Genomic DNA, 121,392 nt, shown 5'->3' with positions numbered 1-121,392 from the left:
GCCAAACCCTGGCCTTCTCTTGGTCCTCCCTTTTTTCCAAATGTGCTCTGAGGCTCCCGGCAAAAATCAGGCCTTTCCCCTGCTTCCCAGACAATCCGATTTCTTCCCTGCCTTTAACCACACTGGACAATGACACAAGCAGAGAAAGCTAAGGCACAGAAGCTGATTGGCCTGAAAAGAATGCAGGCAGAACTGGAGGAATTCTACACGTATATTCAGTTGAACTAATCTAAAAAGTTGCATCTGAACTTCCAATAATAAATATAATTTTGTTTTATTTTTAAACAAACATACTTGATTACCCTGAAAGGAAACCATAATAGTCTGTATTTGTGTTCACTGGGATAAATCCCCCATCCCCCATGGGCTTACAGTGTAATGCAACCCCCTCTCACCTTGTTCCACTGTGATGTTGTGGATTCTGGGACCTGAAGTCTCTCTGCTTTCCAGAGAATCCATGCGCCACCTACTATAGAAAGCTGAGGAAGTGAAATGCAAAACTTTACAATGGGACAAGGTGAAAAAGTGTTTTTTTCTGTTACAACTGAATGAGCTCATATCAAAAAGGCTTTTGTATATTTTCTCTTTTAGTAGTCACTCATTTTGATTTCTAGTTGGATCAAACATGACAAACATGCTACTTTCTTCCTCCACTAAAAGCTTATCTTGCAAGCTTATCAACCATCATATTAAAGTTGTTTATAGAGGATATAAATGTAGGAAAAGAACCAGCTCTGTGTTGCACAACAAGATCTTCTAATTATATCCTGTAAAATCAGTAAAACTATAAAAAGTGAGAGGTCTCTATTATTATGTCAAATCCAATTTGGTTTGAGATGTAACCTAAAATAGGAAAAAAATAAGCACTATAATTAATATACAGATGGATGGAGACAACAAAACAATTATTATTTCTTTGGCTGAGATTCTATGTATGTATTTCTCTTATAATCAGTTCTACCTGTATTCTGTTTGGACCAGCCCACGTTGGAGGCACTATAGTTATTCTTTGTGAATGGTTACACCAACCAAACATTGTGAAGACATAAATTTCATGGGTACCAGTAAGTGACCTAGAACTTGTCAGTGGGGCTGCATTTTCAGTTTATTCAAAAAAGAGAAAATAAAGATATATTAGGAGTTTTCCATGACTGTTTAGAAGAGAGTTAAATGCTGTGTTGGAAAATTCATCAAGACTTTTTCAGCTGCTTTATAACTAAAACATTAATTAGGGAAGACTATTGGCTATTAAACCTAGCCAGGAAGGCTATAAGGCTAAAGGCTAAAGGCCAGGGTCTGGGGATGTGTGAATTAGCCTCTATAGAATACATCCATACACCTATCAGTGCTAAGCTAAACCCAAATGTTTTCAAGAAAATATATGGCATCTTTCATCAGGTACATGCTTACAAATGAAATAATGGGTTATATTAATTATAAAATAAATATTTATACTAAAATACACCTCCGTAGGGGACACTTGCTAACTCTCTTTAAGAAAAAGCTCAGCTGTTACCTTCTGGAGCACTAAAACATTATTTTATTTTATTTATTATAGTCCTGTGCTTAAGAACAAATGCCCATACCTGGTGCACTCTTACCTTCCAATTTGTGCCTGTATGTTACCCAACCACTTAGACTGGGGACCTCCTTCCTACTATGTCCCATACCACATGGCACTTATTCCTTGTGCATTTATATATATTGTATTTATTATAACACTTGTCCTTTCTGTGTGTAATTTTGTATTTTGTATGATTGTACAGTGCTGTGTACCCTTGTGGCAGTTTATAAATAGTTATACATACATACATACATACATACATACATACATACATACATACATACATACATACATACATACATACATACATATATCTCAGAATTTTCCCACAGACAATGGAGTTTTTATTAGATGAAACTGGAAAAAAAAACCTCATTACAGTTGCTATTCAGCTCTCCGTCATAAGAACATTTTCCATGTATCAGCAAATACAAGGGAACTTTATTCTTCTGTGTCTCAAAGAGCATTACGGTTTTTTAAACAGTACAAAATGTTCAGATGAAATGCTGTATATCTTACATAGGTTATTCTAGTCTAAAATTTGCCCAATTGACCTAAATTTGCCCAATGGCATGTTTCAAATGAACAGCATTAAAAGTTAACCCATCATTTGGCCATAAAATATCAACAGCAAAAGATCTCAACAACCTCCTAAGAGGAAAGTGATCTGAAATGATTTATCGTTTATCTCTTTATACTCTTGACCTTTTTGATAAGGAACAAACCAGTTTGATTTTTAAGAACAAAATTGGAAATGGGAATAGGATTTGCAGAAATTAAAGGGAACGCATATGTTGCAGGTCCAAAATCCGTGTGAATGATGAACAAGAAAATAAAAAATGTTTCTCCTTTTATTAGTCTTAGAGGTATTTACCAAGAACCTTAGGGATCACCTATTGGCATATATTTCAAATGTAGAGACCAGAGGACCCTGAACTTGCTTATTTATTAGGGCCCCAGTATAGGTGAAATAAGCAGCATGTGTTGTCACAGTATCTTGTTTTCACAATTATCCATCTAAGGATCACATCAATTAAAACAATAGCACAAACGGGAAACTGATCAGATATTGATGGTATTGAAGCTTGGTTATGATCTGAGACAGAAAGAGGCTCAAGTAAAACTGATATGATGGAAATTTATTATTTTGCTAGCAAAAGGACAGTGCTATGATTACATAGTTGACGATGAAGGGTTCCCATGTGGTTTCTTTTTTTCATGTTCCACCACACAAGACCACATGAATTAACAAAGTCCTTTCTTTTCAGCTGTATAAGTATCCATGGCACTGTGCTGACAGCAGTTAAGGGTGCTGCATGTTGTGTTCAGTGTCAAGGTACTGGCATAGTTGAAAAGAAGGGACTTGCGTGCAAGGGCATGAAAGGACCCAAAAGGGAGCAACTCACAAAACAGAGCTGTAGTCATGAGCATTTCTGAGACTAAAGCACCAGAGGCAGCACAGTTGTTTGTGCAGATGACACCATGGTTTAGTGACATAACTCTAAGCAAACTTACAGCAATAAAACCCTTACTTGATATAAAAATAATGTTTAACACATTTGATTTATGTGTTTCCTAGATATTATTCACAAAAACAAAAAAAATGTCAAAACTAGGCTGCTAGAAACAATAAAAAAAAACAGAATTGCCAGCACACGGTTTGCCTTTGGAAATAATAATTGTAGGGACCCATAGGATTTAGCACTCCTATGGCTTTAATCCCCTACTAGTTCTTTCTATTACTGTTACTGGTCCCATGTATCTAGTTTGCACTATGCGTTATACCTTATTGGTTGTTATGGTTGCACACGCCCCCTGCAGACTGATATAGTGTCTAGCAAGGAGGTGTGACTTCCTCTTTGGCTGCCTGTCTGCTACCTAAGCACAGCTCCCTCTGAGCCTGGGTGCAGCAACAGGCCCCAGTAAAGCCATATTATCCCAGAGAGCATCTTAACATCTGGAGAAGTCGGGGACAGGGCCCCATGAACGAGGTTTAAGTAAGCATAGCAGTTTTTAATAGCACTCTCTAGGAGAGGTGAGATAGTATCTAGCAAGCAAGGGCAGCTCTAATAGCCCCATCAAGGAGAATTAGGGCTCTGGCGCAGGCGATTTTGGCAAATCGCCGAAGATGCCTCGTGAGGCATTTTCGGCGATTTGCCGAAATCGCCTGCACAGCGTGTGCCATCCCACCAGCGACTTACATTTTTGCCGGTGGGATGGCAATCCGGGGAGATTAGTCGCCCGCGAATAGGGATGTAGCGAACTGTTCGCCGGCGAACATCGGGTGTTCGCAAGTCCGCAAATTCGCGAACTTTTGGCGATGTTCGCCATTTGAGTTCGCCTTAGCTGGCGCCAAATTTTGACCTCTCACCCCAGACCAGCAGATACATGTCAGCCAATCAGGCAGCTCTCCCTCCTGGGCCACCCCCCCCCCCCCCCTTGGACCACTCCCTTCCATATATAAACCGAAGCCCAGCAGCCATTTTACATTCTGCCTGTGTGTGCTTGAAGAGATAGTGTAGGGAGAGAGCTGTGTATTGATTTGAGGGAGAGTTTAAGTAGGTTTTCTGGCTAGTAATCTACTACTGCTCTGTATTTGTGTGGGGATAGGAGCTGTGCATTGATTTGAGGCAGAGTTTAAGTAGGATTTCTGGCTAGTAATCTACTTTCTACTGCTCTGTATTTGTGTGGGGATAGGAGCTGTGCATTGATTTGAGGCAGAGTTTAAGTAGGATTTCTGGCTAGTAATCTACTTTCTACTGCTCTGTATTTGTGTGGGGATAGGAGCTGTGCATTGATTTGAGGGAGAGTTTAAGTAGGATTTCTGGCTAGTAATCTACTTTCTACTGCTCTGTATTTGTGTGGGGAGAGAGCTGTGTATTGATTTGAGGGAGAGTTTAAGTAGGTTTTCTGGCTACTACTTTCTACTGCTCTGTATTTTTTGTCTAAATAACAATTTGTCTAAATAACAATAATAATTCCGAGTCCAGAAACATCACTTGAGTGACGGTTTTCCACCAGCAATAATATATTCCATATCCACTACTGTATACGTTGCCCTTGCAGGCCTTGTTGCCCGGTGTCTGCAACCAAGTACCACCTAGCTGTGTGAGCTTTTTCACAATTTGTCTAAATAACAATAATAATTCTGTGTCCAGAAACATTTTCATTTTCATTTTTTCATTTTCAACATTTATCTAACATATATTTGTCCAAGCTTTTACATTCCCTATCTGATCCCCCATGTCCCTCTATGAGGGGGTGGCCATATTTGTGCAGTAGATGTCTGTTAGCATTAGAAGCTGTAACTGACAGGCTGAGAAGGGACAGTCAGGCTGGCGTTGGAGTTTTCCAATGTGCAGCTATCAAAATTCGAGTCGCTGTTAAAACATGGTTGATCAGTGCTTGGTACGCTATCTTAGTATATTTTAAAGGTTCTGCCTGCGGTATGGTTGTGATACCATGTATCTAACATATTTTTTCTGTCCTCTGTGCTTCAGTGCCTGCGACAAAAAAACGATTATTTTCAGCATTTATATGCCATATTTTTTCTGGCCTCTGTGCTTCAGTGGCTGCGACAAAAAAACATAATTTTTCAGGAATGTACACATGCCTGATTTTTCAGGGTTCTGCAACAGCGGCAAAATTGTATCTTTTATGGTCACCGCAGGTGATCAATAAAGTAGTCCAAAACTGGGCCCGCACTGCAGAATCAGTGTTTTTTGGTTCACTTCACTGACATTGAATTACCTCTGCCTGACCGTGCACGTGCGCACAAGCACGGTGACTGCTAAACACACCACTACAGAAATATTACCACCGACAGGACGAACGTCCTGGAGGTGACAAGCAACTAGTAAAAACTATTCGCTCACTTGACGGTATCATTAAAGCTTTTTGCGTTTTTTTCATTGCAGTAAACGCGGCGTTTTGTCTTTGCGTGTGAACCGGCCCTAACCTTTACACGACTTGATTGGCATGTAGACGCCGGACGTTTTAAAGCAGTTTATTACACAAGTTTAGGAATGTAGTGTGATTTTGTGCCCTTTACAGCACAAAACGCAACGCTGTGTCAAAAACGTATTTTTCAGAGACATTTTTGCCCTTGATCCCCCTCCGGCATGTCACTGTCCAGGTCGTGGCACCCTTTAAACAACTTTAAAATCAGTTTTCTGGGCAGAAATGGCTTTTCTAGGTTTTAAAGTTCGCCTTCCCATTGAAGTCTATGGGGTTCGCAAAGTTCGCGAACGTTCGCACTTTTTGGCGGAAGTTCGCGAACTTTTTTTGCGAGGTTCGCTACATCTCTACCCGCGAACAGGGAGATTTGTCACGGGCGACTAATCTCCCCGTGTGCCAGAGCCCTTAGTGTTCTGGAAGGAGCTTTCCATCCGGCAATGTTGCCTCAGCAATAGGGCCACGGAGTAGAGATAGGAGACAGGTTAGAATAAACCCTGATCCCTACTCACACGGAGGGCTCTCAAGCTAGGGGTTATCAACCTGAGGAAAAGGTATTTATCCAGGCCTATCTCCAAAGAGGGTATTAAGCTGACAGGTGCATTTACCCTGCCCAGACTCTACCAAGAGGTGGGATAAACCAGTGTGTACCCTCCTTTGTCTTGTCCTAAAAGGGATATTGTCATGTACCCTCTATATCTGCATGCATTGTGAGTATCTGATAAATCTAAAATTGCCAGCATACATACAATGAGAGGCCTTGCTGTGGCATGTGAGCTTATATATTTTGCCCAAAGTGTGGTACTAACACCTCATTTTTTGTAAATATTATTTCCAAAGGCAAACCATAAACTATCAATTTTTTTTCTTATTATAATTATTAAAAAATAAACCCACCAGAACATGACTTTTACCCAGTATAATTTTAAAAATGTCATTTTTGACAGTGTCTATTAACTCCTCGCATAATAATTGTGAATGTCATATAATCATGCCTAATACTGTTCTACAGGTCCCACTAAGGTTCAAGATCATTTCCTCTGTGTGCCCCATGCAGATGACAAGGACCATTATTCATTATTAATGTCTAGCACGGCTACAATGAATGAAAAGTACAGTAACATTGTATTAGTGGACAGTAAACCCAGACCCAAATAATCTTACTATAGTCCATTTAGTGCTTGAGGCTCCTTAAATGGCAGTCTTACAGAAATGTTATTTATTGCAGCAGTTGCCAAAAGAGATTTTTATTTTCATTAATCTTCATTTGAACATTTCCTTTGAAAGTGAACAATTTCTTTGGCTAATGACAGTTTGTCTTAAGTTAGTCATTTTATATTCATTTTATTTCCCAGCACAACATCAACCTGTCGCAGGCTCATTAACTCAGATTTTATTTACTAAAACATAATTAGTGCCATAAGAAGGTCAGCATGTCGCCACATATCAATGTAAAGTGGAATTATTCCATTATAATTAGGCAGGCAGCTCTGTGTAAAGTGTGTTAGTCAATGTCAAGCAAAACTCCAACTGAAGCTACTAATAAATCAGCTGATCTATTTTATAGGCTGCTTCCTTATCCGCTTTATTAGGCATTTATTTTTAGGACCTAGTAATTAGCATATTATTTCAGTCAGTAATATAATAGTGCTTGAGATGCTGAGATGGATTAAATAGTTGCAGCCACATATAGCTTTTTGGTTATTTGAGTCACAGTACAGCAGTTTACAACTATTTTCTCTGTTTTGCTAATCACATTGATAGTTGTGTGCTACAGAATGATTCCATCTTTCGTACATAGGGGGAGATGTCTTAATGCAAATAAATATAGTTAGGGAATGTTCTGCTTGATTTTTTTTAGAAGAATTTGTGTATTCTAAAAGCCAGAAAAAGCTCTCCAAATGACATGAATAGACATACATTTCAATAAATGGCTTTTGATCCAACATCAACATATATAAGGGGCTGCATGTATGTCTTTCTTTTCATCAAAAATTGGTGCTAAGTGCTATTCAATAACAGTTAAAAAATGTGTTTTTTTTCCCAGACACAAGGGGCACATGTACAGTATTTACATAAGAGGTGTGAAATACTGCAGAGATGTTTTTTAAGGGCAAGTAAATAAGTAAATGCTCTATCTAAATGAACAATTTGGCAACCTGCAATTCAAGCAAAATTGCTAGTTAATTAATGTTCTATGATAGTCCTTTTTCCATGCAAGAAAATATAAAAATATATTGTACAGCCCAGAAGTATTCCCTGCTATTTTTGATGCAGGGTGCAGAGAAAGGCATTACAATAAAAGGGCCAATAACCTTTGAGGATGCTAAGCACTGATATAATGACATATATTCCTATAGAGAACCTCAGAAAGCAAACATACAGTATGTAACATGTTTAGGAGTGCACAACCCTGTGCATTTATTATAAAAAATGAGATTTGTAGACTCCTGATTGCTTGAATTTTTTTAGAATAAATTGATTTTTATATTTTATCAACCTTCCATTACACCACTGAGTTATTGGCTGAACTTATTATGAACTTCTTATGAAAGGAGACTAGTAAGCACTACTTTCTGGACATGCTTCTTAGTCACATTTCTGTACATGAGAATATGATTACATGATCTGTATGCCTTAAAATAACCTAATGGCCTGGAGTAATGTTATAGGTAATCCTGTGCCCAAAAAGCAATGTGCTATATTCAGGTTGTCTCCCTTATTACACAAACCACAATCCTCTTATCAAAGCTGATGAATTTATTAAATCCATTTAGAGCAGGGGGCTCAAACTCAATTTACCTGGGGGCCGCAGGAGGCAAAGTCAGGATGAGGCTGGGCCGCATAAGGGATTTCACAAAAAAAAGTTGGGAGCTGCTGATTGCGGAAATGACGTTATGCCATCATAACAGTTATTATGGGAAGACATTCTGTGTGCACAATTAGCTCCTTACGTCTTCCCATAATAACTGTTATGATGGCATAACGTCATTTCCGCAATCAGCAGCTCCCGCCCACCGTGCCTTGTATTATCCCTTGAATCGCAATAAAAATCGCGATCCATTCATTCGGCGTTGGTGCGGGCCACAAAATATTGTACCGAGGGCCGCAAATGGCCCTCGGGCCGCGAATTTGAGACCCCTGATTTAGAGACAAATGTGTATTAAAGCTCAAACTAAGGCTCCTGAAAGAATAGTTTTCAAGAAAATGTACCTTAAAAAAGATAAAATAACTGCCTTTTGTGTCCAATGTGCAAGTATTAAAGCAGGACACTGTGTACATCTCTGATGTCACCCCAAAACACAATCACTAGATTTTCCTCCCATGCAGTTATATTTTAGGGCAAAAGGTGAGCTTATTGATTTAAAGGGGTACTGCACCAAAATACAACTACAGCAGTCCTTAAGTAACTGCACAATGTTTATTAAATATACACAAGTGTTTTTCCATGGATCCCACCATTAAAGCTGGCCATACACATACCGATAAAATCTTACCTGTCGATTGGTCAGGTTAGAAAATTTTGGTCGGCTAACGAGTGAGCGTATTGTGTGATATCCTTGGGGGACCTACAATCCTGCCTGTTCATGAGAGCAACCCCAAACCCATTTAAACCAAACAGAGATGCACAGAATCCAGGATTCTGTTAGAGATTTAGCCAAATTCGCTAAATCCAAACTTTTAGAGCCATGTCAGTTTAAATCTCTGGACAGATGCAACAATTACAACAATTTAATATAAAAGTTAAGGCATTCTGATTTTTTTAGAACATTTAGTATTCAGACAAAACTAAAATATATGGATTAAACAGTGTTCGAAAACAGCTTCATAAAAATAAACCAGTTATCAAATCAAAAGATCTGCAGAAGCACCAATTAGGGTTGGGTTACAAAAAAATATCCCATAGTGATCATCCCCAGCAATGTTAAATCCAAGAACTTGAAACAATATGGCACAAGTGCAATTCTGACTAGAAAATCTCGACTAGGCAAGTAGGATGTTAGTAAGAGCAAAGCAAAAGGTTAGTGGAAACTCTGAAGGAGCTGCAGAAATCCACAGCTTAGATAGGAAAAACCATACAGAGCAGTGGTCCCCAACCAGTGGCTCATGAGCAACAATTTGCTCCCCAACCCCTTGGATGTTGCTCTCAGTGCCCCCAAACCAGGTAGTTAATTTTGAATTCCTCGCTTGGTGGCAAGTTTTGGTTGAATACAAACAAAATTTACTACCAAATGAAGCCTCCTGTAAGCTGATAGTGTGCATAGTGGATGCCTAATAGCCAATCTTAGCTCTTATTTGGCTCCTCCATGAACTTTTATGATGCATTTTATAACTCTCCAAGTCATTTTACATTGACTGTGGCTCACGAGTAAGAAAGGCTGGGGACCCCTGATATAGAGCATAACTATACACGGATGATTCACAAAGCTTACCTTTATGCAATAATGGCAAAAAGAAGGCTATTGTTGTAAATAAACACCGAAGCTTGTGATTTGGCCAAAACCTTTACCCTAAGCTAAATCCAGCTGTTTATGTACTAGTGTAGTCACTAGTAGAACTAAGGATAGGCAGAAAAGACATGGGCCCAGGGCACAACGCTGGGGTGAAGCAAGGTGGCCGGCTGGGTTGTCTAGGGTGCCCTTTCAGCCTGGCCCTGAGTGTAGTAACGCATAGCAACTTATTGGAAATTAGTTTTGAATGGTCTACGGGCAGCAATGCTGCTGTGTTCAAATAAACTTAATGAAAAGACAAGGAGCTAATGTTATAAAAAGTAGCAAAGTTTGTTACTTTTCTAGTAACCCATAGCAACCAATCTGCAGATGGCATTCACTGGTCACCTGTTTAAAAAAAAAAAAAAAACATCTGATTAATTGCTATATGTAACTGGACCTGGGCCAATTTACATCATACTCTATATAACATTACCCTAAGGACTTGAACCAACAGAAAAGTCTCTAAGGAGCTCAGACATTCTTTTACATCAAGAAAGAACTTGGAGTTGCTCTCCTCCAAATGCTGTACAGCTTTTTTTTTTGCCAGTTAATTAATTGCCGCCTGTCTCTCTTCATTCTGTTTCTCATTAAATATTTAAAAATCCGCCTTGAGAAACTGTTAACACAACATTCTGAAGACTTCCAAGGCAGGTGGGGAGTTAATGTAGTAAAATAATCCTTCTGTTTGAGTTTTGTGAGCTGCCAAACTACTGCTAATTACCTGTAGAGGAACATTGAGAAATGCCAGAGGCTGAACTATTAACTGCAAACCAATTACTGAAAGCAACAATGGAAATCTGCATTTCAGAGGAGAAATCAATTAAGAACTTTGGTTAAAGGGGAACAAAACCCCAAAAAATAAACTTATGCCCTGAAAATGCCTGCTACCAAGCTGCACCAACACTTTTTTTTGTTGCACCTTTATTTTTTCCAAGCAGAGTTTTGCTCATCCTGTGACAGTACCTAGTCTCAACAGCTTGTAAAATGATTAAAATGATGTCAGGGATAGAGAGGTTGGAGTTCACAGATGGGGCTGTAACTTTGTAATTCTCTTAAAATACCCCTTTCATGCCCCAAAACCCAACCTACACAGAGGCCAGTTATGCTCAGAGCATGAAGTAAGCAATGTACTTTTCCAGCTGTGCTTTCAAACTGATTTTTTTTTATTTTATAGGTGCTTTTAGCCTACAAATTGCTTTAGACAAGCAAACTGTGTACATTCTGTATGACTGAATTGGGAACTATTCTATGCATGAATCAATAACACCTTTCACAACAGATTTACACATAGGATTGAATCAACCCCATGCGTGGTTTCATTACAACATGCTGTTTAAAAAATGTATTTTCGGCCAAAGTGTTTCCATTGAAAGATGTATTCCATACCAGTTATGCTAAACCGTAGCAGGCAAGATTTTAGTGACTCTGACAGTGACTCTGACAGCATTCATTAAGTATAAGGAATGTACAGCAGCCTAACGTAAGTTACACACCTAACTGAAACACAAATACTTTTTGTTGCTATTTTTTGTTTTTAAATTTTAAGCTTTTTCCTAAAAAAAAAAAGTGTTTTTGCCTGCGCTGTGAACATATATTGTGATTGCCATTGGGGGATGTCTGCCCACTGCCATTACTATATTACATACATCACCCACATGCATATAAAGAGGGAGCTGGGCACTAACTCATGTACATGTGTAGATAAATCCTCTGCGCTCCGCCTTCCAAACTTCATGCATCAAACCCCCAGCAATAGAGCCGCACTCTCAGCCAATGTCCAATCGAAAAATATATATAGGGGGAGCACGAGACAAAATGCAAATTTTCTGCAAAAAAAGTGCTTTTATTTTATTTTTTTTATGGCATAAAAATAAAAGCACTTTTTTTGCAGAAATTTTGCATTTTGTCTCGTGCTCCCCCTATATATATTTTTCGATAGTCATGTACATGTGTGTGCCCCAATATGGCTGCCATGTAACAGAGGGAGGCATAGGGGCAAAATTACTAAAACGCTAACATTTTTTCGTATTAAAAATTCAAACAAACTAATTTCCACGAATGTCTGACATTTACTAAAGTGTCCAGGGAAGGGACATTTGCCATTGACTTCTTCAAGATCTCAACAAGTTTTAGCTGGCGAATTGTTGGATTTTAGCTGTTTTATCCCACAGTAAATCTCAAAAACTGTGTGACTTTTTTTCTGTGACTTTTAGTGCCATTAGCTTTATTTGGACCTAGAGAAGATCCAAGCCTTGGGTCATAAGTTAATGTTTATAAATGGTGCTAATTTCTAAAGGAAAATTCACTGCTAAAGTTCATGACATGAATTGCACGTTTGGCATCATTTGTGTGTGTGACAAAAAGGCTGCATCTATCAAAGTGCAACAAATGTGTTAACTGTGACTAGCAATGCTGCCATGCAGCCCGGGTAGGAGTGTATTCTTTCACCATGCTTGTGTGGGTTTCCTTTTTTTTATTTAGTTTCTCCCACACTCCTTTATCTTTTTTTTTAAAAAAATATTAATTACCTTTATAGATAAGACACAAGGAATACAAATGTTAGGAACAACATAGAAGTTAATGTTGTAATAAAACTGTTGCTGCTGTATTAAATAGAGCAAACTGGAAAATAAACAAGTGAAAGAAATAGCCCTAAGAATAAAAAAAGATCATAGGTATTTTTTTGGAATGCTTGGGACCTGGGTTTTAAGGATAAGGGGTATTTTTGTAATTTTTGGATCACCCAACTTTGTCTGCTAAAAATCATTAAATCAATAAATAAACCCAATAGGATTGTTTTGTCTCCAATATGGATTTTTGCAGCTTAGTTACTATGAAGTACATGTCACGATCGGTAACCCAAATCCCAGAACAATTGCCAAAGTCCCAGCTCGCACTTCTGCATACAACAGCCACCTTGGCTTCGGGCAAGGAAACTGCACAGCAAGCAAGTCGGTTCCTGGAGAGCGCTGGAATGCATAATGAAAGCGCGGATGGACTGGGGAGCTAGCAATATGCTAATGAGCTCCAGCGCTTAAGGGGTTAACTCACCGATCCCTTCTTCCCGCGCAGAACAGCTTATTGAAAAGGTCCCCTCCTTCCCTGCCTGCCCCTGCCTCTTCCGCTCACGTCCTCCCGCTCTGCTCTCCTGCTCCCACAGACCCGCGTTGTATCTCCCTCCCACCCTGTTCTAAAATCGACTGGGAAATATCTGTTAAAGAAAAGAGAATTTTTTTATAAACCATTGTTTGATACTTGTTGCAAAAAAAAATAAAAAATTGTCACAGCAAATGGCGGTTGATAGTCCTTGGCTATTTAATTTCTGGTGTTAATTGATGTCTGTTACATGCCCAGTGCGTTCGCAGTGGCCTGCATTTGGTTATGAAACAGCAATAAGCTCATTAAGATGTGTTGGTACATGTGGAAAAAACAGATGGCAAGGACTAAGGAGGAAGTGTTTTGTCTAATAAAGCTGTGGCCGACCCACACCCCACTTATGTGTCCTGGTGTTTTTTTTGTTAGCTTAAGCTTGGTAAGGAGGGAATAAGTCTCCACAGTCTGGGTTAAATCCAGGCAGGATGTTACAGTACAAGGTTCAAGGGCTGATTTACATCTGCAAGCTCAGTGAGCAAAGTGCGTTTTTGAGCACAATCAACATTTTCTACCCACAATGCATCAATTTTGCCCAGAATTCTGGCAGCATTGCAGATGCAAACATGCGATTGTCTTGATGCAATTGTGCTGTGCCAGATGCAATTGTGTTCAGTTTGTAAAAATTGTAAAATACGTAAATTTACAATTTGTGGCACTGCCCATGCTCTACCTACATTTCATTGAACTGACATAGTAAAACAACTTGTAGGCAAAGAACATATCTAGATTTATATGGCATTGCACGGCTCCAGACGTCTAACTCGTCTTGCTAAAGAGAAGACGATTTATGATCAAGCTTCCCAGACTAAGTAGAGGTTAATATATTGCATTCAATTACAGATTCCTCAGAGACCCAAGTAAAGAGATAAATTCATCCAGACTGGGCCTGAGGTTACAAACGTTTACACTGACAGACGGACTAGATAAAGTACTAATTTCTTATCTGTTTTTGCTTCAGATAATTTGATTTTTTCCAGTACTGCTTCTATCCTGTTGTTTCTCTACATGATATAAAAATGTTAACTTCAACCAGTGTCAAGAACTTTATTCCAACCTTAATTCACTTTCCCTTGGTTAGAGAATGTACAGTAATTATTAAACAGAATTCACATCTTTTAACTTAAATGTCTTGGCATTCCAGCTGTGCAAGCACAAGCACATTTTTATTTCCTAAAATTAACATAATACCCATTTGCACTGCTAGCTGGTGCAACAACTGAATTATATTGCCAAGTTGCCTTGTTATTCCTGCCCTAAAACTACACTAAAGAGATTCTTGCCCTGGCAGGAACAACTGTGTTCCCCACTAACAATGCAAACTTTACTTGTTCAAAGTGAAACCGCTGTTTGATATATCTCACTAAGGAGAAGCCACGTATTGGTAGCTGATGTTGGTAATGACTGCATTTCTAGGGTTGCTACCTTTTCTGTGACTTATACTGGCCTTCAGGTTGGTGGGTGGGATGTGAGATAATTTGGGGTGGGGCTATAATGCAAGCGGCAGGGAAATTGTGGTCTGGGTGGGGAAAGGTAGATGGTGCTGGTAAATGGCTGGGAAACTGTGCGAACTGGGTGGGGTTATGGGCAGAGCAGAGGTGGGCCTATAGTTATAATGGGTGATCAGCAGCGGAGAGGGTCAGAAAAGAGAGGGATTTATAGGCAAGTACATTGCCAGTAAATTTGTAACACTGGTGCCAGCCCATTGCTGTTGATTTACCAGCTAGGCCAGTTAAATACCAGCCAGGTGGCAACTCTATGGGAATCCCAGCACTGTGAATGGCAGGCTCGCACAATTGTCCCCCTTCTTGGTTCAGGTTCTCTAAGCTGCTTTTACTAGTCTGTCTGTGTCTTGCCCTTCTGTATTACTTTCTACTGAGAGGTTAATTTCTGTTGTATTCTGTTCCTGATTCATCACTTCCTAACTTGTGCATCTGAATGACTTGAAAGTTAGGGGGCAAGAGGGGAGACACCTACATGCCACCTGCCCATTGTATACAGAGGTGCCAAACACAGGCATCACTGTATTCATCGGGGAGGCCAGACCTGCTCTAATTCATCTAGGGCAGTGCTGTCCAACTTCTGTTGTACCGAGGGCCGGAATTTTTCCGACCTACGTGGTGGAGGGCCGATAATGGAAGCCAGTTTTGACCACTCCCCTTTTTGAAACCGCACCCACTTGAAACCACACCCATGTTATCACATGACCATACCCATATTAATGGTTGTAGTACAGCAAAAACCTGCCATACTCTGCCTGCCCCACCCTGCCTGTGTGTGTGCCATACTCTGCCTTCCCTACCCTGCCTGTGTGTGCCATACTCTGCCTGCCCTACCCTGCCTGTGTGTGCCATACTCTGCCTTCCCTACCCTGCCTGTGTGTGCCATACTCTGCCTTCCCTACCCTGCCTGTGTGTGCCATACTCTGCCTTCCCTACCCTGCCTGCATGTGCCATACTTTCACTGTGTGTGCCATTCTTGGCTGGTTTGTGCCAAACTTGGCCTGTGTGTGCCATACTCTGCCTGCCCTACTCTGCCTGTGTGTGCCATACTCTGCCTGCCCTATGCTGCCTGTGTGTGCCATACTCTGCCTACCCTGCCTGTGTGTGCCATACTCTGCTTGCCCTATGTATGGCACACACAGGCAGCCTACAGTGACACAATGCTGGCACTGCTCCTACAGTCTGCACAATAACTATATATTAAAAAACTTTTTAATTGCAGTACCACCTCAGTATATGTTCTTTTTGTAGTATGCAGGGATTATTTGTGGGTTTCTACTGCTCCTGAGGTGTGAACAGGGGAAAAATGTGGGTGATTACAGCCTGAGCCTGAGGTGTGAACACTGCAGGGGGTGAACAATGCAGAGATTAAAAGGTGTGAACAACACAGGGGATTACATATTTAAACAATACAGGGGGATTACAGCCTGAATCTGAGGTGAGAACCATGCAGGGGGGGCAGTTAATCACAGTACTCATACCATTTAAAGCTTACACAAAGGTAAGCCATCAAAGCAGCCAGACAGGTGGGGGGCCACACAGAGGGGGGTCGCGGGCCGCATGCGGCCCGCGGGCCGCCAGTTGGACAGCACTGATCTAGGGGTGTAAGGCAGGGTGCAGAGTGCATCAACATGGACTGCATTTGTTTTTTTGCACTTTGCACCAAGTCTTCCATTTAATAGATAACCGATAAAGCCTATTTTTACCTGCAAAACATTAAGAGTATTTCATTTGAATATTATAAATTACTTCTTACATGTTGGGTTTATGTATCAGCCCATTGTCTTGTCCCCAGTAGCTCCCTGTCTTCTCATCTGCTGATTTAAAGTCCATCCTCTAAGGGCTGTGGCACACGGGGAGATTAGTCGCCCGCAACAAATCTCCGCAAAATTCCATCCTACTGGCGAGAATGTAAATTGGCAGTGGGATGGCATACGTGGTGCCGCGATCGCGGAAGTTGTCCCTCGAGGCAACTTTGGCACATCGCCGGTGCTGCGTATGCCATCCCCTCGGCGATTACATACTTAATTTGGGTTGAAAAAAAGACAAACGACAACAGCATATCTAGCCATATTCATTTTAAGCATATCTAGCCATATTCATTTTTAAGTGCGCACGAATGAATAAAACCCTATGGAATGACATTTATTTAATCAGAAAGCAAGATATCCTTATTTATTTCATAAGGTTATGTATATTTAAGTCCTAATTACATAAAATCAATTTTTCATATACATTAGAAGATGAATGTGACATCCAGTAAAACATGATGTATTACTGAGCAGTTTCTTGATTTCTGTTATTTTTTCCCACTATGGTTTTACTATACATTTTCTATAAGATAGATCAGCCCATGGCCAGCAAAAGCCCAAGAAAGCTTTACTGCACAAAAGAACAGTGAATCATGGCTAGGGATCTAATCTGAGATGTGTGACTATAGGGGGCATAGAAAAACATTTACTATAACCATATAACATGAATCCAGTAACAGTAGTAATCCCACCAGAACCTTCTCGCCATGCAGGTCGCTGGGTCTGCTCCGAGTCTTCAGCATGCACATGCGCTTCACTACTTACGTTGTTACACCATAATGCTTGACAAAGGGGTTATTCTGCCACGAAACACACATCCGCAATAAAATTTGCAAGGGTTTGCCCTGCTTGTAACCGCTCTGAATGTCACTGCTTCTTACTACTTGTATTATTTGGGAGAGTGCCGATCCCTCCAGCACAGTGCAACAAGCGTCTCATCTTGGAGTGCCAGGGAGTGCTAGGAATGTCTCCTGTTTGACAACACCACAATGTGTGTCATGATATCACAGTGGCCTTGGTGATATTGTGGGCGTGCACGCATTCTTTGTAAACAAACTTAAATGTATTTTTTTATTAATTGGTTCCCCTGTCCATCTCATGGTTTTATTTTATTCCTGATTGGTTCTCATACCCTTTAAATCCTGCTGTCTCCCACTGCACCTTGCCCAAGCTGGAGTTTGGTTTTTCAGATCCTGCTCAAACTTGTGCTATCTGATATTCAACTCCTGCCTGTCCTGTCTTTGGCCTGACCCTGATTATAAATGTGCCGGTTCTCTGTCCTCCCGATCCCAGAAAGATTTAAGTGCTCCAAATGGGTGAAGACTGGGACTGGCAGGTAATGCCCTGTTAAACGGACAAATAGCCATCAGCAGTTGTCTCCCAGGGTTCCTTGTTAACTAAACGTTACATAGTATCAGTAAGAGGGAAGTGCCCCATTTTTATCAGAGGATGCAGAAGGTGATAATACAGCTTTCTTTAAAGGCTTTGATATTTAAAGAAGATATTTGATAAAATGTGTAGTGTTATGTGTAGCAGGGCTCATCAAACACTTAGGGCTTGAGCAATCGTAAAGGAAACCCACCATTAGATAAGGAACTCACAGGGGTTTGAGCAAAAATACCTTGTTAGTAAAGGTTTTTACCCCAAGCAGGCTTTCTTTAATAATTAACGGTTTGGCAGCTTTTAGGTGCATGGGGGACTGTTATTAATCTTTGCCCCTGCTTTGAATTTTTTATAATTATTGTTTAGCCCAGATTGCCCTTCATGTACTTTGAATTTTAAATTCTACTTTGGGTCAGAGCTTAAAAGCCACAGGGTGGGTGAGCATGGGTACAGGAATCTTTCATTTTCCCCACTTTTGTAATCTTATTGTGCCAAAAGCAAACAAGGTTTGCTGCTGGCAAGTATTCTTGCATCTGTAAATGAAGTTTGGGTGACTTGCTATAGAGATCTAGTGGCTTAGTGGGGCGGTTTTTACAGAGGGTTTAGATCCAGCTCAACTCATCTTTTTTTCCTTTCAATATTATATTTCATTTATTCCAGTCAAATAGCAATTTCTATAATGCACGATGAACTAAATAGTTTTCGGTGTGCTGGATTTTCCTTTATTTCACTTGTGCTAACATGTTTTGCCATGCTATATAAACACATTTATATTTGAAAGCTTAATCAGCCATTCAGTTGTACTATTGTAGCGTTATTACCATAGCAGCTACTGTTACAGTACTACTGATCTTAGGCATGGCTGTTGACAGCTGTATTGTGCAATCTGCTGTATCCATGTACAAAGTGCAAACATAGAGATGCAGAAGCAGAATTTATGTAGGAAAAGGACATGACAGGTAACATTTGGCCACAAAAAGGAAGCTTCTAAAAAGCTGGGGATTCACGTTGCCCTCAAGTAGTTTTGTGAACAGACCATCAATCAGTTAACCTGATAACAGATTTTCAAGGGAATCAATATATGATCAGACAATCTGTTTCTGAAGTCTTGTCAAACACATTTGCATAAACATAATGTTTTAGGTAGCTTGTAGAATATGGCCCAACAAACTCTGGTCCTACAGTTCTGAAATTAAAACACCAGAGGACTCATTTACATCAGTCAAGTCAAGTGATGAAAGTGCAATTTTGAGTGCAATCGCCATGTTTTTTTCCCCACAATGCAGCATTTTCGCCTCATAATTCCAGCAAAGGTTCATCTGGCATCATTGCTTGTATTTGGCGTGTGAGTGTCTGCACCCAATTCTTTTAGCACAAGTGTATTGATCCTATTGACATTCAGCGTAAAGGGAATCCTGGAATGTGCGTCTGGTCAGGAGGTTACAGTAGCTCCAGGGTTTCCCTGAGTCATTAGTTGCAGCAGTTTTTGATTTGGAAAAAAATGCAGGAAGGACTAAGCAGCACCAAGTGCAACTATATGGAAGTGCAGTGAGCATGTTTTGACACACATACCATTAATAAAAAATGTTTTTATGTGCAAATGACTCCGGAGAAATTTGTATGCCCCAACTGCACTTGTGGATATAAATGAGACTATCTATCTATTACTGTATATTGCCAAGTAATCTTCTGTTAACATAAGGGCAAAGACACGCGGGGCGATTAGTTGCTGTGACTTTTAATTAACCCAGTTGTGGTGACTAATCGTAGTGACTTTTTCGCCCATAGAGTACAATTGCGTTGCTGTGACAAATCGTGCACTCATTTTAGTCACATGGATTAGTTACAGTGGCTTTAAAAAAAAGTTGTGGTGACTAATCGCCCTGTGTGTCTTCACCCTAAACAGATGAATGAAGATGGGTGCTCTTTTTCCACATTGGCAGCCAATGATTGCGCACATATTGACACTTATAGGTAAAACTCATCAGTGGGTAGCACTTCTGCTTTGCAGCTCTGGGATCCCAGCCAGGGCACTACCTGCATGGAGTTTGTATGTTTTCCCCATGTCTATGTGGGTTTCCTCCAGGTATTCTGGTTTCCTCCCACACTCCAAAAACATACAGGCAGATTAAGTGGCTAATAACTAAACTGCTCAAAGTGTGTGTAAATATGATAGGGACCTTAGACTTTAAGCTCCTCTGGGGCAGGGACTCATATAAATGATGTATCATCTCTGCAAGCACTGTGGAAACGTGTTGCCACTATATAAATACCAGGAAATATATAAAATTTAAAATAAACTCCAAGTGGCAATATAATGCAGAATAATACAAAAGCCGCATCACAATATTGCACAGATAATTTTTCAGTTCTACTTGTTTGAAGGTTATAAAAGCTTTATAAAATAGAAATAATGAAAAAAAAAGTATTTTATTGTGCATTTCATATAAAGACAATGCTTTTTCTATTTTGTCAACAAACATAGTATTATAGCAATGTGTTGTCTCAATTCATGATGGATTCAAACATATCAATTTGGCACCATAGACTTGTTTTGCAAAACACCAGGTATTGTACATGCATCACACAAACACACTCACACACTTAAATGTATATATTGCCGACACTTTTCCTGAGACGTGCCCTGTTTAAAAATGTATTTTGTAGCAACTCAAAGTACCTGTTACATTCTTTGATTCTGTGCTGAGCTAAACAAAAGGGGGAGATTATGGAAGACTAAAGGTTTTTGTTCAGTGCACTTCATGGCTTACAGGGAATGTAATGCATTATGTTGAATGCGTCACACTGTCTTCCCAGCAACTTTTTTTTTTCTAAAAAAGTAGGAGTCATTAATATTATCCTTTCTTATCCTATAACCCATCAAAGTGCAGTTATATATGTATTAGGGCTAAGCTCAAGGACATTGCTATTAAAATGCAAATGTCCTAATTTAGAAAATTGCACAGAAAAGTGTATTTCATCAGGGGTTACAAAATAAAACTTGGATACGTTTGAATGAAAAATGAGCTTGATAAATTCTAGTGTAAATCAATAAACAATACAGGTACTGGTAGATTAATGGGGCAATTTTGAGAAGTTGTACTTTGACATACATGTGATGGATGATTGCAATTTGTGCTTTTCTTGGTCTGGTCATGATCACCATTTTTGCACCATTTCTCCTGGACAGTCGCAGTGACCTTGCATTAGCTGGCCTAAACATCACCGGCAAATGTATAAGCAACAGATTGTTAATTATGAAAGTGGTGTTTAAAACTGTTATGACTGTACAGAAGAGAATGCTCATTGATAACTATGTCATGGTGCTCAGTTATTGCACACCTGATGTCTCTTGGCTACAATCTTGATAAAAAAAAAATAAAGGACGGTCTAATAATTGTATCATGAGGTCTTTGGTCAAGATTCTTGGCAACAAAGGAGATCCAAAAAAAGCAGCATTGGTAGGATATGGGTAAATATTTGTGAATATTGCTTATGAATATGAAATATTTGTGAATATTGCTTATGAATATGAAATGTATATTATGCTCCCTAATGACTAACACAATATTTCCTTCAGTTCCTTAGTTCATGTGACTAAGTATAGAAACATACAAGCACCAAGTCTGCACATGATTTAAGATGGCTGGACACTTGCATGTCATAACACTTTTAGCAAATAATGGCATTCCACCAAATGGAAATGATTGAAATATGTAAGTACAGGTATGGGATCCGTTATCCGGAAACCCGTTTCGAGAAGATATTTTCACATAGGCTCCATTTCAATCAAATAATTATAATTTTTGAAATTGACTTCCTTTTGCTCTGTAATTAAAAGAGCCTTGTACTTGATCCAACCATATAATTAATCCTTACTTAAGGCTAAGCAATCCTATTGGGTTTATTTAATGTTTAAATGATTTTTTTTTAGAAAACTTAAGGTATGGTGATCCAAAATACAGAAAAACTTCTTATCCAGAAAACCCCAGATTCTGGGCATTCTGGATAACCGGTCTCATACCTGTATAGTAAGTACTGAAATGTATACGTGCTACAAAATATATTTCTTTCCTTCTTCCTTTAAATCCTTACATGCCTCATTGTGTTTTTGAAAGTCCTTTAAAAAAGTCCTATCAATATTACCCAAAATAGGGCTCGTCAGTGGGATGGTGGGTGCTGTAGCTCAACAAAACCTGGAGGGGCATGAGTGCCTATTCCTGCTTCAAAAAAGTAAAGGTAAATGATATTCATAATTGAACCTTTGGCATGGCTATTCCAATCCATAGTCATGCAAAGCAGTCACAGGTGCGTTACTGCAGCCTGGAATACCCCAGTGATATTATACACTTAATTAAGATACTAATTCCTACATTCTTTGTCATAGCAAAAATATATTGCTTATAATTGTAATTTTTCCTTAACACTGTATTTGAAAGGCCTAGTTAACTAAGCATATTTATTAAAAAATAAATACCATCTGTATCTGCCTTGATAGAGCTTATTAAGTAAATCTATAGGAAACCCATACATTTCCTATTGTAAATAGAATATATTATATAATATTTCTGCATAGGATTCATCTGTTTACCATTTATAGGAAAGCAACTTCAGTATTGGAAGTGATATGTATAGCACTAAACTGGCCTTCCTAGGGTCCACCACAGAGCCCAACATACATGGCCCACTCTCACAACCGTTGGTATAGAAGTTATATAGGCTTATGGTGAAACTAAGAAAGGGCTAATGAGAATGTTCTCTAGCCTAGAGCACACTAGGCCCTGGGCCCATTGCAAGATGCTTTGGAGCTCAGGCAGGCCAGTCCACCTGCATACGATAGGGAAGCTCACAGCACCAGACAAAAAAAAAGGCTCTGCAGGAGGACTATAGTAGATTAAATGCAGTTAGTTTCAATATTTACTAGCACCTTTTCAGCAGGAAGAAACTCCATACGGAATAGTAACATTGAATTTGGGACTTTAGAAAGTGCAGGGAAAGGATTTTTTGTAGCAGAAAAAAATAAGACCATGTGGGCTTGCTTTAAACTGGTTAATACAGTAATAATATCAAGATATACCTAATGGGTGGCAGAATCATTTAATACATTGATAATGCAGATGGTAACAAATTAATACACTGATATATGCTTTAAATATGAGTTGGGAAACCATGTGCCCTGAATTGATTAAGCCAAAACAGATAGAAGAGGGTTGATTAACTAAAGTGCGATAACGCATATCGCATGCTTTTTTGCGTTAAAATTTACGCAAAAAAGTACAGTTCATGAGCTTTGCCGTGTGATTTATTCAAGTATGTGTTGGCCCTAGAGTGATGCAGCCTCCAGGGAAATGGTCATTTAAAAAAAAAAAAAGTAGTTTTATGAATGTAATGGTGTGTATGGCTAATATGTGTGTGCGATAAGTAGCGCACTGCGTTAATTAGCACATGTTGCGTAGAATACCGTGTGAAAATAGTCTTTGTGACTTAACGCAAACAGCATCGCGTCTAAATTAACTCAAATATACTTTTAGCGAATTGTGCGTTAAGACGTGAAAAATTGGACGTGATAAAATTTTTAATGCATGCTTTAAATAGCGCTCAAGATATCGACCTATAGTAAATCAACCCTAAGATGTTCTGAGTGAACTTTATCTGCCATGACATTAAATATGTCTGTGTCTGCCCCTACTCACTTCAAATGAAATAACCATTGAAAGGGATAATTCCATGTATGGTTATTAAATCACTCAACATTCCAAAACATTTTTTTTTCTACAGAAAAGCAAGACCTCTTGTTCATGTCAAACCAACAGAGCATATGTTTATACAAGATTTTCAGAAACGTGACATACGGGTAGAATTCGTGGACAGAATTAGGCACATGGTGCAACTGCCATAAAAGCAACTCGTTTTAATAGTTTAAACTGAGTACATATTGGTGGATAGCTGTATCTACACGTACATATCCGCTTGATTGTTGTTGGTTACAGCTGGAGAAGGCTTGCTTTTCATTCCTTCAGTTCCTCCTCTAGATGTATCAAGAAACAACAGTCTTGGAGTCAATAAGGACATCAGTATTCTTTTGTACTCCTTGCGGAAGTTTTGATTTAGCAGACCGTAGATGACAGCATTGAGACAACTGTTAAAATAGGCCATGAAATAACTTACCACAAACAACCATTCTGGAATCTTTGGTGCCACATGCAATGGGTTAATGGCCACAGCAAGGCCAATAAAGTTTAATGGAGCCCAGCAAACTGCAAAAAGCACAAAGACCACAAACATGGTCAAGAAATTTCTCAAGTCTGTTGGTGTCAACTTCTGTTTGAAGTCATGTCTAACTCTGTGTTTGACTTGGATAACTAAAACCCATATTCTTAAGTAGCAAAATGTTACAACACTAAGAGGGACTATGAAATGCACCACCACTACTGTTATGGTGTATGAGGAACTCACTGTCTGAGCAAATGTGCAAGAGAAAATCCTGGGGTCATACTGTAGTGATCCAACAAAGAAGTTTGGCACAATAGCAATGATGGTCAGTATCCATGTCAGGCCAAGATAGCACCACGTGCTTTTTTGATTAAAAAGCTTGTCGTATCTCAGGCTGTGGCAGATGTAGCAATACCTGTTGATGGCTATGGCTGTTATGTTGAAGACTGATCCAATAACGCTGAGTCCCATTAGAAAGCCACTGATCTGACAATGGATATTTCCAAGCGTCCACCCATTCTGAAAAATAGCTATGAGAATGACTGGATAGGGATACACAGCCACGACCAGATCGGCAACAGACAGACTAACGACGAAGAGATTTCCTGCAAAGAAGAACATAAAAAGCTTTGCTGTCATAAACTCCGCAAACAAATGTTACACCAAAGACTTATTATAAGCTCAGTAATAAATAGCGGAAGGTGTTGGCTTTCTGCTCACGCACAAAAGTGCCAAAATTCACCACTGCCAGCTCCAGTTGAGTTGCAAGTGGAACGTTCCAATGCTATTTTTAAGCCCCAAATTGCTCTAGTGACTGTTTTCAGGTGGATCAGTGCCAGTGCTGCCACTTTTAAGAGTATCACTTTTAACAAAATTGGAGGTGACAGGTGGAAATTACAGCCACTTTTACAAGTAGTTGCAATCAGAAAGTCCTGTGTGTCATAACTCACTGTCTCTGAAACGTTCTCCCCCCCCCAGTGTTGGCAACAACACATATTCTATTAATGAAACCATTTCTCATTAAAATCCCAATTTCACATGATTAAAAGGGGAGTTGTGAGAAAAGGTTTGCACTGGTGTTAACAAGTTAAATTAGAGGTGTCTTTGTTTCCTGGCTTTTTAGAAATTACTTTAGTTATAACGACTTCAGTTATATAGATCAACACATAAAACACCATGCCAATTACTGCTTCTGACATCCGCTGCTACAGGACTTTCTGACAGCTGTGCTACTGAGGTTTTCTCTCTTTCTCAAAACCTCAGTGCTTAGAGAAGCCTTTAACATTCACATATGTGAGATACAGATGGAAATGTGGGTGAAACCCAATAGCACTATCAATGTCAAATTCTCTCCTACAACAGTGTTAGGGGACCATTTATCAAAATTTGAGTTTATTTTCACAATTTGAGAAAAAATGCAGTGAAAAAACACAAATGCGACTACACTCGAGAATATTCTTCAGAACCATGAATAGTTGGTATTTATTAAACAAAATATGCCAAGAGTTGCCAGAAAAAAAGGTCAATAAGAATTGTCTCCTTTATTGATTTATTTATTTTCCCAGTTATTAAAACATTAGAGTTTTTAACCCTTATTGAAAATGAATGAAACAATGTGATTCTCGCCAGTGTGCAACTTTTTTCTGAGACAAAACTTGTGCGGGAATATTCTGTTGCGCTTATTACTTAAGCTGGCATTTGAGAAGAAAAGTCGCACAAGTTTTTCACATCTGGAGGGTTTTTTTTTTTCACAAACTCAAATTTTGATAAACCAAACTGTTCGTACTGAGGAGCTCATGCTGGATAGGAAATCTGCACAATGGACTATAAAAGGTGGGTTTGTAAATCATATAATCCCATTCTAACAATACTAACAGATATCAGAAAAGCTTTCTGCTCCTTCTGTCTCCCAAGTCTGTCCACTGCAGGTATGTGTGTATCCTCAACAATAATGTGCTGATATTTTGTATAAATCAATAAATAAGATTCAGTAAACACTTAGGGCTGATTCATTAAAACACGAGTTCGAATCCCAAATGGGAAAAATTTGGATTGGATACGAAAATTTCTGAAGATTGCAAATATTACGAAAATGCTTACGAAAAATCGTATTAGTCATGATAATATCATATTGGCAATCCGAAAGTCACGAAATTTTCGTACCGAATGATTATAAACAGTGGCAGAACCTTCCCGAATTTTTTGCAAGCATATGAAAGTCACACGGGCATACGAAAAAGTTGCGCAAGCGCGAAAAAATTGGCGAAAATACAATGGGAGCGTTCGGATGAACGATGAATAAATATCCCCCTTAGGGGCACATTTACTTATCCACAAATGCTCCGAGCGTTTGTTCGATCGGTCCAAAGCGACTTTTTCATAACTTGCGCAACTTTTTCTACGCTTTCGCTACTTTTTCGTATTTTTAGCGCAAACAAAATCGGATTGGTTTTGCCGCTGTTTACAATCGTTCCGTATGAAAATTTTGTGACTTTCGGATCGCCAATACGATATTATCGTGAGTAATACGATTTTTTCGTAAGCATTTTCATGATATTTGTGATCTTCAGAAATGTTCGTTTCCAATCTGAATTTTTCTCACTTGGGTTTTGATAAACCTGCCCCTTAGAGATACTGACACCAGAAAAGAAGCCATAAATGAAATCATGACATTGTCTTTGTATGGTATTTATCATTTTACTGTAAAAGTATTTTCCCTATGCACATGTTCTTTACATGTTCCTCTATGAGGAGACTATTTGTGCAACAGGCGTCCGTTAGCATTAGAAGCTACAACGGACAGGCTGAGAAGGGACAGTCAGGTTGGCAAAACAGTCAGATTTAGGAACTTCAAGTAACAATTACTTACAAAAGCAGCCCTATCAGTAAAAAATGATCAATATGAACTGTTTTGAAAAGTAGTTTTTATAGTGTCCGTATCAATTTAATATTTCTTTTATGTGAGCATAAGTATTCTTTTCAATGTCTCCATTCATTCTGCATCTTTATCTGCTGAATTAAACTGGCAGCAATACATGATTGACCTCACTGAAATGCTTCTGTGGATAACTCTTTTCATCTGTGATACAGAGGTTTAAATGTCACTGGTGATATTACAGCCTAGTGCTGGTGGAATTTATATTTATAGGACTATACGCTTTTACTAACAAGAGCCTGACTCACTATAGCAAGTTATGCTGAATCCTTCCAATTAACAGTGGTAAATGGCAGAAGAACATACAGTATTGATAACTAAGTTAATTTAATGGCAATTTAAAAATAATTGTAACAGTGACAGTGGCATAACCGGGTGGGCTTGTGCATCTCACCCCACGCCTGCCTCTGCTCCTGATTGGAGTACCAACTACCCCCCCCGATGGAGGCTCACTATGTAGATATATGTCTCATTTGGCAGGTTAACATATTTCATTCCATTTACTAACATTTTCCCTTAAGTTACAGTAGTTTGCACGAAACCATTGGTGCTGCACTGCACCACAGGCAACTAATCAGCAATTAGTTTTGATCAGGCTATTGCATGATTGGGTGGTATGGGTAACATCAAGGGTCTGCATCCATGGGAAGGCAAAGCTAACTGTACAGATGTTTATGGAATTTTGATATGGCACACATGGTACTTGGAATTTATTATGAGCAGCCTGATGCTAAGCCAATAAGTTAAAGATGCAGATGCCCTCTCAGTCATTTAGAGACCAGATAGACTGGACACTCCAGCTGTACACCTTTACCAGTGGCAGGGAATATTCTATATGTTTGTGGTTCACCTAAAATCCTTTAATTCTTATCATTGCAACCTACTGTTAGGGATTTAGGAATTTTAAAAACAAGAACAATGCAGGACTTTCACATGACAAACCAAGTATCTTGTTAGCTGTTAAGAAAAGTGGCGATATTTGTTGAGGTATTAAGTCTTATTACATATATATGGACTGCAATTAAAGAGTTAACATTCAACAAAGGGTTAAAGGTTGTATTTAGATATATAAAAGTCAGTTGTTGCTGTTCTTAGTCTTCTGAGTAAACAGCAATGAACAGAAAAACATATTCAGGAGCATCTCTGTTATTGGATTGGTGCATTCTGACCTTTTTTATCATGTGATTATGGTGTATTTGTTTAGACATTTTTCTTTGGTTGTTTGTGGAAATGGAGGGCTGTGTTTCCAAACAAGCAAGCCTCTGACTAAGACGAATGCCTATGTAACACTTTCTGGGAGGGGCTTCTTGATATGGGCAATTATTCTACAAAGATGAAAGCTCTGTTTGCAGACATCTGCAGTTTCCTTGATTGTACCAGGGCCAATAAATATTAACCCTGGTTCCTTCTAGAAACCATTTTTACGAGAGGATATTTTTCAACTGTTGATGCCTCAACTGTCGAGTAATTAGTGATTCATTGCTTCCACCCTGAAACTATCCCCTCAGCTTTTTTCTCTTCTACATGATGATTTAAAACCCCCAAAGAAGGTTGGTGGAGTGTGCATTTGGTGTCTATAGCCTTCTGTAGCTTATCCTTGTTGTTTTCAAATGGCCCAAAGAAATTAACTCTTACTCCTTCTCTGTTCTTCTCCATGCCTTTCCCTGTAAGCTCAGAGTCCAGCTGGACCCAAGTTTTAGACACAACCTATGTGAAGATTTGCAACTATACTGATTTCTGTGACCCAATGTCTTGCGTTGGCTCCATGTTAAGATTGATGGAAGGTTAATTAAAAGTTTTTCCTTTGTAAAACAAGAATTAATTTGACATCTTACATTCATGGTAGCACTTAAAATTCTTAATAAAAAATTGACTTGATTCCCCATAATACCAAAGTATAATTTACCAGGCAACTGGACTCCAGGGCCAAGGTCCAAGTCAAACAGCTGACTGTAGGACATCAATATTCATGTAAAGAACTGAACTAAAATTCCAACAACCATTTACATTGTTTCAATCTTTTTCCCCATTTTTAATTTTCATTTTAAATCTGACAAAAGGCAACTGAACACACTTACAAATTAGAACATGCTAGAAAGGGCCTTTGAGTGAAGCTTGCAAAATTTTTCTGGACCATTACTGGATTTTTTTAGCACCATCTCAGAAAAACGAAGCTACAGAAAAGTCAAGTATCTCCTATTAGTTAGGGGTCAATACTGCAAATCTGCCCTCATACAACTATATTATCTATGACACCATAACTCCCCTACATTGCTCACCTTTAGTGCCATGATCCATAAAATCGTGAACAAACATACAACATTTTAAAATGTATTTCATTAATAGCAATACAGTAGAATGCACTTGCTTGCTGCTAAACCCATCAGCCAGGTGTGCTTTGGTGCATATCACTGGCAAGATGCACACTACGGTTCCATGCAGTTGCCTAGTAGGTGAGCAGGATGGGCAGAAGACAAGTAAGTAGTGTTTAAGCAGTGCTATTCTATCGTGCCTAAGTGGTTTAAATGACCACTGTGTGAAAGAATGACTTCCTTCGCAGCAAAACCGATTTAATTTAACAGGGTTCTCGCAAAAGAAAGTGTATAAAGCAACAATAATTAAACAGTATACACAAAAGGAGAAGATGATAAATAAACCAGTTATATCAAGTGTGTAACCACTTCTTGGATTGATCGTTGGATGCAAATATTAGAGATGGTTACTTCATCTCCATTGTAGCAGTTCATTTATTTGTACTCCCTTCTAATTCAGCTGTTCTTGCTTGAGTACCTGTCAGATCCAACCCCCTCTAGGCATATTTGAAAACATAATTGCATATGGATTTTCCAGTTGAAAATAACATGAAAACATTTTACCAATGTAAAAGTAATCTACATAAAGTGAAAGAAGTTACTTATTATTCCTTATTACCTATTTTTCTTTACACAAGATAAAAATGTAAAGATGTGTTTACTATCTTGTTTAGTAGAAGGGGTTATTTATACATAAAACTGTATGTCACTGGTTCTGAGAAGGTACACTGATTCATTTATGATGTATGGTACATCTCCATATGTGTCAGTGGTGCACCTGCACACATCTCTTCCCTCATCTGTAAACCAAAAATCCAATTATATACAAAATATATTTAAAATTATACCCACTGAAACAATTGTTACTCACTGTGATGAAAAAGCTGGAGCATGGTATATGGAGTCACAGTTTGACAAAGCTATGCTACTTCTGGTAGGTGCATTGGTTTGACAGGCCCCCTAAAGTTAATATGTGGGCCCTTGTTTGACCACATTTTATCACAGGCTTTCATTATTATGTTTTTGGTAGATAGGCTCATCTACGCTCACTCCTCTTATTCCTCCATGGTCCATAATTGTGTAGTATGGGCATCAGTTTCCATATTCTGGCACTTAAAAAAGATTTTGGCATGGTACAAAGCTTGTCTTAATAACAGTATCCACAAAATGGCACCTGCCTGCTTGTTGTGAATTCCAAAACTAAAAGAAACATTTATATAGTGTAAGTAAGTGAAATTATTTTTAGGGCAACAGGTGCCCTGAGAGCACAAGATTATTGTTAGGCACTCCCAGTGGTTATAATCTTGTTTTCTGTTCTCAAGTTCCGTGTTGCAGGCCTGAGCTGTGCACATGTGCAGTAGGGAAATAGTTTGGCTTTTTACATTTAATTATGATTTTACTCTACATGTGCACAACCCAGACCGGCTGCAAGCAAAATTATGGCAGCTTCCTAGAATAGTTAACTGGGAAGGTATGTTTTCAGCTAGGCCTGGTCTGATAAAAGTTATTATAGTCACTGGTGGGTACAAAAAATTGTCACCCCAAGTGATTTAAAGTTATTTATCCTTTAATAAAAAACAAAGGGGCTATTTTAAACCCCCTCAGAAATGATTCTCCACTAGCGATGAATTAATCTATCCCACTTTGGTTCGAAAAAAATTAGCAAAACGCTGTACAAAAATTAGCAAAGCATGAAAATGAAAAAAATCATTGCGCACATCAAAAAATGACACATGCGTTATAAAAATGATGCATGCTTCAATTTTTCTGGCGTGCGTATTTTTTTTTTAAACATCTTTTTTGACTCGCACAAATTTTTTTTGTTGCGCTGCAAAATTTCCCGTTTTATGCAAAAAATCCACCAATGGTGAAACACAGAAATTCGCCGCAAATCCATGGCTGGTGAAAAAATTTGCTCATCACTATTCTCCACATTATTACTAGTTCAAATCTACATGGCCATAGATGAGCACTATACTAAATTTAAGGAAAGCACCGTTGTTTTCTTGTGTATTATATCAATGGTCAGTGTTAAAGCTGCTCTATGTCTTGAACTCTAACACCTATTTGAAAGAGGTTGATTCAAAAGGGTTGACAAATTAACACATCAGTGTGTTTTGATAAATGTGTCAGGACTTTGTGGGAACAACTGCACTTCCCTAGCTAGTGAATGTATGATCCCAACCCATGTGAGGACACAAGGCTAGTAATGAATCAGAGCCAAGAATGCTGCAGACGGCTGGGTAGAATGGTAAGGAGCCCATGAGAAATAAGAAGAACATGGTGAAGGCATCATCAGGATGCCAGAGGGTTGGTGTAGGATGCTTAGGGTAGGAGAGCCCAATAGATTTCACAGAATTAAAAGCAATAGCAGCAGACGTTGCCTTTAAAGTATGAAAACTGAATATGGATTGCATTGTTGCTAAGGAATTATATGGAGTCTGTGACAGAGTAATTAATGTAAGAGGGACACACCATATATAGGGACACACTGCAGGTTCTTCTTTGCCCACATGTTAGCTCCTTGTGTCTACATTATGAAGATGAGTTTCAGAGTGAGAGTAATTTAATAGCCTCCAGTTAGCAATAGTGTTACATACTGGACTTGCAAACTGTGGACTCTTCTTCTACAAGCATTCATATTTAACCTCTGAAGTCTGCAACATCTTATTAACCTCCATAATTGTTATGTTCATATGCAACTATTACTTAATTGTTAATGAATACTTAAATAGAACCCCCATCGTCTACAATTAATTCAGGTCAGAGATTATGATTTCTCTGTGCGCTGATGCATTACATTTTCATACCAGCAACTATATTCTAAGCTGTTTTCCTAGCTTTGTTATTTATTACAATTTCCTGTTTGTCATTCCAGATTACATTGATGCATAAACATTCCATTCCACACATTGCATTCCCTGCAGAGTTTAATTAATACTGAATGCAGTCATGTGATTAGTGAATGAGCAACATAAAGAAATACCCATTTTTGTTTCTTATTAATATCATTTTTTATATTTAATAGAAATACTTTTTCTGCCCTATTATATTAGGGTATTAATGAATGATCACCAAAAGTCTTAGTAAGAGCTAACCATACCTTAACACCTAGGTCACTCTTGCAAAGTCAAAAACCTACTAGTTAAGTATGGGACCAAAACAATGGCCTAACCAATTATCCAACAGAGGCTAATTCACAGTAAATTGGACAAAAAATATCTAATCTGTTCCCACAGGAGCCCAGGTAGATCCATCAGTAGTGAACTGCAGCCACTGCACAGTGCAGCTCTACTTTGTCTGATCGCTAGCAGGCCCAATCATTTGGTGCCTTTGGTCAGATTTACTATCAATGAATACAAGTATTCATATATTTACATAGAAATTTTTAGCATTTTAGCTAAGTGGGTTTATCTTTATAACTTTATTTATAAAGCGCCACAAGGGTACGCAGCACTGTACAATCTTATAATATACAAAATTACACACAGGGAGGACAAGTGTTTTTATAAATACAATAAGTATAAATACACAAGGAGTAAGTGCCATGTGGTATGAGAAACAGTAGTAGTCCCTGCCCCAGAGAGCTTACATTCTAAGTGGTTATCTTGTGTCATTTATCTCATTATTTTAATATAATTTATAGAATTTCAATAACAAATAAAAAGAGTTCACACACACACACACTATATATATATATATATATATATATATATATATATATATAATCTCAAAAGACACACATCAGTAATTTTGCTGCCATATAGCTGTCAGACTGACATCACCACAACGTCCCCTAGTGATTCACGAGATCAGTTGTATAAACATCTGCCTAGCAGCTCCTTTGCCTTGCTTTCTTGCCTTTCAGTCGTTTAATATGCCCGTCTTTGTTTGAGATTCAGTAGCTATGATGTTTTTGTTTTTCTTCTTACATCCAGGCAAAGGGTAAATGTGTCATCCTGAATTAATGCAACTTTCAGTCTCTCACAACTTACTTGACCTGCCATATCATTCAGCTGCTTTATACTACAGAGGACAAGCGCCGCACACCAGTTATGTTTTATTAATGTACCATGCTTTGGGTGGCAATGTTTGTTTAATAAAACATATTTAATCTGTGTGTCCAGAGCAGAAAAACCCTCAATGTTTGTATAAATATAGGATCTATTATCCAGAATGCTTGGGACCTGGGGTTTTCCAAATAAGGGCTCTTACCGTAATTTGGATCTGCAGCCCTGTGTCTTGGTTACTTCTGTAGATGTTAAAAATATGATTCTGTGCCCAAAGTTTTAGTTAGCATACAGCCCAATACTTCTTTTAGGCTACCTGAATCTGCAAGTACAATTTGGTTTTATCATATGACTTCATGCAGTGACTCAAAATTACATTTATTGGTTATATGGTACCAGACCTTTTCCACCACTAGAGGGTATGCAGTCCAGAATGGAAATTATAATCTAGATATAGTTTTTTGCTAATTGGTTAGACATACATCATGCACCAAAACAATTATCACCCTAGCACGGCCAGACAATGCCAACAGATTCCATTGTATACAAAGTCTACTTAGTCATATAATTAAATATATATTATATATATATAAAATATATATTCTGCAGTACCCCAAAGTCACTTTAGTTTTTCTAACTGCACTGCCACAATAGTTATTTTTGCATATTTTTTTCAGCAAACTTTTTCACTGTTGCAGCAGTTGTTACCATTTGTCCTTTTAACGATTTAATTAATGACTGCGAGTCAAGCAACTGGGAAAAGAAGATTAAATTTAGTGTTTAACCTTTCATAAATAAGTGAAATTTGACAGGTACAGAAAAGTAACTGGACATTTTATAATTAGGACTTGTGTAATATGATGGCATTAACAAACAAGACTTCCGACTCCAGATAAATGCTCAGATGAACAGATTAGGCAGGGGGTGTATTCATCTAGAACATAACAAGGAGAGTGATAAGTGGAGATCCTGAACATGTGTGAACTCAACCAAACTGTTCATTCATCATATGTGCATGTAAATGGAACTGACACAGCCTGTTTTTTTTTTTCAATGGAGGCTGTAGAATTTGCATAGAAATTTACTGAACTCTTCTAAATCTTTGTCTGACCAAACATCTCATTAATGTTGCTGATAAACGTCTTGCTAAGATGCTGATGTGAGATAGATGCCCCGCTAGCTGCGTATCTGTTTTACATTCAGAAATGAAAGGTTGTCATTTCCTGTGTTCTGCCTCTCGCACAGAGATGAGTCTGGATTTAGCAGATAATCATGATACTCACAAGATGCACATAAGCATAATACAACTATAACAGGGATATATCTGTGCAGCTGTATACTACCTTACTTTCCCAACAGTGGGAGCTATGATCCATTGCATTAAAAAAAAAAACAATTATGCCATTACTGTGAGAAATAATCAAAGGATATGCAAACCTTGACTCTAAAGCAGTTGATTCTAGAATTAAACAGCAGCGAAGGAACTTGAGGGAAAGCCACACTGAAATCCCCTGCAGTCTAAGTAACTTAACTCTTTCCTTCAGTTGTTGTATGTATGTATGTATAACTTTATTTATAAAGTGCCATAAGGGTACGCAGCGCTGTACAATCTTACAGAATACAAAATAACACACAGGGAGGGCAAGTATTATAATAAATAAATACAATAAATATATATATATATATATATAAATACAAAGGGAGTAAGTGCCATGTGGTATGAGACACAGTAGGAAAGAGGTCCCTGCCCCATAGAGCTTACAATCTAAGTGGTTGGGTAACATACAGGCACAAATTGGAAGGTAAGAGTGCACTAGGTATGGGCATTTGCCATTAAGCGCAGGACTAGGCAAAATAGTGTTTTAGTGCTCCAGAAGGTAACAGCTGAGCTTTTTCTTAAAGAGAGTTAGTGAGTGTTCCCTACGGAGGGATTCAGGGATAGAGTTCCAGAGGTAAGGAGCAGCAAGATAGAAAGGTTTAAGCCGAGAAAGCCCAGTGGGTGGGTGTGGATGGTGTAAAGAGACGGAGGCTGTTTGTGTTATCCTAGAACACACTGCATAATATTTATACAAATCTTACCCCACCTGAGAAGAAATCCATTAATAGGGAATAAACAAAAAGTAGGAATTACTAATGCCTATCTAGTACTGTCCACAAGTGCCCCACTAGATTCCTCAGTAAATAGGGCTAACAAACATACATGTAAGCAATCATGCTTAATGTAGTCACACTCTGACTTACCTGGCGCACATTCACAAATGTAACATTAGACAATGTCCTTGGGGGTGCGCAGCATAAGGAAACCACCAGGAATGTTCAATTTAAATAAAGTCTTAAGGTGGTCATACACGTTACAATAACAATCTTTCCTATGACCACTGGTTGCAGGAAAGATCTTCATTCACTCCACTAACATTAAGAGCTGAATCGTCGATATGCAGGTAGAAAAATAGAATTCTACCCCTATCTGACAAGTCACTATTAACCTACTGCCGATGTTTAGGCACTATCAAAGGCACCCAATAAAAATGTTCCACCCTGGCAAATCGATGAGATGACTGATATCCAAGGCTATTGCTGATCACCTTGTCAACCCACCATCCAAACATTGAATATTGTATGAAACTTTGTTTCAAATGATAATATTGGTACATGTTTGGGCACCTTTAGATCTACAAGCATCCAGAATCCCCACTATGTACAGACTACAACTGGAATTTAGCCAAAACACACAATGAATTAGAATCAGAAAGGGTTAAAGGCAAAAGTAATTCTCAGAAAACAGAACAAATACAAAGATAGCCTCAAACTTCAGTCCAAGAGTTCATAACAAGCCAAGAGTTCATATTGAAACCTAACATAAACTCATTTGATTAATTATATTATCAAGTAAACACTGTTGGTCAGCACCAACCTATAATTACCGTTACAATAGAGGAAGCAGAGCCCACTGTTGCAAGGGGGGCTGGACCATGGGGGTCTGTTCCTCTAATGTTGCAGGGGAGCAGGGATTTATACGTGAGCAGGCAAAAGGAAAGTGCAGAGTAGTTGCGCCACTGCTTCTCATGGATGTCATTGAACCACTGTGTGATATTTCCCTAAATGTGGATAGTTACGAAAAACACAAGCCTTATACTATGAGTACTCATAATTATCTAGACAATCTTGATCAAAATTCTGCTGTCATTAATTAGGGGGCACATTCATGAAAACACGAGTTTGAATCCCGAATGGGACAAATTCGCATTGGATATGATAATTTCTTAAGATCGCAAATATCACAAATATGCTTACGAAAAAAATCATATTAGTCACGATAATATTGTATTGACGATCCGAAAGTCACAAAATTTTCGTACTGAATGATCATAAAATGCAGGAAAACCTTTCCGACTTTGATCCTTCTGTGCATGATTTTTTAAGCCTCCCATAGGAATCAATGGCACTCTGCAGCTCCAACCTGGCCCAAGGAAAGTCACAATAACGAAGCTTGAATGAATCCGAAACTTTCGTACTCAGCGTGACAATACGATTTTGTTGCACAAATTTTGTCACAAAGTACGAAAAAAGTCACGGAAAATACACTCGGAGCGTTCGTGAATTAGTAAATCTCCCCCTAAGTGTCCTTGGCTCCACTGGGCTCACTAGTATATGTTGTTTTGTTACATTGTGTTATATATATGGTTGCCACATAGCCAGTAGAAATAATGATTGATACTAATGTTATTAATAGGGAAAATGGATACAAATAGGAAGACCATAGAAAGGCCTGTATTTTTTCCAGAAAAGGTGGCAACCTACATCATTATATTGTGTCCATTATAATGCACAGTTATTGGTTGTACATTTACCACCTACCAAAATCTGCAGGGGCATATAATAGACAAATTATAATGGTTACCAGTTCTTGCACTTTGCAAGTATCCGTTAATGCGGACATTCCCTCTTTAAAAAGTTACAAAGAAACTAGCAGAGTCTGAGGAATGTCACAGATCAAAGGAGATATAGTGTATTTTGGACCAATATTATGTGAATTTATAAAAGGTACGCAGAGTAAAAATAACATACCAAAAGCCACTTTGCAACCCATATCTGTATGGGAAATATGCCTTTTGACAGAAAAGTCTGTCTGTATGCAGATGGAAACTGTATCTGGCATTCTATAGACAAGTATAGTGTTTTTGATAAAACACTATAATTCTCTATTACCTTTCTCTACTCTCTTATTATAATATTGAAAATCATTTGGTAGACTGTAAAATGTAGCTGCTTCTAATACCTACTGGGATGAAATCAGCTCCATGCTTGTACCACACATTTCTCCTGCATAGCATACCTTTGTATCTTCATAGAAGAAGGAACTAGTAATATTTGATCAGGTAATGCAAGCATTCTATTCCTACACATTAAAACTGAAATTAATTTATGTTGCCAGTCAAGGAAAGAGCTATCATCAAGAATAAATAAGTGAATTCATGACTGAAAGCCATTAAAAAAAACTGCTGGATATAATGCGGCAGACAATTCACATACACGTTTAATTAATGCTTTGCCAGAGGGAAGTTTTAACAGTTTCAGAAGGAATTGTTCAGATCTGCACACAACAAAAAATGTGCAGAACTGGGGAGGAAGAATGCAGTCGGCTGCTTAAAGGAACAGTAACACCAAAAAATGAAAGTGTATAAAAATAATTACCATATTATGTGCTGCTGCCCTGCACTGGTACAACTGGTGTGTTTGCCTCAGAAAGACTACTATAGTTTATATAAACAAAGCTGCTGTGTAGCCATGGGGGCAGCCATTGAAAGGAGAAACGGCACAGGCACATAGCAGATAACAGATAAAGCCCCATTATCGTCTACAGAGCTTATCTGTTATCTACTATGTAACCTGTGCCTTTTCTCCTTTTTTCCAGGTTGAATGGCTGCCCCCATGGCTACACAGCAGCTTATTTATATAAACTATAGTACTGTTACTTTAGCAAATACACAACTTTACCTGTGCAGGGTAACAGTACATTATATTTTAAATACTTTAATACACTTTCATTTTTGGTGTTACTGTTCCTTTAAGAGGGCATATTACCTTATCCAGAAACCAACCAAACTAACCCTGGTGTTTGGAAACCCATGCTTCCCTCCGGCACTTATCTTATGTTACTGTTTGGAAAAGACATGGCCTAACACAACTTTCATAATGCACAGAATAGCAAAATGTACACATTCCAGGACCTCCAGACAAAATTTGGCATTGATAATACATTGTTCTACCAATATATTCAGATCCATCGCTTTATTTTGCAGTCAGGAGGAACACAATTACCACTTGAACATTCTATATTCTACGCCATTGTTGCCAACCAAACTTCTAGAAGAGGCCTTATTTCTAGTATATTATGTTCTCAATATTTCTCCAGAGGAGTGCTTCACTAAACATGGCTATATGCTGAAGTTGGAACTAGCTCTAGAAAGAGAATTGCCACTCCCCACATGGCTTGCATCACACACAAGGAAAAAAATTATAAAATACTAATGCAATGGTACATGAGTCCCACAAGGATCCATGCCATATACCCAAACACTCCTTCTTCATGTTGGAGACAATGCAGAGAAGAAGGCACAATAGATAACAAATTTTGGAACTGCCCTGTTTAAGAGACTATTGGCGAGCAGTGCTACTACTAGAACCACTATTGGGGAGAAATCTGCAGTTGGACCCTCTATCATTTTTACTGGACCTCCCATACCCAAAGCTTAAAAATCATATCCAGAAACTACCTAACTTAATACTAACCACCGCTAAACGACTACTTGCATGGAACTGGAAGAAAACTACTCCACCAACAAAAACAGAACTTGAAGTTGCAATTAAGATATTCGCGGCATGGAATATCTAGCAGCTCTTCATCAAACTCAAATCTCAAAGTTTTATAAAGTTTGGCTATCATGGGACTTGATACACCCATCAATCAGATGTACAATCGCAACTACTGACCCTCCACCCTAAACAAAGAAATATCCAATCAATTTAAACCATGTAGGACTACTTTAGTTGGAACTAACACCCCACAGGACTACTACTCTAAAGCAGTAACTGACCCCCAGGCCTAAGTTCTTAATGTCTTAAGTATGTGTTGTTTTTGTTTTTTCTTTCGTGTCTCTTCTCTTCTTTTATTTTTCTTACTTTAGCAATCTATAGAATTGCGTTATTTTGTTCATGCTGTTATAAAACATAAAGAGTTTAAAAAAAGAGGGCATATTACCGAACAAAAGGAAGTATTCAAGTTTGTATGCAGTTGTACAATAATATATAGAATGATCGATTCTGACTAATTTTGGGAACAGACCAACAACAACAGTTAGGGGCACATTTACTAATCCACGAATCCGAATCCGAAAAATTCGGATTGGAAACGAACATTTGGGACTTTTTCATATTTTTTGCGATTTTTTTCGTCGCCCTTACGACTTTCAGAAATTGTCACGACTTTTTTGTAGCCGTTACGACTTGCGCGAATTGTCGCGACTTTTTCGTAGCCGTTACGATTTGCTCGTATATTGTCGCAACATTTTTTCGAATTGAGCGCTCGTAAACAGCGGGCAAACCTTTCAGACGTTGCATGATTTTGGAAGCCTCCCATAGGACTCAATGGCACTCTGCAGCTCCAACCTGGCCCAAGGAAAGTCACGATACTGAAGCTTGAATGAATCCGAAAATGTTGTACTCGGCGCGACGGCTACGAAAAAGTTGCGACAATTCGCACAAGTCGTAGCGGCTACGAAAAAGTCACGACAATTTACGAAAAAGTCGTAACGGCTACGAAAAAATCGCGACAATTTACGGAAAAATCGCAAAATACCGATCATTATGAAAAAAACGCATTCGGACGCTTTTCGAACGTTCATGGATTAGTAAATCTGCCCCTTAGTCTAGATGTTTTTGTAAGGAATTATTTTGGAAATAATACTGGTTTCACCAGTAAGAATCCATTTTTTCAAGTCCCCCCTGGGCTGAAGTGCCTCCATATTCTATCATTCTCCCAGGAATCACAGACTCTCACACACATTATATTAAAGTCAGCAAAATGAATGTACTGCACATATGGCTGCTCCACATTTAGTTGTGCACCTCAGTTTTCAAATAATGCCACAGATTCTCAGCTCAGGGCTTTGATTCTGATTCCTAATGGCCTATGTGATATACAGTAAGTGCAGTATAGATTTTAGTTGGCTATTAAAGGAATTACATTTAATCTGCATTTGTTTTTTCTTCCTTCATAAGGATTTAAATATTTAGCTTGTGCTTTTCACGGTGCAGGTTGATGGCGGGTGGCCAAGGATTATACTTAAGCTTGTGGCATTTTCCATACATACCATTACTCCTTTTAATTTCATACTGTACAATCCATTTATAAAACTGACACTAATGATATATCTCCATGCATAAAGCTGGGTTATATAAAATATTATTTAATGCATCATAAAGTTGGTGATAAAACGTCAAATAAAAAGGGCAACAAGCATGCATTATTTTATAGGACTTGGCTCTGAATTTAAGATTAGTCCTATAAAGCAAGACTATAAGATTGAAGAAAAGCTATTACTGAAGTTGTAAACTTATATGATATGGTGTGTGGTACTTCACAATTTTTCACAAAAAATAAAATTAAGTTATCTAAAATATTTGGGGGCTTCAATACAAACCTATTTTCTCATGTCTTAAATATCTGCTTGGCAGCTTATTGGCCAATGTATGGGGCCCATCAACTGGCCTGTCTAGCCAATATCTGTTCAAAAACTGACCAGATATTAATCAGGCAGGTTTGAAAATCCCATCAGTTGAAAGGCACATAAGCCTCATTGAATTAAGTGTCTAACAGGTCACTATAAGCCCTACTGAATGATACAATTAGTGGCCCTAGAATTGGAAACCTCATTAAATTGTATGACATTGTATTTATTTCATTTTAGGGGCTCAGAAAACACATGACCAAATGGTTCTTTAACAATACATTACATCTTCAATAAATTGCACCTCCAAATTCCCTCTCAAGCTGTTCTTCCTTTATTAAATCTATCCTTACCATGCCACAGGTCTCAGAGAACTGTTTGTATAAATTCACTTAATAAAATCCACTTAGAATGACTTTTGCACTTGTATGATCATACCACATACCCAGTGAGTCAGCTATATATCATATATACACTATACTGTATACCAGCTTCTATATTTTACTTACTACACTATATAGTTTTTATTTATTGTAGTTCTACTACTTCTATATCAGATTTTGGACTTCTGTACAGAAAGGATGATTCTGGAAGCTGCAATTAAATGGATATTGGACATTTATTTGATTATTTTTGTATTAATTAATCTGCCTAATCCCTTACCTAATCTATAAATATCTTGCATTTTCTAATTTGAGGTGTCTAGGGACTTTATTTAACAACTCAGCGGCACTGAGGCCATGTTAGGACTTGTTAAACTCCCCAGAAGGCATGTGATATACTGAAGCATTAATTGTTACATTGAATGCATTTTAATTATGATGTTTAAGTTTTGTTTAAGAAGAGCAGTTTAAAAGAAAGCCCACATAACTGACTGGATTTGTGTATGATTTGGGTAGAACACTCTATTGTTATGAATCCTTCTAATCTGTTAAAATTACCCCAAGAATTTGAGGTAAGTTAAATAATTAGCTTTACAATCCACAAATTGGTTCATGTTACAATCCACAAATTGGTTCAGGGGGAACAGGGTGACCCTATATACAGCATGGAGACCCAGACTTTCAAACCAATTCATAGGTTAAGAATCCCTGCTGAAAAAAATGGTACCTTTCAATATGCAGTGCCACAAAATGTTTTTATACAGATAGTTATTTGGTTATATGTTGTACAGAGATGTAAGGTAACTTACATAACACTAAAGACATTTATAGGTAAGTGTTTATCATGCAATTCTGAACATCACAGATGTGGGTCTTGACTTTCCAAAGAAAACCTGGCAAAGTAGCAGAGAAGAACCAGCCACTGGTAAAATATTTGTACAGCAGATGTGTGACTTGACTCGATTATCAATTATCTAATTGTTCTTCTGTTATGCAAAGAATAGAAACAGCCAAAAGTCATTTATCATCTTAAAGACTTCACAACATGAGATTAATCAAACAACTTTATACTGGAAGGGAACAATTCACCATACCTTAACTTTAATTTAGAAAACTTATGAACAGAGCAACTAACTTGCTCCATGAGACATTAGCCTCAAAGTAGCAATAGGTATGAGGCAAATACCTTATCAGTGGACCCTTGCCATCCTATTCCCACACCTCACAAATATGTACCATTCCCACTCTTCCTCTTAAAGTGGACCTGCCACCCAGGCATAAAAAACTGTATAATAAAAGCCCATTTCAAATTAAAAAGGAAACCCAAGCTCATTTTTTTATTAACACATCCAAACCCATTATAAAAGCATTTAAAAATCCCAGATGTCAATCATATATTGCCTGCCCCGCCTCTATGCCTTAGGCATAGAGGTGGGGCAGAGAGTTACTTTCACTTTCAATTCAGAACTCCTTAGATGTTGCTGCTCTCCTCACATTCCCCCTCTCTCCTCACCATCTAATTTTGTAACCAGTGCATGGACATGGGTATCAGGTCTCCCCATACTGGCACAGAAACAAGATTTTAATTGAATGCAAAGTTTGCCTTAATAACAATGTCCACAAAATGGCACCTGCCTGCTTGTTGCAATTGTGAATTCCAAGACTAAAGAAAATAAGATTAAAATAATTTATATAGTGTAAATGAAGTTTTGCTTGACAAACACAATAGAAAACAATCTGGAATTATTAAGGTGACAGGTCCCCTTTAAGGCCATTCTGTAGGCAAAGAATGTTAACCAGCCTATCAAATCAATTGATTAGATAAGCCAGTTTGCTCAATTTGATCTAAATCACATTATTGTTGTGCTTAGGCTTCATTCATTTGTTATCTCAAAACAACTGGTCTGAGATGTTGAATCCCACTGAATGCTATGGATATTCAGATATTACTAGTGGATTGATATGGATTGATATGGATTCGGTCAATTCAAAACAAGTTATATCAGGCTATATTAAATCCAGTTTTACTGGATTTGAATTGGGGTTCATTGTTTATTAAATCCCACATCCATAGCAAATCTGCCTCATTTTATTTATTTAGATTTAGCCTAACCCTAACATAGCAGACAGAGGGAAGGCTGTGACTAGTGATGAACACATTTTTCACCATGGAAATTCGTGAAATTCAGCCTTTTGTCAAAACCATAGCAAAAAATTGCCATGGTTTTGACAAAACAGAGGTGGAGCTTGCATTGGCCTTTATATTTTAGTATGGGCTAGCATTTTTGTACATTATACATTAAGAAGGAGATTTCCCCTGAAGGCTGCTTATGATCATGGAAAGCTACTGAAAACACCTACAGGTATATCTAAAACACAATAAAGTATAAGAATGACACTGCCCATATTGTGATCTGAATTACAAAGATATTCTTTTTCTTAAAATCACAGTTCCCATTTTCTTATTGTCTGAACATTTATTCATCTTGGCACAGGTATGGGATCCCTTATCCGAAAATCTGTTATCCAGAAAGTTCCAAATTACGGAAAGGCCATCTCCCATAGACTCCATTTTAAGCAAATAATTCTAATTTTTAAAAATGATTCCCTTTTTCCCTGTAATAATAAAACAGTACCTTGTACTTGATCCCAACTAGAGATGTAGCGAACTGTTCGCTGGCAAACTAATTCGCGCGGACATCGGGTGTTCATGTTCGCGAAAATTCGCGGACTTTTGCCGATGTTCGCCACTTTGGGTTCGCCGCGTTTTTTCGCCTTGGTTTTCCCGCCGCGTTTTATCGCCTATGCATATACATAGGAATAGCTTGCGTTTTTTTTTTGGCGTTATTTTTTTGCGTTTTTTTTTGGCGTTTTTTTTACAAAGTATTTTTCAGAGAAATTTTTGCTTGATCCCCCTCCTGCATGCCACTGTCCAGGTCGTGGCACCCTTTAAACAACTTTAAAATCAGTTTTCTGGCCAGAAATGGCTTTTCTAGGTTTTAAAGTTCGCCTTCCCATTGAAGTCTATGGGGTTCGCAAAGTTCGCGAATATTCGCGAGTTTTGGCGAAAGTCCGCGAACGGGTTCACGAACATTTTCGCCGATGTTCGCTACATCTCTAATCCCAACTAAGATATAATGAATCCTTATCAAAGGTAAAACAATCCTATTGGGTTTATTCAATATTTAAATGATTTTTAGCAGACTTAAGTTTCTCTTATCTGTAAAACCCCAGGTTCCGAGCATTCTGGATAATATTATCCCATACCTGTACTCAGTTAATGAATGGTTGCAATAAAATGTAGATATTCTAAGTAGTTAGAAATCCTATTTCTCTTCACTGATCTATTTTTACTAACTTGACAAAAGATACAAGCACTGCATTTCTGATTCATTCTTAATATACATACTTCATATTACTTAATGTATACATTTATAATAATGATGCTATATTTTCAGGTTGCATTTACTGATTTACTTTATTTGTATTTTTTATTGATTTATTTTATTATTTTGCTATTTTAATAAATAGGAGAGGGTAGCATCCTAATATTTCAGAAATGACCAACCTCTGGAGCTAAAGATGCCAGATGACTGCCCTTCATGAGTAACTGCAGTAACATTTTAGATCAATGCTCTTCCCGGATTAGCCTATTGGTTGTTCAATATCAGGATTTAAACATAAATTAGCACAAATCCTATAGAGATTAAGTTTAAAAAGTAGAACAGAAACTAGAAAAGCACTATTTATGACACAGATGGATTAGAATATAAACAAGGATGTACAGCATAAGAAATGTGAACAAATCAATACAGTATGTCCATGCAGAGAAAATAAGATTAAATTTTACATTAAGCAAAAGAAATTATGCAAAAATTCAGACTAAGTAATGCAGCAATATTGTTTGAAAAAAAATATATATATAATGCTGGGAAATAAATATAAAAATGCTCATGTTAGAAAACAATGGATTCATTACAGGGTGACTGGAAACATAGAGCTGCTTACATCAACTCCACGAATGATTCAAAAAAATAACTCAAGTGACGACACAAGAGATTAAAATAAATGAATGTAATAATAGGGCTAAAAGGCACTTTTTAGATTGTAGGTTACCTTGGAGATCCAATGGAAACACATGGGGCAGATTTATCAAAAATTGTGTTTGTGCAATTTTCTGTGTTTTTTCTACCATGACTAAAATCACTTTTTAAAAAACTCAAATGTCTACTCATTTATTAAAAACCACAACAAAAAATGCTGATTTGAAAAAATGCAAATTTTAGATGGCATAGTTTTTCTTTGGATTAGTTGCATAATAAATGGCAAATAATATAGTGCCACTTTTTCTTTTTCTTCTTTTGATGATGATACTACTAATAACAATTATTATTAATTGCGCCCCTCACTACTACTGCTGTCTCCCACATTAAACCTTTCTCCCTTGCTGCCCCTTACATTTTGAATGCCCTCCCTGATTTCCTGCGGAGAGAATCCTCCCTCAGTCTTTTTAAAACTAAACCTAAAGACTACCTTTTGGAGCACTCGCACAGCACCTGATCTGGAAACTAGCACTTATATTGTAGTGTCACCCACTGTGACCTACAGCACTTATATTTGCCTATTTGTGTCTGTAAGTTACCCTCCCATATAGATTGTAAAGCCCTATGGGGCAGGGACCTCCATCCTCTTGTGACTTTGGGCCTGATTCACTAAAGGGCGATAAAACGTGCGCTATTTTTATTGTGCGCTAAAATTTTTACCGCGGCTTAATTTTGGCGATTTTTCGCACGATTCACTATAAGCATACTCTTATTACGCGCGATGTTGCATGCGTTATTTAACTCGCTAAAACTATTTCAATGCGGTATTTGCTGGTACATGTGCTAAATTACGCCCGCGAATAGTTGCCGCATATGAATGGTAGCTTAGAAATAGTGTATAAAAATTGTCGCCGCATATAAATGGTGTATATAAATATTAGCCACATATAAATGGTAGCATATAAATAGTATCATATAAATAGTAGATGCTTGTAAATAGTAGCCACTAGTGATGAGCAAATGTGTTCTGGTTTCTTTAGTGAAAAATTAGCAAATCTTTCGAAAGATCCACGAAATGGCAAAAATGTTGTGTGGGCAAAAAAATTGTTGCCCGTGACTATTATTTTTTGACGCTTGTATAAATTTTTGTATGTGCGGTGAATTTTTGCGTGGCGAATTTTTTCATGCGTTTTGCCATTGGCGGATTGTTTTGCGAAACGCATGAAAAAATCCGCCACAAAAAAATTCAACGCTGCGAATCCGTGCCTGGCGAAACATTTCAGCCAAATATAAATAGTCGCGCAAATGAACGCACGCCATGTTAGCCATACACACCAATACTTGCAGAAAATTACTGTATTAAAAATGAACATTTCGCTGCAAACTGGCGGCTGCGTCACTCTAGGGGAAACACATACTTGAATAAATAACACTGTAAGTCCATATTTTATTGCAAAAAATCATTTACTGTACTTTTGTATAATTTTTGCCTGTAGTAGGTGTTAATTTTCGCATAGCCGAATGCGATATTTAGCGCGCAAAAGTTATAGTGAATCATGCGATCATATTCTTTTCAGCGCGGAAATTAACATAGTAACACAGTAAGTTGGGTTGAAAAAAGACATACGTCCATCAAGTTCAACCATAATGCCTATATATAACCTGCCTAACTACTAGTTGATCCAGAGGAAGGCAAAAAAACCCCATCTGAAGCCTCTCTAATTTGCCACAGAGGGGAAAAAATTCCTTCCTGACTCCAAGATGGCAATCGGACCAGTCCCTGGATCAACTAGTACTAAGAGCTATCTCCCATAACCCTGTATTCCCTCACTTGCTAAGAATCTATCCAGCCCCTTCTTAAAGCTATATAATGTATCAGCCAGTACGACTGATTCGGGGAGGGAATTCCAGAACTTCACAGCTCTCACTGTAAAAAATCCTTTCCGAATATTTAAATGGAACCTCCCTTCTTCTAAACGGAGTGGGTGCCCTCGTGTCCGTTGGAAGGACCTACTGGTAAATAAAACATTAGAAAGGTTATTATATGATCCCTTTATATATTTATACATAGTTATCATGTCACTTCTTAAAGGAACAGTAACATTAAAAAATAAAAATGTTTTAAAATAATTAAAATATAATGTACTGTTGCCCTGCACTGGTAAAAGTTGCGTGTTTGCTTCAGAAAGACTACTATAGTTAATAGAAATAGCTGTTGTGTAGCCATGGGGGCAGCCATTTAAATTGAAAAAAGGAGAAAAGGCACAGGTTACATAAGAAGATAACAGATTACTGTGTAGAATACAATGGGAATCTATGCTACTTATCTGTTATCTGCTCAGTAACCTGTGCCTTTTCTCCTTTTTTCAATTTAAATGGCTGCCCCCATGGCTACACAGCAGGGTATTTATATAAACTGTAGTAATGTTTATGAAGCAAACACACAACTTTTACCAGTGCAGGGCAATAGTACATAATATATTGATTATTTTTATACACTTTCATTTTTTGGTGTTACTGTTCCTTTAAGCGCCTCTTCTCCAGTGTAAACAGACCCAACTTGGCCAGTCTTTCTTCATAACTGAAACTTTCCATACCCTTTACCAGCTTAGTTGCCCTTCTCTGGACCCTCTCTAACTCAGTAATGTCCCGTTTGAGCACTGGAGACCAAAACTGAACAGCATATTCTAGATGGGGCCTTACCAGCGCTCTGTAAAGGGGAAGAATAACCCCCTCCTCCCGTGAATCTATACCCCTTTTAATACAGCTCAAAACCTTGTTTGCCCTTGCAGCTGCTGCCTGGCATTGCTTGCTACAGCCAAGTTTATTATCTACAAGGACTCCAAGGTCCTTCTCCATTATGGATTTGCCTAGTGCAGTCCCATTAAGGGTATACGGGGCTTGCATGTTTTTACATCCCAGGTGCATGACCTTACATTTATCCACATTAAATCTCATCTGCCACTTAGCTGCCCAGATTGCCAGTTGGTCAAGATCCTGCTGCAGGGATGTCACATCCTGGATAGAATTGACTGGTCTGCAGAGTTTTGTGTCATCTGCAAACACTGATACATTACTCATAATACCCTCCCCTAAGTCATTTATGAACAAATTAAACAAAAGTGGACCCAGTACAGAACCCTGAGGGACCCCACTGAGGACCTTATTCCAAGTAGAGAATGTACCATTAACAACCACCCTCTGTACCCGATCCTGTAGCCAGTTTTCTATCCATGTGCAAACGGCTTCACTAAGACCAATAGACCTTAGCTTAGAAAGCAGTCGTTTGTGGGGAACGGTATCAAATGCTTTGGCAAAATCCAAATAGATGATATCTACTGCATCCCCACTGTCCAGCTTCTTACTTACCTCATCATAAAAAGCAATTAAATTGGTCTGACATGACCTGTCCTTCATAAAGCCATGCTGATTACTGCTCATAATGCCATTCTCCACTACATAATTTTGAATGTGATCCCTTAACAAGCCTTCAAATAACTTGCCCACCACGGATGTCAAACTTACAGGCCTATAATTGCCAGGCTGAGATCTTACTCCCTTTTTAAATATGGGAATGACATTCGCCTTCTTCCAATCCCTAGGTACCATACCTGATGAAAGAGAGTCTGAGAATATCAGAAACAAGGGCCACTGCAATTCTGCCCCTAGCTCTCTCAGTACCCGAGGGTGTATTCCATCTGGCCCAGGTGCCTTGTTTACATTTATCGTGTGTAACCCTTTAAGCACCATATCCTGTGCCAACCACTGTGTAGTTGGAGCTGAGGCAACAGTGCAGCTATTGGGTGGGACTTGTCCCACTGGCTCCTCTACTGTATACACAGAAGAAAAGAACTGGTTAAGCACATCTGCCTTTTCTGTATCCGCTGTAACCATATTGTTACTATAACTTAATGGGGCCACACCCTCAACCTGCATCTTTTTACTATTAATATACTTAAAAAACTTTTTGGGGTTAGTCTTGGCCTCGGCCGCGATGCGCTCCTCATTTTCTATCTTTGCCTTCCGGATTGCTGTTTTACAACACTTGTTATAGTGTTTATAATCATTAAACGCAGCTACTGTCCCCTCTGACTTATATTTCTTAAAAGCTTTCCTTTTTCTCCCTATTAACTTCTTTACCTCAGAGTTAAGCCACATAGGGTGATTCTTAACACTTCTACTTTTTCTTATTAATGGAATAAATTGAGAACAGTAATGATTTAATATCATTTTAAATGACAACCATTTCTGCTCTGTGTTTTTATCAGAAAACATAATGCCCCAATCTATGCCCTGAAGCGCTGCCCTTAAGGAGCTAAAATTTGCCTTCCTAAAATTCATTGTCTTTGTTGCCCCCGTGTAAATTTGTTTCCTGCACCAAACATTAAATGAAATAACATTATGGTCACTATTACCCAGGGGTTCAACCACTTGCACATTTGCTATACGTTCTGGGTCATTAGAGATCACTAGATCTAGTATAGCATGGTTCCTGGTTGGCTCCTCAACAACTTGTGACATAAAGTTGTCATGCAGCAAGTTTATAAACTTGTTCCCATTTACTGTCCTGGCAGTACTATTGCCCCAGTCAATATCAGGGTAATTAAAATCCCCCATTATTATCACTTGCCCCAAACTAGCAGCCTTTTCTATTTGCAACAGGAGCTGGGCCTCCTCCTCTTCACTTACATTAGGGGGTCTATAGCATACCCCTACAATTAGTTTGGTAGATTCCTTACTATCTGTGAGAAGCTCAACCCATAAGGATTCAGCTCCCTCTGTTAACCCCATCACTTCCTCCCTACTATTTGCTTTTAATTCCTGCTTAATGAACAGACACACTCCTCCTCCTTTTCTATTGCCCCTGTCCCTCCGAAACAATGTATACCCCCCAATATTAACTGCCCAGTCATGAGACTCATTCAACCAAGTTTCAGCAACTCCAATCACATCATATTTCCGCTCCAACGCCAGTACCTCCAGCTCTCCCATTTTACCAGTCAGACTCCTTGCATTGGTAAACATACATTTAATACTGGTTCCGGCGTGAGAATGACGTGTAAACAACTTATGGGCCTCCCTGCCATTATCAGTATCCCGAAGCAAGTCTCCTCCCCCATTTTCCCTTACTATGCCCACTACCTCATCTATCCTGTCTACCACAGAATTTCCCTCTGCACCCTCCCCCCCCACTCCTAGTTTAAAATCTCCTCCAACCCTCTAGCCATCTTTTCCCCCAAAGCAGCTGCCCCATCATCATTGAGGTGCAGCCCATCCCTGGCAAAGAGCCTGTAGCCGACTGAGAAATCAGCCCAGTTCTGGAGAAACCCAAAGCCCTCCTCCCTGCACCAATCTCTCAGCCACGCATTAATCTCCCTGAGCTCCCGCTGCCTTCTTAATGTTGCTCGTGGCACAGGTAATATCTCTGAGAAAATTACCTTGGAAGTCCTCGCCCTCAACTTCGCACCTAGCTTTTTAAAATCGTTCTTGAGGACTTCCCCCCCTCCTCTAACTTTGTCATTGGTACCTATGTGTACCAAGACCGCCGGGTCTTCCCCAGCCCCTCCCAACAATCTGTCCACTCGTTCCACCACATGCCGAACCCTAGCACCAGGCAAGCAACACACAGTTCGGCATGTAGGGTCTTTGCGACAAATTACCCTATCCACCTTTCTAATAATTGAATCCCCTACAACTATAGCCTGCCTTCCCTTCCTAGCACTATTCCCCCCACCTGTATTAGAGGTGCCGGCTCCCAGGGTGCTCTGAGAGTCAGCCCGCTCCATACATGCTAGCTCAGAGCTGTCTTCCCCAGCATCTTCACCTAAAGCGGCAAATCTGTTGGATTGTACAAGCTGTGAACCAGCCCCCCTACCCTTGTGTCCCCTACTTCCCCTCTTAACTGTTACAAATTTGTCTCCCTCATTAACCTCCACTGTCCCTTCTCCCCCCCCCACTACACCGGCCCCTGCCAGTGGTTGCTCAGTGAGCCTCCTGTTCTCCCCCATGTTTGCAGCTGCCCTCAGTGCTGCCAGTTCCCCTCTTAGATTCTGCACCTCAGATTCCAAGAGGAAAACCCACCTGCATCTCTCACAAGTAAATGCTGCATGGAACTGCTGCTCCAGGACCACATACATGCGGCAAGATGCACACTGAGTAACACCAGCAATCATACTGCAACTCATATTGCCACTGGGTACTTACAGTCTCCCGAGTGCAATCCCTTGTATAGTGCCTTTTAAGTTTCAAACGCCTTTTTTGTTTTTAACGCCTACTATACACTTAATCTACATGCAACACTTTAAATTACATGCAAAACTCGCTAGCAGCTCCCAAACTTGCTATGCAGTCAGAAACTTATTGAGGTTCAAACCAAACAGCCAAAAGTCTGCTGAGAATTTACCAGATTTACTCCACCCCCTTAATTAGTATGCTCAATCAGCCAGGTAGCCCTTACAAGTCACACAGCAGTTAGTTAATTGCACTTACTTCCTTCTTTCAGCCAGCACTCCCAGCATGCACAGTAAACCCCAAGTGCCTTTTTTGTTTTTAAAGGAACAGTAACACTAAAAAATAAAAATGTTTTAAAATAATTAAAATATAATGTACTGTTGCCCTGCACTGGTAAAAGTTGCATGTTTGCTTCAGAAAGACTACTATAGTTAATAGAAATAGCTGCTGTGTAGCCATGGGGGCAGCCATTTAAATTGAAAAAAGGAGAAAAGGCACAGGTTACATAAGAAGATACCAGATAAACTGTGTAGAATACAATGGGAATCTGCTACTTATCTGTTATCTGCTTAGTAACCTGTGCCTTTTCTCCTTTTTTCAATTTAAATGGCTGCCCCCATGGCTACACAGCAGGGTATTTATATAAACTGCAGTAGTGTTTATGAAGAAAACACACAACTTTTACCAGTGCAGAGCAATAGTATATAATATATTAATTATTTATATACACTTTCATTTTTTGGTGTTACTGTTCCTTTAACGCCTACTATACACTTAATCTACATGCAACACTTTAAATTACATGCAAAACTCGCTAGCAGCTCCCAAACTCGCTGTGCAGTCAGAAACTTATTGAGGTTCAAACGCATGCGGTAAAACTAGTGCGAGAAATAACCCATGCAAAAATTGCGATTTTTCGCACGCGATAATACTATGGTGAATCGCGCTCAAATTATTTTGCGTTTTTTAACGCAAAAAAGCGTGCGATCATTTTTATCGCACTTTAGTGAATCAGGCCCTTTGACTCTTAATTTATTGCAACTGTAATCTTGTATTTATTTATTTGTATTTATTGCTATACTGTGTATTTATCTATTATTATCTTAATAACCCCCGTTTATATTAATGTATTCTACTGTACAGTGCTGCGTACATAAGTAGTGCTTTATAAATAAAGATATGCATACAATTATATTAACACAAAATATGACTTTGAAGTTTACAGGACTACTCTGGCCAGTCCTACGCTCACTTTCATCTGATTCATTAAGAATTCCACTGCTTCAATATACATTTAACAAAGGGACTGAGTTTTACCTGCAACTTGCTTGCTTCCAAGGTTAAAACCCCCAAATGGTTTCCCTTTTATTTTATTTGGGATCACCTGACTGTAGTTGGGAAGGGCGGGAGCTACCCTGATTTAACCCAACTTGGCTCAAGTCAATAGCTTTGATTTTATTATATGTCCTCTATCGCAATCAAGCCAGTGTTGAAAGAAACAAGTCAGATCTAATTTTTCACTTCTAAAAAGTTCTAAAAAATAATTTATTTTTCTCAGTAATAATAAAAAACAGTTCAATGTACTTGTTCCCAACTAAGATACAACTAATCCTTACTGGAGGCAAAAAGTTCTATTGGGTTTATTTAACATTTAAATTAGTAGAGAAAGTATGGTGATACAAATTATGGAAAGACCCCTTATCCGGAAAAGCCCAGGTCATGGAGCATTTTGGATAACCGTTCCCATACCTCTACTAAGACACTTACAGAATATAATGATTCTTAATTTCCTGAATCAGAGGTGAAGATATAGAGTGGAAAAATGTAGTGTCTTCTTTATAAAATGCTCACATTTACAAGTATTTACAAAAGAGTACAACAGTGATTGAAAGACTCCTGGTTCCAGACAGTGAACAGTAACTAACTGCCATGCAAATGTCAAACCTGTCAAGTTGAACACAGACAACCAGATCATGGAAGCTCAGCTTGACTCAGACAAGTTTGAAAAGGCAATAATAAGCTATGTCTCTGGAAAAGAAGGCTGGCTTAACACAGGAAAGCTGTCCAACTGTCTGTATGTAGAGTCAAGTCAAATATGTAATGCATTGTGTCCTGAAAGAGGCATGAGCTGAGCAGCAGATTGTAGAACACTGTCGCTGATTAAGGGGTTTTGTTTTAACCATAATCTAGGGAATTTTTAATTTTTCACATCATAATGCAAAGCAATACCATTCTATCAATACCAATTCTATCCCGTCTATCCAGTTGCAATGTAGGCATGTGGCCAGCTCACATCATTTGATAGGAATGGCTAAGAAAAAGTCTGTTGCATTTTTCTATAGTATTACAAATGCATTGCATATGTTCATCTAACAAACTGTTATTGAAAGAATTTTGTATTTGTTAACCATGAAATCGTGTTTATCTTCAAGCATTATTATGTATAAAGGTCTCTTTTTTTCTTGGAGTGATTTATGCTGACTTACACATACAAATGCATTTTCCATCATACGGAAGCGCTTTAATTTTTTTTCTTGTTAACCTTGTTTCTGAGATTTACATAAAAAAAGTGAACAGTGATGAATTTAAGTAACACTAACATTTGTGAATAAAAGATGGACCCTTAAACTTACCCTTACCTTTGCCTTGATGATATACCCAGTTCATTTTCTTACTCTCTTACCTGAATCATTAGGTATTCAGCCCCAGAACATTACCTTGCTGCCCAGAATGGGGTTAAACTAAGTAGGGGTAGTAAAACATCAGTACTGAATGGCAGAGCAATACTTGGAAGATAGATACCTATAAAACAAGAGCAGTCTGGAAGCCAATGATTCCTTCATATTAAGAACGGGAGGATATTTTTAAGCTGTTTATTTAAATGGATGTCTTCTATACAGGTAACATGAATGTGCTTTTCATAACCTACTCTCAATTTTGTGCCAAGAGAATACAAATGTTAATGTGTATGAATGTCAAATTGCTAGTTTTATCCTGCTACTCAGAGTTTGCTGGTTGTTGTAGTTCATATCTTTTGGAAGGCTCATATGTGACATCCCTGCCCTGAATACTGACATCCTCATTTGTATTCGCAAAATGCAAAAGGAACACCGAGGAACATATTATCTAGTAATGTTTACTCCAAATGAGCTACTTTGCTATAAAGATGAGAAAATATGTAAATTGCTCCCAATCTAGCGCTCCTAGAAGCATAATCATTATGTGTTTACTTAACCAGTCATTTTCCAATCTGCCTCCAATGCTTGCTCGTAATTACCATACTTCTACATGTAAAAAGTTCATCATTTTCCTAATTTCTCAAGTAACGACTGAGATACAGATAGGCACAGAGGAACTGTGATAAGTTGGCAAGCCCTCTAGTGGCAATATATACTACCGCACCCCCCAAATGATACTAAAGATATCCAAGAAAATAAAATCAATATTCTCAATATTCTTTTGTGCTGTTCTTACATCTGTATTGTTCTCAATTGTATTCAACTGAGGCAAATCTGATCAGTGAACCTTGTTCTCACCCCAGTCTGACAAACTGAGGAATGATTATAGATTTTAATCATAATATGTCACAATCTTTGAGCCCTGGGTGCTGAGGAGAGAACACGGTTTTTGCATTAATATGCAAAAGAAAACAGAAGAAGGCAATATAATTATATTGTAAGTCCCTTGTGCAAAACTAGGGCAATTACAGAGAAGAATACCATTATGTTTAACTCCTCTCATTTGCTGTGGCAGGGGGTTATATGCACAGAGAAAGTCAGTTGCAATTTTAGAGAATACCTACAGGATAACATGGACTGTTCTAGTAGCAAAATATAGATATTCTTGCTAAGATTTGAAACAATAAAAAGCAGCATAAATAATTCTAGGGTTTTACTATTTCTTAGACCTCTGTGTGTCAAAATGAAAAGCACACTGGCAAGCTGTGAATTCTGGCAAATGCCAGAGGGGTTGCTGTAGGGTGCCATATATAGTTACTATTTATTGAGTCTGTTGGCGGCTGTTTAGGCCTCTGTGTACTTGAAATGCCAGGGCCTATTTTGAATCCCAGCACAGATTTAGATCTTTTGATAAATGACTAGATATTTGTGGTTTAAGTGGAAATAAGTTTATTTGTGGTTTTAAAAACCTCTAAAACCATAAAAATCAGTATATTGATAAAACTGCCTGTCTTATTATTAGATGCATTCAGGGATGGCGATGTACAGAATGCAATCCCACTTAAGGATAAATACAAAGCTGTATAAATATGCCACTTTTATACCAGTTTTTAAGAATAAATCATTTTGCCTCACAGCTTCACAAACTCCTTTATGAAAATAGACAGCAGCTTGCTTTTCAGATCTTGCTTTTCTGTTTTATGGTAGAGATTGGGGATTGGCTATCAGTAACGCTTGGGACCAGGGGTCTTTCAGATAAGTGGTCTTTCTGTAATTTGGGTCACCATAGTTTGAGTTTACCAAAAAATATTTAAACAAAAAAAATAGTTTTGTCACCAATATGGATTTATGCATCTTTATTACCAAGCTATTGTATTATTAGTACAAGCCACTGCATTATTATTACAGAGAAATGGCAAATCATTAACAAAATAAAAACTGTTTGCCGAAAAAGGACTCTATAGGAATTGCTGTTTCCATATTTTGGATCTTCTGGAAAACAGGTTTCCAGTAGATCTCATACCCTGTGTTACCATGTTGCCGCTTTTGTCAAGTGTTACAATTAACTGCATTGTATAGCATATAGGGGGCTCTAGTGCTAAGCAGTATATAGGCTGTTCTCATGCAGATTTACCCCCAGGCTCAGATTCAATAAATCATATAACTCCAATTACATTTCTTTACATGCTTGGATTAGCTCACATTGCAGGGATACAGAAGGAATGCATATAAACCGCAGCCCTGATTAGAAGTAACAAAATGCACCAATATTAATCTGGAGGTTGTCTCTGCACTAAAATTAAAGTTGGCAGTGGGCCTATAGATGTTTTTGTCTTGGTTTCACAGATTTGAAAGCCAGACAGACCAACACTCTTATTAATATATTCTTAAACTCTTCAAATCAGTCACCATACTACAGTTCCTGGAGTATTCAGTAATACCAAATCTACCCCCTTACGGGCTTTTGTGTTGAGGCCTCTTATGCATTTGGCTTGGTTTCATACTTAAGTACATACCTGACAAGACTTTCTAGTAGCAGGTAATTGGGCTTTGGACTGTACTAGAGACAGGGTCGGACTGGGGTGTGGAGGGCCCACCGGGGCCCGCGCCCATAGCCTCCCCCCCCAAGGGCCCCCCTAACCCCCCTCGCAGGGCCCCCCACCCGACATCCTTCCCCGAGCGCGTAAATTTAACACGTCGGGGCAGGGGGAGCGCCGCAAGAGTCAGGTCTGGCCCGCTGGGGCCCACCGGGATATTTCCCGGTGTCCCGGCAGCCCAGTCCGACCCTGACTAGAGAAAAAGCAGTGACTGGGCTAGAAAACTTAAGATGGACATACATTGAAAACCCCTCTCGTTTGGCAAGGTCACAAAACAAGTGGACCTTTCTCTAATATGACTATTGGACTGATCCAATAATTTGACAATCAGGTCAAACAATCAGATGATAATGGGAAGGGACGGGAAGGCACCAAAATTCATTTGGACAGGTGAATTGAAGGCTTCCATACACATAAGATAATTGACAACTAAAATGTACCTGTGTATGGCCAACTTTATAGCCAGGAATTAATAGGTTGTGTCTTCCTTGAAAGATAACAATGGCAGTTCAAAGAAATCAGTTAAGGTAATATGTGGGTAGTCTGGAAAAGGAATGAAGAAGGGCCTATGTGGACACAGCTGTGTTGAGAAATCAGGAATGCTTGAGTGCGCATGGCTACAGACTGAGCTTGATGTCATGGTGACTGGAGCCTGTTAAAGGGGATTTATTTGGCTGTGAGGCAGATTCACCCTTTGACGGAACTAATGCCAATTTGGCAGTTCTCTTGGGAATTATACCTCAAAGGTGCACAAGGACATTGAGCAACATGATACCTAACATTTTACAACATCAGCTGCAGTTATTAAAATAGCGATATGGCAATGATCCCTGTTGGGAACTTATCTCCTATATGCACAATATACATTTATTTTTCAGAGGGGCCCCTCCAAATGATTTGTTTTGTATGTTTGTTATTACGGGATAGGGTATTTTAACTTAAGTGGTAAACAGAGTTTATTGTGTATTTCACATGTTATTAGTTGTTGTGCTGAAGAACTGCAATAATATAGTGTTTAGTTGGTGTGTTTGGTATGTAATATGTGGCATTAAATTTGTCTTATTCGAGTAAATATGTATTTATTTAGTTTGAGTTCTGTTTGTTACAACTTGCTGGTTCATTGGGCAGATATATATTTTTAAACAGCTGACCGGCAAATGCTACGTGCTGTGGGTTATGAAAATAGAAGCAAAACTTATATATTTAATAACATTCCCCAAAAAAGTCATATGTGGCATAGGAATATCTTGGTTGCTAACTGCATCTTGACCATCTATGCAACAATTGTGAAGGATGGATAGCCCAGACTATAAGCATTACACCCTGATGGCATACATCAACATGACATGGAACAAATAGTGCTTGACAACATTTGAGGAAATCTGTTAGGCTTATCTGACAATTCTTTGGGTCAGCCAGTAAAACTAAAGGATGCTGAGATGTGTGTGACAGAAACTAGGGAGCCGTGCATATATGTGATGTTGCACCATCTTGCACCATAAGAAATGGCACAGAGATGCCCTCTGCAAGTATGTAAGGCCAATTTTTAGGTGCCAAAGGTGAGCCACTACTGAAGGCAGCTACAGGCAATATCATCCTACATTTTTCATCCTATTTATTTATTATCCTTTATGTATATAGCACTATTATGCAGCGGTTTAATCCTTTTTTTTCTTTTTTTTTTTTTTTTTTTTTTTTTTTTTTAGAGAAAAGCTGTGTTTACCAGACACTGATAAATCTGGTGCAGCATTTTGTTACACATGTAAGAGAATTTACATTTATATGGTGCCACCCAATGTAAATAAGAATGGGAAATAACAATACAATAATGCTGTATAAAAACTAGAAAATGATTAAGGTCTCTGCTACAAGGGGTTTAAGCTACAGCTGCAATAATGAAAGAAAATAGCAATGTAAATGTAAATGCATGTGCACTATAGATGGCCCTATTCATGCACTTCCCATAACCAGGAGTGCTATCCATTTGTACCTTTCTTATGTTTGATGTCATTTGCATTTTCCCCATTCTGCAAGCCTGCTTGCTGTCCTCTTGATTTGATTGCTAGGCTTTAAATGCTGCTCAACGTAACCTACAATGGAGGGACATTAACCTTAAACAAGTAGAAAGGAAATAATTATGTCATTCTTTGCACTCAATCAGTAGGTTCATTCATTTCAATTATAAGTCGCTAAGCTTTGAGCCTTTTCTGATGATGAAGTATGGGCTATTACCAGATGCAAAGTGTAGTCTAAAGAGCCATTTAAACTCATTAAAGTGCAACTAGCATTAATTCTTAACAAATCCCACTAATGAAACTTAATATGAACTTCTCCCACTGCTATATTCCAGGAAATTGTTTATGTTTTTCCTTGAATATTTGCTTAAAGTAACACTTAAACCACCTGTGATGAGAATGGCAGCCTAGTACCCATTGCATTTCCATTAAAAAACAGGTTTTTTGTTCTTTTTACATAATGGACCAGGTTTAATGCAATGGAAAAAACCTCAAGATAGTTTTTCTGGCCCAGTGTTTTACATTTAGTAATAGTAGTACATTTATAGCAAAAAAGTTAACATTTGTGAGAAACATACCGTATTACCCTGTTTTAGTTTCCAGCATATACCATCTTTGCAGATGCCACAGTCAATATCAGTAAAGGTATGGGACCTGTTATCCAGAATGCTCAGGACCTGGGGTTTTCCAAATAAAAATTAAATAAACCCAACAGGATTGTTTTGCCTCCGATAAGGCTTAATTATATCTTAATCAGGATCAAGTACAAGGTACTGTATTATTACTGCAATAAGAGAGTTAGCATTTTTAGAGTAACGCAGTCTATGAAATATAAGCCTTAGGGATGACAGATGTTAAAACTGACCTCCTCTGCCACCATTGTACATTTCCAAAGCAAAAATGAAGACAATACAAGTAATGTTGCAGTGAGGTGTTCCCAATTTTATTGCAGTGCTTAGTACTTAAAGCGATTCTGACATGGGAAAACATGTTTTGTTTTTTTGGTTTTTTTTTTAAAGGCATCAGCTAATTTGCTGCTTCAGCAAAATTCTGCATTGAAATCTTTTTTCAAAAGAACAAAGTTTTTTTTATATTTAAGTTTAAAATTGAACATGGGGCTGCACATATTCTTAGTTTCCCATGTGCCCTCAGCCATGTGACTTGTGTTCTACTAAACTTAAGTTTTTCTTTACTGCTGCACTGCATGTTGGAAAGGTATCAACTCCCCTCCCTTTCTGACCAGCAGGATATCAGCAGAACAGCGGGTGGGTAACAAGATAGCAGCTCTCTGACACCTGCAGTGCTAAAAATTTTCCCATACTCCACCTAGTGACAAATATGAGAACAGCACTCACTAATAAAACACCCAAGTCTGGCTATGACACCTACTGTTAAACTGAGTAGGAGAAACAATAGCTTATCTGAAAACAGTTCTATTGTGAAGTGCTGGCTCTTTCTGAAAGCACAGGATCAGGAACAATGCATTAAGATGGCTGCATACACACAAATATTACAACTAAAGCAAATACATTTATTGGTTCAAGAATACAATTTTAAAGGGTACAATTAATTATCTGAAATGTACTCAGTGTAATTTAGTAATAAAAACTATACCATAAAAATCATGACAGAATCCCTTTAACATGTAAAATGCTGTCCTGAAATGTTCAATCCCATCCTGTGTGTCCTGAGCATTGCAATAAAATTGGGAACAGCCCACTACAACATTACAGGTATTATTATCTCCATTTTTGTTTTCGACTTTAGAGCAAACAAAATGTGCAAGACTAATACAAATAACACAGCCCAAGCCCAATGCAATGTAGAGGGCACTACTGAGTAAAGATGTGTGCTGTAAAGGTACAATTTTATGTATCCCCAAAAATGTAACCTAAATAGCAGCATCTAATTTTATAACCCCTTTTTTGTTATCTTCTACAACAAATAAAAACATACTCATTCATTGTTGGTCTAGTCAGTGAATCTGCTAAGGCTGGAGGAAGTACTGTAACTACAGCGATATCCCAAGAAAGGAATGTCATATATAATTAAGCAAAAAACAACAGTATAGTAATAGTGGCAAAAAGTTGCCCGTTTCTAGTAAACCATAGCCAATCTACCTGAACTTTCTCTGCAGTTAGAATATTTAAAGCTACTAGACTAGACTAGTACTCTGATAATATTTTTAACCACTTTATTTTTCACATCTAATTCATTTTATGAGTTTATGGGTTTCTGATATATAGCAGCTGGCCTTGAAGGAAAATTCAGCATTTCTATCTATATTTGTTTTTAGGGTTTAGTTATCCTTTAACATTTACAGGTTACGGGTAATGGCAATTTGTAGTGTTTTGTTGCCCTGAACCACTGTAGTTCTGTAGGCAGGATACAAAACACTTTCAGTTCAAGGTAATGGATGGTTCCAAATCAACCATCCATTACCTTGATCTGAAAGTGTCAGAAAGTGCCCAGTGCAGTTTGGTGAGGTTATTATTGTTCAACAATGGGGCACTTTCATGTGATCAAAATTTGAAGCTACAAAGCTATAGGTGCTAACTCTTACATCTACTGAACACAGCACAAGTATGGGATGTTCAAGCAGATGTCCATTTCTTATCCATATGCCTACCCTTGCAAGGTAACCTGTGCACCACTTATGATCTGGTGCAAAGATTTGCTCCAGATTGCACTGGGTCCAATTATGCTGAAATACTAGCAGGTAAAAACTAAGGCTAATTATGTTTATAAAGCCTGTAAAGGTTCTAGGTTGTACATTCACCAGTGCTTGTATGCAAAGAAATAATTCCTCTAGAAACCAAATGAAAGCAGCACAGAATAAAGTATTATAAATAAATAAAATGGGTAAATGATTATATAGTTTTAGACAGATGGGCAGAAAATATAATTTCTCCCTTTACATCATTGTCTCATTGACTTTTGATTTGTGCAGCCTTGAACTAAATTGCCTGTGAAAGAAAGATCTTTGGTATTACAGTGTTTCATAGGGCATGTCTCTGAGTCTACACAAAGATTAGCATTAGTTTCCGCACAAATCAATACAGAGTAGACATACTGTATGATTGATTTTTTTATAAGTCCCTAAAACAAAGATTTTCACATTTTTGTATATAATAAATTTAAGGGAGGTAACGTGCAGAATCTGGACTGAATTTAGCTTTGGAAACTGGCTGAGGTCAGGTAAAGGTAAATCTTGTAGGATTTTGACAGCATTCATCTCATCAAAAAGTCAGCTATGTAGGCATGGTGCAGATATGCAAGTGCAGCTGGAACAATGGTGACGTGTTAAATGAGGCCCAACACTGACAAAATAGATTAACACCGACTTATTTATCTGCAAGACTGTGTTTATGTAAATAACCAGAAGCCACCATACTGCCAAGACAAAAAAAGAGTCATAACCATGGGCCTTAATAAAACACTGCATACAAGATGGAGGCAAGCACACTCATTTCCAATGGCAAACATGGCAATGGCCCTTAAAATTGCACTTTGCTTGTGGCACTTGCAGGTGTACATGTGCCCAAAGAGGTCATTTAACCTCCTTGGTTGCCTGGTGCCCAGGTTTCAAATCCCTCTCTCTCCCACTTACTAGCTCCAATGCAAGTTATCGAATGTGAGACTCACTTTGGCGTTTGAAGAAATAAGTTGCTAAAAAGTTTCAGACTTTTTCGTTGCCTCACCCTTACCTGGGTCACTTTTGGCTTTTTTCTTTTATCTCAACCAGATCATAATTCCTAATTCCGGATTTGTGTTGATTTAACCTGTCTTATGGCTCTGGCACACGGGGAGATTAGTCACCCGCGACAAATCTCCCTCTTCGCGGGCGACTAATCTCCCCGAATTGCCATCTCACCGGCGAAAATGTAAGTCGCCGATGGGATGGCACACGCTGCACAGGCGATTTCGGCAAATTGAGTCTGCTAGTCTGGCCAATGTACAGTATGTCAGACTACATGGGCATGTGAGGCAATAAACTTCCCCCACACTATTGCCCCTATTCACAAGCCCATTTAGTGCTGCCCCTGGAACTGGAACATAGGATCATAAAATAACCAAAGGTAGCTTATTGCTGCTTCTGTCACCAATTGTTTCCATAGACTTTTTAGGATCAGAATCACATAAGGAAAATATGACACAAGTGACTTTTAATCAAATATGAAGATTTTTTAATGTATATATTTTAAATGAAGAAAAAAAGACAGCTGTAATTAAATAAGAAAAGAATGGTGCCAATATGCTGAGTTTGCACAGACTAGAAAAATGAAGCACAGCCAAGGTTGTAACTTTGTTAATAAACAGACCAGGAAAGGTGTCATGACCTAAGCAAATATATCTAGGAAAGGGAAGATATGTGATTTAATAAAAAGATTTGATATGTCAGGACATCGGTATGATATATTTAAATATATATATATATATATATAGATAGATAAGGGTAATGAAAGGAAATATGTCAAAAGAAGAGTGAACTTAAAGGTAGATGACACAATCTGGAGTTGGAAGACTGAAAGGTATACACCAGACAGCACTTTTGCATAGAAATGTCGACAGGTACATGGAATAGAGTTCCAGCAGCTCTGCTTGGGCTTCTAGAAATAGGAAAATCTCTTGAGGTTTAGTTTAACTATTAAAAAAGCTTCAAGCTGCAACTGGATTTCTTGGCAGTTTTCCTGCTTTAAGCTCTGGACCTATATTTTATCATCTTCAGACTGATGAGAAAAGACAGGCTTATTTAACTGCCTATCCATATAAGCAGGGAGGGTATACAGTATGTTAGTGCATTACTCCAAATCACACCCAAACTGCCAAACCATATTCTACTGTTCTCACAGGCTTCCATGGTAAAGGGCAGTAGGTAGCAGATATGGTAGCATTAGATATGGAAAGCATTAGAGGGCTAGCAGCAAAGTTAAACAAAGCCTAGAATAGGTCAACATTGGTTTTGCCCCTGAAAATTTTCACAAACCCCTCTAGAATTTAATCTTGCAGCTTTTTTCCCTGGAAAAAAACTGAAAAAAAGTCTTTTGCGCCTGAAAAAAAAAATTGCAGAAAAAAATGCAGTTGTCATTGTTACTTGTGTTCTAAATTAACCCATGAGATAGGAGCACATCTCCAGCCTATCTAAGAAGGTGCGTTTGGAAGAAATTGGCAACATGGGAGTTGTTTAAATTTTTTTTATAATGAACAGTTGTAGCATAGTGAATGAAAAAGAGCTTCTCTAACAACACAGAGCAGGGGTGGCCATGGATTTCTGGTGGACCGCAATGAAGCCGGGGATGCGAAAGTGCTGCGTGAATGCATACGTGCACTACGTCGCGTATGTACACATTCACGCAGCACTTCCGCATTCAGCTTCGGTCCAGTCGATCACGACAGGGAAAATTCTGGCCACCCCTGACACAGAGCAGTGTATATGCTTTTGCAGAGCTAATATGCTTTAACTGCAATGTAATGTTACCTTCCAATGCATGTTGGTAAATTTCACTGCTTTGCAAATTTTTCTGCCAGTTTTGGTACCAGTTTGCTGACCAAGAGTAAATAAAGACATAAGGGCTTATTTACTATGGACAGAGAGAATAGTGCTGGGGTGCTAAAGGGAGCAAAATTAAACCCATTAAAGCTCATACAAAAAAACCTGCTACCCTGGAAACTGCACGCTTCATCTAGCACTGAACTAAAAAGTGCATGGGAGCTCTATTCTAAGGATGCAGGATCTATTGTGCCTTACCATGACACACAAGAGCTGTGCCAGTTGTCGCCCATGATCTGCCCAAGTGGCAGGTACTGTTCCCAGATAGGGATAGATGCAAAGTTAAAAAAAAAACACTTTGTAAATTTTGCATTTTGCTTCTTGTGCTATTTTTAGCAATACATCCAATATATCTGTTTCAGCCCCTCTGAGTTCATACAGATTTAGTTTTGTCAATGGCATTGTTCATGGGTTCCTTTCTGGACAGATACTGTGCACTTACCTGACTGCATTTAAAGCCTTTGTTAATGTATACCTCTTACCAAAGTTATTTTGTAATCCCCATAATGATCTGCAGACAATGCACCCATACAGTATGTAAATTTGCTTCCATCATCTGTCAGACTTCTGACTGTATTTAAGTAATTTAAGGTAAGGTTCACCATTTAAGTTTTTCCTTAAGCCTCTTAAAACTGTCTGCCCCCACCTGAACCAATTTAGTCAACTGTCCAGAATTACTTCCAATCAATCTCCTCATTTGGCTTTTATCCTTTATTGGTAAATAGTGACTAATTGTCTGCCAGGACATAGGGAGAACCACCCTCTCTCTCTCTAAGCCTCCTGCTTTGCTGCTGCACATTCTCACATAAGGGCAGCCATTTGGGAGGTGCTGTGAGTTATAAGGAGGCCTGTGAGTGCACATCAGTGCTCCAGGGGTCACAATTTAGAGAAAACCACGGGAAGCTGCCCTTTGCTCATAATGTCAACAAGTATTCTACAAAGACAATTAACCTTAAATTAAAGACAAGGTAACCAAGAGTCATTTACGAATGTACCCACAATTAAATGGACATTATTTTTGCACTTACTGACACCATTCATTAGGTACTTGTGTCCAAATAGGCCCCTTGCACTTATCACCATATAGTTGTGCTCAGCGCCACTGCATCAGGCATGCCTCAGCTGAATTGTGTGCAAGTGCATCAAATGATACTGGGAAACCCTGGAGCTACCACCACCCTGAATGTGGTGCCAATTCCAAGGTTCCCACAGTGGGTTGTTTCATTAGGCGCAACAGACCAAAATTCCAAACAAATTATATGCTAATGCAGTTTTAACACCACACACTGGAAAAAACTATGCAATTCAGACAACTGACATCGGACCCTCCAACTGTACAAATACCACAAGTGTAAGGTTCTGCGAGTGGTATATCAACAACAGCTAGAGGGCATCCCTGCTGCATATGCTATATATTATGTGAATTTATGCATTTTCTGAACCGGCCCCAGTGATACTTGAGTTTAGAAGACGTGCCCTAATGTAAAACACTAAAGTGCGATAAAACGAGCGCTATTTATAGCATGCGTTAAAAATATTATCGCTTATTTTTCGCGACTTGCACGATTCACTAAAAGGATACTTGCGTTAATTTAGACGCAATGCTGTTTGCGTTATTTTAGTCGCAAAGACTATTTTCGTGCGGTATTTGACGCAATGTGCACTAATTAACGCAGCGAGCACAAATTGTCACCGCGTGCGAAAAACCGCATGCCATATTAGCCATACACGCCATTAGTTTCGGAAAACTACTGTTCTGAAAATGACCATTTCCCTGCAAACTGGAGGCTGCATCACTCTAGGGCCAACACAGACTTGAATAAATCACACTGCAAAGTCCATATTGTGTTGCCAAAAGCTCATTAACTGTACTTTTCTATAATTACCGCCTGCCCCAAGTAGGTGATAATTTTTGCATAGACTAATGTGATATTTAGCGCGTTTAACGCTTCATATGTATTTGCGAATCATGTGTTAATACTATTTCTATTCGCTAATTAACGCATTCGGTTGCGCACTATTTAACGCACGTGATATGCGACTTAACGCATGCGTAATACTTTAGCAAATCGCACGTTTTAAGCGTCAATTTTAACACAAAACAGCATGCGATAACGCTTATTGCACTTTAGTGAATCAACCCTAATGTCACCATGAATGTGTATTTCAGCCACGTGTCTTACACACAATAAGCAACACTTAAAACTGGCCAGGTCAGTTGAAAAAATATTATTTGTCAGATATGCACATTTAATTAACTTGATTCATACAGGAACCAAGCTATCAGAGACCAGAAAATCATGTGCATTAGTAAGAAAAGAATTAACACAAAACACACCAACTGTTGACATTTTTTTATTTGATGGAAGTCCTAATCTTATTGTTAAGATATAGGAACTGGCAGTATAACTTTCTTCCATATTAAGGGCTGTGTTTAATCTATAGCTCTTGGCAGACACAGACTCCTATTAAAATGAATTGTTTTTCTAAAAATCCTTTTTTGGCAATATATCTCTAAAGGTATAGTCATTTTCCAGTGTTTTGTCTACATAACCTAGTCTAAGAGGATGGACAGATGCCAGGAATTCACTGCTGCACTTATACAAATATTTAGGTGTTATGTGATCAGCAATGTTCTGAAAAGCCATCTACAGCCAAAAATAGGGGCTTTTAAGTATCATTTTGACCAATTTTTCTTATTATCATGTTCGAAATGAGTGAAGTTTAGGATTTAATATTCAGTTACTATTGTAATCACTGTTTCTTAGCTCTTTTCGCTTGTTATATAGTGACGGCAGTAGGAAAAGGGGACATGCAAATACACTAAAATTCCCCATGAGCCACAAAAATTAAAATCGCTGAAGGTTACATTAAAAAGATAAGCATCTCCATATTCCCTATGCATTTCGTGCCAAAATAGGCACTATTATAGGTATCTCTCATATAGCTATATTAGCCTTTCATGGACTTGACCTGTTTAATTCTGAAATATGATCCTCATATGGAGCTAACCTGGTTCTTCTTAAATATACACTGATAATATTGTCAAACCTTCTTTTACTAACACCAGCAGTCCACTTGGGGGAGGTGCACAATCTTGGGAGGTACATATAATTAAAAACCCTATATAATTCTTCCTTATCAAATCTATGCTTAGATGCTCCCATTTATAGGCTTCTCCAGTATCATTTCTATCTCTTGTACCAATCAGCAATGCAAACACTTTGGGGTCATTTATTAGGGTATTCTAGGGCAGGTCCCCTTTGGGGTAATTTATTAGGAGATTTACTGCTTACACAGACTATTTGGACATCTGACAGACTAGTTGTTAGGCAACATCAAGCACCCAAGATTCTAGAACTTGTGCTTAACACTCTCCCACATAGGGGATACAAAATCTCCCATCTCTCTGTTTAAGCACAGACCAATATACATTTAACTGCAGTGAATTAGATTAGAGCTCACCATGAAAAATAAATTGCTAAAATTAGCTAATTATATTGTACAACCCCACATGCCCTTAAGGCATTTATTTGCCTGTTAGAGAAAATTGTTAAAAATGGAAAATCATTATAATGCATTGTGTGTATAATGCCACATACTACAGTTGCTTACATACAGTAAGCCATAAACCATTCCAATTGTAAAAAAAAAAAAAAAGTTTTTTTTGCCTTGCAGCTATCCAGTTAAATTTAATGCTTCCTTTTTTATATACAAACTATAAAATACATGCTAAGAATTTCACCCTTTGTGGATGTCTATGCAGTATAATGCAGTGCTCATGTGAGTATGTGGCTGTTGACATCAAAAGAAAGCTATAGAATGCATGTTACACATGGAGTCTAATCCTCTACACTGTAGAAATGCCAGGTACCAATGTATTAAAATTAAAAATGTAAGTGGTTAATGTAATTTTTGATGATCATTTTTCCTTCATATAAATTTTAATATAGCTTTTGTCCACCCATGAAACTATTTAGTGACCATCCTGCCAGTGGAAACAAATTTTTGTAATTACATTACATTACATTAACATTTATTTATAAAGCGCCAACATATTCCGCAGCGCTGTACAATAAGTGGGTTACATACATTGGACATACAGAGTAACATATAAAGCAATCAATAACCGATACAAGAGGTGAAGAGGGCCCTGCCCAAAAGAGCTTACAATCTACAAGGAGAAAGGGTTGAGACACAAGGTGTGGGAATGGGCATGACCAGAGTTGTGAGAGGTGGGGCACAGGATATTGCTAAACTAGATTAGGGTAAGCCTCTCTAAATAAATGTGTTTTTAGAGATTTCTTGAAGGCAGAGAGATTGGGAGAAAGTCTGACAGTTTGTGGGAGCGAATTCCAGAGAAGGGGGGCAGCCCTTGCAAAGTCTTGAATGCGAGCGTGTGAGGAGGGAATGAAAGAGGAGTTGAGGAGCAGGTTAGTAGAGGAGCGTAACAAGCGGGTTGGATGGTACCTAGAGATGAGTTCAGAGATGTAGGGTGGGGCAGAGTTATGGACTGCTTTAAATGTGAGGGTCAATAGCTTGAATTTTATCCTGGATGGTAGGGGAAGCCAGTGCAGGGATTGGCAGAGCGGCATGGCAGAGGAGGAGCGGTTGGAGAATGTATGAGCCTGGCAGCAGTATTCATTATGTACTGGAGAGGGGACAGTCTTTGGAGGGGAAGGCCAATTAATAGGGAGTTACAGTAGTCCAGGCGAGATATTATAAGAGAGTGAATAAGAATTTTGGCAGCATCTTGGGTGATAAATGATCGGATTTTGGAGATATTTCTTAGGTGAAAGTGGCATGATTTGATAAGTGATTGGATATGAGGGGTGAAGGACAGGGCAGAATCAAGGATAACCCCAAGGCACCGGGCCTGGGAAGATGGGGTGATGGTAGAATAATGTTATTATTTGCCCTAGTGCAGGTCTTTGAAAATTTGCAATCTAAGAACTGTCCAATGAAGAATATTTCATTGAAAAATGCTAATTTTTGTTCTTATTTAATCAATTTTGTTTCCTGTATATGACAATTTTTACATTTCAATACGAGTATTATCATTGAGGCACAATATCTTTTTATTATACCTTACCTTTTCTTTAATGTTATTTTCCGTACAGATGCCTCAAGGCCTTATTGTTAAAGAATTTGCTAGAAAGAAAAACATTTCGTAAGGAATTGTTTTTGTTACTCCACACCTTACATATTTATAGGCTAACCTTGGAAGGGTCAGCTCTTGAATTCCAGACTATACAATACATGAACTGTTGCAATTATTAACACATTCAGTATTAACACCTTTATTTATTTAGTTTATTTTGCTACAAGTCATTGTAGCTCTTAGAATTCAGCTCTTAGAATTCAGCTACAGCATCCCTTTTATTGTAACCATATTTATTGCTTGTAGGTCTTTGAGCCCTAAAGAACAAGTGCATCGGAATAGGCACCATTAGAAGATATAGGCGAGCCTTTGCCAGGTGCCAGCAGCAAGGGCTAAGGGTAGCGATTCTTTAGTAGCATTTGGCTATTCCCTTCTCTCTGGCCATTAAGGAACCTCTTTACACAGATTAGGAGGGATTCTCACTAGAGAATTATTTTTATTTAAAGATAAAAGTCTGATGTTGCTGGACTACAGCTCCCAAATGCTTTAACCCTTAATAACACACCGGCATTTGAGTAAAGTGGGGCTGAGCATACACTTATGTTTCCCAGGGGTGCAAGTCCTAGTGCTAAGGCGTGCCAGAGTGTACTCATTAGAACTCATCAAGCAAGCAGTTGCACCCTTGGAAAAGCTACGCTCTAATCAATTTGATACAAGGAGCAGACTGCCCTGTCCATGCCACCTGCCATCCTATGGCCTCCCCACTGAGGCTCGTGCCCCCTGCTTGCATGCCTGAATGATGCACAAGTTAGTGGATGGGTAAGGGGACACCTAAAGCAGGCATCAATCTATTCAAGGAGCTAATCTCAGGTCTCTGTGTTCCTAAAGAGGGCAGAGAGGCCAGCAGCCATTCAGCAACAGCAGGATGCAGAGTACAAAGGGCAAAATAAATGGCCAATTGCAGCTTTCTTTTTTGCACTTTGGACACTGTGCTGTTAAATGTAATTAAGCCCCAAAAGTGTTTTGAACTACTTTAAAAGCACTGTGCAGTTATATCATTAATTAGCCCCCATCTTACTCTAACTTCAAGTTCGTTAGTCTGATTACAATCTTGTAGCAGAAATTTTTTTAAAATGTCTAACAATCTGACACCCCCAGTGACCCCCAGTTAAAACTACTAACATTTTACCCCCTGCCCAGTGCACCTTATCTTTACAAAAAGGCACTTGCCCACAATTTGCAACAACTGTTGACAGATAGATAGAATCTACTGGGGTAGTATCCTGTTTCCACGTCAGACACCAGATTCTTTACCTATTTAAGAAGTGAAATGTTTAGTATGAAAGCAGAGTTATGCACAAACGCAGGCATTGTAACCTATATCAACCAAGTATTTGCTTTTATCACGCAAACTTGACTAAAAGTTAACTGTTGATTGGCCTTGTCCTGCAATCTATCATATTGAGGTTATGGACAGATGGCAATGCTGCCCAATGAGTCCCCAGGTACCCAACTTGGCTTATAGTGTTCCAACTTAGGGCTCTCACACAGCGTTTCCATGCAGTGGATCTTTCATGCTTTCTGAAGCAGGAAGAAATGCAGGCCTGTATGCCCTATGAGATTGTAGCATCTACTTAACTTCCGCCTGCATTCTGCAACTGCCTGCACCACAATGAGTACTATCTCATAGGAAATACAGGCCTGGGTTCCCCTGCACTGGAACGCATGAAAGATCCACCACAGGGAATGCGGACTGAAATATCCATGTGTAAGAGGTGTAAATTGGGTAGAGGAAACTCCTTTTTTTCTGCTGCCATGTTAACGCTAGTTGGGAAGTAACCCCTTATATGCAGAACCCAAATCAAAATATTTATTAAATATGCTTATGAAAAGTACCTGATTATCCTTGTGCATATCATTATCTAAGGGGTGCAGGATATTCTTCAAGCTGACTGCAATATGTCTGCCTTTTTGTTTTCATCAACTAGAAGACTGAATTACACATGCCATCATCTCCTGGCAACCAACCTGCATTTGCAGCTGCTGATCAATGTGTAGGAAATATAGATGATTAGAAAAGTAGAGGCAGTTGCATATTAGTTTTTTGACTGGTTGTTCTATTATAGAGCATTTTTATCAGGGATATTCTATTATCAGAGGCTTTGTACTAATGTATTCCAAAAGTACAGTGTCTATAGCAGGACTGTAAACAAAACAGTTATTAGCAATACTATATTTCCATTAAGGCTAATTATCTAGAAGCTTTTTTTTAATGGTATATGTTATGAGTGAGTCAGGATCAATTAATTGATTGATTCTATTTATGTGCCTCTAGTTGTAATTTCAGTCAATCCCACATTCATTTTTAGCCCTTCAGAATCATTTGGGTTTTGTAAATCAGAGGGTATGTTAAAAGCCGTTTGCCAGTTATGCATACACAGTTCCAAAGGTTATTGCAAAACAACACATCCATCAATTTCAACACTTTCAAGGTACAACTAGTCCTGTGCGCATATAGCAGAAAGGGAGTTATGTGGGTGGCAGTTAGGCATCCCCTGGAACTCCTCTAACATGTGTAGCACTAAGCTAGGCAGAGCCAGGGATTCAATGTTATAGGGAGGCGGGAGCCCTGTTCTATTAATTGGTACATTAAGAGTACAGCGTCCCCTTGTATGTCCTACAGACACAAAGGGTCTGTGCATAAGCCATGATTTTGCCCCCCGTTGAATTGGAGCTCTTGTATCTGTACTTAGGCCAGATTTGTGGCACGGCCACAGAGGTCCAGGCCTATGGCGGCATGTTTTTTAGGGTGGCATGCTATCTGACCGCATCTGCAATTCTTTATTCCTACAAACACTCTGTAGACTGGACATGTGTGAGATTTTGATATTTGTTATTTTCTACCCCATGCCCAGTCCTCGGTGCTGCCGCTGTCTGTAGGAATAAATGAACAAAAGGCAACCGCAAGAACCAGCGTGCACATAATGTGCATGTGCGCACATACGTATGTTGCGGGGGGCTGAGTTGAAGGGGGTTCATGAGCGCCCTCGGGGGGCACAATTTTGAAAACCGGTGCTGTCTGTACTTTCCGTCATAAGTCAGAATATCACATTTCAAACAAAGTTCCAATAATGGAGTAATTGTTAACCTCTTGAAAAGAAGCTCCATCATTTAGGACAATGAAGTGCTAACGGCAAATTCTGGGCTGTGCTTAAGAGGCTTCTCCTAATTATCCCCTTCTCTTCATGAACAAAATAGATTGTCAGACAGAACTTTAGTCCAAACACCAGTGTCCCATGGAGGGCACTGATTAATTTACTTTTATATAAAAATAAAATGTGTCTTCTGCACAGTCCATTTATTAACCCAGCAGCTCTCTGCAATGCAAAGAGCTGACAGGAGGCCAACAATAAACGTTGTCAGTATTATTTTAAAATACACATTGTACAGAATCCAGGTCTCCATTCAAATTGTTTTATAATTAGTGCTTTGGGGCCATATTTGCATGTATACATTTATTGATATATATGAGAGCTAATATGGTTTTTCTGGTAAGGTAACTCCATCCAAAGACCTTCAATGCCAAATAATAAGATAAAAATTACTGCATGTTTCCTTAGTTTTGACAAGTAAGAACTTTTAAAAAGGAGCCTCTAACACATTAAAGCAGCACTGGTTTTATAAGCAAGAGTACCTTTGTCATACCAATTCCTTTAGTGTCATGTACTAAACTCTGGGCAGGTTTACTTATGGTCAAGTCCTTTTACTTTTTGGGTTCAAATAAAATTGGCATTTTACTGACCTGGGAACTGTGGTATATACTTTGTCTGCTAAAAGACCATTTAAACGTTAAATAAACCCAAAAGGACTGTTTTCGCTCTGATAAGGATTAAATACATCTTAGTAAGGATCAAGTACAAGGTACTGTTTTATTATTACAGAGAAAAAGGAAACCATTTCTAAAATTTTGAATTATTTGATTAAAATGAAGTTGATGGGAGATGGCCTTCCTGTAATTTGGAGCTTTCTGGATAAAAAGGTTTCTTTAATAGGTTCTTAGAAAGCACCAACATGTTTGCAGAGCTAGACAAGAAAAGGGAGCGGGAAACTCACACTCAGGAAAAACATTTTTGTTACACTTATAGTAGATAACTAAAAAATATATTTTTTTTTACCCTGCAAAGAAAAGGGACAATTTCTTGCCTAAAATTCTGCATGGTGGAACATATATACATATATATATATACATGAGAAAATATAATTTCGTCGTTAATTCTAAATGTATTTTAATACCTAGGAATAAGAAATAAACCCAAGAGGTTTCTCAATGTAGAAGACTGGAGGCAGCCTCTGTGTGCTTGATATGAAGGCGCTACATAAGAAGAAAGTGATGGGCCTTCACTCTACTGTAGTTCCAGAAATCAATGCGCGGCTCAAGGTTAAATGCTTCAAACAAATGTCACCAAGATGTGCAATTCCTCTCTTTCTTAAGGGCTCCCCTGAGATCATTCAGAGCAGCCAGAGGAACTGACAGGTAAAGCAAAGTGATCATTCTCCTGCAAATTCTTTAAATAATAGGATTTTAAATCAAGTTAAATCACGAATGAGGGAGCCTGCAGTTTCATGGGGTAATATATACAAACCAAATCAGTACACGTGGAGAGGTAACACCAGCGCTCTATGGATTTCTCTTAATTACTGGGTGTCATGGCTCCTTTGTTTCCCAGACACTTGCATATGGCCTAAGTCAATATATATGCTGAGAGGGTCAGTGCTACTGTTTAATAGCTGTTGAAGTTGAAGAGCAAAAGATAAATGTGTACACTGGGCAACAATTTGTTTTCCTTGTTCCATTCTCAGAAGAACACAGTCTTGTGATAGAAACCATTATTACAACTAGACCTTTAGATACGACATTAAAGTCAGTTGCACTGCTACAACCAGTGAGAGGCAAAGCTTGTCTGATAGTGCTGTAGGGAGGAGTGTTTTATTCTGATATTAATATTATTAACATTTCTGCATGTATATGTATATGAAGAAATACAAATTTCACATGCTTAATTCTGCTTTTAATCTTTCAGATTGTTACAGGCATGGGAACCTGTAATCCAGAATGCTCAACACCTGGAGTTTTCCAAATAAGGGGTCTTTCCTAAGTATGGATCTCCATACCTTAAGTCTACTAAAAAATAATTTAAACATTAATTAAAGCCAACAGGATTGTTTTTCCTCCAAAAGGATTAATTATATCTTAGTTGGGATCAAATACAAGGTACTGTTTTATTATTATAGAATAAAAGTAAATTATTTTTAAAAATTTGAGTTAATTGTTTAAAACACAGGTGTCAAACACAAGGCCCGCGGGCCAAATCCGGCCCGCCAGGCCTTGCAATGTGGCCCGCACCTATCTCACCGGCCGTACTTGCTATCTATTACGCATGCGCATAGAATCTATGCGCATGCGTATTAGATAGCAAGTACGGCCGGCCATAGTAGAATCATTCTATGCCATAGAATGATTCTACTATGGCCGGCCGTACTTGCTATCTAATACGCATGCGCATAGATTCTATGCGCATGCGTAATAGATAGCAAGTACGGCCGGCTATGCCATAGAATCTATGAGGCATAGCCGGCCATACTTGCTATCTATTACGCATGCGCATAGAATCTATGCGCATGCGTATTAGATAGCAAGTACGGCCGGCCATAGTAGAATCAATCATCATAACACGCAGGTAGACCAGCCTATTTGGAAGTAAGCCTGAAAGAAATGTGTTTGTCTTTTGCTAAGTACGTTGTCCCTAGAGTGGTTTGGTATTTTGTTCTGTAGTGGTTCAAAGATAACCTTGTACTCCCAACCAATTTGGTCAAATTGTGACACTATGTACTGTATATTTCACAGGTGTCAAACACAAGGCCCGCGGGCCAAATCCGATCTCGCCGGCCGTACTTGCTATCTATTACGCATGCGCATAGAATCTATGCGCATGCGTATTAGATAGCAAGTACAGCCGGCTATGCCATAGTAGAATCATTCTATGGCATAGCCGGCCGTACTTGCTATCTATTACGCATGCGCATAGATTCTATGCGCATGCGTAATAGATAGCAAGTACGGTCAGCGAGATCACAAGCCACAAGTCACGCGAGATTCAGGAGGCGAGTGCTAAAGAGCGTGTGCTAAAAAATACACAGGAGAGCGTGGGCTAAAAAATTTCTGGTTAACATTGTCAGTTTATGACTGTTCAGTAGCCCATTCGGCCCGCGATTTAGGCTGGATTTTAGATTTTGGCCCCTTCTCTGATTGAGTTCGACACCCCTGGTTTAAAATATGGGAGATGGCCTTACTGTAATTCTGAGGTTTCTGGATAAAGGGTTTCTGGATAATGGATCCAATACCTGTATATCTGTCAGATGCTGTTATAAATTCCTTTAATGGTTAAAGGGATAGTTTTCAAACAGGTGTTAAATTGTACGAATGCAGTTGTTGGTAGCAGCCAATCAGCTATTTGCTTTTATGTGTATACTGCCAATAAGAAAATGAAAGATTTCATTTATGGAAACAGTAACTCCTAAAAATGAAAGTGTGTTAAAGTAATTAAGATATAATGTACTGTGGCTCTGCCCTGGTAAAGCTGGCGTGTTTGCTTCAGAAAGACTCCTATAGTTTATATAAAGAAGCTGTTGTGTAACCATGGGTGTAGCTATTAAAGGAATAGTAACAACAAAATGAATGTTTTACAATAATTAAAAAATGATGAACTGTTGCCCTGCACTGGTAAAGGTTGTGTGATTGTTTCAGAAAGGATAGTTTATATAAATAAGCTGTTGTGTAGCTAGAAAAAAGGAGAAAAGGCACAGGTTACTTAGCAGAACACAAATATAAGCTCTGTGGAATACAATGGTGCTTTACAGAGCATATCTATTATCTGCTATGTAACCTGTGCCTTTTCTCCTTTTTTCAAGCTTGAGTGGCTACACTCATGGCTACACAACAGCTTATTTATATAAACTATCCTTTCTGAAACAATCACATAACCTTTACTAGTGCAGCACAACAGTACATAATATTTTAATTATTGTAAAACATTAATTTTGTTGTTACTATTCCTTTGAAGCTACCAATAACCAATTAGTTAATATTTTCAACAGGGCTATCTGACTGGACACCTGGCACCTAAATGTGGCCCAGCAGAAAATATAGCTAGGCGGCTTAAGGGCTCCAAAGGCTTTGTTAGCATGAAGTCAACTCTTTAGCACAAGTTATTTTCCTCTAATAAAATGTAGTGCCTCACTTACTCACATGCAAACACACACATTTGTTGTAGCTGTAGTAATATGAAAATGGCATAATATGAATTTCTTTGTTATTACTAAATTTGCAGCAAAAATTCTACCCCCCCCCCCTTTATGTTATTGGTATAGATTATTTTTAAACCAGACCTATATGTTCCCTCTAACCCTAAAAGGTTATTTTGCATAAAAAAGAAGCTAAGAATTTGAAGTGAAAATAATTGAGAAGAAGCTCTGTGTGAACTCCTATACACTGTGGGAATCCAATATCCCAGTGCCCCTATGCCTTTACTTTTAAATGAAAAATACCACATGTTAATCTCTTTTTCCTCTCACAGAAAGAATAAAAACACATTCATTCCGTCCATTTTATTTTTATTGTATTAGTAGATGTTCTAAAATTCTGAAAATTTAATTAGATCTATAAACGCATTCCAAACCAAGCATAAGGAGCTAGAAATTGTTTACATGAACCCCTAGCTGTAGAGCCATTGAAAAGATAACTGTGACCCCATAGGGCTAAACAGGGAAAGGGGAAGTTCACTTTAAAATGAACCTTTAGTATGATGGAAATTCTGGAATTTGGTCTTAATGTTTTAATTTTGTGCATTTTTTAAAAGAATGATCAGCCTTTAAGGTATAGTCATCATTCTGTAATTTAAAATGACACTCTGCAAACCGAGTCCTAGATTCTGTGCATCACTAGAAATTAGCCTTTTACTTTTTCATCTGTTTCTAGTTAATTTTGGTTAGCACTTAAATTATTTCGTTTGGGTTTGTACTATTGTAGTCATTTTACTTCAGCAGCTGTCTAAATAAATATTAGGGGGCAGAGGCTGATTATATATATATATATAGTATGAACGTATTCATAAATCTGTAGAATTCATACTCATGATGTGTTGTTTTTTCTCTCCTAAAGTAGAGGGAGATAGGATGCTAATTTCTGCAAACTTTATAAAAAGTCTTTGGCAATTTTATGTACACAGACATATTGACCTATTGTGATATGGATGGTTTAGTTCTTTGGGGCTTTTGCAAAGCATAAAAAATAGTCAGTGGGGCTAATTTATTATGCCAGGCAGGGTGCAAGGTGTCAGAACAGGTGCATCCCCATGTTTTCTGCTCTTTGCACCCTGCCCTGCACTGTAAGAAACTGGCACAGGTCTTTGTTCCAAAAAGAATTGCAGAGACTGGTGTTCCCCGGATTAATTCATGAGTAGTGGGGGGGGGGCATATAGATGTGTATAGATGTAGGGGGAGATTTACTAATGCACGAACGGTCCGAAGGCGTCCGAATGCGTTTTTTCGTAATGATCGGTATTTGTCGCGACTTTTTCGTCGCCGCCGCTGCAACTTTATCGTATTTTGCGCGACTATTTCGTTGCAAATCTCGATTTTCCGTATTGAGCCGTAAACGGCGGAAAAATCAATCTGATTTTTTCACGACGGCACCGGATAAGTCGCGACAGCGCCGATAAGGTCGCAACGGCAACTAAAAAGTCGCAAAAATACAGATCATTACGAAAAAAATGCATTCGGACGCCTTCGGACTGTTCATGGATTAATAAATCTCCCCCTTAGTGTGTTTTGTTTTCAGTGGGAAGGGTCAGCCATGAAATTAGGTAGGTCAGATTTATCGCTTACAATCTGGCATCTCTATATGCCAGTTAGCTGGAGGAATCATATGTTTGTGTAGTATTCACAAATAAAGACCATACATATACATATTTTTAAATCTCTAGAAGTTTTTGCACCCTAAATAAGCAGTATTCATTTACTCACAGGTTTTCTGGCCTTTTTGTCCCAGAATGTTGTCTTTGTTCCCAAAAGCACATGAGAAATTGGTGTTGCTATGTGAATTTATACTTTAACAAAATGTTATATTTGCCAATAAAGCTGGTAAAAGATTATTATTATTTGTAAACAGGTATTTCACAATGTATTAAATTTAAAGGATAAGGAAAGGCTTAATCATGCCAAATGTTAGGCACCCCCAGTGATTGTAATCTCTTACCTGAAACCCCCGGCCAGTGCTCCTGTTAGGAGAAAACTGCACCAGCCTGGAGTTAATGCAGGCAAGCGATCCTCTTCCTTCCTTCTCCTTTTGATATGATCCCGGGGGCCACCCATGCGCAGTTGAGAGAAAATCTAGCTTTTTTTGGTTTTTCACTCCACTGTGATGTGTGAGATTGCTTTGTCCCATACATCATATGCATACACAACAGGAGCACTGACAGGGGTAAGCAATTGGGGGGTGCCTAACATTTTGGCACCCCCGCAGTGATTGTAACTTTACTTCTCCTTTAAGTGGGATGTACACAAAACATAGATTATTTTATGTATTTAGAGCCATATATCATGTTGCAGAAGTTGAATAACACACTAATTCAGGCTTATCTAGAAAGCTTAAATGTAAACTGAAAACATGTATAGGTTACCAACGCAAACTAAACATTACCCCCAGAAAATGCTCCTAAAGTACAGCAGCGCGAAACATTGACAATGTACTTGGCAACTAGCAATGTACAAATGTGAAAAAACAGTCTGACAGCTAAGGAGTTAAGCAGAATATTATTCTTTATTTGCACAGCGCCTTGAGTTTAATTTCCCTAGCACAAGCAGAAAAACACACAAACTAAGGTCAGTGGCTTCAGAAGCCAGATGAAGTGTGGAAGGAAACCAGACCACCCAGAGGAAACCCTCTCAGACTGGAGGACAGCATACAGATTCCTAATGAAACCCTGGGCCCCAGTTGTGTGAGATGCCAGTGCTAATTACTGTGTCACTGTTATATGAACCTGCCACATGTAATGCATTGCTATGCAAACATAAAAGTAATACAGCCCGTTTAATGACTCTAATAGACGCCTTAATTTTTTTGAAGCTTTAGAAATAAAAAAAAAAAAGGGTTAATGAAATCTCCAAGCAATTCTGGGGGGTTCTAAATTGACTCTACAGACCATCCCCTTTAATACTGACCCAAACAGCCTATGACCCAAGAATGCTGGATTGATTTGTGGATACAACCACAATGTGAAATGTTTGTGGGCACCTGTAACCCTAATTGTCATTATGTTTGTTAGGCATGTGTGATAGATTTTATAAGCATTGGGGGCCTTGGTGAAAACCATTGAGAACATACAAATTCTGTTTGTATGCAGAATGATGTGTACAGGTAAAGTAAAGAGCCTTTTAATATGAAAGTCTTTTTTTGTGTCTGGATGTAGAAGTGTATTGCCTGGTACACAGCTTTGTCCTTAGCAAATTTACTTGGCTTGATATATTCAAGTCTTGTGTGACAGAGAGCCCCATATGTAAGCCAGATAATGGGAGAGGCTGCAGCAGTGAACAATCAATACTTCTTCGTTTCTTCCTCTCCCACCAGATCGATTGGGGCTGCTGATGCTTCCTGAGATGGGACGGCTGCATGGAAGCTGTGTGCTGATAACATGCCCAGGGATATTGCATATGAAAATTCAGGACTATCTAGAGCCAGAAATCAGGCGCAGCCAAAGTCGTCTTTGGTTATTTTAGACAGGAAATTGGCAGTCGTTATGGATTCACAGGTAATATCTCAAAAGGTCACAAATTGTGACGACACAATTGTGACAACACAAATTTTGGCCACTCAAAACATCCCATTTAAACTTAATTCATGTGTCAGAAAATAAATGTGTTCTTAATAGTATAGTATAATACAATATAATATAATAGCAGTTAAAAACATTTTAATCATATGCCTGACAATTTACAGTCAATCTGTATTTTCTCAATTTTGTAACTGCAGATATGACATTTTATGAGGGTCGCTTCCTCTAATATTCTAGGAATAAAGTTGGATTTGGGGAAGAGATGACAGATTGGGATGATTTTTTTTATACTCACAGTATTTCATTGCTAGTATTTCTCTCTGCAAAGCACAATACAACAGGAACATTCACAGCCAGTAAACTGGAATGAATTTGTGCAGTTTCCAGAGGATTTGTTCTCCACCCTTATGTGCTCCTAATGACTAAATGGGATGTTCACCCTTGTAAGTACAGGTATGGGACCTGTTATCCAGAATGCTCGGGACCTGGAGTTTTCCAGATAAGGGATCTTTCCATAATTTGGATCACCATACCATAAGTCTGCTAAAAATCATTTAAATATTGAATAAACCCAATAAGCTTGTTTTGCATCCATTAAGGATTCATTATATCTTAGTTGGGATCAAGTACAAGATACTGTTTTATTATTACAGAGAAAAAGGAAATCATTTTTAAAAATTAGAATTATTTGCTTATAATGGAATCTGGGAGATGGCCTTTTTGTAATTCGGAACTTTCTGGATAATGGGTTTCCGGATAAGGGATCCTATACCTGTATTTACAGAAAATATATAGATTTAAATTTAAATATATTCACACTGTGGTTTCATTAACAAAGATTGAAAAATATATATATATATATATATATATATTTTAATATATCTATCTGCAAAGATATCGCTGAAATCTTTAGATTCCTTCTCTGCTAGCAAGGGAGAATTTCCCCCACCTCGCCAAGTAATCTTTAATGGCATTACTGTCAATTACATTTCATATATCTACCACAGAGTTGAGATTAAATAGGATGCTTGAATAATGCATCCAGCTATCATTAGATTTTTGATTGAGGGCCTTAAATTCATTGAACAATTCCTGAGCAGTGACCTTCCTTATGTGTTCCAATGGACTGAAGCAGCAAACATAGGTGAGATGCAGCATTCAGTGAGTTCAGCATAGTGTCGTGGATACAAGCAGCACAGGGAAGAATGGGCTCCATTATCTCATGCATTGGGTTGCCACCTCTGCCGGCTTTCTTAGCCAGGCAGAGGAAGGAATGATGTCACGGGGAGGAGCCACAGCTGTGACATGGCGGGGCTGTGATGTCACGGGGGTAGGGCTATGCCGCAACGATCGGTCAATGTTACTGGGTCCTGCCCGGTTTTCCTAATTTAGGAAACAGGGCAGGTGATTTTGACCCAGGCAACCATTCCAAAAACCGGGCTGTCCAGGTCAAAACTGGACCCTACTCATGAATGATTTCCTAAATAGGGATGTAGCGAACTGTTCGCCGGCGAACTAATTCGCGCGAATATCGGGTGTTCGCAAGTCCGCAAATTCGCGAACTTTTGGCGATGTTCGCCATTTGGGTTCGCCTTAGCTGGCGCCAAATTTTGACCTCTCACCCCAGACCAGCAGATACATGTCAGGCAATCAGGCAGCTCTCCCTCCTGGGCCACCCCCCCCCCCCTTGGACCACTCCCTTCCATATATAAACCGAAGCCCAGCAGCCATTTTACATTCTGCCTGAAGAGATAGTGTAGGGAGAGAAGCTGTGATTGATTTCAGGGAGAGTTTAAGTAGGATTTCTGGCTAGTAATCTACTACTGCTCTGTATTTGTGTGGGGATAGGAGCTGTGCATTCATTTCAGGGAGAGTTTAAGTAGGATTTCTGGCTAGTAATCTACTTTCTACTGCTCTGTATTTGTGTGGGGATAGGAGCTGTGCATTCATTTCAGGGAGAGTTTAAGTAGGATTTCTGGCTAGTAATCTACTTTCTACTGCTCTGTATTTGTGTGGGGATAGGAGCTGTGCATTCATTTCAGGGAGAGTTTAAGTAGGATTTCTGGCAAGTAATCTACTTTCTACTGCTCTGTATTTGTGTGGGGATAGGAGCTGTGCATTCATTTCAGGGAGAGTTTAAGTAGGATTTCTGGCTAGTAATCTACTTTCTACTGCTCTGTATTTGTGTGGGGATAGGAGCTGTGCATTCATTTCAGGGAGAGTTTAAGTAGGATTTCTGGCTAGTAATCTACTTTCTACTGCTCTGTATTTGTGTGGGGATAGGAGCTGTGCATTCATTTCAGGGAGAGTTTAAGTAGGATTTCTGGCAAGTAATCTACTTTCTACTGCTCTGTATTTTTTGTCTAAATAACAATTTGTCTAAATAACAATAATAATTCCGTGTCCAGAAACATCACTTGAGTGACGGTTTTCCACCAGCAATAATATATTCCGTATCCACTACTGTATACGTTGCCCTTGCAGGCCTTGTTGCCCGGTGTCTGCAACCAAGTGCCACCTAGCTGTGTGAGCTTTTTCACAATCTGTCTAAATTACAATAATAATTCCGTGTCCAGAAACATCACTTGAGTGACGGTTTTCCACCAGCAATAATATATTCCGTATCCACTACTGTATACGTTGCCCTTGCAGGCCTTGTTGCCCGGTGTCTGCAACCAAGTGCCACCTAGCTGTGTGAGCTTTTTCACAATCTGTCTAAATTACAATAATAATTCCGTGTCCAGAAACATCACTTGAGTGACGGTTTTCCACCAGCAATAATATATTCCGTATCCACTACTGTATACGTTGCCCTTGCAGGCCTTGTTGCCCGGTGTCTGCAACCAAGTGCCACCTAGCTGTGTGAGCTTTTTCACAATCTGTCTAAATTACAATAATAATTCCGTGTCCAGAAACATCACTTGAGTGACGGTTTTCCACCAGCAATAATATATTCCGTATCCACTACTGTATACGTTGCCCTTGCAGGCCTTGTTGCCCGGTGTCTGCAACCAAGTGCCACCTAGCTGTGTGAGCTTTTTCACAATCTGTCTAAATTACAATAATAATTCCGTGTCCAGAAACATCACTTGAGTGACGGTTTTCCACCAGCAATAATATATTCCGTATCCACTACTGTATACGTTGCCCTTGCAGGCCTTGTTGCCCGGTGTCTGCAACCAAGTGCCACCTAGCTGTGTGAGCTTTTTCACAATCTGTCTAAATTACAATAATAATTCCGTGTCCAGAAACATCACTTGAGTGACGGTTTTCCACCAGCAATAAAATATTCCGTATCCACTACTGTATACGTTGCCCTTGCAGGCCTTGTTGCCCGGTGTCTGCAACCAAGTGCCACCTAGCTGTGTGATCTTTTTCACAATTTGTCTAAATAACAATAATAATTCCGTGTCCAGAAACATCACTTGAGTGACGGTTTTCCACCAGCAATAAAATATTCCGTATCCACTACTGTATACGTTGCCCTTGCAGGCCTTGTTGCCCGGTGTCTGCAACCAAGTGCCACCTAGCTGTGTGAGCTTTTTCACAATTTGTCTAAATAACAATAATAATTCCGTGTCCAGAAACATCACTTGAGTGACGGTTTTCCACCAGCAATAAAATATTCCGTATCCACTACTGTATACGTTGCCCTTGCAGGCCTTGTTGCCCGGTGTCTGCAACCAAGTGCCACCTAGCTGTGTGATCTTTTTCACAATTTGTCTAAATAACAATAATAATTCCGTGTCCAGAAACATCACTTGAGTGACGGTTTTCCACCAGCAATAAAATATTCCGTATCCACTACTGTATACGTTGCCCTTGCAGGCCTTGTTGCCCGGTGTCTGCAACCAAGTGCCACCTAGCTGTGTGAGCTTTTTCACAATTTGTCTAAATAACAATAATAATTCCGTGTCCAGAAACATCACTTGAGTGACGGTTTTCCACCAGCAATAAAATATTCCGTATCCACTACTGTATACGTTGCCCTTGCAGGCCTTGTTGCCCGGTGTCTGCAACCAAGTGCCACCTAGCTGTGTGAGCTTTTTCACAATTTGTCTAAATAACAATAATAATTCCGTGTCCAGAAACATCACTTGAGTGACGGTTTTCCACCAGCAATAAAATATTCCGTATCCACTACTGTATACGTTGCCCTTGCAGGCCTTGTTGCCCGGTGTCTGCAACCAAGTGCCACCTAGCTGTGTGATCTTTTTCACAATTTGTCTAAATAACAATAATAATTCCGTGTCCAGAAACATCACTTGAGTGACGGTTTTCCACCAGCAACAAAATATTCCGTATCCACTACTGTATACGTTGCCCTTGCAGGCCTTGTTGCCCGGTGTCTGCAACCAAGTGCCACCTAGCTGTGTGAGCTTTTTCACAATCTGTCTAAATTACAATAATAATTCCGTGTCCAGAAACATCACTTGAGTGACGGTTTTCCACCAGCAATAAAATATTCCGTATCCACTACTGTATACGTTGCCCTTGCAGGCCTTGTTGCCCGGTGTCTGCAACCAAGTGCCACCTAGCTGTGTGATCTTTTTCACAATTTGTCTAAATAACAATAATAATTCCGTGTCCAGAAACATCACCCAAGTTGTTGTTGTTTTGTAAAAATAAAAAAAATGCCAGGCAAAGGCAGGCCGCCACGCAGAGGCACTAGGGGCCGTGCTGCTATGATATCCTGTGGCCCTAGGAAATTGCCCAGTTTTCCGAAGGCACTTACCCTGAACTCCCAAAATGCTGAAGAGGTAGTTGACTGGCTTACACAGCACACCCCATCCTCTACTGTTTCTAACTTTGCCACAACATCCTCATCCTCCTTTGCTATGGGCACCCCACGTACCACTTCCTCCACCACCGCCGCCCCTTCTTCACTGGAATCAGAGGAGTTATTTACTCATGAGTTTGTTGAACTGAGTGATGCGCAACCATTATTGCCAGAAGAAGATGAAGGAGATGCGGACGTTACACCAGATATCATAATTCAGGCAGGCAACACAACAGAGATGGACATAAGGTGTGATGATGATGAGGTCCCCGCTGCTGCTGTCTTCTGTGAGCTGTCAGAAGAAATTGATGCATCTGAGGAGAATGATGATGAGGAGAGTGATATTTTGTGGGTGCCCACAAGAAGAGAGCAAGAGGAGGATAGTTCAGATGGAGAGACGGAGAGTCAGAGAGGCAGGAGGAGATTAAGACTTAGAAGAAGCAGGGACAGCTCCCAGGGAACAGTAGGGCAACAACATGAATCGGCACCTGTGGTCAGCCAGCCAACGCACCCGCCAACTTCTACTGTTACTGCTAGAAAGCCCACATCAAAAGGCTCAGCAGTGTGGCATTTTTTTAATGTGTGTGCCTCTGACAAAAGCGCTGTAATTTGCAATGAGTGCAGTCAGAAACTGAGTCTTGGGAAGCCCAACACCCACTTAGGTACAACTGCTATGCGAAGGCACATGAACGCCAAACACAAAGCACTATGGGAGCAACACCTCAAAGGCAGCAGCCAAACGCTAAGCCACCCTCCTTCTGCTCCAGCATCTTACTGCTCTACCTCTGCTGTCCTTGACCCGTCTCAACCACCCTCCACTCCGCCTTCCAGTTCCTGCTCATCTGCCCCCAGCCAAGTTTCTGTGAGGGCCATGTTTGAGCGTAAGAAACCAATGCCTCCGAGTCATCCCCTTGCCCGGCGTCTGACAGCTGGATTGTCTGCACTCTTAGCCCGCCAGCTTTTACCATACCAGCTGGTGGACTCTGAGGCTTTCCACCAATTTGTAGCAATTGGGACACCGCAGTGGAAGGTACCCAGCCGCAATTTTTTTTCACAGAAGGGAATACCACACCTGTACCAGCATGTGCAGAGCCAAATCACCGCATCTCTGTCATTTAGTGTTGGGGCAAAGGTCCATATGACTACTGACACATGGTCCTCCAAGCATGGTCAGGGCAGGTATGTCACCTACACTGCCCACTGGGTGAACCTGGTGATGGCTGGGAAGCAGGGAATGCGTGGTTCAACAACAGTGGAGTTGGTGTCACCGCCACGGGTTGCATGCGGGTCTGCCACCACCTCTACTCCTCCTTTGCTCTCTAACTCGTCTTCTAACTCGTCTTCTAAGTCGTCTTCTAAGTCGTCTTCTAACTTGACTTCTTCCTCGGCTTCTTCCTCCTCTGCTGCTGTGTCCTCCTCCACACCTGTGCACCCCCAGCTCCACATAGGCTATTCGACGTGCCAGGTACGCCGTTGTCATGCTGTCTTGGGCATGACGTGCCTGGAAAGTAGAAACCATACCGGATCTGTACTCCTGTCATCTCTGCACTCACAGGCCGATCGGTGGCTGACCCCACACCAACTGAAAATTGGAAAAGTGGTGTGTGACAACGGAAGCAATCTGTTGGCAGCACTGAGACTGGGCAATTTAACACATGTGCCCTGCATGGCACATGTTTTAAATTTGATAGTCCAACGGTTTGTCTTGAAGTACCCAGGATTGCAGGACATTCTCAGGCAGTCCAGGAAGGTGTCTGGCCATTTCAGACGTTCCTACACAGCCATGGCACGCCTTGCTGACATTCAGCGGCGGCACAACTTGCCAGTCAGGCGTTTCATTTGCGACAGCCAGACTCGCTGGAATTCAACGCTCCTCATGTTTGAACGTCTGCTGCAACAACAAAGAGCCATCAATGAATACCTATTTGAACTGGGTGGTAGGACTGGATCTGCAGAGCTGGGGATTTTTTTCCCCCGTTACTGGGTGCTTATGCGCGACGCCTGCAGGCTGATGCGCCCTTTTGACGAGGTCACAAATATGGTTAGTCGCACTGAAGGCACCATCAGCGACCTAATACCCTTTGCTTTTTTTCTTGAGCGTGCCGTGCGACGAGTGACAGATGACGCTGTAGACCAGCGTGACCAAGAGCCTGATTTCTGGGCGGAATCACCAGAACGTTCCCAGGCACCTGCTGCAACGCAGGGAGAGGTGTCAGAAGCGGAGTCAGAGGAGGAAGGTGGCTTTGTGGAGGCAGAAGACCAACAGGAGCAGGCTTCCCAGGGGGCTTGTGGTCACCTTTTGTGGAGCCCTGGTCTTGTACGTGGCTGGGGGGAGGAGACGGTGGTGGATGAGGACGTAGTCCTTGATAACGAGGAAGGGGAGATGGATACCTCTGCATCCAACCTTGTGAGAATGGGGTCTTTCCTGCTGTCATGCCTGTTGAAGGACCCCCGTATCAAGAGGCTTAAGGAGAAGGACCTGTACTGGGTGGCAACGCTACTAGACCCTCGTTACAAGCATAAAGTGGCAGAAATGTTACCAACGTACCACAAGTCCGAAAGGATGCTGCATTTCCAAACCAGCCTGCAAAACATGTTGTACAATTCTTTTAAGGGTGATGTCACTCCACATTCCAGGGGCAGAGGTGCCGGTAATCCTCCCACGAGCACACCTGCAAGGACAATGCACTTTGGCCACTCTGTAACGTCAGACATGCAAAGTTTTTTCAGTCCAAGGCAGCGCCAGGACCCTTCTGGATCCACCCTCAGAGAACGCCTCGACCGGCAGGTAGCGGACTACCTGGCATTAACTGCAGATATTGACACTCTGAGGAGCGATGAACCCCTGGACTACTGGGTGCGCAGGCTTGATCTGTGGCCAGAGCTGTCACAATTTGCCATAAATCTGTTGTCTTGCCCTGCCTCAAGTGTCCTCTCAGAAAGGACCTTTAGTGCAGCAGGAGGGATTGTAACTGAGAAGAGAACTCGCCTAGGTCACAAAAGTGTTGATTACCTGACCTTTATTAAAATGAATGAGGCATGGATCTCGGAGGGTTACTGCACGCCGGAAGACTTGTTCTGACTGCCCATGCAGCTGTCCTTCTCTGCACGCCGCTTGACACCACACACAGCTGTCCTTTAGCGTCCTCCTCCACCACCGTACAAACTAGGGTGCAAATCCTACTGGCTTAATTGTAAGCCAAACTTTTTGGACAGGTAAATCCTGAATTTTTCTCTCTTCTACTCTTCTGTGCTTGTCACCCTATCTGAGTTCTTTGAAAGGGTTTGGCTGGGGCATGGTTATGATACCATCTAGCTTTGATGTTTTTAATGTCTTCTGTGCTTGTCACCCTATATGAGTTCTTTGAAAGGGTTTGGCTGGGGCATGGTTATGATACCATCTAGCTTTGATGTTTTTAATGTCTTCTGTGCTTGTCACCCTATCTGAGTTCTTTGAAAGGGTTTGGCTGGGGCATGGTTATGATACCATCTAGCTTTGATGTTTTTAATGTCTTCTGTGCTTGTTGTCACCCTATCTGAGTTCTTTGAAAGGGTTTGGCTGGGGCATGGTTATTATACCATCTAGCTTTGATGTTTTTAATGTCTTCTGTGCTTGTCACCCTATATGAGTTCTTTGAAAGGGTTTGGCTGGGGCATGGTTATGATACCATCTAGCTTTGATGTTTTTAATGTCTTCTGTGCTTGTCACCCTATCTGAGTTCTTTGAAAGGGTTTGGCTGGGGCATGGTTATGATACCATCTAGCTTTGATGTTTTTAATGTCTTCTGTGCTTGTTGTCACCCTATCTGAGTTCTTTGAAAGGGTTTGGCTGGGGCATGGTTATTATACCATCTAGCTTTGATGTTTTTAATGTCTTCTGTGCTTGTCACCCTATATGAGTTCTTTGAAAGGGTTTGGCTGGGGCATGGTTATGATACCATCTAGCTTTGATGTTTTTAATGTCTTCTGTGCTTGTCACCCTATCTGAGTTCTTTGAAAGGGTTTGGCTGGGGCATGGTTATGATACCATCTAGCTTTGATGTTTTTAATGTCTTCTGTGCTTGTTGTCACCCTATCTGAGTTCTTTGAAAGGGTTTGGCTGGGGCATGGTTATTATACCATCTAGCTTTGATGTTTTTAATGTCTTCTGTGCTTGTTGTCACCCTATCTTAGTTCTTTGAAAGGGTTTGCCTGGGGCATGGTTATGATACCATCTATCTGAGATATTTTTTCTGTCCTCTGTGCTTCAGTGGCTGCAACAAAAAAACCATAATTTTTTAGGAATGTACACATTCCTGATTTTTCAGGGTTCTGCAACTGCGGCAAAATCGTATCTTTTATGGTCACCACAGGTGATCGAAAAGGTAGGACAAACCTGGGCCCACACTGCAGAATCAGTGTTTTTTGGTTCACGTTACTCTACATTGAATTACCTCTGCCTGACCATGCACGTGCGCACAAGCACGGTGACTGCTAAACACACCACTACAGAAATATTCCCACCGACGGGACGAACGTCCTGGAGGTGACAAGCAACTAGTAAAAACTAATATTCGCACACTTGACAGTATCATTAAAGCTTTTTGCGTTTTTTTTCGTTGCAGTAAATGCGGCGTTTTGTCTTTGCGTGTGAACCGGCCGTAACCTTTACACGACTTGATTGGAATGTAGATGCCGGACTTTTTAAAGCAGTTTATTACATAAGTTTAGGAATGTAGTGTGATTTCTGCCCTTTACAGCACAAAACGCAACGCTGTGTCAACAATGTATTTTTCAGAGAAATTTTTGCCATTGATGCCCCTCCTGCATGCCACTGTCCAGGTCATGGCACCCTTTAAACAACTTTAAAATCAGTTTTCTGGCCAGAGATGGCTTTTCTAGGTCTTAAAGTTCGCCTTCCCATTGAAGTCTATGGGGTTCGCAAAGTTCGCGAACGTTCGCACTTTCTGACGAAAGTTCGCGAACGGGTTCGCGAACATTTTTTTTCAGGTTCGCTACATCCCTATTCCTAAATGGTAGAATATACCATAAGAATGTTACAGTGGGTGCTGCATCTGCATCAGGGGAACTATTGCAAAAAAGGGAACTATTGCAAAAACTGAGATTTGATATAAGTTTCATCCCATAGAAACAAGATAGTTTCTAACTCAATTGAACATTCTGGACAGCTTCTAAAATACTCAAGTTGATTTTTACTATCCCTCTCTCAGCAATCTGTCTGTCTTCATTCTCTCTTCATGCAGGAGTCAGAGTCAGATTTTGACTGACAGTGTCATGTAAGTGCAAGTTATTTCAGAGTGAAATGAGACAGCCAGAGATAAGACCCTTGCTTCTTTACAATCTAAGTGAGACGACAACCAGTAAATTAAACAGGAGATCAAACAATGGTTAACTGTCATTAAGAACATTACGTGTTCAGAGAGCATTCTCTTTATTTGTAAGGGCAGAGGTACACAAGATTTGTCACCCCTGCGAAATCTGCACTTCCAGAGAGATTATAAAAATGCCTTTCCCTTTATTAACACTGGAATTGCCAGCATTATTAATGGAAAATGTCTTTACATTTTTCCATGATTGCGCTGGATCGCCAAATGTAAAGTCAGAAGGTGGAGGTAGCGCCAGGGTTCCCCTGCGTCAATAGGTGCAGCCGGATTTGCAAAGGAAGGCAGGAAGGATGGAGCAGCACCTAGTTCAGCTATACGGAAGTGTAGAGAGAGCATTTTGATGCAAGAACCTGGGCTACGCTTGAGGTCATAAATGACCCCTTTACTGTCCAGACCATGATACAAGGCTGTTAAAGGCCATCATGCACTAAAATGTCTCAAATGAGTGCTGGGTACAAAAGAATGGAACCGTTTTATGGCCCCCCCCCCTGCACAGTACAGTAGACGCAAGTGGCTTTCAGCTTTGTCAATGAAAAACCATTACCCACCATTCCAAGTATTCATAAAACCCCTGAATACAGCATGGCTTGTGTTCAGCAGCTGCGGCTGCTTATTGATTTTCAGGAATTTAGTTTCCATTTCTTGCTGAGGAATTCTGAAATTAATTTTAGTAGATATGTTCGAGTGGTCTTATGAATTATATTTTCTATTTTTATAATGTGTGTGAATTGGTAGACTGGTCAGTCACCTATTGATTGTAAAATGTATGTTATATTGAATAATCAGTGTTTTGATTCCACACAATCTATTTATATTTGTGTTCAGCAGCACAGTGGGGGCCATTCACTAACCTATACATCATGTAGAACAAGAACAGCAGAAAGGACACAGACTGCAATGGCCCGTATGTTATAGGTAATAAGGACAGGACTGGCCTGTGCCCACCAACACTACATTCACTCTGAAATTTTTAATAAGGTGCAGCACTGCATCAGTCGGAGGGCAGAAGTTGTACATGAGTACCAGTATTTTCTTTAGGCCAGTGGTTCTTAACCTATGGGTCAGGACCCCTTTGGTCGTCGAATGACCCTTTCACAGGGGTCGCCTAAGACCATCAGAAAACACATATTTCCGATGGTCTTAGGAATAATTTTATGGTTGGGGGTCACCACAACATGAGGATCTGTATTAAAGGGTCAAGACATTAGGAAGGTTGAGAACCACTGCTGTAGGCAATCAGAGAGTAGTGAAACTACAGGAAGTGGAAAGATAATCAAATTTGCAGCCAGTATAACCATGTAAAAATGCTTACCATAGCAGAGCAAGTTTTCAAATGTCCACTAACCCATAGCAACCCATAGCATAAAAAAGAGTCAATGCTATCTGCTGATTGGATGTTATGGATTGCCAGACCTACTGCACACCTTCCGACCTTAATAACATTAACTGTTAACTGTCAATTTTCAGTGCTCGCTTATCACAACATAATCCATATTTGAATTACTTAAACAAAACTGTATTAACAAACCAGAACTGTAATTAATGGGGTTGTAATAAAAATCTGTTAGAATTGAAGATGGTGGCTATTTTGTTTGGTCTAGTAATGTATAGAAGCATGACTATTCATACTGAAATCATGTGACAAACTGCATTCAGTTTTGCCGCTTCCACAACACAACAGTTCTTAATTAAAAAAATGCATGATAAAGTGTATTTTCCATGGGAATTTTCACTCGTGCTTTTATGGCTAAATATCGCCTTTTATTCTGTGCAGTAGAACAAGGAACCTTTCTTAACAGATTCCGTGGAAAAATGACACATGCTCAGTGTTTTTTATGATGCTAAATGTGAAAAGATACTTTCGTAAGATTCCTTTAAAAAATGACAACAGGAAATTTGAAATGTTTCAGTTCTTGTTTGACCTTATTTCTCATTGAGTTTTGAAGGACTCTGGGAAGAGAAATGTCTGAATAAAATATTGGTTTTCATTCATATATTTAATATGTATTGGATTCATTAAAAAAATTAATTCCCACAAGCTCTTCTAGAAGCTTTATATTTTATGCAGTTCTCAGTGATTAAACTGATGATGATTCTATATTTTTTCTTGAACCAGTGAATCCCTACCTATCCACAGAACAAAGGGAAGGCTAGGTTTAAAGCGTTTAATGGATATGTATTAAAGCAGTAAATTACATTTAAATGCAAGTGAGCGTGTTCCCCCACCCCTTTAATGCAAGAGCATAATGCCTTCTCCCCTGTTAATTCCAGATACCACTCCTGCTGAGGGGAAGATAATTACATTAACACACACCAATGAGCAGAGTTATGTTTCTGCATCTGTACATAAATACCTACAAAGGCATAAGTGTTAAAATGAAATGCCTGTACATTGAAAGAGCATGCTGTAGCAGCTACAATCGGTGTATAGAAAATTTGTATTGCATGCAACTGGCTTTGAAAAAGGGGGCAGGGGACCTTGAAACGTTTTATTGCCGTTCTACTGAAGCTTCAAAGGAATCTGATTTTAGCAGTTGCTGCACATTAGTGCAGTGGTGGTCCCTTTATTTATTTCATTAGAAAATAAGATAAATCCCATTATGTTTGGCACACCAGGAAAAGAGACGGTATCTTGCTGGTATTTCAATAGCCTAGCCATAAAAATGACTTCTGCTGTCAGAAAGATAATATAGAAAGAAAAGGCAGTATTTTTTCCTAGAAAAAGTCACCATAATCAAGTTTTTCCCAATAGGCTTTGGAGGCTCTTCTAGCCAAAATGGTTCACCATAACCTTACCTGATTACTGGAAACATCAGTTCTTGCAAGTATTTTAATGGGTAGATGTGTCTGCAAACATTCCTGCTATATACAATACTCTAACCACAATAATGCAAGAGGCTGAATGAGAACTGATTGTAAATGTTGACATCACTAATCACCAGTGCCTATGCAGAAAAAGTTATACCAAACACAACTGTGAGTCAGGTGTCCTTTCAGTATAGCACAGAATATTGGAATTTTAGGAGTATTGGGCTGGAAAAATCCATTCATGCCTAAGGATTGTAGCTGGGGAGGACAAACAATCCCTGAATGTTCAGCCTACATGTCTTTCCTCTCTACAAGTAGAGACTGGTAAACAATTTTGTATGGTCCTCATTGAAGGGCACTGGGTAATGGCTTTCCTAGATTTGAGGTGTCTGTGACATTGGTTCATGCTAGTTTAGTGGACAAAATTGACTCTCTGTCAGGTGACAGGGTAACTGATTTAAAGGTCTCCTGAGATCATGTTGGAATTGTCCAAATAAGGGAGCCCAACTCTAAGCACACCTCTCCCACATGTTAAATGGTGAGGAACACCCAGTGGTTTTTTAAGCAGGAAACTTACACCTGCTAAATGTAGGTACTCTATTGTAGAAAGGGAATGCCTTGGAATTAGGTGTGCCTAAAAGGCCCTAAAGTACTGGGTGGTAAGTTTAGTTTAATCACTGATCATGTTCCCCTTAAGTGGATGTCAGAAAATAAAGAAAAGAATGCTATATAAGGGTCTTGCTGCATTAATATAAGGCACTATGTGTAGAATGCTGCACTTGCAGGCATGTTCATACTACTTTAAAGTGCTCCTTTGAACCCCCTGGCACTTCCTAACTTTAGTGTCTGACTACATGTCTCACCTAACCCACTCCATATGAATACAGTTTTGCTGAATTATGTTTTTGTGGGCAGGGTGGAAAAAGCATAAAATATGATGGCTTGCCTCTATTTTTTCACTTTAAACTGACCCCACCATTCATAAATGACCCATTATGAATTTATCTGTCCTCAAAACTTTGGCTTTAACTGAAAGCCTTGCATTTACAGAGTCCCATGTTTTTATATTCTAAATAACATGAAAAATGGAAAATGTAAAATTTAAATACACGTGTAAACAAGATCCCCCATTGAGAAAAATCATTTAAGCCACCAGAATGATGCCTCAGAAAAGATTGTGACACTGGACATTTTCTTCATGGAACTAGATAAGCACTATAAATTGGTTTAACATCACCTTAGACACAGCAGCTGATCAGTATTCTCTTTCAGCTTGTTTCTGCTGAAGAAATCTTCATTCTTTCTATTATTTTAAGCATGAAAGTGGTGAGTATGCTTTTCTGTTATTCATTAAGGCACCCGGAGAAAACATTGCAGTCATTTTCAACTTCAGATTGTATTAACGCTCCTTGTGCTTGAGTCTAAACAGTTTCACCAAAGAAAAATGGATTTTAAAAAAAGGGCTGTCCAATTGGAGGCTTGTTGCCTTATAATGGTCTCACGATACCTTAAACTGTTCAAGGGCTCCATAGACTTTTGATATGACATTTAGTATATCAGATATCTGGCTACCCATGAAACTAAAATATTGGCAAAGTCACTGTAAAGTAGAGATCTGAGTTTCTGAAAATAGTTTGCTTGTCCTTGTTCATGAGTTGCAAACCCAATTTATCACTAACATCCCATAACGTATGTCATGGACTGTTTCTAATAAAGATCCCAGTCCATGTGGAACTTCTGATCAAAACTAGCACTCTACTTCACCACAATGTGCTCTGTCAGCCTAGAGAGCCACCCAGAGATATTTGCACAATCTTAAACAGTAATTACCAGTGCTAGATGACCCGTGGTGGTTATTAATCAAGTCAAGGGAAAACAATACAAGCCAGGTACCATCTGTTTTGGATACCACAAGAAGCAATAATACAAATGCTACACATTTAGCGGTACAGCAGCAGGATGGGTAGATGCCTTGGCATTCTTAGTGAATATTTACACTATACCAAGCACTGGCACCCTGACCTGAGTGTGCCATCTGTGAAGTCTGCTTTGTATTTTGGCAGGTTAACAACAACAACCTGCATCAATTTTTATGTGAACTTATCTACCACTTAAAATGGCAGGAGATTTTTCTGAATATTGGGGGAATGACAAATGCACCCATGAATGTTTACCCAAATAAAGATATATTCCTGCTAAATGTCTGGACATACCAACATTCTGTATTTAGCTGTTATTGGCACACAGCTAAAAACGATACAAATTTTTAGAAAACGGCAAATGGCCTTACTGGGGATTTAAATTACAACTATATGGCTTTTTTTAACACAACAGCCAGATAGCCATGTCACAGCCATTAAAAACAAGATACAGTCACAAAAGTAAAAAAAAAAAGTGCTATAAGCCTTTATTAATTAACCCTGCTGCACCATATCCACATACAGCAGCCTTTATTTCTTAAGAACCCATCTCCCCAGCCTTTATTTCAGATGTAGTCTGCCTGGCCTACCTACCCAACACCTATTCAAATCACATGTACAGTGTTGCAGCAGGCTTGCAGGATTCAAATTCAAAGATAGATCTGGGCATGCATGTCACATCACCAGAGGGGCACGCTCTTAGCACACAGCAGATTGGTGGGTGCAGCTTTATGTATTGCTAATGTTCAACAGGGCATTTGTTCTTCAGGGGCTTTGATTCCACTAAAAATACTATGTGCAAGTCTCACACCAGTAGCAACAGCAGATAAATTATGAGCAAAGAAGTACTCACAAAATCCAATATGGTCAGCTTGAGGGCTGCATTCTAAAAAACCCAGGAACCTTGCATTCTCAGAGACCATCGGCCCTGCCTACTGCTGCCTTTATTTCCCAGGCCACATTTTTGAAGAGACAATCCTCCTCTCTCTGATCTTTAGTAATGTCCTTGTGTCATCTGTAGAATACTTGGAATTATAGAGTTCCCCCAGAGACCTTTCTGTATTGACTTTCAATATATTTGTATATAGTAATCATATCCCTTCCCATACCCCCCCTTTCTTCTTTAAATAAACCTAATTCAGAATTGCTTTCTAAAAGAACAAATCATCCTTAAAGTTCACAGAGGCAGTCAATTAAACTCAATTTCCATTATATGTTTTGTAAACTTCTGTATAAAACTAGTTCACTACCTTACATATAACTTTTAATTTGTTCTAGAACATGTGTTTTTCTGCCAAATTGAAGGTTTTCCTTAAATTAATATGATTTATGATGCATGATCATATGATACCCAAAATGTAATACCCTTACAGGCATTGACTTCTGTTGTTACATGGAATATGAACTCTCTAATAAGGCAGCTTAAATATAGCTACAAATGCAAGTGAATTTTCCAAAAACACTCTTGTCAGTTATCCTCTTGTAATCTTACATTTATGTGCAACTGTATTTTCTGTTTTAATCGACTCAAACACCATAAGGGAACATATAGGGGCCGATTCACAAAAGGTCGAAAAAACGAGTGTTATTTTTAGCATGCATTAAAAAATATTATCACTTCTTATATTTTGAGAATTAACGATCGATTCACAAAAAGGCCCCTAGTCTGAATAAAGAAGCGATTTTATTGTCATTATTTATCTATCGATGACATATTTTTAAGTGTTATTTTAAAGCATGCAATATATTTATGCGTTATTTCATAGCACGCAATATTAGCGCACACTATTACACACCGTAACCGTTACTTTCTGAAAACTACGATAATTGATATTTTTGTGCATGCGATATGAGTAGTAACGCATGTGAAATGACTTTGATGAATTGTTACTTAATTAACAATCACTTTTTAATGCATAAAACTATGCGTTAAGTGTTAACAACCTTTTGTGAATCAGCCCCATAGTGCTTAATGTGATCTCTATGCATCATACCCTATTACATACGGTACATGTTTTGCAGCTAGGCCCCAGTGCTCCCTAGTGCCACATGAAGATCTGGCCCTCATTTTCTTTCCATCTGTGTACAAAGGTAAACTGGAAAGAAGAGATCCACAGATCCTGAGTTTCCAAGACCTTGTTCTGTCTGATACTGGGCATAATTAGTGGTTGCTATCATTATAATATTATATAAACCTTGGATAGAAAACATCACATTCAATATAAGTTTGTTGGTCTCCTATTCTCTTCTCATTCCTGTTCTTCTGTTTCATTTCTGTTCCCAGAAAAAAATATGTTTTCTATCTTTAGAGGCTCAATTACAATCACACATAGAATGGACTCAAGACTCATGTTATTACAAAGTTATTTGTGCACTCATACATGATCCTAGCAATGCCAATGCACCATTATGTCTGCTTTTCATTAATACCTAGACCTGGCAGTAATGTTAAAGTTCTAATTTTAGGGTTTATAGACACCAATTCCATTAATAATGCCATGCATACTCCTACACAGAAGCAATGCCTTCTTCACCATATAAACATATACTGCAATTGTGTGCAATTCACACAAAAAAAAAAAAAACCAGGAGCTAATGTTCACCCCTTTAAGTGCACCATATTAAACTGGGGCAATATGAAGGCACAATACACTTCAGGAAAAAGTAAGACACATAGGGGTTAATTCACTAAAGGGCGGTAAACGAGCACTATTTATAGCATGCGTTAAAAATTTTAACGCTTCTTATTTTTTGCAACTTAACGCTCGATTTACTAAATGAACAGGCGTCACAATTAAGACGCGATGTTCTTTGCGTTATTTAACTCGCGATGAGCGTTTTTCTTGCGTTAATTTCCGTCACGTGCGTTATTTCCCACTGCGCGCGATATATTTCGTTGCTTGCTATATTAGCACATGATTTTACACACGTAACCATTACTTTCGGAAAACTACTGTTCTGAAAATTACCATTTCCCTGAAAACTGGAGGCTGCATCACTCTAGGGCCAACACAGACTTGAAAAATCCCACTGCAAAGCCCATATTGTGTTGCCAAAAGCTCATGAACCACAATTTTCTTTAAGTACTGCCTGCCCCAAGTAGGTGTTAATATTCGCACAGACTAATGCAATATTTAGCGCGTTTAATGCTTCATATGTGTTTGTGAATCATACGTTAGCATTATTTCTATGCGAGAATTAACACAATGCGATGTAAATATCGATAACAAGGTAAATAGCGATATGCGGGAATTAATTATCGCATGCTTTTTAATGCAAAAAAGCATGCTATAAGCGTTATCGACCTTTAGTGAATCGGCCCCATACAGTAAATGTGTTTTACCAACTGTCGAAAAATTTAACAGTAACAAATAGGGATGCACCAAATCCAGGATCAGTATTCTGCCAGAATTCTGCCTTTTTCTTCAGGGTTTGGATTTGGCCGAATCCAAGGTCCTGGTTGAACCGAATCTGAATCCCAATTAGCATATGCTAATTAGGATTTGGAAAGGTTAAATGTCCGCGTGAACATGGAAGTGGAAAAAATGTTTTGGGTTCTGACAACACTAATGTGCATCCTCCCTGTGAGCGTGACTTGCGGTTTTGGCTTCCTTTAATTTATGTAGAAAATGAAGAGAGTCATTTTTAATTTTTTGAAACCTTGCTTTCTTTTACATTCATTTGTTAGCCGATAAATTATGTTACATTACTAGAAACAGAAATCCCTCCTTTTTTTCTTTCTCTACACTACGGCTTAAGCAGTGCAAGAATACAACTTGCAGATAAACCATTAATCACTTGCAGAATATGACATGGCATTAGACATTTCCTAATTAGACATTTCCTTGTATCCAGTAAAAGGTGCTTCAGCCCTCATTGGTTGGAATTCTATAAAACAGTAGACAATCATATATAATATTCATGTAAGATGCCTTCTTAAATGTTATGTAACAAGTTTTTTTGTGTTTATAAGGAAACCATTTATAGGATAGCACACTTGATTACTTGGAAATCTAGCTATGTTATTTATGTTATGTCAGTTTATCCCCAAAGGGAAAACTAATAAACAAACTAAAACTCAAATAAATATAACTTAAGAAAGGTTATTCATTTTAATACCAAAATACACTTGGCCGAGATGCAGTAAAGACCTTTAATACCAAAGAATTACAGTTCTGTAGATTAAGAATTAAGACCTATTTCAGGAAGCAGAAATTACTGTGGGGTAATCTAAATGTATAATAAAAAGTAAAGCAACAGCTGCAAGAATATTTATAAGAACTGGCGAATCTCTCCATAGTTTGCATATATTGAATGGGCAAAGTTTATTATTCTCAATGTATTGTGGTATTTATGGTCAAGCTTTAATTCAGGTGGCAGGATCTATATTGCACTTGCAAAAGTGTGGAGGTCATTTTTTTTTTTTTTTTACCATTCCCTGCAGGGGGGCTCATAGACTGATAATCCTGTGATCCTGGAAGATTGAGCATTGCTGGCTCTGTCAGAAAATTTCCATTCTTCTCAAAAGGATTTAAAGAGATGACACAACTCTGAAGCTGCTCTTCACTTTTCCTTGTTCCCGATATTTGGACCCAATTAATTGGAACAATTAAAAAGTGGCCATACATATTTAAGAGATCCATCCATTCAGTCCATGGGCCAATTAGTCAAAGTCAAATTAGTTAAAGTATATAGCCACATTAGACAAGGAACATGCAGTCAGTCCTATCAGCTTTTTTGAATTGTGCTGTTGGAAGCCAGGTTTGTCAGACAATCAATGGACAAATATGCACCACAATGTTGATGAATGTGGCATCACTTGCTTCTTGTCCACTATGAGGTAAAAGTTCAAATACTGATTCCCACTGAGAGAGTAATAATCACAATAGTCGTATCCTAATTACATAATGAAGGAATACCAGAGTACCGAAATAGTTGTGTGTGTAATAAAGTTCATAAGACAATGAATGGATCTAACATCCAGTTAGTGACTGATGCCTCCTCTCACCGTAATAGAGTCAGATGCACTGATCACGTCGGTCTACAAGGTAGAAATAATTTCAACAAAATTGAACTTTACATTTTTAATCTTTGGTAACTTGTAACACATTCACAAGTGTCCCCTAAGTCTGGACTGGCAGTCTGTGGATTCTGGCAAATGCCAGAGGGGCTGCTGTAAAATGCCATAAACAGTCACTATTTATTGAGTCTATGGGGGTTGGTTTGGGCCTTGGTTACTTGAATGCCAGGGCCCATTTTGATTCCCAGTCCAGACGTGGCATCCACAGATCTCATCCATGGATGAGATGAGAAAAGGAAAACATACAATAAAATATACAGTAGTGTGGTATATCAGCCAATGTGGTCTCTAGCCAATGTTCTGTCCCTGCAGCATGGTGCGAGTACAATGACATTCGGTCTGTTTCATCTTGCAACTCTCTGAAAGGTGTGCATTTCAATCTCTTCATTTTTCTAGGCAGTACCTAGGGTTACAACCTTTAACTTCTGCAAAAGCCCAGACAAGAGGGCAAAATGATGAAATTGGGGGCAGAGCAGTGATATATGGGGCGGGGTCATGACATTTGGGGGTGTGTTTGTGGGCCATGAAATCAGAGGTGTTTATTGGCCAGATTAATGGTCCAAACAGTCCTAGGAAAAAAAATGATCTGTTCAGATCCCTAGCTGCACCTACATGGAGTAACTAACTTGAAAGGAAGCAAGATACAAGTAAGCTATAGTTTTTTTTACTATACTTTCCAAACTTTATTACATGCATTATTTACATGCAACTGAACAAGTATATCAACCATAGTTGTGCTGCAGGTGTGGTGCTTTACATACACACATATCCAGCATCCCATTCTGTTGAAATAAGTACAACTTTGTTATGCAGTCTTTTTTCTTCTTTAAGTGCACAGAACTAGCTTATCTGGCAGGTCTTGAAGGGAACAGCAGCTGATAATCTAACATTACAGCATGGTTTTATAAAGTAAAGTATAGATTACTATAGAGCTATTAGGCTTTATATTATACAAATACAACTCAGCAAAGGTCTTTCCTCGATTTGCTACCTTACCTTATTGCCTTTATCTCTTACTAGTAACAGGATTGAGCTTATCTGCTGGTACAGCCTGCCTGAAACTTGCCTCATTGATTTATGTCTCGCTCATTCACTTAATCACTCCTTTATAAAGCAGACTACTTTAATTGGGTTATAAATCTGGCTGCTGCTAATGTTTTATTCTTCCTCAGCTCAAGGTAAGTACATGCCTTTACTAGGTAAATGAGCATTCACATGTAACAGGAACATTCTGTAGTCTCTTTGTCTAATGCAATATCTCGGGCTAACAGCTCATTTTGGATCATTTAGAATAGACAGTGGTATAAAAGGGTTTATTAAAAAAGAAATATCATCTGCTTTAGTTGGTGAAATGTTTCCAAACATCTGACATGGTCCCATAAATAGAAGGAATGCATGTTGGCATCAAACACACACCTAATGGAGGCATATAATAAGGCACATTTGTTTTCTTTTTTCATTTCCAAATTTGGTGTCAATAAGCTGTCACCAAATAATGACCTTCTCATCAAATTCTACATTTGTCCGGACATGCATTTATTGTATTTAAGGAACCATGGCAAAGCCACTTTAACCTCAGCAGACATATATTCCAGATCAACAGAGATAGGCAAAGTGCAATCTAGTGTTTACTACTATTAAATACAAATGGAAAAGCATCAAGTGATGCTAATAGTAAATAATTCAGCAAAAACCCATACAGAAATTACAATTTTGTGTGCCTTTTCCTCTTATTTCAAATAACAAGGTAATGTAGTCAGGAAAAAGCAAAAATACAAACAGCAGTGGGAAAATGGGCCTATAAATGTCATTCCATGCAGAAGAAATTTCTAGAGAGAGTTATATAAAAGCCTTTTGACAATGAAAGAAAATGACATTTATCCCTATAATGCTTACATTTTAGGGCTAAGACACATGGAGCTACTTAGTAGCAGCTACTTGTCATTGAGAATTGCCTCTGCTAAACTATACATATAGGCAATTATCGGTAAATTATCTAACTCAGTGCTGTCCAACTGGCGGCCCGCGACCCCCCTCTTTGTGGCCCCCCACCTGTCTGGCTGCTTTGATGGCTTACCTTTGTATAAGCTTTAAATGGTATCAGTATTGAGATTAACAGGCCCCCCTGCATGGTTAACACCTCAGATTCAGGCTGTAAACCCCCTGTATTGTTTAAAAATGTAAACCCCTGTGTTGTTCACACCTTTTAATCCCTGCATTGTTCACCCCCTGCAGTGTTCACAGCTCAGGCTCAGGCTGTAATCACCCACATTGTTCCCCTGTTCACACGTCAGGCTGTAATCACCCACATTCTTCAACTGTTCACACCTCAGCAGTAGAAATCCACAAATATACACTATAAAAAGAACATATACTGAGGTGGTACTGCAATTAAAAAGTTTTTTAATATATAGTTATTGTTCAGACTGTAGGAGCAGTGCCAGAATTGTGTCACTGTAGGCTGCCTGTGTGTGCCATACTCTACCTGCCGTATGCTGCCTGTGTGCCATACACACAGGCAGCATAGGACAGGCAGAGTATGACACACGCAGGCAGGGTAAGGCAGGCAGAGTATGGCACACACAGGCAGGGTAGGCCTGGCAGAGTATGGCACACACAGGCAGGGTAGAGAAGGCAGAGTATGGCAGGTTTTTGCTGTACTACCACCATTAATATGGCTATGGTTATGCGTTAACATGGGTGTGGTTTCAAGTGGGTGTGGTTTTAAAAAGGTGAGTGGTCAAAACTAGGTGCCATACTCTACCTGCCGTATGCTGCCTGTGTGTGCCATACACACAGGCAGCATAGGACAGGCAGAGTATGACACACGCAGGCAGGGTAAGGCAGGCAGAGTATGGCACACACAGGCAGGGTAGGCCTGGCAGAGTATGGCACACACAGGCAGGGTAGAGAAGGCAGAGTATGGCAGGTTTTTGCTGTTCTACCACCATTAATATGGCTATGGTTATGCGTTAACATGGGTGTGGTTTCAAGTGGGTGTGGTTTTAAAAAGGTGAGTGGTCAAAACTAGCTTCCATTACCGGCCCTCCACCACGGAGGCCAGAAAAATTCCGGCCCTCGGTACCACAGACGTTGGACAGCACTGATCTAACTGATTAGCCATGCTAGCCAAACAGACACATAGAGATAATTATCAGTAAATTATCAGCATTGTCTATTTTTGTATTGTATAGTTCTGCTACTAGTAGGTCTGTTTGTTTTTACCATTATGGTGACCATAGATCTCACCAATTAGCCATGTTAGCAAAACAGAGAGATACCGTAGAAGGGTCCATACATGCATGGCCACCTGTTGGACTACAGTCCCCTAGGATCCTTTAACCCATACACACAGCTGTCAACTTTCCAATATTGGTATCCGGGGGATACCTGAAAGTGTCATCACATAAGTCACACACACACACTTTCGGCAAATTACTTCACAATAAGCTTACTGTGGAGACCGGGGGAGAGCCACCAAAACCTGGTAACTCCTGAACAAATAGGGGGTTGACAGTTTTGCCTATATGTAAATGTTGTAGTATGCATGAAATTGTAGTCCTGCAACATTTAGATGTAGTTATAAAACATTATAAAAAGATTGTTATAAAACCAGTGCCGGCCTTAGGCCGATTGGACCTATTGGGCACAATTGGGCCCCGTTTTCCTTGCTCTTCCTTGCACTCTGGAACCTGTTTCCTTCCAGCGCCACCCGGGCCACCCCCATTACATTTTTCAAATGGAGCGGTCCAAGCAGTTATATACGTTGTTGAGTTGCCAGTGCCTGCACACGAGGATGACGCGGGGCCCTTTGCGGTACCTATACTGTACCAGCCCTGTCACCTCACCGCACGACTAGCTGCTGCGGCCGTACTGTCTGCCTGGCCTGCTGCCTTTGTGCTGTACCAACAATTTGCAACTGGAAATTGACGCTTACCTGGCCAGTTGGCACCTCCAGGCCTCCAAAGTCCGCATTCTTCAAGTAGTAAGCCATGGGGGGCTCACAGTTAGTGACTCCTCTCTCCAAATATATTTGGTTGCCTAGTATACACTGTATTTCACTGTGTAATATGCCTGCTTTCTTTTTTATGCAGCAGGGGACTGTGTCTGTCATGAAAATCAGGGGGGAGCTGGAGGATGCTAGGGGGGAGCCGCAGGATGCTGGGGGGAGCTGAAGGATGCTGGGGGGAACTGGAGGATGCTGGGGGGAGCTGGAGGATGCTAGGGGGGAGCTGGAGGATGTTGGGGAGGACACTGGGAGGGAGCTGGAAGACTGTACTAAGCACAATTCAGCAGGAACAGCCCATATGATGGCTACATGAAAGCTTCTCAGTGCTGCGCTGTTCTGCTAAAAAAATTTTGCCATATGATGGCTACATGAACGCTTCTCAGTGCTGCGCTGTTCTGCTAAAAAAAATTTGCCGCACTGCACACGGCAGAGCTTTTTGTCCCTATTCACGTTTTTTAAATGTTGGGAGGTGTGCCTGTATTAAGCACAATTCAGCAGGAACAGCCTGAAAAACTATAAAACTATGGTAGCATAAGAATTCCCCTTTGCTAAGCATAATTCACAATGTACTAAGGGGGCCCCGCAAAAATGGTGCCAATTGGGCCCCGCAGTTGGTAAGACCAGCCCTGTATAAAACATTATTTCAATGTGAACATCTTAATGGGTTTACACTACATTCCATGACTAAATGGGCCAAGTGAGAATACTACAATGGGAAAACCCCACTGCCTCTTACAATCTCCAACCTCAGCATGAACAAGGAATATGCAGAATTAAATCTCATTTGAGAAGTTTCTCTAGCAGTAGTACAATTAACAAACAGAGGCAATTAACTTGGGCAATTGGTAGCTAAATCCTTTGCGTTGTTTCCATGTAGCACTGGGAACCTGAATTTGGTTCTCAGCCAGGCACGACTAATATGAACAATCTCTGTAAAGCACTGCGGTGCTTTATAATGATGATACTACTGTATATTGCATGTAGACTATAATGATGATACTATATTGCATGTGCAGTATATACAACAAATTAATTACTCACTATTAAGAAGCCAACATTGTCATACAGCACTTGCTACTGTCTTCATAGCCATGCATATCCCAAAGGGGAGTATTGTTCTCCTTTATTTATATAACTTTGACACATTTAAAGCACATTACAGAGACTGTTCAGTATTCACATCAGTCTCTATCCCATTGCCAGTCTTTACCCTGTCACATTTACATAGCACACTAGGGTCAATTTCATCAGGAGCCAGTTAACCTGCCTTTTACACTATTGGAGTTGATAAGAAAGTAGAAAACTTACAAAAATCCAGTGAAAATGTACTGACTTAGAACATACCCAGGTTAGACCCAAACGCAAGGAAACCATTACCCAACAAAACTGCACTCCTTACCACTGAGGCATCATGCCACCCAGTTGCTATAAACAGATATTTTCAACAATTTGAACCAAGACAAAGATGAAATTAGCAAAGGTGATGTAAATGTCTAACAAAGCGGGAACTATTTGGAAAAATTAAACTTACCAAACCTTACCAATGAATTAACCTTAACAAAGCAGGTTGTATGTTAAACTCAACAGATAAAACACATGGAGGGGCTACATTGTAGTCATCCAAATCAATTAGCTACGCTGCGTAGCACAGATATTATTATTATTACTACACAAGTATGAGATCCAAAAAAACTTGTAACCTGGGGTTTTTTGGATAAGGAATCTTTCCATAATTTGGATCTCCACACCTTAAGTCTGCTGAAAATAATTTAAACATTAAATAAACCATATAGGATTGTTTTGCCTATGAATATGGATTCATGTGGCTTAGTTACCATCAATTACAAACTACTGTTTTATTATTATAGAGAAAAAGATAATCATTTTGAAAAATTATTTTTTTTTTTTTGCTTAAAATGGAGTCTATGGGAGATTGCCTTCCCTTAAGTTAAAGCATCCTGGATAATGGGTTTCTGCATACCTGTATAACAATGGAACACATATATACACTGAACAATCGCATACCTCCCAACTGTCCCGCTTTCCGCGGGACAGTCCCTGTTTTTAGAGCGCATCCCGCTGTCCCGGATAGTTCCATGAATGTCCCGCATTTCCGTAATAAATTACGGAAATGCGGAACATTCATTGACTTACCCGGGACAGCGCGATGCGTTGGCGCTCCTTCCTCCCCAGCGGCTCCTCGGTGTATGCGGCTCCTTCTCCGGCGGTCCCAGGTACTTTTATAAGGTTGCGCCCTTACGCACGGGCGCAACCTTATAAAAGGGCCTGGGACTGCCGGAGAAGGAGCCGCATACACCGAGGAGCCGCTGGGGATGAAGAAGAAGGGAGTGCTGTGTATGGGGCACTGTGTATGGGGGGGGGGGGTGTCTCAATTGGGGGCACTGTGTATGGCAGGGGCTGTCTCTATTGGGGGCACTGTGTATGGGGGGGGCTGTCTCTATTGGGGGCACTGTGTATGGGAGGGGCTGTCTCTATTGGGGGCACTGTGTATGGGGGGTGTCTCTATTGGGGGCACTGTGTATGGGAGGGGCTGTCTCTATTGGGGGCACTGTGTATGGGAGGGGCTGTCTCTATTGGGGGCACTGTGTATGGGGGGGCTGTCTCTATTGGGGGCACTGTGTATGGGGGGACTGTCTCAATTGGGAGCACTGTTTTTGGGGGGACTGTCTCAATTGGGGGCACTGTTTTGGGGGGGACTGTCTCAATTGGGGGCACTGTTTTGGGGGGACTGTCTCAATTGGGGGTGCTGTTTTTGGGGGACTGTCTCAATTGGGGGCACTGTTTTTGGGGGGGAGTGTCTCAATTGGGGGCACTGTGAATTGGGGGGAGTGTCTCAATTGGGGGCACTGTGAATGGGGGGGACTGTCTCAATTGGGGGCACTGTGTATGGGGTGGGACTGTCTCAATTGGGGGCACTGTGTATGGGGTGGGACTGTCTCAATTGGGGGCACTGTGTATGGGGTGGGACTGTCTCAATTGGGGGCACTGTGTATGGGGGGGCTGTCTCTATTGGGGGCACTGTGTATGGGGGGACTGTCTCAATTGGGAGCACTGTGTATGGGGGGACTGTCTCAATTGGGAGCACTGTTTTTGGGGGGACTGTCTCAATTGGGGGCACTGTTTTTGGGGGGACTGTCTCAATTGGGGGCACTGTTTTTGGGGGGACTGTCTCAATTGGGGGCACTGTGTATGGGGGGGGAGTGTCTCAGTTGGGGGCACTGTGAATGGGGGGGAGTGTCTCAATTGGGGGCACTGTGAATGGGGGGGAGTGTCTCAATTGGGGGCACTGTGTATGGGGTGGGACTGTCTCAATTGGGGGCACTGTGTATGGGGTGGGACTGTCTCAATTGGGGGCACTGTGTATGGGGTGGGACTGTCTCAATTGGGGGCACTGTGTATGGGGTGGGACTGTCTCAATTGGGGGCACTGTGTATGGGGTGGGACTGTCTCAATTGGGGGCACTGTGTATGGGGTGGGACTGTCTCAATTGGGGGCACTGTGAATGGGGGGGACTGTCTCAATTGGGGGCACTGTGTATGGGGTGGGACTGTCTCAATTGGGGGCACTTTGTATGGGGTGGGACTGTCTCAATTGGGGGCACTGTGTATGGGGTGGGACTGTCAATTGGGGGCACTTTCTATGGGGGGCATTGTGTATGGGGGCACTGTGTATGGGTAGTACCGTCTTTTAGGCTATTGGGGGCACTGTGTATGGGGGGGCAAACTGGTAGATAGTTATAACTCACTAATAACTCACTGCCTTCTCTCTATATTTGTATTTTATATGTAGGAGTTGCTATATTGTTTTCCTTAGGTAGTACAGTATGAGGGTATAGCACATTTGCGTCTGATCCTGCCATTTCTACGATATAAAAGGAGAATTTTTTGAAAAAAGAAATGGATGGGGTGTGGTAATTGGGGTGTGGCAATTGGGGTGTGGGCACAAAAGTGGGCGTGGTCCAAAAAAATTGCCGCGCTGTGCGCACCGAATCTTTTTGTCCCTCTTTTCATTTTTTAAATGTTGGGAGGTATGCAATCGCCAAGCCTCTCATGAAAATATGGAATAGTAACATTTAAACAATGACTAGCATGGTCTGGGTGTCTATGCTCCAGATTCTTCACAGGCAAATAATATTTTCTAAAAATGGCCCATAGCCAAGAAGCTGGCTTTACCAGACACAAGACAAAAGGAAGCAACATATTTGGGCAAGGAATCTGTTATCAGCTCCATTTATATCAAATTTTATTACAAAAATACCAAACACATTTCATACATATATCACACTTATTCATTGGCATACATAACTGACAAAGGTCAGTTTAAGCAAATTTTGCAGGGATTTTACTCAAACCTCTTGTCCAGCCCAGTCTGATGCTATTTATTAGAATATATATAGGGCAGAAGCAGTTGATTTCAGACATTGCCCTAAATTATGACTCCTCCAGCCTGTATAAAATAATTAAAATTATTAAATAACAGACTTGAGACTTGAAGCTTAAAGGGCAGTTTCATCTATTTAGCAAAACTGTAATAACACATAAAACGACCCCAAAACCCCCCAAAATGTGTTCAAACTTTAAATAACCTGCCAAATTTTGTAGAATGGGAGTGGAATTTGGGGGGTGTGGTTGCAAAATGGGCGTGGTCAATTTTTACCTCACTAAGCGCAGCATTTCTTTTGGTTCCTCTTTGCATTTTTCAAATGTTTGGAGGTATGTGATACATCTAGGCCTATGTGGCCTTTCAAAAATCTAGGTACAGATATGGTACTTATAATCCAGAATGCTTGGGACCTGGGGTTTTCCAGATAAGAGATATTTCCATAATTTAGATCTCTATAACTTAAGTCTACTAAAAAAAATCTAAACATTAAATAATGACATGGGAATAATGACATATTAGTTGGGTTCAAGTATTAGGTACTATTTTATTATTATAGAGAAAAAGGAAATAGTTTTTTTTCAATTAAAATTATTTTATTAATTTGGACTCTATGGGAGATGGCCTTCCCATAATTCAGAGCTTTCTGGATAATGGATCCCATACATGTACACTGCTGGCAGTGGGTTATATTATAGTGCAAACAGCACATATCTTTAGGGATGAGCAGTCCCATCATGTCTACCTCTAGCACATGCAAAGGTAGCGATTAAAATACCTTATTTGCATTTGACTACTCATTACACTCTAACAAAATGGACATTTAATACAATTCCTTTTTCTTTTCCTAAAAAAAGAGTGGAATACATAAATCATTTCATTATCTAACTTATTATGCAAGCCATTTTTTTGTTCCGGATGACAATTTGGCCTTTTTGGCTATTGGCAAAGACAGATTCTTATCATAAGACTGTGGGACACTTTGCTTTAGGGTGCAGACAGCTACAGTGCTATCTTTATATAAGCCTCCGTGCATCCAAAAGAGCTAATTGTACTGCCACACTCATTAATCATATAGCTGTCTAAAGGCTGACATATATTTGGTCTTGCTGATGAAGAAGAGCTTTGACTTGCAGTATGAGGATCTAGAGTAGTTAAATCACCCTCCTCTTTGATGGTTTGAATAACAATTGCAAGTTCATGTCTCATTCATAAAGGCCATTTTTAACATGATTTTGTTTTAGTTCAAACTTTATTGGTATACTACATTTATAAAACATTGTTCTTAGCAAACTGGGCTTATTTACATTAGTGAGAATAAATGGACTAAAGATATCACAGGTTACTGTATTACATTTGTTTAGCAGTTTTGGCGTGATTCCCTTTAGAAAACCGGTTACCTTTGGGCCTTAATAGGAGGATTACTGCAGTTCCAGGTGTCATTATGCCTTGTTCCCCCACCTTTAATTTACTGTGACTTTGCATTAGAAAGGACTTACTACTAAATAGAAAATGAGGCAGCATGGGGGATTTTATCACAGATATATTACCATCATTTCAGGAGGAGCCACATGTACGCAATATGTACATACTGTTGCCTCAGGATTCAGTGAAGCAGGGATTTTGTCTTTTGAGGGTTAGTTGCATGGCCAACATACAGCAAGCTTTACTACTTAGCAGATATACATGCTAGTAATTAATGAAACTTTAAAGTAAACCCAAAATGGTATTGTGCATCTCTGCCAGCTTACAAACATAAAATAGTATAGCATGGTGGACAGGTATGTGCCATAACAGTACAAAAGCTTCTAATCTGAAAGAACTTTTTATTTTTATTTTGTGTTTCATTATATGTTATGGATGAACAGCAGGAGGCTATGTTGCACATGTGTATTCCTTTATTCACACTAAGCATGAATACAGTTGTCCTCTGCATCAGTAAAATATATACTTCCCTTGGAAGGTTTTCTCTAGCCAAGTTGGTCTGTCTTGAGCCTGGCCCAGAAAGTCTTGCAATGTACTGGCCAGTAAATTATAAATAACTAGTCAATCCGCCCACCTTTAATCCTCCACTTACTCCCTTTCCTAGCTCTTACACTAAAACCCCTCCCAATGCAACGCTTGATGAAGGGAGTCTGTTCCCTTGATGTCATGACTCAGCCATGTCATAACATGGCTCCACCCATTTACATCAGGACATGCCCCTTGTGCCCCCACCCCCTTAACGCAAAACAGTTTGACATCCTGCCAATATTTGGTGCAGATAAAATGCCCAACAACAGTTACAGTAAAATCCTAATACCCTCCCTATGTGTGGTTTGTACGCAGGCTATAGTGTGAAAATGCAGTATTTATTAAATAGAAAATTTAGAAAATCAGAGAACCTTTACCCCCGTTTTCTATTTGTGACATCATCCAACTCGGTTACAGACTGGAGAGAAATCCGATTGTCTGGCAGCCCCAGTGCACCACTAGGAAAAGAGGAGGACCCAGAGAGAGAAAGGGTTTGGAGCCAAAACCAACAAATCATTAAGGTTGAGGAGACTGCCTCATATAGATACAAATAAACCAAAGGAATTCTGGGAGTGAATTCCAAAACAACTCCTAAAAAAAAATCCAATTTACATGGGTTTATCCTAAAGGCTAAAGCTCACCAAAACCAAGAGGCAGCTCCACCTCCAGATTAACACAGCAAGTCTCCAGCAGAGGCTGTGGAGATTTTTTTTTTCTTATAAAAAAAATATCATCTATTTAGTAGGCTCCCGAGGGTAACCCCCCCCCCCCGCCCCTTAAGCTGCTACCCTAGGTACATATATATAAATACAGCCCTGCCCTCAAGTAAGTTCTCACAAGTGCAAGGAAAGGCACCAAGTAGCACTCAATTTTGCACCCAATTTTTACTACTGCAAATGAGCCTGAGTGTCCCAAGTTATTACACTTCTGTGTAATAGTGTGTTATTCTGCAGGATTGGTGTAAACCCATTTATATATTAAGTACATACTAATAACCAAAGTAAAAGCCAAGATGCTGATTTGTCTTTATCTGCTACCAGTAACAAGTCACTATGTGGTGCCTTATATTTAAAGACTGATCTATGAAACAAAAGGTACGTTAAATTCATGTTTTGTGAATAAAAGGGGGAAACTTTAACACTTCCCACATAGAAGGCTGATTGAGAGAACTGCAAATCAGCTTTGTGGTTGCAACACAGCTAAATTGGGAAGAAGGGTAAAGGTGGCCACACACGTGGCGATCTGCGACCCGCCACTAACCTTCAGGGCTAAAACGGCAAATAAGGAGGTAGAAACAATAGGATTTCTACCTCCTTCTGCTGATTCAGCCCTGACGGCAGATTTTGCTCAGGCGCCTTCTATGGCGCCCGATCAAAATCTTTTGACCTGGCCGATCGGAGAGTCGACCGATATCAGCAGCCTCCTGCGATATCGGTCGACTCGCCGACTTGCCATACAAGCACCGAATATCGTACGAAACGAGGTTTTGTACGATATTATCGGTGCGTGTATGGCCAGCTTAAGTTAAATGGAGAAGAAGAAACATATTGGGCAGTAACTAGCATCAACACAGTGCCACACTCATATAATGCTGCAGGGGTCTAATAGGATTCCTTGCATTAATAGTAGTATTGTTACACCCACTAATAATGTAAAAATGCAGATCATTAAGGTTCCCTGTTTATAATAGCACATATACACAAGTAAATGTAAATTCAGCTTCTACATATGGAAACCTATTTCTTGAAGAATGTAAGATTTTTTTTAGCGTACTGGAATGCTGGCATATGCCATAGCCCTCAGTCAGTTAATATAATTCCTTTACAATGATGTGGGGTCATGTACACATGGGAAGCTGACATTTCTGAGTTATTTAAAAAATTATTTACTCAGGATAAATACGGTCACGTTGGCAGCATTTACCAGTGTGAAGTTTATTTGGACTAAAGCTTATATGTTTATGTGGACTAGATTTTCTTTAATTGTGATTCACCTCTCTCTCTCTCTCATAAATCCTCCTTCACCTCCTACATATCGAGGAACCCTGTGCAGCCTTTGGAATGTAAAGCAACACACATGCAGATCCAGATGTATGGTGTACTGGCAAACAACATATGTGGTCCAAATCCCCATATAAGAGGACTAAGAGTATATGTTATACAGGGGTAGTGACCACACTAGAGACTGGAATTTGAGTGGGCTCTGTGGGCAAAATAATGAATACGTATACCCTTAAAAAACAAACTGCACTGTAATAAAGCCAATGACAAAGTCTTATTTAGAGATTGAGAGACAGGGATGGATGGAGGAACAATAATAAGGAAAGAGGGGTGAATGTGGGGTATAGGCACAAAGGGGAAGCGAGCAAGTAAAGCTTGAAGAGAACACTGAGTATGAGAGGGTTAAAGAATGCAATTTTGTAATTTTCCACAGGAGGGCATTGTATCCTTAGATATAAAAGCTTTGATTGTCTGATCTTGATTTGAGATTGATAAATCTGTACACCTGAAACACTGCTCAAATACAGAAATGTGTGGTATGAGATAAATATAAGGCATTTTACAGCTGTAACAGAAGTGTGGTCAGTGTATTCATTCTGCTTACAGCATGGGCAGAAACTGTGGTACATGCCACCATGGCCAGTATCATGAGAGGGAGGAGAACTGTATAAGCAGGTGACCCTTAATTTATAAATGGGGAGCCTAGGCAAACAAAGGAAAGAGAGAAAACTGTTGTATTTTAGACTTAAAGTTCATCAAAAGGAAGAGCCTTTCCGTTTATTAAATGCATGCACCTAACCGTGTTAATGAACTTTTAAATTTTTCACACAGCAACTGTTCTAGTCACTATGCCTGGTGTACCCCACCATTGGATTTCAGCTGAAAGTGCCCAATGCTTTTTCCTAAGGCAGAGCAAATCATCTGCACATATACTCTGGTAATATTGTGCACTTACTCTGCAACTTTGTTGTGTACTCTACAGAAACTGACTTTAGTAAGCAAGTAAAGGCCATAAGAAATTATAACCAGAAACCTTTGGGATCACTATATAAAAATCAATTGTGTACTCTTTAAACAAAATAGCAAAGTTTTCGGTCTTAAATTCTACTTTTAGGCTAAGGACTACTGGAGCAGGTTAGTCGCTTGCGGTAGCAGCAATCTATTGCGGGCAACCAACTCGTTCCACAGGTCCTTAGCCTTAAAGAGATGGCATACAGAGTTTTTCAACATGATTTCAATGAATAGAGCTTGTGCTAAACATACTTTTTTGTTATTTATTGAGCAAAACTTGACAAACAGGGAAACTGAAGCTGCTCCATGTTTGTTTTTTGTAAGGTAGATGATTAGGTTATCAGTGCACAAATAACCCTCTGTATAAAGGACTTCTGCTTATGTGTAAGCAAAAACACAAGAGTGTGGGAAGGGAGTGGGTTGTTTATACATACAGTAGGTCATTTCTAACTAAACTCATTTAGCTAATTAATGTTTAGATAACAGATTGAAAGAAAATAATGTGACAACAAAAATAACTGATTAATTTTTAGGAGTATAGGCAAGTTTTTTGTTTATGTTGAAAAATGGTACATAATATATAGGTGTATATTGCTCTTTTAAAGTTACCAGTGGTGGCTATTTCTTATGTTACAGAATTGACCCTGGGTAAAATGACCATTGTTGGCCTAATTACAGGCTTTTTAGATTTCATTGTGTGGATTAGGGAGGCTTTCCTTATTCTGTTCCAGGAAAGACATTGAGGTGGAACTAGAAGGTTTAAATGGGCTGCAGATCCATAATTATAGCATCATTACCAGGCCTGGGGGGGACTGGGATTCAAAACAGGCCCTGGCATATAAGGCACATAGAGGCCCAAACAGCCCCCATCCACCCACTCAATAGTGAGGGACAGCAGCCTTACAGCCACAGATTGCCAACTCGGGCCTGATCGTTACACAAGAAATCATGACTGCAGTGGGAAAGCAAAGGTTGTTATAGTTAAGCAGAGGGTCAGGTGTAATATACATATCATAACCTTTATATGCACAGAAAAAAGTCCAATGTGTACATTTGCTCATTGCATTGCATATTCACTTCTCACAATTACCTGCCCACAGTGCGGTAGGATGGAGACTACGCTCACTGAAGAGATGTACCCTATGGGATTCAGAAGACAACAGTGACCCATTAATGTCATCTGCTATAAGCGCATAGCTTTGGGGAAATATCAATGGTAGCAATTGCTGTGGGACTTGCTGTGGATTGCTTTATATTACTATTCTAGTATACAAAAATAAAAGTCTATATAGCAGATGGGTGCAAATATCAACCAGATACCCAAATTACCCATACTGATATATATTTTTTATGGAGCTTAGGCATTTACTGCAACAAGAAACAGTTGTCAATACTATATTCCTAATGTTACCACTGTCACTCCTGGCTACTACTCCTTATGCTAACAACTGGACAAATTGGCAGAGGTGTGTGAAAATACGGCCAATTTGTCCGGCTTTCACAGCAGGTAAAGTGGCAACCCTAAAGCCAGTATAATTCAACTAGATTATACTATATATATATATATATATATATATATATATATATATATATATATAGTATATATTATACTATATAATCTATACAGTTTAATTAGGCTTACCGTATATACTCGAGTATAAGCCGATCCGAATATAAGCCGAGGTACCTAATTTTACCTAAGAAAACTGGAAAAACTTATTGACTCGAGTATAAGCCTAGGGTGGGAAATGCAGCAGCTACTGCTAAGTTTTAATAATCAAAATAAATACCAATAAAATTACATTAATTGAGGCATCAGTGGGGTATATGTTATTCAATATTTATTTCAAAGAAAAACAGTAGCTCTGTAAGCTGAGAAGAGGGTCAACAAAAACAATATTATATATATTATGAGTACTACCCCACACTCATTGCACATTGGCAAACTGGCAGCAGACCCAGTCCCGGAGGGATGTAAGGGGAAATAAGTATTGCTAGTGGGAGCCTAGGCCAGGGCACTGGAGGGTCTGGTTGCAGGTGGCCTAATTTGCACACAAAGGAGAGAGGGTGCTAGTCTAGAGGGACCCATGGCACCCGACTCGAGTATAAGCCGAGGGTGCCTTTTTTCAGCACATTTTGGGTGCTGAAAAACTAGGCTTATACTCGAGTATATACAGTAGTTTTGCAGCAATGTCATTGAATGAAAGTCCTTTATATAATAAAACAGAGTTTATTTTCTAAAATAAATGCAGTTTTCTTTCCTGTCCCACCTTTCATGTTCCCAACAAATAATCATTTGCACAAATGCTTATTTATCTGTAAGGAACTCATCTTCCTGAGCTTTTATTTATAGTTATCAGGAGAGAGTAGAGTGTTGTGCATAGTCAAGATTAGTAATGTTACGAGCATTCAGTGTTATTCTTCACTTATTAAACTGAGGGAAATTAGGTGATCTCATGTAGGCTGAGCATATATCCATTGAAAGTCAATTTATCTCTTTGAAAAAAAAAATGTTTACAACAGTGGCTTCCAAACTAAGCATTTGATAATATTTGTCTGTAATGAAAACCTGGGAGTCACAGAGAATATAAAAACTCATTTAAGCAGGTATGGACACAGTAAGCATAGGGCACTTGTGCATAAATAAGGCAAAGGCCCCTTGGTCATTGACCCATTTCCTAAAGCCAATGCCTGCAATCAAAGAGCAAAGACTTGGCTCTGTGGGGATGGGAGGTACTGTAGGTGCTGGTGCAACTCAGTTTTGGTAGGGTGTGCTGACTACCGAGGGGTGAATAGTATTTTATTTCCAAATGCAGAAATTCAGCTCTTTACGTTTAACTGTTCTTCAAAAGGCAATAAAACTGACTGATTTTGCCCATCCTTACATTTTAAAGGAACAGTAATACCAAAAAATGAAAGTGTATAAACGTAACTAAAATATAATGTGCTGCTGCCCTGCACTGGTAAAAGTTGTGTGTTTACTTCAGAAAGTCTACTATAATTTATATAAATAAGCTGCTATGTAGCCATGGAGGCAGACATTCAAAGGAGAAAAGGCACAGGCACATAGCAGATAACAGATAAAACACTATTGTATTCTACAGAGCTTATCTGTTATCTGCTATGTAACCTGTGCCTTTTCTCCTTTTTTCCAGCTTGAATGGCTGCCCCCGTGGCTACACAGCAGCTTATTATATAAATTATAGTAGTGTTACTGTAGCAAACACACCAGTTTTACCAGTGCAGGGCAACTTTACTTTACTTTAAAGCTCTTTCATTTTTTGGTGTTACTGTTCCTTTAAGCTGGCAACACAAAGAACAATTAGAGCTTATCTGGCCAATTGTTCCACAGGTCATTCAGCGGAATATTTGTGCAAGTTGGATGCTCCATGGTACAGATCTAACCGATAAGCCCATCAGTCAGCACAAGTGTGAAGAATACATCTCAGGGTAAGCTGATAAACACATTCTGAATCAGTTTGGCAGTCTGTACAGTATTCCATCCTGACTGATCAACTTTAGTATGATTATACTAGAGGCTAGTGCCCTGACCAGTGACTGGAGCAGGGGTACACTTTACAACATTTTTTAAGTGGTACAGGCTGAATACATTTTCTGCCTCAGAAAGAGCAAAGAAGTAGAAGCAGCATCCTGCTCCACCTAGAAAAGGGACCAAGCTCAACATGTGCCAGCAGCATGCCATCAAGCTGGCTGAGAAAAAGAGCTTTGGTATGCAAAGCAATGATGGGTAGCTGAGGCCCCCTGATCCTATCACACCATTAAGCCTTTCTGGAAGAGTGAGTGGTAGACACAGAAGGCCATGGGGAGACAAGGAGCTGGTCTAATGATGATCTGCTCAAATAGTGTGCACCCTCCCCGCTCCTTCCCCACTTACTGAAAAATACTTGCACCCCAGACATTTGGCTCTGGTCCCTACCTCAAGTAGCAGAACTGGGGCTGACATTTAGGGATTCCAACTGTGCACCCTGCAGGTAACGGGCACAGGGCTAGATCACTTCTGTAGCAAATCCCCACAAACGTGATGTTATTATTCTGCCCTGTTACACTTGGCAAGCTATAAAATCTCAAGGGCTGCTGAATTTTACAGGCATTTCCCCAGGCAATGACTTATCATGAGGCGACGACCGCTAGTGTGAATAACTACATGCACATTAATGAAATCTGTTCTTCCAAATCACTAGATAAGTTCCCTAAATGGTCTCCCTAAATATTCTTTAAATAATCAGAATTATGGGAAATCAGTGACTCTTTCTATTTGATTATGTTTTGCTACATTTGCCAAAAAACAACAGCCTGTGATAAACAGCATCAATCAGAATAAATGATGAGACAACACTAAGATAAAAAGCTTTGTGTTCTTTATACAAGAACATTGTCTTTGATTTAAACAAAGGTGTGCTTTTTCTCATGACAAACACACTTATCTATTCAGTGCAGATACTGTAGGGTGAACAAAGCACAAAAACTTATTGTTGGAAAGGTATAGTGTCACTGCCATCACAGCTTTAACTACAGAGCCGCTGGTGACACTGTTTCGTGCTCTTACTGCGTAACCTAGGCAGACACATTATTAGACTCACAGAGGAAAATTAAAGCTTTACCTCTAAATCCTATAACTCAAGTGCTGCAACTTACATCCTTTACCTCTTGCGTCTAGGACTCAACCATAGCAGAACATACACGCAACATCTGAGGCACACATACTGATAGCATACCGGGCATGATAAAATCAGGAGCCAGCCTTATTACATAATCCTATGGCTACATCCAGTTTCCATAGATTGAAATGAGCATATAATGGAAATTTCATGTCTTACTTACACCCTGGAATCAAAAAGTGAATAAATATCATGTGAGTCAAAATTTGTCTTACAAATTTGCTACAGTAGTAAGGTGGGCAGCGATAATCACGTGTTCAGTGCCAGCGAAATCATAATTGCAAATAAGGTATGGGGGGCAAGGAAAGATATTGTTTTATTGTTTCTGTGAAAAAATGGAAATTGGAAAAAAATAATTGTTGGCTTAAATAGGAAGGTGACATTCTCATATTTCAGAGCTTTCTGGATAAGGGGTTTCTGGATAATAAATCCCATACCTGCACTGACATTAAAGTGTTACTCTAGAGTATTCTGAACACTGTAAAAAAAAAACACTGAACAATTCAGTCATGTAGATTTTTTCTCCTGCTAAAGAAATTCTACAGTGTGTGTTTGCACATGTGTATGTGTGTTTGTGTGTTAGTGCCTGTGTTACTCAGATGTTGATAGAGGCAAGTGGAAAGCTGTTCACATCATGTAACTTTATGGGAGAAGACACAACTGGGCTACTAGTAGCAGCTACTTTTTTAAGGCTACTAAACTCCAGAAAATCCCCTGCCATAGACAATACTGAGAATTTCCTCTGCTAAAACACATGTAGAGAGAATTATCAGTAAATGATCAGCACTGTCTTTTTTATTAGCCACAACAAGTAGCTGCTACTAGTAGCTCTGTGTGTCTTCACCCTAAAGGTAAAGTAACCAGGTATTTTGCAGTATTCCCATTTATGATCATTAAGCTAAAGTGGCTCATAGAGATATAGTTGACAGTTTTAGCCTATATTAGAAGTAGCCATATGACACAATCACATTCATTTCTTTATGAGCTGTTTGGAGGTTTTTTGTTTTTTACTTTTTAACATAAATCTTATAGTGCACTATATATGAGTATCTAGTCCATTATTAGTGCTACTTGGAAGTTAAAATCCCACATTATTCCCACCCAAACGATTCCCTCCCATTTTATACACAAGCAGGGCTGATAATTTGGACAGGATTTCGCATGTTGTATCACTGATAATATTTCTATAGGAGCAAAAGTAGCAATCTCAAGCTCTATGTTGACATGAATAACATCCCAACCTTGTGCTGAATTACAAACATGGATTTATTCCGTGCCACTGAGCATACAGAATGGTCACTGTGAGAATCTGAAGTGAAAATAGAAAATGACATTTGCTATGCATACAGCACATCCTGCCTGTAGGAATGCCAGATATTAGGTACAGATGACAGTTACACAGGGAGACTTGCCACCCCCCCAAGTTTCATACCCACCAGCATTCTGCAGCTTCTTGTTCCTCAGGACAGACAAAATGACCAGCATATTGCCCAGGACATCCACAATGATGGTGAATATAAGAACCACCGCCAGGGCAGAGGTGAGTCCCTGAGATGCCCCGTCCTGCGCATCCTGCTCTGTGCCTATGGTGCCAGCTGTCCTGCAATCCAAGCAAGTGCTATTCACCTCCATCATTTCTCTGCCCCCTGGCAAAGGGAGATAGGGCAGGAAGGTGCCCACCGGACTGACCAGATGCAAACTGTACTCTACACTCGGTTCACCCCAGATAGGGATCCCCTAACAGAGGCAAGACCGGGTGCCAACATGCCCCCTCCCAGATCGCAACATCTTGATGAGCGGAGCAAGTGTCAGTCACATGTGTGAGTTGTTCCCTTCCCAATTTGGCCAGATGTTTAACCCACGCAGCGCCAGGTGGAACTATTGGAAGCAGTTCGGCAGCAGTCAGTGACCATGCCAGCTCCAAAGCGTTATGGAGGCAGAGCCAAGGGGAAGCTACTGGGTTTACAGTTCCATTTACAGGCTGCAGGGAGTAGTGAAAGTCAGAGTGCTGAGAGTTAATAGTAGGAGCTAAGCCACTGCTGCCGGGGAGGCTTCTGTTTGAGAAGCCGGCACACATTGTAAAGGGGACAGGGGGAGGGATAGTGGGTGGGGGGGGGAGCTGCAGGAGGGGCCAGGGAATTATAGATAATAAGGCTGGGCTCGGTGAGGAATAAATTGGGAGGGCTAAGGTTGTTATAGGGTTAAAAAGGTAAGCAGCAGGACTGTAAGCTTTGCTAACTACGTTACGTTTCAGAAGTTAGCAACTTACTGTTATTATCATCTTAGTTGACCAGTAAAGAGATGACATTTACACCGCTTCTATGTTTCATAGCAAAAGTGTTACTCTGCAAGAGCAGAAGCACAAATGGAGGTAAGGCAGAAAGGGGATTTCTGAGATTTCTGGGATTCAAAAAAGGATCTGACATTTCAAGTACACAGGGGCACAAACAGTCCCCCACCAGCCCACTAAACAGTAACTGTCTATGGAATGTTAAAGGTATTTGTTCAAAAATATAGGTGTATGTTACTGGAAATACAGTCTTATCCTCCACCTTAGCACACACCAATAATATTTCAGAGAGAGAGACAGGGAAAGTTGCTAAGGTGGCACATAAAGCAAGTTTAAGTATGGTTTTATTCAGGTTCCTGACAAAAAAAGATTAAAAAGTACACGTTTATTAATATACAATATATACTTATACATAAGTTTCAAGGCAGCTAGTAAACACAAATCAGAACAGACCTGCAGTACCTGCAACCAAA

At 39.5% G+C, this 121,392-nt stretch overlaps 1 protein-coding gene and 1 long non-coding RNA gene across 2 annotated transcripts; one reads left to right on the top strand and one right to left on the bottom strand.

Annotated features, from left to right (window-relative positions):
• Window positions 1-20,271: 20,271 nt before the first annotated feature.
• On the bottom strand, window positions 20,272-120,683 carry mtnr1c (melatonin receptor type 1C). Its single transcript, XM_031891986.1, has 3 exons — window positions 120,066-120,683; window positions 23,820-24,675; window positions 20,272-21,072 (listed from the first exon to the last, which is right to left on the bottom strand). Exons 1-3 carry the CDS (start codon window positions 120,262-120,264, stop codon window positions 20,838-20,840), a joined length of 1,290 nt encoding a protein of 429 aa, XP_031747846.1. The 5' UTR covers window positions 120,265-120,683; the 3' UTR covers window positions 20,272-20,837.
• LOC105948264 lies at window positions 73,956-100,885 on the top strand. Its single transcript, XR_001925195.2, has 3 exons — window positions 73,956-74,190; window positions 80,341-80,521; window positions 99,881-100,885. It is a non-coding gene; the product is annotated as an uncharacterized LOC105948264 (long non-coding RNA).
• Window positions 120,684-121,392: the final 709 nt, after the last annotated feature.

Source organism: Xenopus tropicalis, chromosome 8 (assembly GCF_000004195.4).
Source record: "Xenopus tropicalis strain Nigerian chromosome 8, UCB_Xtro_10.0, whole genome shotgun sequence".
NCBI classification, from domain to species: domain Eukaryota; kingdom Metazoa; phylum Chordata; class Amphibia; order Anura; family Pipidae; genus Xenopus; species Xenopus tropicalis.
This window is presented reverse-complemented; position numbering and strand designations above follow the sequence as displayed.

What these genes read in the sequence shown, in the direction of transcription:
- mtnr1c (XM_031891986.1), bottom strand. Translation starts at nt 120,264, where the DNA reads ATGATGGAGGTGAATAGCACTTGCTTGGATTGCAGGACAGCTGGCACC. An exon ending in CAAGAAGCTGCAGAATGCTG is followed by an intron (nt 24,676 to 120,065) that starts GTGGGTATGAAA and finishes TCTTCTTTGCAG; the next exon opens with GAAATCTCTTCGTCGTTAGT. An exon ending in AACAACAATCAAGCGGATAT is followed by an intron (nt 21,073 to 23,819) that starts GTACGTGTAGAT and finishes GGTGATGTTTAG; the next exon opens with GCCAGCTAATGCAAGGTCAC.